The sequence below is a fragment of the Alligator mississippiensis genome, chromosome 3 (assembly GCF_030867095.1).
Source record: "Alligator mississippiensis isolate rAllMis1 chromosome 3, rAllMis1, whole genome shotgun sequence".
Classification (NCBI taxonomy): Eukaryota; Metazoa; Chordata; order Crocodylia; family Alligatoridae; genus Alligator; species Alligator mississippiensis.
In genome coordinates, this window is record NC_081826.1 from 159,280,544 (window position 1) to 159,384,592 (window position 104,049).

Sequence of the window (104,049 nt, forward strand, 5' to 3'; positions counted from 1 at the left end):
TGCCAAGAAGTACTGAAGTGTGTTATTTGTGGGGACAAGGGACATTTACAATGACAATGCTCCTGGTCCTTCTCAAATAAAGCTAGATCTACAGAGGAGTAGCAGAGACAGGGAGGGAGAGGGGGAAGAAGAAGGTGTTGAGTAAAAATGCATGACTGTGGAGGAGACAACACAAGAAGGAAGAGATGGGGAGGAAGAGGGAAATTTTAGTAGTTAAAATGGCACAGCTGGCAGCAGAGGAGGCAAAAGAAGGAAAGATGAGAGGAGCAGGTGACTTTGAGGCAGAAGAAATTGAAGGAAAAGAGGAGAGACTAATACAGGAAGAAGGAGTGATAATGAGGCAAGAGAAAGAGAGCCACATTGGGAAAAGAAATAAATCACATGCTATGAAGCTAAGAAAGATGAAGGCAGACAGGGAGGTGGGTTGATGGAAAGCTCATCAGAGCTAATTTGGTTTGAGACTAATGGAGAGGGGAAGGGTGGGGCAGAGGGGAAAGGGGAACCTTTCTTGAATGCCAAAGCAATAAAACAACTGGCAAAGACTATGGGGATAAAGATGCGGGGAGGATTAGAGCTGACTTCATCAAGTAGCAGCATAGAAGACTCGTAAAGTAGTAGAGATGTGAAATATAAAGGGACAAGCATGACTTTGTGTATTGCATCTATTAATGTCAGAAGTGTGTTACCGAGGAAAAGGTAGGATATGATTATGCCAATATTGAGTGGGGTTAAAGCAGATATATGTTTACAGAAGTGTGGAATCCCACGGAAGATGAATTACAATAGGTTTTGTAAAGAAATGGGGATGGGGACCATAGTGGTGTGATTCGGGTTGGATGTAAGCAAAGAGGCTGGAGTCACAATTTTGCTCAAGAGGATGGAAGGGGAAGTGCAGCAAATGCAAGTGATTGTAGAAGGGAGGCTGCAATGGATGCTGGTGGAGTTTGAAAAGAATGTGTTAGACATTTTTAATATATATGTACTGGCTAAATGAGAAGGAAGGACCACCCTGTTTAAGAAGTTAAAGATATAAATAGGCAGAGGTAGGTAGCAAATTCTGGTAGGAGGGTTTCAATTGCATTATTGAGGAGGGGGATAGGAGAGAGGAGGGATAGTTAGATAGTTCATCAAAAGTACTGATTAATAGAATAAAAGAAGGAGATTTTAAAGGATATATGGGCCAGTGAGGTACGAGGATGGAACCAAGTGGAAGACAGGTGTTAAGGGTTGATATTGTGTTAACATCAAATGGGCTAGGGATTGGAAAGAAAGGTATCTTAGAGATGGCCTTCAGCAATCATTGGATGCAGAACAGAAGTAAATTTAGATAAAAGCAAAGGTAGGGGGAAAGGGATGTGGAAGTTAAACATTCAATTATTACAAGATAAGAAGATCTGTCAAGAATATGTGGAATTGTATAAAGGATGGAGGACTCTGAAGAGATGCTACAAAAACATCCAGGAGTGGTGGACTGTGCTCAAGAGAATTTTTCAGAAATATTGGTTGAAGAGAAGCAAAGAATAGGGTGTAAGAGCTAGAAGAAATGCAGGCAAGGAAGCAGCAATTATTAAAGGAGGCGGTAAGAAGAGTATGAGAGAGAAGAACTAGAAAACATAAAGCGATGAGCTGAAGAATGGTTCAAAAGGAAAATAGATGAGAAAATCTTTTTGACTGGAGCATGGGTGGGGAAGGGGGAAGGATGGTGTGAGTATTTTTTTAGTGAAATTGATGAAAAGAATGAAGGAACTGAAAGTAGTGAGAACTGAAGAAGGAATCCAAATATAAGGGAGCTTAAGGGTGTTGGATGCAGTGCCACAGTTTTATAAAGAGCTCTACAAAAGAAGAGGAGTGAATGAAAGAAAAATGGAAGTGTTCCTTGAGGGGATAAAGGAAAGAACAGAGGATGGAAAGAAAAAAAAAATTGGTGAAGTTAAGCATGAGAGGCAAAAAAGTGCTTAAAAGTTTAGAAGAGAGGGAAGGTGCTGGGAAGAGAGAGATTTCCAGTAGAATTCTATGAAAAATTTTGGCAATCTCTGAGGGTAGATATAATAGAGACAAGAGGGAAATAATGGAGGGTGGGAAGATAGGGGAGGTTTTTGCAGCTGGTGTGGTACTTTTGATATTCAAGAAGGGAAAGGAAGATGTGTTAGGCAACTGGAGGCCAATAGCCCTTTTAAACATAGGCTAAAATTGATGGTAAAAGTATTGGCCAAAAGAATGTGTGGCTGTTTAGTAGATGTGTGCTGTTCTTGAGGAGGATATTCCAGACCCTATGGTTAATGAGAGATGTCATAGTGGATGTGCAAGCGAGGAAAATAAATACGGTAATAATGAATCTAGACCTGGAAAAAGTTTATGATACGATTGAACATGATTTTATGTTTGAAGTAATGTGAAGATGAGGTTTACAGTGAAGATGATCAGGTAGGTCAAAGTGCTATATAGTAAAGCAGGAAGTCATAGATTTCATAGACATTAGGGCTAGAAGGGACCTCAGAAGATCATTGAGTCCAGCCCCCTGCCCCAGGGGCAGGAAGTCAGCTGAGGTCACAGGATCCCAGCAAGATAAACATCCAATTTTCTCTTGCAGGCATTCAGAGTAGGTGCTTGAACCACCTCCGATGGCAGGCTATTCCAGACCTTGAGGGCTCGGACAGTAAAGAAATTCTTCCTTATGTCCAGCCTGAAATGGTCTTGCAGGAGTTTATAACTGTTCAACTTTGTCATCCCTTGCGGGGCTCTGGTGAACAATTGTTCCCCCAGATCCTGGTGAATACCCCAAACTTATAGGTGACCATCAGATCGCCCCTGAGCCTGTGCTTTTCCAGGCTGAAGAGCCCCATGGCTTTCAGCCTCTCATCATAAAGTCTGTTTTCCTGACTCTGGTCATGAGCATGGCTCTTCTCTGGATTCTCTCAAGCTTCTCCACATCCTTTTTGAATTGTGGAGCCCAAAATGGATGCAGTACTCCAGCTGCGGCCTCACCAAGGCCGTGTATAATGGGAGAATGACGTCCTGGGATTTGCTTGAGAAGCATCTATGGATGCAAGCCAGTGTTTTGCTCACTTTACTAGCCGCAGCATCACATTGAAGGCTCATGTTCACCTTGTGGTCAATCATGACCCCCAAGTCCCTTTCATCCATAGTGCTAGCCAGCGTAGCACTGCTGAGCTTATAAGGATGCTGCAGGTTTTTCCTCCCAAGGTGGAGAACCTTGCATTTTTCAATGTTAAATACCATCAGGTTCTCATTTGCCCATTTCCTGAACCTGTCAAAGTCAGCCTGGATCACCCTCCTGTCCTCAGGTGTGGATGCTTTACCCCAAAGCCAGCGGATCATGGTGGACCCGAGGCCACAGTTGGCCAGTTTTGCCAGGAGGTGATCATGGGATACCAGATTGAAGGCTTTTTTGAAATCAAGATATACAACATCAATCTCCTCTCCCTTGTCCAGGCAATAGGTCACCTAGTCATAAAGGAAATGAGATTGGTCAAGCAAGACCTACCCGCAACAAACCCGTGCTGGCTATCCCTCAGGATGTTGCCATCGGTCAGTCTATTGAGAATGGCCTCTTTGATGATTCTTTCTAAGACCTTCCCCAGGATAGAGGTCAGACTAATGGGCCTGTAGTTTGCCGGATCCACTTTCCTCCCTTTCTTGAAGACAGGCACCACATTGGCCTTCTTCTAATCTTTGGGCACTTCACCAGAACACCAGGAGTTCTCGAAGATCCGTGCCAGAGGCTGAGCTATGATGCTAGCCAGCTCCTTGAGTACTCTGGGGTGTAGACCACCAGGGCCGGCTGACTTGAAGGTGTCCAGCCTCTCAACTTGTTCCTCCACAAGGTCAGCATTGATGGAGGGCAAGGAATCTCCGTAATGGGCAGGGGCGTCCCGTGGGATTGATGAAAGACTGACACAAAGTACCCATTTAGTAGGTTGACTTTTTCCTGAGTATCGGTTGTCAGTTGTCCCTTCTGGTTTAGCAGGGGTCCAATGTTTGCCCTTGCTTTTCCTCCGGCTCCCCACATATCTAAAAAAGGACTTTTTATTATCCTTGATACTTGTAGCTAGTTGGAGCTCAGTCACAGCCTTGGTTTTCCTTGTTGAGTATTGGTAAATGGTTACCTGAGCAAAGAATTTCCCATTCAACCAGGAGTGAAACAGTAATGCCCACCATCCCCCTATCTTTTTGTGTGCACAGTGGAGCCATTGGCTCAGAGAATTCATGATGATAAGCTAATAAGTGGTGTGAAGATACCAGGAGGAGGAGAAATTAAATGTACATTATATATGGATGATGTGAACATAGTAGCTCAGGACAGTGTATCAATAGAGAGGGTATGGGAGCATACTGGGCACGTCTACATAAGACGCTACAGCACAGTAGCAATGAGCTATTGTGCCATAGTTTGTTCCTATGGCACTGTAGCATGATGGTTATGAACCATGATGGCGACACTACTGTGTAGTAGTAACAAGGTACTGCACAGTAGTATCTAAAAATAACTGTACGGTAATGGGACTGTACAGTAACAACTGTGCAGTCAGCCACTTGTGTAGATGTTGCCACTGAGGACTATGAAGATGTGTCAGGGGCGAAATTAAATAAGATGAAAAGCACATTGGTAGGTGTGGGGAACTGGAAGAATTTACAGAAGTTCAGGCTCTGGGTGGTAGAGGAGGTAATCAAGATCTTGGGAATCCTAATGGACACAAAAGGGAAAGAAAAAAATGTGTGGGAGAAGTTGGAGATAAGAGTGAAGTAAATGGGATCGTGGAGTGGTAGAATTATATCCTTCAAGGGTAAAGTGGCTGCAGTGAAAACAGTACTCTTGCTGATCTTCTTTTACACAGGAGTGGTGTATCCACCATCATGGCAAAAGATAAGAAGAGGCAGATATGTGTTTTTGGTGGGAAAATAAAAGAGAAAGAATAGCCAGAATGGAGCTATACAAAGACAGGGAATTAGGAGGCTCGGGAATCCCAAATTTGGAAAGTTTGTGTATGCCTACTTTTATCAGTATGTTCTGTAAAAAAGCAACAGAGGGGTGGGGAAGACTGCATATTTTGTCATTACCTGGCAGGAAGAACATTAAGAAGATGGGGCATGTATGGTGGAGATTGGAAAAAGCTGTGGCAGCCACCAGCCCACTATACAAAGATGGAAAGTGTTTTAAGGGGAAAAAAACTTGAGGAAGTATGCTTAGAGCGCTTAAAAGACGTAAGAAGGTGATTAATATGATAAGCAAGATAAGATAACAATAGTTGGGGATCTGACAGAAAGACAGATGGCAAATGTGTGGAATGAAGTGACAGATAATAGGAATAATATTCCATATCCTCATCCATACAATATCCGTATGTTTGCCTTTTAATCTATTAGGAGCATTCAGCATAAATGGGGTTTTGTAAGATCAGTGGCATGCCTGAGAGATGGATGTGGGGCTGAAGAATCTGCATTGCATGTATTTTGGGACTGCCCTTTTGTACAAGGGGATGGGAGGAGGTGTTACCAAATTTGCCCATTACTTTGGGGTGTGCTCATTTATTAGGGATAGTTTCTAGGGTCTTGGTGATTCTGTCAATGTGCTGCTTGTGTTACTATACAGAGCTGTATTTCTCCCTTCTGCAAGCCCTCACCCCCAGTGGAGCTATCTTGCAGGACTCAATCTCAATGGGACTGGGTTCCTCCAGTCACCAAATCAGTCATACACACAAACACACACAAATTAACGTGACACGCCTGACCTGGCCGGGCTGATCAGCATGGACAGGCTGACACCCTCATATGCCAATAATCAGTTCATAAGAGCAACAATAAAATACAGTCAGACACAAGCACACAGGTAAACAGAATCCCTCTGAATCCAGCTGGGTGTCCAGCTGACACCCTCATGGGCCAGCATTCAGTTCATAAGGGCACGTCTGAGTCAAACTGGGTCAATCAGCCTGTACAAGCTGATCCCCTTATGTGTTTCAAACTCAGCACGTCCCAAACTTTGGCCTCTTGATGAGCAGACCCCACAATAATTTGGGCTTCACAGGGATCTTTAGCTTAGGTAAAAGAAGCGTTGCTGCAGAGCACAGGAGGAAAAAGAAGCAGAGAAGGAAAAATGTACCCAATTACTACCAGTTTGACTATAAAAGTTATTTATTGCTAAGCATATGAAATATATAATAGTACTAATAGTAATAGACATACAAAAGAAAAACAAACACAAACAATGGCAATACTACCCTGGTTTCACTAAGTATTTGGGGAAACTTAGCTCAAGTTTAACTGATACAGTTCAGGTTCAGAAGTTTATGCCTAGAGAGAAGAGAGAGAGAGTGAGCGCTGGGATCTCACCTAGTCCAAGGTACTCAGGCTGCAAAGCTGACAGGCACAGTCTGTAGCACAATCCTTGAAGAGAGAGACGATCTGCTCTTCCAGCGTCCCAAGAACGACAGGGGATGGTGTCAGCACAGGAGTTTTCTTCTTTCCTTTTCTCCTTCTTTCCTCCTGCTTCTTCTTTTTGCAGCACACACACTTACAGATTTTTATACCCTCAGTTCAGCTGCTTCGAAGCACCCTCAGTAGTGTAAATCATTGTCTTTTCTATTGACAAGGGGTTATCTGGTTTGGACCATCTCAGGAAACTGATTGATAATTAGGAAACACTTAAGATTAGGGAGTAACCCAAATACTTGGGAGCCAGCTTGAAATTCCTATGGATGGCAGGATATACTGATGGGATATCTCATGGTTTCTTCAGGAAAATAGATAGCTGCAGCATAAGGATTTTGGATTTTTACTTGTTGTGCACAAGCCTCAGCTTAGCATGACTTTTCCAGATTTTACTATAGTCTTTTAACAGACTTAAAGCAATTATTGGGGTGCTCATAACCTTTTGTGGAGAGGACTCCCACCAGTCGTCTCAGGAAAGATATGACAACACCTGGGATTAGGGCTCCAGCAGGCTGGATGCTGTGATGAACCCTTAACCATTGTTCAAATGTTGCCCATACCCCCTCTGACTCGGTCTCTTGCCTCAGTATTCCCTAACCCGGCAACTCAGTTTTAGTCAATCAAGTTTAAATAGGCCTCCCATAGTGGGACCAGGGAATGTACAGCCCGAGATGCCTATTAAACTTAGAGCTGTGTGTGTGTGTGTCTGGGGGGGAAAAGTCCTTAGTAAATCCAGATTAGAACTGGCCTGATAAATGCTGAGCTGGGTGTGTGTGAACATGGGTTGATTAACATTGGAAGCACAGATTCCCCATCATGCAGTGCTCCCCTGCTTCTCTGGTCCCAGAATTCACTGCAGTCTCTGCTTCAGGCTTTCTGTTTTCCATCTCTCATGTAAATGAATGGTCATCTGGTTCCATCTCGGATGTAAATGAGACCTAGGGCAGTTGTTCACTCTTGTCACCCTTATCTGGAGAGTTTTAGGTGTGTCTCTCACTGCATCTTAATCAGTTTTGTTTAGGTAGAGGAGGGGGGGGGGTGAGTCCTTTGTGAGTCAGACTGACTGCATCCTGTGCCAGGGTTGCCCAAGAACACAGAGCTGAGACGTATCAGAGGTGCATTCATTTTTGGGGGCAATTGATATGAACTGTGACTTAAGCCATATAGCACCATTTCATATACTAATGCCCAAAGGACTGGAGACACAGAGGACACTGACAAATGTGCAGCTCCCTGCTGTAACTCATGGCACTTCACATAAAATGCCATAAGTTACAGCAACCCACCCTAAACCAAAAGATATTCACTGTTGGCTCAGGGGGGTGGGGGGTCAAGCTCCACTTTAAAGCTGATCCAGGAGGAGCTGCATGTGTAAAGCCTCTCTCCCTAGCTCTGCCCCCCCTCACAGCTGTGATGCTCTTTGCATGATGGGAGGGGATGGAGCTCCAGGATGGGGTTTGCCCCTCCAATCCCCCTCCCCTCCCCCAGTACAGACTGGGCAAACCCCAGGCCAGAGCTCCATCCCATTCCTTCTCCCCTTCCCATCATGTAGACAGCACTGAAGGTGGGGCTGCGCTGCATCAGCCCAGCCCCAATCAGACAGAAATTAATAAAGGTGTACTCTGCTTTGGAGCACCTTCATCTAAACTAATTTGTTAATTTGTTACACGATCGGGCACTTTTAAAGCATTCTGCAGCCATGCCTTTCTGTCAGTATGTGGCTGTACAGCACTTTCAAGTGGCCGATCATGTGACAAATGTGACTTATGTCAGCACCCAGAGACTGAGAACCATACTACATTGTGCAACAGTAGTGATATGGAAGGTGAGAAGGCAAGGGACTGGCTTTCACCAAAAGAGTGGAGTTGGCAGTATATGAAGTTAAATACTATGTGGATCGTGGACAACATGGAGAAGGAGATAGCAGAGAAGAGATGGAGGAAAGAAGAATGGTGGTGTTTCTTCCAAAAAGACAAAGGGACGGAGTTAGGAAGGAGTTAAGCAGTGTTTCTTTTTGGGTTAGGGAGTATCAGAAGAGGTTAGCATGATAAGGGTGAAAACGGGTGTAATAAGAACAAGGTATTGTTGTAGGTGGAGGTTGTCGAGTTTTGTTTTAATGTAATTTTAGTTGTTTTGTAAAATAAGAAAAAAGGTGCTTATCAGTTTGTTTACCCAATATGGGCCACGTGTTTTATAGTCATGCTCAGTGTTGGCTGCATTTAATCGACTTCATATTTGGTTTCCATTACTGAACACATGCTGCTTTTGGCAGAAGTTTAATGGTAGACAGTATATTTAATGAGGTTTCCTTGTGTGTGACTGTAAGATGAGGAGTTGTTTTTTTTTCCCCCATGCTGACTGGGGGGAAAACCCTTGTCTTGTATTTGAGTAAATGCAGTATTTTCAATCCTTTAACAAATAGTTTGAGCTGGCTTTGCACTGCAAGTCTTATTTCTCTATACAAAATGCCCACTAATATATCTCACAATCTTTAATAAATGTATTTGCATAAACAATTCTAAGGTAAGGAACTGCTATTATCTTTATTTTACAGATGAGAGAAACAAAGTAAGTGGTTCAAGTCATGCAGAAAGCCATTGGCTCAACAGGGACGTTTAGGAGCTTGGGCCTCCCAAATTTCAGCATGGCCTCCTTCGTCTTAGTAGGTCACAAAGATCCACTTCTAGTGGGTGAAGCTGACAATGCTGTCAAGTCAAAACAGAATGCCCAGAGAGGAACGAACAATTAGATTTCCCTAATAAGCATGTTCTGCACCCCAATCATGCTTGTGTGATGCAGAATTACCCTACCAGTCACCAAATGGTGCACCATATCTCACATGTGTCAGGACCAGAGTCTAGTCTACTACAAAAAATGAGGCTGTGAAGGGACTAGATTATTGACTTTGGGTAACAAATGAAGGATAGAAAAATGGGCAGTGCACAATAGGATGCAGTACAACAAGGACAAGTGCAGAGTGCTGTATCTAGGGTGCAAAAATATCCAGCACACCTACTGGCTGGGAAGTAACCCCCTCAGCAGCACAGAAGCAGAAAAGGATTTCAGAGTCATAGTGGACTCCAAGATGAACATGAGTTATCAGTGTGACGAAACCATCAGCAAAGCTAACTGCACTTTATCATGCATCAGCAGGTGCATGACTAATACAGCCAAGAAGGTGATACTTCCCCTGTATGCAGCATTGGTCAGACCTCAGTTGGAGTACTGCGTCCAGTTTTGGGTGCCATACTTCAAGAAGGATGTTGATAGACTTGAGAGGGTCCAGAGGAGGGCTACTTGTATGGTTAGGCAAATTCACCTTGTCACCTACAAATTCATTAGCGGGGTGCAGCAAGGGATCGGAGATGCTCTGTTCACCAGGGCACCTCTTGGGGTAACAAAAAACAATGGTCATAAACTGACAGACAGCAGATTTAGGCTAGATATCAGGAAAAACTTCTTCATGGTAAGGGTGGCCAAAATCTGGAATTGGCTTTCAAGGGAGGTGATGCTCTCCCCTACCTTGGGGGTCTTTAAGAGAAGGCTGGATAGGCATCTGGCTGGGGTCATCTGACCCCAGCACTTTTTCCTGCCAGGCAGGGAGACCAGACTCGATGATCTATTGAGGTCCCTTCCGACCCTAGCCTCTATGAATCTGATTGCTTGGTTCAGTTGATGGTGGCATTATCCAGGTACATAAGGAGCTGGAGGGGAAAATGAGGTTGTGAAATCATATTAGTCGATTTTTCTCTCTGTGATAAAAACTAAATTAAAAATACATGTTAAATGGTTCAATTAATTAGAATGTAATGGTGTATTTTGTTCCCATGCTCTAATTTGTGCTAAGTTGAAAGTAGTTGCTTTCTTCCACCCTCCGCCTCCTTATAAATAAATCATATGCTTTCTGGATAAACTCATCCAATTATATCTTAATTGTTTCTAGGAGGGAACTCCACTACTGTACTAATTGTCATACATGCATTCATTCACACAAGACCAGATTCCCATTGGTGATATTTTAATTATTACTACAGTGCAAACGTTGCATTCAATTGCTTATTAACTCTACAGGCTGTTGCAACCTTTTATCAGCTAATAGATGTCAAAAGGGGTATTTTCTAGTAGGATTAGGATGATCTCTTTACTTATCCCTTTTATGAGTACTTCTGTGGAGCCTAGATGAAAACTAGAGGCCTCAGTTTTCATCTGAGCATGGCTGTGGATTGGACACTGGGCATACAGTAAGACATAGCTTCTGCCACAAATTTTTATATTTATATAGCCAAGGTAGATAGAGGGCAGTGGAAAAGGAAGGATTGTTACCCCCAGTCCACATGGGAGAAGCTGAAGCACAGGAGGCCAGAGACCCCTAGAGATTCAGAGAGCAACTTGTGGGATTTATATTTGGGCCTAAACAGGCTGGGCATGTAATGCTCATTGACTTTCAGTGTGATGTGTACTTTTAAATCACTTAGACACTTTGGAAAATCCTACTCTTTGTACTAGATTACATACTAATAAAATGGATAGTGTAATATCTGGGAGGAGTTTAGGACTGCATACAACCAGGTACTGTGTGCTAAGGTCTACAGTGCCTTGTCTACACTAGAGATACAGAATGTCAGAGTCATGTTACTGAACAATTTTTCGGTTTGCTGGCCAAAATGAAAAGCTGAGGAGGGAAAAAAATCAGTTAGGTTCCAAGCAAAATGAAAAGGTTACATTTTTTCCAACAAAACAAAAATGTCAAAGGATTTCATTTTTGGTTGCATAAAACATTGTGTTTAACCTGGAACAAAACATTTGGTATCTGTTTGAGGCTTACCTTTCTTTTTTAAAATTTACATTTAAGTCGTTTTGGTAACTAAAAGTCATTTGAAAAGGAAAAAAATATCTCTTTTAGACCAGTATATTTGCTCAGCTGTAGCTAGAATCTGTTGCATTCAACAATTTTAGTTGTCAAAGGCAAATAGAAGCATGTGGTCATTACTTTATTCTACTTTAGACCAACTTCACCTGCACTATGAAGGCAGCAGTATTGCAAGCATCCTCAGCAAGTTTTTTTCCCCCAACCATTCTGCAAAACACTCCTCTCTAGGAGTGACAGACAGTATTACTACCTGTGTCTCCAGCCCCATTCACTCTTTGGTTCCTCTGGTGAGACTGGTGCCAACAATAGTGATGACTATGGCCCTGTGTTATCTAATGGCACACCAGGGACATCTCAAAATGTGCATGGTTTTTGTGCTGAAACCTTTTTCTAACCAACCAGAGACAGGCCTCTCACTATGTAACTCTACTGCCGTCAGCTGCAGCATTCCTGATTTACACCAATGTAAATGTAATCAGAATTAGGTTTTCTAATATTATACTCTAATGGTATATTTTATAGGCATTCTGCTTCTGGAAAAAGTGTGTAGACAGGTGTAAGAAAGTACTTGTCCTCATGCCCATTAAACTAGGCTGACACTTTGCTGAAATATTTAGTAGGAATAGGCAGGATGGGCTTCTGAGTAAAACCTCATCCTGGATACCAGCTCCCTGTTCTGACTTCTTCTGTGCCTCTGTGCAAGACAATATCTCTCAGCTTAAATTCTGCTTCTGTAAAACACTCATCTGTCTGTTTAGACCATAAGCTCTTGCAGGCAAGGACTGTGTTTCACTGTGGGTTTCTGTACAGTGCCTAGCACAATGGGGTCCTGTTCGTAGTTGGAGCAGCTTACCTACTGATTAATCAATGACGGACGATGCAGTTAGAAATAAAGACACACAACAATTTTCACACTGTAGCAGTTCTGTGGCAAGCACGGCCATGCATGTAATATGGCTCCCTTGAGGCCAAAGAGTGAACTTTATCTTGAGTTAAGCTTGAATATTCCATTATTTCCCTTTCAGTACTCCGTTCGCAGATAATCAAACATATGAGAGGGAAGGGAGACAAAGCATTGCTTCAAGATCACAGATTTTGAACCTGATGCAAAAGTTGGCGAGAAATGACAAGGAATAAGAAACCAGACTCAAAAAGATTTGGACCAGACAAGTATGAGGCCTCCACAAAGGTATGGCTCTCAGTGCAGATATAAAACAGAAACAGGGGAGAAGAGACTTGCCCTAAAGGGAACTGTCAGCTAGGATACTGATTTGGAAGATACTGTGGGAAAAGGATTTAAAATCTCCTTAGTCCAGTGGGTCAATGAGATAATATGGGCCTGATCTCCTGAACTGAAACCTCCTCACTGAAGACAGGAGGGGGCAGGGGCTGGCTAAGCCTCCCTTAATTCTCATGCTGCAGTTGATCCAGCCCTGGCATACATTAAAGCAGCAGGGATGATATGGATTATGCCAGCTGACTGTGGTCCGTCAGGGACTGCATGCTAACTGAAAATGGCCAACGGGCAAATACACTCCTTGCCACCACTGACACAGTCCCTCTCTCCCCTGTCATACACAATTTGCTGAAGCAGGGGGTGTAGTAGTTGGCACATAAGCCAGTTCTGCAGCTGCTGAGAACTCATCACCCCTCAAGGGGAACACTAAGATAGCAGCTACAGCCAGATTCACCTGCTTTGTGCTGTTTGTGAGCAGGGACAAGGGGCCAGAATGAAGTGGAGGGGGCTTAGGGAAGGGGAATGGTGGTGAGGGTGGAGAAAGATTCAAGTCAGCCCTGTGGCAATGAAAGATTGTGATTGTATATAGTGTTTCAACTGACCTATAGTATACAGTACCGGTAAGCACCGGAAAGATACTGCCTGGAAGAGGATGCAGGACAGAATAGCAACTCCCTTAGATAGTATGAGGGAAGTGTAAGGTTCAAGGCTAAGGTGAACCCAACTGGATTCTTTCTTGTAAAAAAAAAAAAGGGTGAGGGATCTCTAGCTATTCCTAGTCCCAAAGATAACCCTGACAGTCTAAACTGAGACTGTGCTCTCTGATCCTCTGTGCCTGCAGCCAGATGGATTGAAATAATAGCACCCAGAGAGCTGGAGACTTTCCCTATTTCAGCACTGACTCTTGTGCCAAGAAGATCCAGTTAATGCACTTTATGCAGGGTGGACAGATGTACCAGAGCCATAGTTCTATGCATTTGAAAGGAAGATGCATAGGAATAAGCCTGCAGCTCAGAATATTCAAGCAGCTAACTATCCTACTGAGTCTCTTTTGAGTGACTGTCAAGCTTGCTGCTGTCCTTTTGAAAATTAGGGCAAAGGTGGTATTTATCCTGCAGGCTGCTAAAAACTGCTCAGCTTCTGCAGAGCTGGGTGTTACCTAGGAAGGATTGGCCAGTGACTGGAACATAAGACCTTAGTCACCTTAGCTCAATTTCCTGTTCTGCCATGGGCTTCCTATGTGACCCCAGGACAAGTCCTACTGAGTCCTTCTGTACCTCCGTTTCCCATCTGAAATAAAGGGAATCATAGTACTCCTCCATCTCTCCGGGCTTTTGAAAGGATAAATACAAGGAAGACTGTGAGGAGCTTTGGTTCTTAGCCAAGTAAGTATCATAGAAAGATATAATTTGCAGGTTTTCTTTAGGATTTGATCCAGTAGCAGAAAAGAGCATAAAACAATCCATTTTGTAAGCTAATAAAGACTTGTGTGGGTCAGCTTCTTATTTAAAATTAGGCCTCTGTTGCCACTTAGAGTGCGGTTGTAGCTGTGATGGTCCAGGAATTATGCAAAAGGCTAGGATTTTGGGGGGTGATATCTTTTATTGGACCGACTATATAGTTGCTTTTGAATGCAAAGCTTTCTTCAATGCTTTGCATTCAAAAGCTTGTCTAATTTTATACCAACTATACAGTTTGTCCAATAAAAGATATCACCCCTCAAAGTCCTTGCTTCTGTAGCCTGTACTGTAGATTAAAGAAGAATCGGGGCCTATGCGTTAGAATGGTATTTGATGTTTAAATATCAACAGAACCAATCAAAAAGGGAAAGAAACCCTTCACATTTCTGGGGAAACTCAAAGGAAATGGGTACTAACCCTGATCATAACCATATAGGAGAAGTCAATAAGAAGTTTCAGGGGGAGTTTGAGTGACCTAGATTTCTTTTTGGATATGGGTGAGAAGGGAGGTTTGTGGGGTAAGGTGAAGCAAGAAACATCAGGCTGAAAAGTGTAAACATGTTAGGGTGGATGGCCTTTTTCTGTTTCTATGGATGGAGAAATCAAGCATATCAATACAAAGGTCAAAACCAGAGATAAAAACCTTGACATTCAAAGGTTTTGTAACAAAATAGGCAATGGACAGGCTCTAGAAACCCAGCGCAATGCACCCTGCTGGGGATTGATCACCCGCCTGTAGTGTGAGCTTTCAAGAACCTCTGTGAGATTTCCCCAAACAGTCTGAGTTTGCTGACATATCCCTAGGGCTTGTTTCTTATTTATTTTACAGCCTCTTTATACTGCCCTGGCAGTGTAGCATGAGCCTGGAAGACAGCATCAGGTAATGTTCACCCCACAGGTGTTGCAAAATGAAAATGGGATCAGACTAGAGGCCTCTTACAATAATCAGCCCTTTAGTGAGATTAGTCATGGGAATCACTGCTCAGGAGGGTGAATAAGTCTGACCATACATCAGCTTCTAGCTCAGTGTTTCCCAAAGTTTTGATACCTGGGGCAAACTATTTTTCAGGATTAAAACTGGCGGCACACTTCACTCATACCCCAAATGGTGTATGTGTGTATGTATACACACACACACACACTTTTTCAAAACATAACATTTCATTCCCCAGCCAAAGGAAACCATACCAGTGCTGAGATATACTGTTAAAAAATAACTCCATAACTGTTCTGAATTTTGCAGCACCCTAGGTGAAAATCGCAGATCTAAATTCAGAAAAGATATGGAGAGGGTCTTGACATTAAAATGTTGAGCTCCACTGATCTAGCTGTTGCCACTTATGGGTGACAAGGACAGGACCACCCCCTGCTGTGCCTTTCTCTTTGCACTGTCTTCCCTCTCCTGACCCCTGGTCTCTAACTCAGGTCAAGGGCAGTCCCTGCTGCTGAGGTTACTCCTGCAGGGTCTCACAGGCTGGCAACCACCCCCATAGTCCCTTCTGCATGGGAGGAGTGGAGAGGATGAGCCAGGTGGCAAAGCAGGGCTCCATCTGTGTGTCTTCCCACCCCACTGCTGGGACCAAGGGGTCGGGGGGGAAGGGGCCAGCAGAGGGTTTGCTTGTGGGGTAGGGGAAGGCAGCAGCAGTCCTCAGATGAACACTTACTGGCATCACTGAAGTAGCTGGGGCAGGCATAGGGAATCACTGTTCAGTCAGCCGATGGGAAGCATATGCTTTATATTAGCAATAATTAGGCTGGCACAATAGACACCTTATTCGGTATACATGTCTCTTTTCCTGAGGCTGTTCCTCTCTCCCTCTCAGCTGCTGTCTTCCATCCTCTCCCTGCACTTGTTTTTCATTCTGCCTCCTCTCCCTAATGCACATTTTCCCCCACACCGGATTCCTTTCCGCTGCTTCCTTCTATGTTTTTTCCATAGTCTCCAAAATAGCACCTCATTCAACGGTGGCTGTTAAGCTCAAGTCTAATTGGCATAAGCACCACTTTCAAAAGTGACTTATGTACATGGAGACCTAAGTCTCACTGAAAAAATCAATGCAATTTAAGAATCTAAGGGTATGAACAGACATCTCATTTGACCTGGACCAATACAGGAGTGACAACAGTCATTTACACATGTTGCCCTTCCATTCTGCACTGATACTTCTCTGCCGGAGCAGTGGTCACTGGGTTCAATAAACACAGGCATATGTGAATGAGAAGAACAACAAACTTTATTTGTGGAGCTATAGGCAACCTCTCTGCAGATCTTTTGTCTGGCTCTCACTAAAGAACTAGCAGCTCTCTTGCTGAGGAACTATCTCACAAATCCTGACTCCCTCAGGCTTTTTAGGGAGTATCTCTAAATTATAAGTTCTATCATTGCAGCCAGTAGATAGCCAGTGAGAGCACACACCCTGACTGGCTTGTCCCTGGAATGAACTGGAGGAATCATACAGGTGTATAGCAGAATGCCCCAAGAAAATGTCAGTACATTTTACCTGGCATATTTCAGAGGGACTTGGAGTAGGACAGTGGATGTGTATGTCTTTATGAAAAAAATCTTTCTTCTGGGACAAATGTGAAGCCTAAATCATTTTTGAAACAGGGATTTAAGCACCTAGGCCACACTGGGCTGAGACGAGACCCTCAGCTTTGTCATGTATTCTGGTCCCTGAGCTGGCAGTGTGTGTCTGGGGGAATGATGCAGCAGAGCTGGTTGGAAATGAAAATTTCTCTTGCCTCTTGACTCTTTTGCTGTCTCCAGCTTTCTGATGTGAGAAAAGGTCACATTCTTCCAGCTTTGAAGAAGCATGGTGAATCCTCTTGTCAGACACCTACATAATACCTTGCAAGTCCACTAGGGCCCAGAGAGTGAAGAAAACCTGCAGGTGAGGTCTCAGGTATGTGGGGTGACACAGAAATGATCTTCCAAGGCACTGTGAATACTTTTTTATATGTTAAAGGTAAGAGTGCTGTGAAGTTCAACTTCAGCAACAGAAACAATTTCAAACCCAGTCATACAGAAATTCAGTGTCAGAAGACACAAGTAGATTACAGACAGCTTTTCCTCTATGTTTGAATATGCCACTAGCACTATTTTTAATTCTAGCATAGACAGCAAGGCTTAACATGGACAACTAATACAGGTAAGAGATTATATCTCTGACATCCTTTATGAATGGAAGAGCTAGTATGTGATGATCTAGTTTTTCTGTTTCCTGTCATCACTTTTTAAAGCTACCTCCAGCATTTTTCCTAACCATGTAAGTTATTTATAAATGATGGGATATTTCTATTATTGCCACTAGAGGTCTGTTCACTACTACAAATATGAGCCACATAAGGCATGCTTTCTCTGTTTCTTGCACTCTCTCTCTCTCTCTCTCTCTCTCTCCCTCTAGTTAAGTAGTAGTTGCTGCTATTCAACATCTGTGTTACAGTAATACCCCCAAACTCCAGGATCAGGGCCACCTGTATGTCAGTAGACAGTAATGTTCAGAGCGTGCCAAGGTGATCCTTTTGCTTTTGAGGGCATGTATAATTTAGCTTTACTAATACAACTAGCTGTATTAATGCTAACATCATCATTTTGTTTTAGGAATGGTCAATTGCTTTTCCTTGGGCAAGTAGTAGCTATTTGCTGAATCAAAACCTATAGTGGCTCTGGACTAGGTCTTTGCCATGCTAGATTTGTGAATACAATATGTGCATTTAGTAGCAAAGACAATTTTTTTCTGTTCTTATTAAGAGCTGCCTTTGGTGGACATGCTCAGTCACCATGGACATTGGTGGTATTGGCATGATCTCAACCAAGGGCAGAATCTGACCTTTGGTTTCACATTCTCAACACTTTCTTTTATTTTAAGGCCAATGCCAGAGTCTGTGCAAATGCTACATTTGCCTAGTTTTCTTTCCTCCTTAGCTATATTCTCAGGTTATTATGTCCCATGGTTTCTATTAGGTTGATCTGGTATTTTTCCCACTGTTGGTGTTAAACTCATGCTGGTTTTCTCTTTAATTATCTAAAACATGCCTCTGCTTAGCTTCAGTGAGGAGGAACAATACTGTTTCATAAAGGTGGGATTTGCAAAAGCACTCAGCATTGGCTTAATTCTGCTCCCATTATAAGCCATAATAAAATCCCCACTGACTTCAGTATAAGCAAATGTAGGTCAACACTGATGCTATTTGCAAATCCTGTCCTCCTTCCTTCAGGTTTTCTTTTCATTAGATCACCATTACATGGTGCTTGAGCTGTCATTCCACTACCCAAAAGTAAGTATCAAAGCTGCTCTTTGTCTGCTTTTCTCATTTACTGTGTGACCCCATAGCTGTAGTTAATTTAGGATAAGAAAACACCCTCACCTCAGGATGGGGCTCAGTGGCAGAGCTGTCTTCTGGAGTTTCTTCCCTCTTGTTCCTTTGGGGAAAGGGTAAGAGGATGGAGAGAAGCAGGGTTTGCTGACTGCAGAACAAGGGTATGTCAATACTGTAGTAGCAGAAAGCTATAAGACTAATCCCTACCCACCTGCTCCCAGTCCTAAAAATGGGGTCGTGAGGACACCTTGAAGGGTGCCCCTGGCACTGCATTCAAGAATTGGGTTTCTCATGAGCTCAACTGTGGCAGCTTGGGGTGGATCAACTATGCAACATTGCTATCAAAATAAAACCTATGGCACACTGGGATATACTAACAGGAGTCCAGAGGGACTCTTCTTAGTATATCCCAGTGTGCTATAGGGTTTTTGTTCCTAGTGTGTCATTCAAGGGTCCAGAGAAGGACTGCAAGTATGATTAAGGGCCTGGAGTACAAACCTTATGAGGAAAGACTAAAGGATCTGGGACTCTTCAGTCTGGAGAGGAGAAGACTGGGGAGAGGACATGGACTTGGTGGCCATCTGTAAGTATGTAAGGGGTGAATATCAGGAACTGGGAGAAAAACTGTTCACTAGAGTGCCCTAGGGGAGGACAAAGAGCAGTGGCTGCAAACTGTTAGAGGATGGTTTTGGGTTGGACGTAAGGAACAACTTTACGTTAAGGGTGACCAGAATCTGGAATAGACTTTCAAAGGAGGTGGTGCAGTCTCCAACCTTGGAAGTCTTCAAGAGGAGACTGGATATACACCTTGCTGGGATCATTTGATCTCAGCAGTATTCCTGCCCAGAGCAGTGGGGTTGGACTCGATGATCTTTTGAGGTCCCTTCCAGCCCTTGATTTCTATGATTCTATAAGTTTAATTGCTTATTGTGGAAAGTTGTTTTTCCATTCTGGTCAGTGTGGATGAGGCCTTCTGCAGTTTTGGGTCCAGTTTTGGGTACCATACTTCAACAGCAATGTGGAGGAAATAGAAAGAGTCTAGAGGGGAGAGTAGCATAAATGATTAGAGGTCTAGAAGTAAAGTCTGAAAGAACTGTGATTATCTACTCTAGAGAAAAGAAGACTGAGGAGGCATTTGATAGTAGTCTTTAGATATTTTGAAGAATGTTTTAATCCATCTTTCTCTGTTCATTGGGGATAGGATAAGAAATAATGGGCTTAAATTGCAGAAAGGTGAGTTAGGTTAGATGATAATTAGCATGCTCCTGCAGCCTGTGCATCTTATGTATCAGTGTCCCTGAGCTTCAAAATGGTGTTGGGGCACTTTAATTAAAGCTCGTTTGATGCTGATACTTGAGACGCTGTGGGCACTTTAATTGGAGTGGTTCTCAGAGCTGTTCTACTTAAAGTGCTCCCCCCTCCCAGCACGTGTAAAAACACCCTATAAGACTAGTTATATCGTGGAACAGATTATATAAAAAGGTTGTGGAATCTCCAGCACTGGAAATACTTAAGTGTAGGTTAGACAAACATCTATTTCAGATGGTTTAGATAGGGATGATCAGAGCTGGCTTCAGGGGTAGGTGATGTGGGCAACCATCCAGGGCACCATGGTCAGGGGGCACCACATGCACACACACGTGAGCAGCCTATGCTTACAACAGCACTTTCCCCTGCTCTGCCTTGCTCTGGTCAATTGCTGCCCCAGGCAGGAGGAGCGGTGCCCAGCCCAGCCCGCTCCTGCTTCCGGTTGCTGTTCAGGTGGAGCTGGGCTGGACAGTGCAGGTGGTAGAAGTGGTGCCTACTCCCTGCTTGACTGCTTGCCACTCCTGCCTACCTGCCTCTACTTGCAGGAGCGCCGCTGACTTGGGGATGGGGATTCAGAGGGGGGCACCAGAGGGAGGGTGCCGGGGGGTGCAGTGCCAAAATACAAATTCACTCAGAGCACCATTTTCCCTAAGGCTGGCTCTGGGGATGTTCCTGCCTTGTGCAGGGTGTTGGAAATAGATGGACCACTTGAGGTCTATTCCAGCTCTGCATTTTAATAATTCTATATCCTTTCCCATATTAATTGTTTCCAGGTGATATGCCAGTCACATCAAAATAGCTGCAAAGACTCAGCAGCAACCTAACACTTGTAATCTTCTGGGTGCTTTGCAAATGTACAGTGTTGACATCTTAGGGGGTCATGAGATTTTTAGTCTTTGTCTTGAAAACTTGCAATTGCATGAGGCTCTCAGTTTACACTTGAAAAATCTTGTGACATTTTAAGCGGATCTCTTAGTTTTTGAGAGTCTTGACTTTTGAGCACTTAGGACAATGACACTGAATTCACTAGCTCCTGTGTGTAATATATGTGGCATGTTACATTCCAGATCTGGAAAAGATGCTTCTGGGGACTCAAGAGTAGCCTAGCAGCCTCATCATTTTTCTTACACTCCCTGTCCTGTTGTTCTCACTCTCTCTTTTTTATTGTGGGTTGAAAAACCTTGGAAAAATCTGCTTGGCACGTGAGTTCACTTTTATAAAAGCAGCTTGCAAGTGTATGCCTGGAGGCGAATTAACCCTTTGAGGACTGTGGTGATACGTATATAAACTCCCATATTCATCTCCTAAACATTCACTTGGATGGCAGTCTGGAAAATGTCAGTTTGAAAGGATTCACTTGAGATCTATGGGGAACTTTAAAAACAAAATCACAGGCTCCCTTTCTCCCTTGTAATATCATCATGAATAGTGATAAAGCAAGGCAGGAGGACAACAGCTGTGCATTCTGATCACCTGTGCTGAAAAAATTATGGGATCTGAAATGGAAGAATTTGATCAACCTGCACAAAGAAGTCCCATTTGTCACAAACGTACACTGCAGCGCCTGCATTCAGAGTGTCACTTCTTCCCCTGTGCAGCTTCATTGGCACCAAAATGCTGGGAGCAGTTGGAACATTTCTGGCAATTTGTCAGCCCCAAGGTATGAACTGAGGCTGAATGGGCGAACAGCAGCGGCTTTAGAGCTGAAAGGAGTGTGCTCACCCAAGTCTGAATCTTTTATTTAGCAGCCTTCTGTAGTTCTATGGAGCAGCCTGTATTCTGTGGCCCTATCTCTAGTGTAGCTACATGAGAATTTGGTCCATTTTTTTGTTTTAAAAAGTTTGATGCATTTTTTATCTTCTTTCACTGTACTTGGAAAATAGACCAAGCTCCTGCCCTTAATGCTCTTGTGCCTGCCAAGTTACTCTCATTTATTGAAAGGATGCTTCAAAATATCTTGGTTTAGATCCCTCATCTTCACTGGAGCTAGGCTGAATAGTGATCTAGCCCCTTCTTTCTCAGTAAATAGAGAAGTGATAGGCCTTTTTGATAGAAGCCCCTGACTCTTCACTTAATTGTAGAACAGGATTAGAGCAGAACTTTTGCTGAGATTCTGGGATGTTTATGTGACCTGCTGGTTAATATAGATTGTCTATGTCTCTATTTGTGTCTGAGGCACAGTGGTTGTGATTCTTCCACTGCCCCTAGCTACAGAGTCTGGTCCTTTTGCTTTTATAGATACTCAAGCATTAAACTCTGGAAATCCCTAGTTCTGTGATGGCAGAAGCCACACAGTTTGGACTTTTGCCTGAAAGAATCAGGACCCAAAGTATTACCATATCACCAAAGAAGCTGTCTGGCAGTTTATATCTCACTTAAAAGATGGGCCCTGCTACCTCTTAGGAAGTATTTACCCCTGCTAAAGGCAGTGAGCTTCTGTGCTGCTGCCTTCCCTTGACAGTCCACCAGGGCAGAGCAGGTTTAATTTGTGGGGGGCTTGTCATAACATCTGCAGCCTGCTGCAGGTCTCTTCACTGGCTGGTTCTGAGCCCCCCTCCACCCTGCCACTCTTTGCACCACTGTAGGACCTTGTGGGTAGGTCTGCTGTGCTCAGAATCCCTGCCTTTCTACCTAGACCTGAGCTAGCCTCCTGAGTGGCTTATACCTTAATAGACATCCTAAAGTAATATGTAATTCAGTACCCTGGGTGAAACAACTAGTGCACAAGGCTAGATTCTGTACCAATATAAAGTGGCATAGCCCTACTGAAGTCTGTTGTAATCTGTGGTTGTATAAATGATGATCCATTCATTGTGAATAGAGCAAATCCAAAACCCAAATGTGATGGTCACATAGTGGTTGACCAAGTGGCTCACAGCAGAAGTGAGTCATGGGAACATATCTACATCAGGATCTGGGGGAATGCCTGTTCACTAAACTGTCCCAAGGAATGACAAGGTCAAGCAGTTACAAACTCATGGAAGCCTGTTTTTGGCTGAACATAAGGAAAAACTTTTTTACTGTCTGAGCCCCCAAGGCCTGGAATAGACTGCCTCCAGAGGTGGTGCAAGCACCTACTCTGGACTTTTTAAAGAAACATTTGGACGCCTATCTTGCTGGGATCCTTTGACTCTAGATGACTTCCTGCCCCTGGGGCAGGGGCCTGGACTCGATGATCTTCCAAGGTCCCATTTCAGCCTTAATGTCTATGAAATCATCAGCAAGACATATCTCGGGAACCAGCAGCGGGAAGGAGAGGAGCCAGGCACACGTGTGTCCCGCACGCACATGTGCCCCCTTAACCAACTGACTGACCGGGGGCGGTGGCGGCAGCAGCAGCAGCGGAGGAATCGGCAGCGGGGGCAGCAACAGCTGATCCCCCGAAGGTAAGTGGGGCGGAGGGACCTGGCGCAGCTGAGCCGGATCCGGAGGGGAAGCCCCCCGGGTCCCATATAGTTGAGCCGGTAGGGAGCCGCGCTCCTGAGCCGCGCAGCGCGAACAGAGCGCGCAAACAGGCGCGCTCTGTAAGAGCGCACTGGTGTTTGCGCAGGCGTTCGCGCCGGCGGGCGGGCCGGGAGGGCCGGGAGTGAGACTCCTGTAGGGGTAGGAAGTAGACACCGCACAGGTCTACAAACAGCAGCTCAGAATGGTGTCTACGAGGAGTGCTGCTAGGGCCTCTGCCCAGGGGGACAAGGCTAACTGGGGCTGGTCTGAGGCCTCCACCCAGACCGAGCCCATGGGGGAGCTGATGTCCCCCTACCTCCTGGTCTGTGGGGGATCCCCAGCAGGGCCAGGGGGGGCCAGAGATTGGGGGCCCCCACATCTGTCCGGCAGGTGCCCATCTTAGGGCTCTGGAGGCGCAGGTGAGGGAGCTCCGGGAGGAGGTTAGCAGGCTGAGGGGGATCAGGGAGGCGGAGGATGAAATTGACAGATATTTCCTTTCCCTGCAGGACCAGGCACCGAAGGAAGAAACAGCCCGGGGAATGCCCCCCGCAGCAGAGTGGCAGACGGTCACAGCCAGGACCAGAGCAGCTTGCAGAGAATCGGCACCAGCTTCTCCAGTTCGACTGGAGAACAAGTACGAGGCCCTGGCGATCCTGCAGGAGATGGAAGGGGAGGAGGAAACCCTTGGGCAGGAAGAAACACCACATCCTTCACACTCCAAACAGATCAAGAGATCCAAGAGGACGCAGAGGAGGAGGCGACGAGTGCTCGTCCTAGGCGACTCCATCCTGAGAGGTATGGAAGGGCCCATCTGTCGCCAGGACCCCTCAGCACAAGAGGTATGCTGCCTCTCTGGAGCAAAGATTCGGGATGGGATGGAGGTAATCCAGGCCAGGATCAAGTCCACCGATTACTACCCCATGGTCCTAGTCCATGTGGGTACTAATGATGCGGCCAGGAGAACCCCCGATCACCTGATGGCGGACTACAGTGCTCTGGGCGGCGTGCTGAGGGAGTTCGGTGCACAGGTGGTTTTCTCTTCCATCCTACCAGTGACCGGACGCGGAAGACGACAGGAGAACTGTATCCGAGAGACCAACTGGCGACTTCGGCAGTGGTGTCTCGAGGCAGGCTTCGGCTTCCTGGACAATGACCCGCACATCACGACGAGGGACATGCTCATCTGGGATGGGCTTCACCTGTCCCCCAAAGGTAAGCGTGTGTTTTCTTCTAGGTTGGCGGATCTCCTCTGGCGGGCTTTAAACTAGGTTCGCCAGGGGGAGGGGAAGATGAGGGCGGGGGAAGCTGTGGACCACCAAACGATGTGGCACCCACAAGGACAGCCCAGCCTGAAGAAAGAGAGCATTGGGAACCTGAAAGCCATGGGGAGGCCAGCACTACAGAACAGGTAAGAAACAAGAAGGTAAGAAACAATGGGCCCCATGGGACTCGGAGCGGGGGGGCAGCAAAGGCGCCAGTCGCAGGGCTCAAGTGCCTATATACTAATGCTAGAAGCATGGGGAACAAGCAGGATGAACTAGCGCTCCTGCTTGCACTAAACACCTATGACTTAGTGGGGCTAACGGAAACCTGGTGGGATTCATCCCATGACTGGGCGGTACATATTGAGGGCTATAGATTGTACAGAAAGGACAGGGTGGGGAAGAAAGGGAGAGGGGTTGCGCTCTATGTCAGTGAGCAATATACGTCAACCCTCATCAAGACGGAATCCGAGGTTGAGGAAGTAGAAGGATTGTGGGTTAGGCTACATGGGGGGCAAGGAGAAAGGGATTTGGTGGTAGGGGTCTGCTACAGACCCCCACATCAAGGGGAAGAAAGAGATTCGGGGCTCCTGAGGCAACTCTCGGAGACCATAAAAGCTAAAGAGGCGGTAGTCATGGGGGACCTAAACTACCCGGACATCTGCTGGGAGTCACAGACAGCAAAGTCCCATCGCTCACGCAGGTTTCTAACCTGTGTACACGACCTCCACCTGACACAGGAGGTACATGGTCCCACTAGGGGGAATGCCATACTGGATCTGGTATTGGCAACGGGAGATGACATGGTAGCGGACCTCCAGATCGGTAGCCATCTGGGGGACAGTGATCACCTAATAATAGAATACACCATAAGACGTTGAGTGGGTAAGGTAACTAGTAGGGTGAAAGTGCTAGACTTTAGGAAAGCTGCTTTCAATGAACTCAGGCGATTAGTCAAGGATGCACTGCAGAGTAGGAGATTTGAAGAGATGGGAGCCCAAGAAGGGTGGCTGTGCCTTAAGGAAATGATCCTTCAGGCACAATGCAAGACGATCCCCGAGCGAGGCAAAAGAGGGAAAGGGGCCAGGAGTCTTCCCTGGCTGACCAGAGAAATCCAGAGCAGCCTAAGGGACAAAAGGGGAGCACATAAAAAGTGGAAACAGGGAGAGATCACCAAAGATGAATATACCTCTGTTTGTGCTTGTAGGGAGGCAGTTAGACGGGCCAAAGCTACCATGGAGCTGAGGATGGCAACCCAAGTAAAAGACAACAAGAAATTGTTTTTTAGATATATTGGGAGTAAAAGGAAGGCCCAGGGAGGAATAGGACCCCTGCTAAATGGGCAGAAACAATTGGTGACAGACAGGGGGGACAAGGCTGAACTCCTCAACGAGTTCTTTGCCTCAGTGTTCCTAAGTGAAGAGCACGACAAGTCTCTCACTGGGGTTGTAGAGAGGCAGCAGAAAGGCGCCAGACTTCCATGCATAGACCCTGAGATGGTGCAGAGTCACTTGGAAGAACTGGATGCCTTTAAGTCGGCAGGCCTGGATGAGCTCCATCCGAGGGTGCTGAAGGCACTGGCCGACATCATTGCAGAGCCACTGGCAGGAATATTTGAAAGCTTGTGGCGCACGGGCCAAGTCCCGGAGGACTGGAAAAGGGCCAACGTGGTCCCCATTTTCAAAAAGGGGAGGAAGGAGGACCCGGGCAACTATAGACCTGTCAGTCTCACCTCCATCCTTGGCAAAGTCTGAAAAAATTATCAAGGCTCACATTTGTGAGAGCCCGGCAGGGCAAATTATGCTGAGGGGAAATCAGCACGGGTTCGTGGCAGGCAGATCGTGCCGGACCAATCTAGTCTCTTTTTATGACCAGGTTACGAAACGCCTGGACACAGGAGGAGGGGTGGATGTCGTATACTTAGACTTCAGGAAGGCCTTCGATATGGTATCCCACCCCATACTGGTGAACAAGTTAAGAGGCTGTGACTTGGATGACTACACAGTCCGGTGGGTGGTGAATTGGCTGGAGGGTTGCACCCAGAGAGTCGTGGTGGATGGGTCGGTTTCGACCTGGAAGGGTGTGGGCAGTGGGGTCCCGCAGGGCTCGGTCCTTGGACCGATACTCTTTAATGTCTTCACCAGTGACTTGGACGAGGGAGTGAAATGTACTCTGTCCAAGTTTGCAGATGACACAAAGCTATGGGGAGAAGTGGACACGCCGGAGGGCAGGGAACAGCTGCAGGCAGACCTGGATAGGCTGGACAAGTGGGCAGAAAACAACAGGATGCAGTTCAACAAGGAGAAATGCAAAGTGCTGCACCTAGGGAGGAAGAATGTCCAGCACACCTACAGCCTAGGGAATGACCTGCTGGGTAGCACGGAAGTGGAAAGGGATCTTGGAGTCCTAGTGGACTCCAAGATGAACATGAGTCGGAAGTGTGACGAAGCCATCAAAAAAGCCAATGGCACTTTATCGTGCATCAGCAGATGCATGACGAATAGATCCAAGGTGATACTTCCCCTCTATCGGGCGCTGGTCAGACCGCAGTTGGAGTACTGCGTGCAATTCTGGGTGCCGCACTTCAAGAAGGATGCGGATAACCTGGAGAGGGTCCAGAGAAGGGCCACTAGTATGGTTAAGGGCCTGCAGACCAAGCCCTACGAGGAGAGACTAGAGAAACTGGATCTTTTCAGCCTCCGCAAGAGAAGGTTGAGAGGCAACCTTGTGGCTGCCTATAAGTTCATCACGGGGGCACAGAAGGGAATTGGTGAGTATTTATTCACCAAGGCGCCCCCAGGGGTTACAAGAAATAATGGCCACAAGCTAGCAGAGAGCAGATTTAGATTGGACATTAGGAAGAACTTCTTCACAGTTCGAGTGGCCAGGGTCTGGAACGGGCTCCCAAGGGAGGTGGTGCTCTCCCCTACCCTGGGGGTCTTCAAGAGGAGGTTGGATGAGCATCTAGCTGGGGTCATCTAGACCCAGCACTCTTTCCTGCTTATGCAGGGGGTTGGACTTGATGATCTATTGAGGTCCCTTCCGATCCTAACATCTATGAATCTATGAATTACCAGGATTAGCCAGGCAGAGCTGGCCTTAGGGAAAATGGTGTCTTGGCGAACTTGTATTTTGGTGCTCCCCACTCCCACGTCAGTGGCGCTGCTGCAGGCAGAGGCAGATGCAAGTGGGCAGGGATGTGGGATGCAGTCCAGCAGGGAGGCAGAGTGGCATGGTGCACAGGCTAGTAGATAGGAAAGCACTGCTGCTGCTGTGCAGGAGCAAGGTGCGTGGCCTGGAGCAGGTGCCCCACTGCCTGCATGTGCCTGGCTCCTCCTGAGCAGCAGCTGGAGGCAGGGGTAGACTGCACAGGGGCTCCTCTTGCTTGGGGCAGGGATCAGAAAGGGCAGGGGGAGAGTGCTGCTGTGAGCACAAACTGCTCAGATGCGTATGCATGTGTGGTGCCCCCCACTGACCACTGTGCCCTCGGTGGTCGCCCATGTTGCCTACCTGCAAAGCTGGCCCTATAGCCAGGCACACTTAAGTGTACGGGCTCTTATTTGTGTTGATGGCATATACAAACACTGTGTAGGTACTGGTCTCAGCTAGCATACAAGTATCACACTCTAGTGTCTATAGAGGGGGCCACTGCATGGGATGGATTTGGATGTAATAGTTGGTGAAGTCAGTACAGACACCCAGTAAGAGATGTTTATCAGTGTTTAGGATCTTAATCTAACTTTTGCATCAGTTCATATCTCAGTTATCTGGGGAACTCCTGGACTGAGTTGGTGCATGTGGTGTTCGGGTCTCACATTACACACATAGTACATGGGGGAAGTGTGATTTATTACAACTCAACATTTTAAGGTCACTCCTGTTCCTGGGATCTGCTCATTTTCCTTCTTCAAGCTAGAAATGCTTATTTTATGTTGTGCTGTAGGACACCACTTCGCTTAGCAATTGCTCAAATACAAAAAAGCTCAATCTGGGCCCTGAAAAGTTTAGAAATGGCTGTTTTTCTAACAAATTTGGTCCGCTTCTCTTCTTGCTTCCTTTCAATTTATGCCAGCATAAGTCTGCTGATGGCAAAACTGGTCTGAGTGAGAGGAGAGCCAGTTCCTCTGTGCGTGGCAGAAGTTAGTCGTTTTGTGGCATTTGCCTGGGATCTTTTGAGTTACACCAACCTTGAGAGACATACCAGCTCTTATATGCTGGTCCACTGACTTGCATCCTTACACAGTTACTGTAGCTCTATATAGCTCTTATTTTTCATATTAGGCTGCGCCCTTTTACCCTAGCCATTATACCAAACTCTCCACATAAGCCAGCTCTGACTTGAAGGTTGATGCTATGACATTAAAATATATTATTTGTCTTAAAGTAATGGCCAGAGCTCCCTAGTCAGGACTCTGGTGTTGTAGGAGCGGTCCATGTACGGGACAACACCATTCCTGAATTTGCTACTAACTTTTTTTGAAGTCTGTCTACCACTGAGATATGCATAGTTCATTTCTTCTTTTGCTGAATGCTAATGACAACGTGCAGTGATTAGTTATGTTTTTAAACCACTGACATTTCTACCCTGAAAAATCAGGAAAGGTTAACTCTGCAGCAGCAATTATCCCCCAAGTATGCCAAAAAAATAAAATGTGATTACGCCATTTGTGAAAATGCAAAAATGAGAGATGCTCAAGGCTGCTCTGATTATGGCTGATATTATTTTGCTAATAGGCTACTGCATTAATCAGGACTGTTGCCATGACTAGAATGATAGTAAAATAACAGAGAAGGAAAACCTTATATACAAAGCGCTTAGAAGGGGATCAGGTAGGTTTTGTCACTAGAGTAGTAGAAAAGGTTGAATCCTTCCTCCTCTGAAGTACTTTCTATTTTAATCTCCATCAAACCAACTGTAGACCCTGCCCTCTGGCCCCATTTTTCAAATATCCTGTTCTGTTTGCATTTTAAAAATATTTTGCCCATTTTATTGCATTTTCTGGATTCTCATTTTTTTAAAACATGGATGGAAAAGTAATTAGTCATACAGTACTTGAAAGAGGGGAAAAGCGACAGTGGCCACATCTACACAAGAAACTGACTGTGCAGTAGCCCAAAATTACTGCACAGTAGCATCATGTGGCAGAAACCGCGATGCGATGCTACTGCGCAGTAGTCTTGGGCTACTGCGCAGTTGGCATCCCAAAAAGCCATTTGTCGGCACTACTGCATACTAACACAGGTTACTGCAGTCATTTAGTACTTGTTTATACAACTACTAAATGACTGCACAGTAACGACTGTGCAGTCAGTGCCTCGTGTAGACACAGCCAATATTACGTTGCACTGAGCTTTACTGTATACATAAAGTAGTCTCTATACTGAAGTCCATCGTTCTTATTCAGGCAAATAGTTCACAAAGTCCAATGGAAGGTATCCCTGAGCAAGGACTTCAAGACCACATTTGCCACTAAGTATTGAGAATAGTGGAGCACCATGTTTTCTCCTCTCACGAGGTGTCCATATTGGTTCATCTTACTTCAGATACATCTGTGGCTGTCCTTCAGGTACCAATTCATAGAGGATATACTGGAGAGTAGGTGTCTACTTCCAGACAGGACAGGGGCCTAAATTTGCTGTATTTTTTCCATTCCCCTAAAGCTTTTTTGCTATATTTTTTTGAACTTTTGAATTGTGCTCCTATGACTGAACAGGACCTGGGCAGCAAGGAAAAGCTAGAGGTAAACTTATTATTTAATGTCATCTTTATTATAATTGCCCATTGGGACACCAGACAGAAACAGGTTTCCATTGTGCTAAATCAGTGGTTCTCAACCAAAGTGCCACAAGATCCCTTTAAGGGTGCCACAGGCTGCTATGCTTTAGCACTGTTAGGTGTGCAAACACCTACACATGATTCACAAAATAAACCAGAGATTTCAAATAGGAATCCAGCGTGTTAAAAACATTGTGACTTGTTGTGGTTTCTCTCAGTTCTTTGCAAAAAAGAATTGCTCTGTTATATTTTCACAGTCAAAAATAGTGAAAATTAAGCTGGCATTTTCTGGGGAGTGTACTGAGTCTAACAAGGTTGAGAATCACTGTGCTAGATGATGTTCACACACAGCTAGATGCTGTCCCTGCATTTAAAGTAATTGGAAAAGATGGAGCAAGGCAAAGGGACCTGACTGAAGTCATGTAAAGCCTGTGGCAGGGACAAGAAAAAAAATCTCAGGAGGCAGATCCTTAGCTGGTGTACAGTGTCACCTCACCAGGGAGATGGGCACTGTGTGTGTGTGTGTGTGTGTGTGTGAGTACTTAGAGTGAAAACCTGACCCTAGAGAAGTCAGTGGGAGTTTTGCCATTGACTTCAGTGGGGCTAAGATTCCAGCTTGGATCTGATTCCTATTTATGATGGGGTGTTTCTGTATTACTAGAGAGGTATATAGGTTGTTTTGTGTACATGAGAGGTAGACCCATTTTACATGGGCCAATATGGCTAGGGACAGACAGTACACACAAACCAGCTTAAACCTGTAAAAGAACAGACATTCAGCGCACATAAACCAGTCTCAAAATGGCCGAAACCAGTTTGAGATAAACTTAGTTGAATGTACTATCAAACTTAATTGATTTGGCTCAAACCAGTTTATGCAATGTCTGTCCCAGACCTCTTCCTGGTTTAACTTAAACCAGACTTCCCCAGCATCCCAGCACGCTCTCTGGACTGGGCTCTCTGCTCCAGCGCAGGGCTGGTCTCGCCCCACTGCTCCCCAGCGGGAGCAGGGACAGGCATGGTCGGGGGTCTAGCCAGAGAGGGGTTTAATTCCTGCCTTCCAGTGGCTGGGTGGGGCCAGATACCACTGGCAGGACCCCTGCGGGGGGGGGGGGGGGCGGGCAGGGAGAGGGGTTATTTCCTCTCTGCCCCAGGGCACCACAGTTGGGTCGGCCTGGCCTGACTGCAGCTGCAGCTGGGTCTGTGCTTGGGGCAGCACCTGGTGGAGTAAGCCCCCTCCTGCTGGGAGAAGGCTGGCCCTGAGTGCAGACGGAGTCTGCCCACCACTTGGTCTGCAGCTGTCACTTGGTCTGCACTTGGGCCCAGCCCCCTCCTGGCAGAAGGAGGCTTATTTTGCGGGATGCTGCCCAGAGTGCAGACTGAGTGGCGGCTGGGCTGGGTAGACCCGGCTGCAGTGCCCAGGGGCCAGAGCGGAGAATAACCCTATTCCCTGGATCTCCCAAAGGCCCTGCCAGTGGTGCCTGACTCTGCCTCCACCTGGGCGCTGGATTGGCAAGGCAGGAGTGACTGCCCCTGACATGGTTTCCCCAAGTGTGAGCCTCCTCCCAGCGGGGAGCTGCAGTGTGGGGCTGGCAGAGCTGCTGCAGAGTATAGCGGTGCTGTGGGGGGCTTGGAGGGCTCTGGCCCTCTCTGGACCCCCGTGCTGCTGTGCACAGCCCACAGCAGCGCTGCCCACCCCACAGTGCAGCGCCTGCTGGGACGGGGCTCACACTCCCTGACATTATGACAGTGGCTGCTCCCCGCAACAAAGGCTCTGCCCTCCCACTAGTGTCGGGGCGGAGGCACAGCCAGACACTGGCCAGCAGGGCCCCTCTGCGGGGAGGGAGGGAAGGACAGTGATGGGGGTTATTCCCCTCCTTCTGGCATTTGGCGGAGGGGACAGTAGGTGGCTTATTCCACCACAAGGGGCGAGTGCAGTGACTACAGGAGGCAGATCCACTGCCAGTGGGGGTAGAGAGGAGACTAACCCTCCTCCCTGCCCGCCTCTGCCCCAGGGGCTATTGTGCCTGGGGGCTGCAGCAGGAGGGGGAGCACCCAACAGACTGGGCTTGGGTCCCTGCCAGTGGCACAGGGAGGAAGGAATTGAACCCCTCTCTGGCCAGTTCAGCCTGGACTGGCCATGCCCCCACCCAGCACGCTTCCCTGCAGCCAAGGGCACACTCTAGCACCCCCCAGCTCCTGGCTTGAGCAACTGCAGATATGTGCTCGCAGATCCTCAGTCCAGAGAGAATGTTTGCCCTGTTACAAACCAGTTCAACCTAGGCAGATTAGATTAACCTGCAAAGGTTGAATCAATTCAGGATCTGGCTTTTTGAATGTCTGTCCCTAGCCTATAAGTACATCAGTTTATACTCAATGAGTATCTAGCTCCTGATAATATGCATATGTGTACTACTCAGAAAATTACCAGTTCTTACATTGTTAAAGCTTGCCTGGTAGCAATGATGTCTTTCTTAGAGCACCCGCTTCTGGAATCATATGATTACCTGAAAAAACTGAGGAATAAACAAGAATATAAATGTTAGTATTTAATTTTGTTATTTTCAAACAAATCTTGTGATTTATCAAGGGCTTGGATTGGGTTCCATTAACAGCTGGGGGTGGCAATGCAGCACTATACATGTCAAAATTTAGAAGAATTAATTCTGTTTTCTGCTTTCAGTGGGAGTGAGAACCCAGAACAATACTATTCTTTAACCTGTAGGGCTTCTTCAAAGCTTGTCTGCTCCTCCTCACCCAATCAGAGATATACTCTTGCATTAAAATGCAGATCTCATATTGTCCATGATAAGCAATTAGAAACAAAAAATCTGCATTTTAATACAGACCACTTGGCTATTAAGGGCATTACCCTGATCCACTAAGGGGAAAGAGAAGTTTCTTCTCATTCATATTTCAGTAAGGCTCACTAGGATGAAGTATTAAAAGGTCCAGATCAGTTATTCTAAACCAGAGTGCAGCAGCACTGTTTTTACACCAAAATTCAACAGTAACTTATTTAGACCTGATCCTGGAGATGTTTATTATTTGCAGGACTGGGTGCCATTATCAACTGCATGTGAGCACCCTGTGAATTGTTCTGAGACATTATGTCAATCTCTAACTTGGAGGCTTTCTTATTTCTTGAGGAAAAGCTATCATCTTCCTGAGATTGTGAAAGAGCTTGAGTGACTATATCCAAAGAAGAAACTTAAACTCTCAGTCTTTTTTCTTTTTTATGGTCTCTCTCTATCAATATTCTGTTCACATTTTCTTCTGACAGTTTACTGCCTTTTTGTAATTGGTTTTGGATAACACATGAAATAAGGGAAAAAAGAGACAGTGGGAGTATGAGCAGTATAATAGAGTGGGACTAGGGATATCTTGGAGGCAGATCTTCAGTGAGTAGAAAGTGTTATAGTGCAACACTAAATTTTGGGTTCTTTTGTCATCTGAGTTCAAATTTTCAACAAGGAGAGCTAAAGCTTACATTTTTTAAAAAGAAAGCTGAGAATCTCACATAATCTCATGACTCTATGAGCTGAGGCTTTAAGAAGAACAAACCTTGAGAGTCCCACCCTCACAATCCCTGGTTTAGGAGCTCAGTGACTGGAGAAAGCATGCATACATATTTTTTTTAAAAAAGAAGATCATCAGCCAGCATGAAATAGCATAGCTCTGCTACTATAAATTAAAATGGGCCTAGCTCTCATTTTCATAAAGCTCTCCTTCCTACCATGCTGGCAATGGGAAGGAGCCGTGATGTAAATACATTTGGCGCCAAGCTGAAATTTCAGCTGCTCTGAAGTCAATGACAAGATTCTCCTTGACTTCACAAATATTAGGATTTCCCCCTCATTGTGCATCCACATGCATGCATGCTATCTACAGGACTTGCACGCACAATGAAACAAAGGGCAACGTTGCTTGGAAATCAGCTATCGCCTTGTGAGCTTCCCAAATACAAGGGCTCATATCTGAGAACGTTCTTTGGAAAAGAATGGAACAATTGCCAGGCCTGTGGGCTCCATACCCACCTCTCTCTTATAAAATCAGACCAAAGAAGCAAAACGTTGATTCCCCTTCCCTCCCCCAGTGCGGCTATTGTGATGGATTACTCTCTTGGCCTCTCTGTTACAGGTTTGGGTTTTTTAATCTCTGCTTAGACAGCTTCCTTTGTTCTGATATTAAGGATGGAATGTGTCAGCTCTTTGCCTCAAAAGTAGAAGAGGGTTTTAACTCTGATCCTGCCGGCTCCTGCAAAACCACCCTTTGAATTGTTTGGGCCTCACTCAAAGGCTCTCTCAGGAGGTGGTTGCTGCCACCTACAGATCAGACTGGGAATCCACCGGTTCTTTTCTTTTCAGCAAAACCACTGGATAACTTCTGTTCTAACTGATATTGGGCAGTGTAGACACAGAAATGTTCTGAGCTGCACAGTACTTACACTGACAGTCCTCTCTGTTTTCCAGCACACAAAGTTGCACTGCATGCCTGATTCCAGTTATAACAGCAGAAGAGTTCACAAGGCGGGGGGGGGGATGGTTTACCAAAGTGCTCCTCTCCTGTCTTCTGAGCACTGGTTTAATCCTACATTCAGTTCTCTCCAACCTTCTGCTTTGTAAATGATCATTAGCTTGAAACGTGTTAAGGCTCCTCATGGCAATCACACATAGTAGTGTGTATTCTATGCCATATATGATGCATACTGTCCTTAACATGCATCCAATTTAGAAGGACTATTAATTCTTTCTGTTGCAATTCTTACAATTCCTGACCAGAGATCACTTAACTGAATATTTTACACTAGGTGCTATCAACATGTGGGGAAAAAAAAAAGGCAACCATCCCTTTAATTATAGAACTGTTGCATAAACCTGGCTGGGAAATTATTTTTCCTATGAAGAATGTTGACTGCAATGAAAAATATTTAGATTTGCAATAAGAATTTCTCCCCCCACCATGCAACATTAAAAAATGTCAGGGCTTTCTTAGTTTAAAAAAAAAAAAAATGAAACAGAGCAAAGGAAGCCCCCAGATATCCCATTTTTTTAGGAACTGCAAGCAGAATAATGTTGTTTTTTTTAACTTTTAGCCATTTAACATGTTTTTAGTTTAAAAATTGAAGTTGTAGATTGTCAAAATGCAATTTAAATGAGTTCTTCAACAAAACCATGTTACTTCAAAACTATTTTTTTCATTAAAAAGTAATTTTCAATGAAGTCCAATTAATTTTTTTAACAAAAAAACAAAAACAAAAACTCATCACAAAAATGCTGACTCCCTCCAGTGCTGCTGTGGAGTGAAGACTCCTTTAGTACTGGACCTGGCTTTGGGAGACCGTGGCCTGAGTCTGTGCTCCATCTGTGTTTCCTGCATGACACTGGGTATTTATCCCATCAGCACCTCAGTTTCCTGCAAAAAAAAAAAAAGGCAAATAGGACTAATGAGTAGGGACCTACCTAAATTGCAGTGAAACAAAGGGTTTTTCGTGGCCTGCTTGTTGCATGCAGAGTTGATGTTGTGAGCATTTCACGGCAGCCCGGCTCTTCAGCACTAATTGGCAGAGAGGCCTAGGGTGGAGGAGGGATGAAGGGGTGGCTACCATCTTGATTACTGGCTACCCTTCATGCCATCGTGCCCCTCAGTGCTGATTGGCAGAGAGGACCCAATGGGGGGAGGAGGGATGAGGGGGCATCCTCCACCTTGTCTGCTACCCTCTGTGTCATCCCACCAGCCGGCACCTTTTTCTCCTGGCAGTGAGGACTGTTGGCTTCCACTGGGCAGCCAGCTTTTTATTTTTATTAAGTTTTCTTTTTTTATTAATTTTTGTGAATTTCGCAGACAATCCTGAATTTCGTGGTTTCTGTGAAATCTGCAAAACAGCAAATTAAGTAGATCCTTACTAATGAATTTAGAGCCATGGCAAGGGCCCAGCCAGCGCTAATCGAGCAATCTGGCCAATGAATCCCTTGAGGCTATAGAAAACAGGCCCCACCCATCTTTAAAAGCAGGCTGTCTGGCCAAAGTCACTGGTGCTGGCTCCTGACCCCTCCACAGGTCTTTGATTTCTTGCTTACCTAAAACTCTGCTTTGACTCCTGGCTCTTGACTTTTGGCCTGGCTTGAACCTGTGTTGTAGCCTCCTGACTTACCCTGATCTCTGGTCTTGACTCCTGGCTCCATGATTCCTGGAGTACAATGATTTTAGGCTTCAGCTCCTGGCTCACCATAAACCCATTTACTGGATGTTGCCCTGTTAATTAGATAACCTTCACCCATGCCCTGGTCCCTCACAATAGGTATAATAATACACTGCAGAGCTGTTGTGTGGAAAAAAATGACATAAAGACTATGAGGGCCTGGTACCATTGTAATATAAGACATACAAGTACCATTTATTTTAGGTACCTAGGCTAAGTATAGACAGGTAAAAAGCCCAAGACTAAATTGCTTCAATTTTCACAGGTTAGTCTAAATTATGTAGATTGAACCTATAAGCAAGTGAACAGACATTCACATTTGATTCTGGAAATACAGCCACATGCCTGTAGTGGCCCAGGCCAAAAGCCAGGGGAGCGCTAGGGTATGTCTCCCTGGTTGGTTGGAACAGATGCCTTAGGCCAAAGATAGCACATCCACCATGGAGAGGGGGGAGAGGTTGCAAGGGAGGTTCAAAGCATCCTGGGATTCTGGGGGATTGTGAGTTAACTTGAATCTGGAGGAGATCTGGGACAAAAGTTCAATAAATTGATTTAACCTAAATCAGTTAAGTTTGATACAACATCCATCCAGGTTTATCTTAAACCAGTTTTGGTAATTTTGAAAGTGGTTTATGTGCACTGAACTTCTGTTGTGTTACAGATTTGAACCAGTTTCCAATAACTTATACTGGTTTATGTGTAACTTCTGTCCCTAGCCTTAAACACACCCCACCCATTCATTCCTGCTTCACATGTACCAAACACTGATGTAGCTGCTGTAGGCTGAAAGCCCAGTACTTCACTCAGACTCCAAGTATTGGATGTGTTTATTGGTCCGCATCCATCCCTGCTCTAACAGAAGCTATATTACATTTTTTCAGCTTTTGGCATGTGCAGAGTGGGACCTACTGATTGGGTGTATTTTCATGGTGGTGCTCCCTAGATAAAGTACTTCCTCAGTGTGGGCATGGGCATATTTTGCTGGTGCAAGTTAGTTTACTTTTTAAAGTGTGTTGCTGTGGCAATCTATTACTTCTTTCTTTTTTCTTGCAGAAGTGTGCCTGAAGCAAGATGTTGCATTTCTTAGCAAGTTAATTGGAAGGTAAGTCAGTATATTCATTCTTGCAAACTGGAGATAATATGTCAGGAAAATTAGCACCCATTTTATGTTGGATGGATGTTGTAGAAAATCGTTGGCAGTCTCTTTGTCTACGTTGTATAATGTTTGGGAAGATGTCTTGATTCTTCTCTTAAGTTGTTGTAGCATGTGATGTCCTTGAGTTGATCTCTTTTGGAGTAGATTAGGTGAAGAAAATGATTTCTAAGTTTCTCTGAAGTTCTCCTGCATAGCTGTGCAGCATATTTGGAGTTGTGCATAGTAGTCAGAGGATTGTAGATATTTAGTCCTCTGGGAATGATGTTGTGTTTCTTGCATAGGCTTAGAAAATATATGTCACTCTTGAGTTTGGTTTCTTTCTTTTTTGTGTTGTGTTATTTCCATTTCAAATGGCAATATTCAATATCTTTCGTGTTTCAGGGGTATAGGTTGTAGCCATGTTGGTCCAAGGATATAGGCAGACAAGTTTCTTTGGGTATACCTTTTATTAAACCAGTTTAAATAGTTGGAAAAATTCTTTTTTGCAAGCTTCTGGGTACAAGTACTCTTCGTCTGGCTGAGGAAGCATCAGCAGTTGATCTGTGCTCTTCCTGGATGGAATAATAAAGAAGCCAGAGGCTGTCCAGAAAAATTCCTGTCCAGAAAAATATCCTAATAAAATACTTGAATGTGGAGAACTAGAAGAATTCTTCTGACGCCTCCACCTTGAGGAATATTTCCACAATCAAAATGAATCCAGTTCCAACAACACATCATCCTGTGACAACATTGAGGAAAAGATCAACTCCCCAAAAAACATCAGATTGGGCACCTAGCAGTGGATGAAATTCAACCTTGCCTGCTTTTGGGAAAGAATGAACAGTGAAAAAATCAACAACATACACTACCATAACAACCTGTCCCTCTCAGAAAGAAGGGCCACAGAAGCTCTAAGATCCAACCACCAAATAGTAATAAAACCAGCAGATAAAGGAGGAGCTATAGTTATCCTTAACCAAGAAGACTACATAAAAGAAGCCAACAGACAACTCTCTGACACCACATACTACAAAAAACTAGAGAAAGATCGTGCTCCCCTTTTCACCTTGAAACTCAAAACTACCATCAAATCATTTCCATTAGAACTACAAGAAAAACTACAGACCTTAATCCCCTTACTACCTAACCCAGGGACTTTTTACATGCCCCCTAAAATCCACAGACAAGGTAACACTGGCAGACCTATCATATCCAACCACAGAAATGTAACTGAGGAAATATTGGGTTTCATTGAATCAATCCTAAAACCTCTTGTCACCCAATGAGACAGTTTTGTCCAAGACTCAACAGACTTTCTATGAAAACCTAAGCATATAACACCTTTCCAGCAACACCCTTCTCGCCACCATGGATGTTACCAGCTTATATACCAACATCCCACACCAGGATGGCATCAAAGCCTGTCTTACATATCTACAAGAGCAAGATTACAACTCAGAGTACAAACCCAAAGATATTACTGAACTTATACACTTCATCCTCACATACAACTTCACCTTCAATAACCAACACTTTCTCCAGACCATGGGCACAGCTATGGCCACTAAAATGGCCTCACAGTATGTCAACCTTTTTATGAGCCACCTGGAACAAGAATTCCTCAAAGACTGCACCATCAAACCCTTGCTATACTTAAGATATATCAATGACATCTTCATCATTTGGACTGAAAACATTCAATCTCTATTGATTTCAATCAGAAATTCAACAATCAGACATAAAATACCCCTCCATCAGAATACTCTAATATTTCCATTTTAGACACAAGGATCACTATCCAGAATGGTAAAATATAGACCACCATATACAAGAAATCCATGGACCAATATATATATCTTCACAGAATCACCCTAAACACACCAAGAAAGCTGCAATATATAGCCAAGCCCTCTGATATTAGCAAATTCAATCACCTGTGATCGCCACCTCAAGAGTGTCAAAAAGGCTTTTACTCAACAAAGACACTCCTCCGGGGAGAGAGCACTTTTGAAAGAGCCACCCAGATACCACTTGAAGAACTACTGCAATACAGAAGGAAACCCCCCCTCCCTGCCCCCCCAAACCTGTGACCCATTAACTACCTTGATTTACATTTTTACTGACTGGCTTTCTCACATGCAGACCAGCCTCTGGCTTCTTTGTTATTCCATCCAGGAAAAGTACAGATCATCTGCAGATGCTTCCTCAGCATGATGAAGGGAACTTGTACCCGAACATGAGTCAGCAGTGTATGAACATGAGTCGGCAGTGTGACGAAGCCATCAGAAGCCAATGGCACTTTATCGTGCATCAGCAGATGCATGACGAATAGGTCCAAGGAGGTGATACTTCCCCTCTATCGGGCACTGGTCAGACCGCAGTTGGAGTACTGCATGCAATTCTGGGCGCTGCACTTCAAGAGGGATGCGGATAATCTGGAGAGGGTCCAGAGAAGGGCCACTCATATGGTTAAGGGCCTGCAGACCAAGCCCTACGAGGAGAGACTAGAGAATCTGGACCTTTTCAGCCTCTGCAAGAGAAGGTTGAGAGGCAACCTTGTGGCTGCCTATAAGTTCATCACGGGGGCACAGAAGGGAATTGGTGAGTATTTATTCACCAAGGCGCCCCGGGGGTTACAAGAAATAATGACCACAAGCTAGCAGAGAGCAGATTTAGACTGGACATTAGGAAGAACTTCTTCACAGTTCGAGTGGCCAAGGTCTGGAACGGGCTCCCAAGGGAGGTGGTGCTCTCCCCTACCCTGGGGGTCTTCAAGAGGAGGTTAGATAAGCATCTAGCTGGGGTCATCTAGACCCAGCACTCTTTCCTGCCTATGCAGGGGGTCGGACTCGATGATCTATTGAGGTCCCTTCCGACCCTAACATCTATGAATCTATGAAAGCTTGCAAAGAAGAATGTCCAACTATTTGAGTCAGTCTAATAAAAGATATCAGATTTACCCAAAGAACCTTCTTTGCCTGTGTCCTTAGACCAACAAGCCTACAACCTGTACCCCTGAAAGTTGGGTATGGAACTACTTCACCTGGCATGGCTGATGTGATGCTAATGAAGTACCATTATGTACCAATGAAATACCATGGAAACAGCCTAGCTCATCTTGAATCTAGCTGCTCTTTTTACTGCTTTTTGACCCACTTCCCTTGCACAGAAGCAAATCAGGTATGAATGTAAATTCACATGGCACATTGCAAATGTGCTTTGGCATCTGCAGAAACCACACTGAGCCTGGATCTTTAAACAGAAACACACATCTGCTCCTCTGTGTAATGTGTATGTTCTAAAGGTGCAGCTACCTGTTTGTGCACCTGAATATTTGAGTCAAGGCATACAGGAGCAGCTCATACTTGGAATTGGCTCCATCTGGCCTTTGGGGGATCACAGTGACACTAAACCGTATTTTTTCCATTGCAAGCAGAGCTGCATATGGAAACCGCATGTGGTCTCATCCTTTGCCCTGGTGCAATGGCACAAAGCAACTCTAGAGCAATTGTTCCTTCCCTAGCTCCCTCCCCCCTCCCCTTTCCAGCAAATGCTTTGGTGCGGACAAGTTGTCAGGAAAGGTCTTATACCATGGCCTCCTGTCTTCTGTAAAGCTAGGGAAAGAACATACAGCCCAGATATCCCTATACTTTTGTGCTGATCGCTGGCTGACAAAACAGCCTGTTGGAGCCATGTACAGCCAGTGTAAGTTAAAGCAGCCCTTAGGCTGCTTTAACTTCCAGCAGACATAAGGGCCAATGTAGACTGGACCCCGAATCCTGGGAACACAGCCAGGTCCAGACTTCACACTTTTACTGGTATGAGTGATCAGAAACTAGTCTATACCTGTAACAGAACAGAAGTTCAGCACACACAGACCAGTTTAAAAATGGCAGAATCCCATCTAAGATTTGCTCCCTACCCTACACCAAAGGGCAAATGTGTATTCTGTTTACTACCAATCTAACTATGCTGCATACAGAGAACTGCCTAACTTAGATCGATTCTGTCTCGGGCTTTTTGAAAGTCTGTACCTTGCCAAAGGCATTTTCAGGCACCCTCTGGTTCTGCCTTCCTTGGTCTACCTGAGCACAGCAGAGATGAACCCAGAAAACCTGGTCCCTGCTGTTTCCCGCTTTATTATTATCTGCAAAGTAGGAAACAAGACAGAGCTTTGCATTATTTACCATGATATCCGATCAAAATTAAATGTAAATACCACCGGTACAGCCTGGCTGGAAGCCAGAAGCTGATGTGTGCACTGTTGCCCACATTAGCACAAGCAGCCCCTCTGCTGAGTAAGTGTCTTGATCCTTAGCTTTCCATCCATTTAAAAGCACACAGAGGAGAGCCTGGCTGCTCTGTTCTGATCACCATTCAGGGCTCTGCAGTGCTCTTACCTGATGAACCCTTCAACTGCAGCCCTCATCCTCACTTAATGACAACTGCTCCCCAGGGGAAGTGCTCAGTAGGTTCTGTCAAGACGAAAATGCACAGGTGAGGTTTTAGAATAGTAGTGCTCTAACATTTGGCCCTATGGACCGGATGGGTGGTATGGGGCTGGTCTGTAGGCCAGATCAGGCCCCAGGCTCCACAACTGGGCCTCAAACCACAACTACCTAGCCCCATGCTGCCTCCCCCATCCCTGCATGCTGGGACTGAGTCTTGCTCTATCTCTGTTCACCTCAGCATGCTTGATAGCACCCTGGGCTACATTATTTGTCCTGTGGAACTTTCCATGGGTCTGGAAATTTTGGTAGTAATGGAGCGGCAGTTCCTGCCACTGTTCCTGTCACCAATTTTTTGGACCTGCAGGGGGCTTTGAAGGACAAATGTCATAGCTCTGAGGGCTAGATCTGGCCTAGGGGCTAAAGGTTGAACACCCCTATTTTAGAGCATGGGTTGATAACTCTAGTGTAGACAGAGCAGTGTAGCAATGTTGCAAACCACAAGCCTTCAAAAATCATGAGGGTTTTGTCAAACATAAAACACTTGGGGGTCATTTTAAATTTGCCATCTGATTTTGAATCTTCAGAGTTCGTGCGCAAATCTTCATGCTATCACATGACTCTGGGACCTGGGGCTTTAGACTGAACACCAAATAAGAGGTTCATAATAACAACTGAAAGTTTGGTTTAGACTTTAATTTGCACTGGTCTGGTTGAATTAAAGTCTAAGCTTTCTTCTAGTCTTAGTATGTGTAAAGGGCAGCTTTTTTGAACATTAACTACAATGTGTTTTTATCTTAGCCTCCACGAGGCTTTCTTTAGAAAACCTTTGGAAACCCTGCATCAGAATCTTAGTGAGAGCAAATTTAGAAAGCCACTCTCCCTGGCATTCAATACAAACTGTAAAGCACACTCAGAATAAGTACATTTCATATGATTTTTTTCCAATTATATTGGATGCCCAGTATGATTCAGAGCAATTCCCCTTCTTTTCTCATAGCAAAACATTGATAAGTGGAGTACAAAGTAATACTATAAAAACATTTAGAAATCAGAGTTCAAGGTGTCTGTCTAGTTAGTGACTTTTAAAAAAAACAAACCCCAAAACTAAAATAAATGCAGACACAAGAGTGTGTACCACAAAGAAAGGGGGATAGAAGAGAAGAAAAAGCTCCTGCATTCAGTCTGCAAAGAACAAAAAGGGCTGTACTGGTGCTGTGGTTTGCTGCAGTGGTGTGCCAAATTCATCTAAGAGGTATTGTTCCTGTATTTTTCTGTATATCCATTATTCACTAACCTACTTTGTTTAATTGAAGGGAAGGGCTGATTCTTGTTATATATATATATATATATATATATATATATATATATATATATATATATATATATGTATGCGGGGTGTGTGTGTGTGTGTGTGTGTGTGCGTGTACACATACAAGAACACACACAGACAGAGTGGAAAATGTGATTGCAAATAGAATAGACCTCTCATATTAGGGGAAAATGACGATCTAAAAACAGCATATTTGATTCTCTCTTTGATGAACTTGCTCTTTCTTTAAGCTCTTGCTACCTACTTTGATGCTGCGTTGAGGATCTTTATTTAGACTAACTTCAAAGTTCCAGTTTTGACAGCATGTAATACATGGCACATCTCCTGGCAGGGTTGATACAGCCTCCCAGGAATGGATGTGATGGTAAAGGAGGCTCTCCCACTCTGGTTAGGCCAGGGGATTTGGGTGACTAAAAAGAAATGGCAGAATCAGGGCAGGGTGGCACCTTATAGACTAACTCATTCATAGGCTACAGCCTACTTCAGCCTACCAGATGCTATGAATAGACTTGCAAAGAGCAGAGGTACTAAATGGAAGGGAATAAAGTTATTTAAACACAAAGCAGAGGGAAAGGGAGAGGAAAAGAGGGGAATTTGCTGAGAGAGAATATTTGTATTCCTTATTCCTTTCTATGTAGTACCTCTGTTCTCTGCAGGTCCATTAATAGGATCTGACCTACAAAAGCTCGTGCCTCTCTGAACGAGTTAGACAATAAGGTGTCACCCTCCCCTGCCTAACTTTAGACTAACGTGGATAACTACCTCTCTACAAAAAGAAATGTTGGTGTTTATATTACAGTAGCATCTGCTGCTTCACTGAGTCAGACCCACAGTGGACACATAGTAAAAAACAAGCCTCTTGTTCTAAGAAGCATAGAGTCCAGAGACAAAGGACAAAGGGTGGGAGAAGGAAGGTGCTCTTACTCCCCTTCACTCCAGGGCTTTATGGATATGTCTGTACTGTGGCAGCAGAGTTCAGTTCTGCAGCTGTGGCAGCACCTAGTTCATGCGCCTCAGCCATGGAAATGTGGTGAAGATGCCCTGGAGTCAGTCTTGGTACCACACTCAAGATCTGATTTTCTAGCATGCTCAGTTTTGGGGAACACCCAGGGCACCCTTACCTGCCTCATTTCTACACATTGAGGCAAGATGCACGCTGAGCAGCAGTTGGGGGAAGGAGGGTGCAACCTGTTCATAGTGTAGATACATGCCCTGTGCCTTGGCCAAGGTTACACTGGAGGAGTCTGTAGAGAGCTAGACACTGAACCCTATCTTAAAGAAAAAAAAAAAAAAAAGACTGTGCTTTAACCGTGAGACCATCCTTCCAATAATGCTTCTCTTGTCATCAGACTTGACCCAAATGACCTTTTAGTGGAGTGTACATTAAAATCATTTGCTTCCTGCTAGTGCTTTTCCCAACACTGGTCTTTTTTCAGCCTGAAGCGGAAGAATTTGATCTTGTTACTCTTCCTACCTTCTGGGTTGAATAAGTGTGAAGATTTACTTAGTTCTATAACAGATGCCAGTTCATGGAAATTCACTTCAAAGATGCCACTAACATAGCTGTGTGTAAATAGACAGACCTTCATTTGCTTCCTATCATGATATGAGGTAATTTTCTCAATATATGCACTTTTCCAAGCTGCAATTCCTCTTGGCTCTTTTTTACTCTTATTACACAGGACAACAAGTTAAATATATAAAGGAGTTGGACTGTCACCAAATTCAAATCCTCTATGCACGTTCTTATCTCCTTCCCCTCCCACCCCCCAGTTACTACATTCATTTGTGTCCTAGGTTGGTATAAAGCAGTGTAGCTCCTTATCCACTCCATCAAGAACCGCATTAGAATTTAGCCTCAGCACAGCATTTGCCTGTTCTAGGACCTTTTCTGTTGTGAGAGGGGGGAGCGTTGATAGAGCATGTGTGAATTCTAGCAGTGCAATACTTCCATGTTCTTTGGAGTCCTTCAAACTTCAGAACACCCCTTCTTTGGAGACCAGAATTTTGCCAAACCTATGCCGTGCATGATTTGGGATTAGATTGCACTAATACACAGACCTTTTGTACTGTTGGAAATGTGATTAATGATGCATTTCCACCCTGACTGGGCTCCCACTGGAAAGCACAGTACTACAAGAGGAGGGCCCCTTACAAGTGCTGCTGTGCCCATTGCTGCTTTTTAATGCTTATGACCCCCTATTCAGACCTCCTTGTAAAAGTATCTCTTCTTTTCCAGGATGAGATCTGGTTTCTAGATATCCTGCATAGGAAAAAAAGGGGAACTGAGGAAAGTCTGAGAAGGATAGAGGCAGACAGACAGTGGAAGGGAGACGCAGGGAAAGAAATCCATCATCTGCAACATGGTTATCTTAGGGCAGGGGTATCAAACATATGGCCCACAGGCCAGATCCAGCCTATGGAGCTATATGATGTGGCCTGTGATTCACTGGACTGACCCCATGTGTAGGCCCCAGCCCCACATGCTATATGCAGAATATGGGCTGGTGATGTATACCCTGCACACAGCACAGGGGGTCAGACAGGGCATGCACTGCCCACAAGGCTGTGTCAGATTGGCTTTGTGTGCTAGTTGTGGGGCTGGTCCAGACTGGGCTGTGCTGGAACAAGCACAAAGAACCAGTCCAGTGGGGCACTGCATGCAGTGCACAACCCATGACACCTGCCTGTACTGTGTGCAACATGTGAAATTAGTCCAAACCCGCATGCTGTAGGCTACAGGTGCAGGCCCTAGGGCTTGCTATGCATGCAATAAGTGGGGCTGGCATGTGTCATGTGCTGCTGTAAGAGAGAGCCTGCAGTGCTCTGTTTCTTTAAAGGAAAAGTAGCTCAGCCAGGGAATACTGGAGGCCATGCAGGATGCTACAGGTTGCTGTAGCAACAGGATAATGAGGCTAATCAACAGGCACCTACAGGGACCCCAGGAAGTCTGCTGACCGGAAGGGGGCAGGGCCCTGGGATGATATAGGCCTGAGGCTCAGGTTAGCAGGCTGGTCTTACCCTGGCAGCATGGCTCTTGAAGAGATCGCGGTGTTGTATATGGATCCCTGGTGCAACTCGGAGAGTTCACTGAGATACAGACCAGTGTTGGGAGTCTATCCTAGCTGAGAGGTGAGGGAAAGATTTCCCCCTCAAAGGTGCAGAGGGCTGCTTCCCTTTTTGGTATTTATGTTACAGCCCATGGGTTTTTGTTGAAGTTATACCAGTGGTTTGGGTTGGGACTGTAGGGGTGGCATATGGAGGTCCCATTAGTGCCCAAGGGGCAGGCCAAGGCTTAAGCACCTGTTGAGCCCAGAGAGGAGCAGAGTATGAGGACACAGAGCCAGACAGGGGCCCAGCACCTGAGAGGGGCACGACCAGACAGGGGCCAGGGACCTGGCACCCAAGAGGAGTGCAGCCAGACAGGGGCCAGGGGCCTGTCAGACATGGGCTAGTGCCCCAGTGCCCAAAATAGCCAAACCAGAGCTGGTGCCTCAAAGCCAGATCCAATACAGTGACCTGTGCTAGAAGGCCTAGCTAGAGTAAAGGGGCAGAAGCCAAGGAGGCTGAAGACCTGCCAGGAGAACGACAGTACAGTAACACCCACAAGGCTTGGGGTGTGGTGTAGGGGAGGAATGGAACTATGTAATTAGCCCTTAAGGCTATAGGTGCCCCATAGTGGCATGGTCCAGAGTGGACCAGCAAGGGGCCTGGGAGCAGTGCCGTGGAGGCCAGTAGGGTGCTGTGGAATCCCACTGAGGCATTCATTTAGACTGGGGCCCACACAAAGGCCCGTGGGCAGCCTTCCTCTTAATACTACTATTATTCTATCAAGGCATGGCAGACGAGAAGGGAAGGCACCCTAGGGGTAGAGCAGAGCATGGCTGTGGAGCCACCAGTGGGTGTCACAGACACCCCTGGGACCTCGATGTGCTACAGCTGCCCATGGCATATGGGCTGGGCCCGGCACTGAACAGGGGGTTTGGGGCACAGGCTGAATGTGGTGCCACACACCAACCTCTTGTGGTATCTGCAGTGCTGAGTCCAGCCTGCATGCTGTAGGCAGCGCACACCCTGTGCTGGCCCCATGTGCCACATGCACAGCAAGCCCTGGGGCCAGCATATATTGCATGAGGTACAGGGGCTAGACCCAGGCTCTGCAGGTGCTACATAGGGCATTAGGCCTAGTCGGGCCTGCAAACTGGCCCAGAGACCCTGCGCTCCTGCCCCTGTCTTATCTCATCTGCCCCTGTCTTAGAGCTCTGAGCAAGACATGGCCTTAGTGAGCAAGGCTGTGCATCCACAGGGGGGAGTAAGAGTTCCTGGGCACTCAGGAGAAAGATGCTACTGATGGAGGGAGAGGCAATTAGGGGGCCTGAGGGCTTGGTAGGGCTTCTACTTGCTAGTCAGCCCTGGGGGTTACATCCTAGCAGGCCCTGGAAGGAAGGAAGGAATTGTAACTTCGAGGCCAACTCTTGATGTGGTGCAATTTATATACTACCCCTTGCTCAGGGTAGTAAAGTCAAGTCAGGTAGATTGCCTGTATGCAAATCATTTGTTAGGCAACTGTATTGTTCTTACAATCTTGCTTTTATTTTTAATGTAAGCTATAATGCAGGAATGGAATAAAAATAAATGAGGAAGCATCTAAATAGAGCTGGAGAATGTAATTATGGGAACTCTCTCAAACCAAGAGGGAAGCATTTATCAAGTTTCCCACAGAGAGGATTGTATAAGTGTTGCACTGTTCTCTTATCTTAGTAAGCGACTGGAGCAATCAAGTGGAAGGGTAAATTAGAGTTTCTGTCAGTACAGCTGTGGCTTGCTGCTGTAGCTGGTTGCAGTGGCACAAAAATTTAAATTTAATTTACAAAATGGAAAGCACTCTAGGCCCAAGCAGAGTAGAACTAGGAAGGACCGAAACCTGTAGCTTTTCTGATAGTCCAGTGTAAGAAGTAGCAGGCAGAACTGCTGCCACAGGAACCAGCCTCAAAGAAGGATGAGGGCCATGACATGCAGCATATTTTACCAGTATAATCAGCCTTCAAACCAATGTAAAGAAGGAGCAGACATGCAATGTACAGCCCTACAGCAGTGAAATGTATCCTAATCCAATGTAGAATTACCTCAGGAGAAATCAGGGTAAAATCCCACAAATGTAAATTGCATTGGTGTAGGTGTCTTCTGTCAGCAGTTTCTCCCAGGGTAACTGCGTGCTTGAGGTAAATTGGCTATTGCTTGCTTCCTTGCCACCCAGAGATGAATTACTGAAATAGCTATCTAGTCTACTTCACGTAACTGAATAGCTGTGGGTCTCTCCCCTCCAAATCCAAGTGTGACTTACATCAGTGTAAAAAACGCTAAGTTATACTGGTATAAACATGTCATCTGTCCACACCCTGTTAATTAAGCAGAACTTTAGCCTGTTTCCTGACCTTTGCTCCACCGAATAAAAACCAGCATTTGCCCTGTATCTGTCTACTGTAACTTATTTCTTCCTCCAGGCTGACTCAGTAGAGCCACCCAAGCATGAGGAAGAGTGGAGTTGTACCTCTACCCACTTGCAACCCTTTGCACAAAGTAGGGATTCAGTGGCTCTGAAGACAGATTGTTCTCCCCCCCGACACCAATACCCAGGATAGCCTCTCTCAGGTAGCCCTTGTGGAAACATATAGCATGGTCACCATTGGGTTCTGAATCAAGATACTTTTTTTTTAAAGCATATTATGAAATGTGAGTATTAGCTGAAGTCAATTTTTTTTCAAATTTTAAATTTTACTGAAAAATTTCTTCAGAAGTCTCAATGTGGTGAATATTTTTATCTACCTCCTCAAGTGAATGTAATGTGTAGACATGAGCAGAGAAGGGGATGTTCAGATCTCTGAGCCCAGGTCTGGATTAGGTATAGGCAAAGTTGCTGTCAGGGAATGGAGGTTCAGTTGGGGTGAGTTTCAGGTGCAAAATTTGCAGTAAAATTTGAAAGCTGTTTTCAGAAGACATCCACATCCCTTAACAGAAAGGTTGTGAAATAAGCTGTGCTCATGAGATTGCCAGCATTTAAAATAGTGTAAGTCTCACAAGAGTTCCACTACCATCAAGAAATTCACTCTCAAGATTTCGATAGCTGCCATACTTGAAGCCAAGTCCTGTCTTGTTTGGGATCTGAAGTTAAACAAAGAAAATTATGGGGGCCAGTTGTGGTCTGAGGATGTGTGTGTGAACTCCACAGGGATCTACAAGAGGTCTGATGTGGATAGAATCATCCAAGAGAGAGGGGATCTGGGTTACATGGCCTCACTTTACCACTCCCCTGCTGTGTAACTTAGGGCAAATCACTTCACCTCTCTATACACCCCTCACTTGTGATCTGTTTAGATTGTAAACTCTTTGTGGCAGGGACTCCCCCTCATTATAGGTTTGCAGTGGCACAATGAGATCATGACTTGATGTGGGGTTTGTGGGTGCTAATTTAATACATCCAGTAATGAAGCTGCAGTTTTGACCTGGTCTCCTTTCTTAGGTTGCAGTTTGAATTTAACTGTAGTTATAAATTAGAGTACTTGAACTTTCAACTAATTCATCTGAACTCATGGTCAGTAGGGGTATGCAAATGAGCCATATTCGATTTGGATTCAGATTTGGCCTGAATCGGGCACAGTGATTCAATTTGTTGATTTGGATTACTGTCCCCGATTCAATTCGGCCGAATCCAAAGATTTGATGCTGATTCGGAGAATCAGCGATTCAGCCATAGACACAGTTTTAAATGTTTTTTCCACATACCTTGAGGTATTAGGCGCAGCTCATGAACGCTGTGATGGTAGGGTGGATGGAGTGTCCCACAGGAGCGTGGAAGGCCCTGCTATGTGCTCGGTGGTGAACCCAGAAGTGGACCAGAAGTATTTCTGGTTTACTTCTGGGTCCTCCAGGGAGCACAGAGGGGAGCCCCCCCGTGGTCCCCTTGGCTCAGTGATTGACCATGGGGGGACCCCGGGTGCTCCCCCAGACCCAGAAGGCACCAGTCACTGAGCCAGGGAGGGAAGGGGCCCCTCCATGTGCTCTCCTGTGGACCTGGAAGTGGATCAGAAGTGCTTCTGGTCCACTTCTGGGTCTGCTGCTGAGCATGCTGGGGAGCCCCCCCCCGTGCTCCTGTGGGATGCTCCATCTGCCCCGCATCTCAGCATTCATGAGCCACCTGGTACCTTGAGGTATGTAGAAAAAACATTTAAAGCTGTGTCTATGTCCAAATCATCTCATCTCTCCGAATCAGTTCAGAGGGTTCTGACTCAATTCAGAGAGATTAAAAGGTCTCCTGATTATATTCGGATTCAGAGATTCAGCCACCGAAACAGGCTGAATCTCTGCTGAATAGAATTGGGGACTGAAGCTTTGCACAACCCTAATGGTCAGGTATTTAGAGTGAGATGGTGGGAGGAGGAGGTTTAGACAGGAATGATCCTGCCTTGAGCAGGGTGTTGGACTAAATGACTTCCTGAGGTCTCTTCCAGCCTTATTTTTCTATGAGTCTAAGTGTACATGCTCAGATTTGCACCCTCATTTCAATTCCAGGTGCATTTTGCACTCAGAAATCTGTGCCAGCCATAGTGGGCTCTTCATTAAGAGCAAGAAAAGAGAATGTGAAGCAGGCAGTTGCAGTAGTGAATGAAGTGCTAGAACTCCCATAACTCAACACATTGTCCTCCCTGGACCTTTCCCTTATTTTCAGCCACTAGAATGTGGACAAAAGGTAAAAATAGATTTGCTAAAGACTATTTGAAAGGTAGAAGCTATGCTGAAATACAGAAGGATTTTCCTCCATGCTGGAAAATGATGCTGTTCAAAAGCAGTCTCTTGGAGCACTCAGTCAGAGTGAGCCTATCTGTAAAAAAAATGGTATATCCAATACAAGAGACCACCTAGCTCTAAAAGGGCACTGGATGTGGGACACGTGTAGATGCTAGCGCACCTGTTATGGCCATTAAGCCCTTTAATACTGAGAGCAGGTTGCTGTAGCATAACTCGGGGTGAGCAGGATGGCACCCCAGGTGCCAAATTAGGAGGGGCACTAGAATCACCTCCACCCCTGCTGAGTCCATGCCCCGGAAGCATTCCCATGCCAGGAACTTTAAAACAGTCCCATGCTGATGCTGCCCCTGCTGCTTTAAGAGCAAGAGCTGGGGCGGGCAGAGTGGTCGCAGCAGCAACAGTAGCTCAGCCAAGGACTGTTTAGGAGTTCCTGGCACAGTTAAGACTGCTGCCTCCTCCCCCCGCCCCCTCAGCTCTTGAAACCAGTGCTCCCTGCTGCTCAGAACCCATGCCCCTTAACTCCCCTACTGTCCTGCAGGGTTTGCCCTGGGTGCCAATTCTGCTTGTTATGCCTCTGGCAGCTCACTTATACCAGCTGGTGGCCAGCTGCTTCAATTGACAGAAGTGGAAATTCAAGCTGAAATATAAGCATGTAGAGTGACTTTTATAGGAGGTCAGACAGTCACGCTGGCTTTATAATCTTTGACCTGGAGTAGAATCATACCTTTAGGCAAGATCTGCTTCCTATTCACGGTAGCTCTCTGAAGAACAGGGACATAACTCTGGCTGTAAGTTGTGAGTTGAAGTGGATGATGTCCGAGGGGAGCAGAGGGGAGAGAGAGCAGATATAAAAAAAAAGTATACTAAAATAGTCATGTGATGCCATGCTGATGGGGCATGTCCACTCCACTGGGAGACATGACTGAGTGTTCAGCATTCCAGAACAGCTTTGATGACAGGTTCTTGGCATGGTGGCCCCCAGTATGACTTCTTTGGGCTGCAGCAAGAGCACAGCATGGGAATCTCTCTATGTGCAACTCCAATCTGGCCAAAAACTAGTTGCAAATGGTATGGTGTTGCAACCTCTTGGAGCAGTGCTGTATATATTCTTCTCCCTGTCTGCCAAGAGAAAGCATGCAGGAGGCAGGCACTATGAAGAATTAGCGAGACACAGTGAAAAGGTTTGCTGATGGGAAGGGCATTTTTACATGGGGCTTTCAGTGATGGATGTGGAGAAAGCAGAGGAAGACTTTTCTGCTCCATCCATAAAGAAAGCAGCACCGCAAACTGAGCTGTGCCCAGCTGAGAAGCTAAAGCCTGACAGGTTTTTTTAATGTTTTTTTTTATTTATTTATGTATTTTTTGCATGAGAAGGTTAACAACAGCGACATTTAAACTATCATCATTGGGCTCCTGAATTCATATATAGCATTGAGAAGAATGGGGTCAATCTCACTTCTCTCCACACAACTTGGTCAGGTTCCATGCTAACCTCCTTGCATCAGTTAATGCATCTGTGGTGGCACAGTAGGGGTAGTAGGGGTGCTACTACACAGAGCCACCCACCTCACTGTACCAGGCCCAAAATGATGCTTCGGGAGTCTCCCTTGGGAAGCCTACAGCCAGCTGTCCCACTTCCTGGAGAACACCTGTAAACCTGGGGTAACACTGCCACCGTGCGGGCACTGGTCTTTGGTAGGGTTCCGTGCAGCCTGGGGCATACAGACCCTGTGAACCTTGGGGGTGCTTTGCCCACAGTAATATTTCTGGGTGCTTCTTTCAGCCTGAATCATCCAAAGATAGTATCAGGTAACTGAGGGAAAACAATGAGACAAACTTTGCTGGCCAAGATGGGAATGAAAGGCTTCCTCTCTCTCTTCCCAGTAGCTCAACAAGGCACGCTATAACCCGATATCTTTATTGATAAGAGAGCGGGGGTTAGAACCAGGAAGTTTGAATGCACTTTGAGCAAACATAAGCATACGAGTCTTATACAGTCTTGGACTCAGTGATCCTTTTTAGACGCATCTGGCCTATACATAATTCCTAACTCCTGGCTAGCATCAAGGTTTTTTACTTACAGTAAATCTCCAGGCAGGAGCCTTGGGTATTTGCTTGCTGTGTTCAAAATGCCTGCCAGAGGAAGAGAGTGCTCCCCCCTTCCCCTTAGAATTTATCTGGCCAGGTCACCTGATTGACCAGCCTGTACCAAGAAGAAAACCAGGAGATAAAGGGGTCACCTGGTTTGGCCCAAGTGAGGGGCAGAGAGAAGGGGGTTTCTTCACAGTGTCCTTCCTACTTTTTTGCAACTCAATGGTTTTTTAAAAATGAGAGCATGGATGGTAGAGCACAGGGTTGGAAGCATACAGAAAAAAGGCACTAGTGTGCCAAGGCAGAGTGATATGCCCCAGTTCAGTTTGTGGCATCACTTAAGTCTAAATCTGCTAACATAAATGTTTATAGTTACTTTTAAAAGAAGGATATGCATGTCCAGTATAATTTAGAGCAGATACTGCCTCACTGCATGTTCTCCACAAAAGAAGGAGGACAATCTAAGTAGTTAGGATGCTTGAGAGACCCAGATTCCCTGCTTCAATGGGGACTTCTTGTGTGAGACCAGGCAAGTCACTCTGAGGCACTGAATGCCTTGGTATCCCACCTGTAAAGTAGCCCTTCTCTACCTCACAAAGGTATTGTGGTGATACATGAGGAATTGTGAGCTTCCCAGATCAATGCTTGTAGTGATTAAGGAAGATAAATTATTTTATTAGGCATCCTCCATTGGTAATCAATTTATATTGTTAAATTGGTATTCTTTATTAAGAAAGTTGGTCATCAAATTTGTTGCATTTCTTATGAATGCAGTAGTACAGTGCACCCACCTGGCTTTGAACGCCCGCTTGCGTGCCACCTTGACCCGTACTGTAGAGGGTGCACGCTCTCTGGCTTCATGGATACCCCAAGGTGGGCTTTGGTTGTCCCTCTGGCCTCCCCCAAACTCACCTGCCACGTCTTTGAATGTTACTTCAGTGTGGTGGGGTAGCCTTGAAGGTCCCCTCAGGGATGACCACTCCACTCACAGGATATTCGTGGGGCTTCACCTCCCCTACACCCCAACCTTATGCCAACCTCTGGTGTGGCACCAGGTCTTAACACGGCCGCCTCTCCTCAGTGGATGTTCCTTGTGCCTTATTGTGTGCCTCTTTCCTCCTTGGGGCAGGATCGTTAGTTGTTTCAGGCCCTATGCCTGAGGCCCCTTTGAGCCTGTCTGCTCTATCCCTGGGGTTGGCATGGGTTCCCCTGTCAAGCAGGGGTAAAGAAAACAAAATGAAGAAAAGAAGAAAAAAAAAAAAAGAGAACCCCAAAAGGGCCTTCCTGTTCAGTGTCCTACCAGTTGGTTCTTCCCGCACTCCTGCCTGTGCTTGGCAGTACTCCCCCGACGCTGGTCCTGTGGGGTCTCTCTTCCCTTTTCACTCCCAGACCAGCTCCCTGGCCCAATACTTGGAAGTGGCTGGGTGGAAAAACTTCTTCCCCGGGGTTGGTCTCAGCCTGTTCCTCCGGGCCACCATCCTGATTGCTCTGTTGTTTGGAACCTCCGCCACCGAACTTCCTCAGAGGTACAAGGGGGAAATCATCCCCGGTGCTCCTCCCCTCCTGGACTCCGCCTCAGTACCCTCAGTGCAAGGGAACCCTGCTGCTTTAGCTGCTGCCTGTCATCCGGGCATTCCCTGTTCGTGCCAGCTCTGTCCGTTGCCGGCATGGAGAGCCTCTGCCTCCTCACTTGCTCTTCTCGCCTCACTGCCGGTGGCTGCTTTTATCCTTGCTGGCCGGTGCATCCCCATGATGTCACCCGCTGGGTTTAATTGCATAAAGGTGTGGCTTGTGAACCACGTGGGCCCTTCTCTTTGTCCCTCCAGCCTCACTCCTCCTACAGGTAAGTAGTTTTTTGTGCTTCCCGCTTTATTTCGATGTTTTTTTCCGCACTGTGCCCTGTGGGCGGGGCTTCCCAATCCCTCTTCTTGGTCTCCCCAGGACATACAGTATCTTAGGTAGAGTTTTAAAATAAGAATCCTGTTTCCAACAAACAGAGTTCTTTGTGTTAGAAAACACTGCACCCTCAGCAGGGCCACCTAGTATCTGAGTGGCACCAGCTGCAAGGGTTAAGCTCATTGCCTGCAGGTTAGGCTGGGTTTAGCATATAAGGCCAGGCCCTTTCTTTGGGTTCTGGCTGCTCAGTCCTTCACCCTCATTGTTTGTTCTTGCTTTGTGAGTACCTTGCTCCTCCTTACCCTATCATGTGTTCTGGACTCCCTGGCTTCTGACCTGGCCTATGCTATGGATATGGATATCATTACAAACTAGGAAGGTGACCAGCTTCCTGTTCTGACCCCTTTGTGCATCCTTCATCTTTGATCTGGATTCCCTTCAGATTCACGTACTGTTTTAACTCCATGTGTCTCAAGATTGCTTATGCCCCAATTCTTATATCATGAAAGAAACAGTAGCCCTTCAAATATTTCTCTAAAAGCAAAGACAATTCACATTAGCCTAGACACCCAGACTTCCATCACTGAAGACTTGTACTTTTGAGTGTTTAATAAAATTGCTGAACCCTTATCATCAGCTGCTATTCAAAATATATTCTGCTCACAGTGTAATTCTATTTGCTACTGTTACTGAAATTTCTGTTGTGAACAAAGCCTAAACTCGGGACTGTTTTACATATTCAGTTTGACTATACTCAACTTTAAATATTAAACACTACTTAATAAAGTCTGAGGCCTCTTCCAGTGCTAATCATAATAATAGGAACACTTTCATTTTTGTTATTAATAGCCTGTCTGATAGGCACGATAGATTGCACCTTTTAGTACTATTAGATATATCATAATTTTTTCTAAGCACTTTGTACTTTTTGTACTTCTAGGAGTTAATATCTGGCTGCTGCTTCTACTGTTTAGGCACTACTGGAATGGACAGGAGATTTCCATTTTTGGAAAATGTGACTTCTCTTTAGCATCCAAACTCAAAGTTAGCATCTGGTGATATTTAAGGCATCATATTTGGTATATAAGAAATATTTTTAAGTGGATTTATAATATCCCTGGTAATATAATATCAGGTGGTGGTAAACAACTAACATGAACTGCATTCCCCTATTCTTCCTACTGTATAAAGGTCCATCTCAAAGTGTCACAGTGACTATGAAAATCTCTGAAGTTTCCATCCAACAAAAACAGTAGCAGTAGCCATTATTCTATACATGTAAAAGCCTTTGTCTGTCTGTCTGTCTGTCTGTCACACTTTATTCGCACTCCGATTGGTTGTCTTGGCAGCTCCAAAGTGCTCCAAGAGTTTTCCGGACAAGAGGCAGTGGCAGTGCGGTAGAGTGCCGCCATGGCGGCAGGGACAGAGGGGACAGAACAATGACCTTGCCCCGCCCCCCCCAGCCCTGCTCCCTGGAGGCGGCAGTGGCATGGGGTGCTGGCCATGGGGGATGGAGGGGATGGCAGGGTAAGCTTCCCCCCCGCCCCCCTGCTCCTTGGAGGTGGTGGTGGTGTGAGGGGGATAGGTAATGGGGTTGGACCCACCATGGTGGGGAGGGGGTGTGGGGGGGAACAGGGTTGGGCCCACTGTGCTGGGGGAGGGGAAAACAGGGTCAGGCTGCCTTGGCGGAGAGGGAAACAGGGTCGGGTGGGGGGGAATGGGGTCAGGCCCACTACGGTGGTGGGGGGGAACGAGGTCAGGCCACTGAGCCGGTGGGGGGGAATGGGATTGGGCCTGCCATGGCAGAGTGGGGAATGGGGTCAGGTCCTCTGCAGTGGGGGGTGGGGGGAGACGGGAGTGGGCCCAGACCCGAGCCACTGTGGGGGAATGGGGCCAGGCCCAAAGTGATGGGGCAGAGGGAACAGCTGGCGGGGGAGGCAGGGCTGGATGAGGATGGAAGGGAGCCAGGGGCACAGGGCCAGAGGCTGGGCTCTCTCTCTGACAGGCCCCTGCCCCTGGCATTCTTGACAGGCAATTTGCTACTTTGTAATAGAACAACAGTTTGAAGCAACATGCACCTTCAAGCTTGGTAGGACAGGAATGAAAATCCAGGGCCAGATCTTCCAGTATGTCAAGTTCTACTCTGCTTGCTTTTGGAGGAAGAGATGGCATAAACCCCCTTACTCTAAGGTTAATTTGGCGGCCAGAGTTACTCTGGCCCACTTAGAGCAGCCTCAAGACTGCTGAAACCTGTGCCTGCTGCAATAGCCTACTAAGAATAGTACAATGGCTCAGAAATACCAAAGCACAGGCATGCTTTTCCCAGCATGGGGATACAATAGGGTAAGCAGAGGCAAGGAGGGCTGAACCAAATGGGGCAGCTGACAACCGACACCCAAGAAAAAGCTAATCTCCTCAATGATTACTTTGCGTCGGTTTTCCACCAGCCTAAAGAGATCACCCTGCCTGACAGGACATAGGATTACCAGGGTAAGGCCGACCATATGCCTACAATTGGTGAAGACCTTGTGAGGGAACACCTTTAGAGGCTGGACATCCACAAGTCAGCGGGCCCGATCAAAATGCACCCAAGAGTGCTAAGAGAGTTGCCTGATATCATAGCACAGCCAATGGCGAGTATATTTGAGAACTCATGGTGCTCAGGAGAGGTTTCTGAAGATTGGAAGAGGGCCAATGTGGTGCCTATCTTCAAGAAGGAAAGGAAGGAAGACCCAGGGAGCTGCAGTCCAATCAGTTTGACCTCAATCCCTAGAAAGAACCTGGAAAAAATTATTAAAGAATCCATCAACAACAGGCTAATGGAGGGCATCATTCTGAGAGAGAGCCAGCACAGTTTCAGAGGGAGCAAAAACAAGGCGCAGGGTAACATAGGACCCCTACAGGACAGGCTGAATTCTTCAGTTAGTTTTTTGCCTCTGTATTTCTGAACATGGATCAAGACATATCTCCCAATTGCATTATAAATAGGCACAGAAGGAACACCAGCCCACCAACAGTCAGCACCGAGCTAGTAAAGGGACACTTATTGGGGCTGGATGTGTTTAAGTTGGCAGGCCTGGATGATCTTCATCCAAGGGTGCTGAAGGAATTGGCCAGTGTCATAGCAGAGCCACTGGCATAGCTGTTTTAGCACTTGTGGTGCTCAGGTCAGGTCCCAGAGGACTGGAAAAGGGCCAGTGTGGTCCCTATTTTCAAGAAGGGGAGGAAGGAGGATCCAGGTAATTATAGACTGGTTAGTCTCACCTCTATCTTTGGGAAAACATTTGAAAAAATTATCAAGGATCACATTTGTGGGAGCCCAGCAGGAAAAATAATACTGAAGGGCAAGCAGCACAGGTTCATAGCAGGTAGATCCTGCCTGACTAACCTTGTTTCTTTTTATGACCGGGTCACAAAATACTTAGATGCAGGAGTCAAGGTAGATGTCATCTACTTGGATTTTAAGAAGGCCTTCAATACGGTATCTCATCCTAGTCTCGTAAACAAACTGAGCAGCTGTGATATAGATGATTACATGGTCAGGTGGGTGACAAAATGGGTTAAGGGTCACACCCAGAAAGTGGTGGTGGACAGGTCAGTATTGACCTGGAAAGATGTGGGCAGTGGGGTCCCCCAGGGCTCGGTCCTTGGACCTGTAATATTCAGTGTCTTCATCAGCAAGTTGGATGAGGGCATGGCGAACACTCTGTCCAAATTCATGGATGACATGAAATTATGGGGTAAAGTAAACATACTAGTGGGAAGAGATCGAATTCAGGCAGACCGGGACATGTTGGAAAAGTGGGCAGAAAAGAATAGGATGCAGTTCAACAAAGACAAGTGCAAAGTGCTGCATCTAGTGGGAAGGAATCACCAACACACCTATGGGCTAGGGGATGACCATCTCAGCAGCACAGCAGCAGAAAGGGATCTCAGAGTCATAGTTGACTTCAAGATGAGTATGAGCTGTTAATGTGATGAAGTAATCAGTAAAGCTAACCACACTCTATCATGCATTAGCAGGTGCATCATGGACAGGTCCAGGGAGGTGATACTTCCCTTCTATGCAGCACTGGTCAGGCCACAGTTAGAGTACTGCATCCAGTTCTGGGCACCGCACTTCAAGAGGGATGTGGATAACCTCAAGAGGGTTCAGAGGTGGGCCAATCATATGGTTAGGGGCCTGCAGGTAAGGCCCTACGAGGAGAGACTGAGGGACCTGGATCTCTTCAGCCTCCGCATAAGAAGTCTGAGAGAGGATCTTGTGGCCATTTACAAATTCATCGTGGTGGGGAGGGAAGGGGAGGCAGAAAGAAATAGGAGATGCTCTGTTTACCAGGGTATCCTTTGGAATAACCAGGAACAATGACTACAAACTGACAGAGAGCAGATTTAGGTTGGATAGCAGGAAGAACTTTACGGTAAGGGTTGCCAAAATCTAGAATGGGCTTCCAAGGGAGGTGGTGCTGTCCCTTACCTTGGGGCTCTTTAAGAAGAAACTGGACAGGCACCGGGCTGGGGTCATATGACCCTAGCACTCTTTCCTACCCAGGGCAGGGGGTAGGACTTGATGATCTATTGAGATCCCTTCTGACCCTAATAGCTATGAAACTATGAAACATAGAGAAATGCAAGGTGCTTCACCTCAGGAGAAAGAACCCATATCATACTTATAGGTTCAGCAGTGCTACGCTCACTAGCACCATGACCGAAAGAGACTTGGGAATCATGATGACCACAAAATGAAAATGAGTCACCAATGTGATGCCACAGCCAGCGAGGCAAATAAAATCCTGTCTTGCATCTACCGATGCATCTCAAGGAAGGCCCAAGATGTCATCCTCCTGCTTTACTTGATCTTGGTGAGGCCACAGCTGGAGTACTGCATCCAATTCTGGGCTCCACACTTTAGAAAGGATGTGGAGAAGCTTGAGAGAGTCCAGAGGAGAGCCATACGCATGATCAGAGGTCAGAAGAGCAGGTCTTATGAGAAGAGGCTGAGAGGCCTGGGACTTCTCAGCTTGGAGAAGCCTAGGCTCAGGGGGAACCTGGTGGCAGCCTATAAGTACATAAGGGGTGTGCATCAGGATCTGGGAGAATGTCTGTTCAGGGCACCCCAAGGGAAGAGGAGGTTAAATGGTCACAAACTGCTGGAAGACCGTTTTAGACTTGACATAGGAAAACATTTCTTTACTGTCCGACTCTCCAGAGTCTGGAATAGACCTACTTTGGACACGTTCAAGAATTTGGATGATTATCTTGCTGGGGTCATCTGACCTCAGCTGACTTTCCTGCCTTTTGGGCAGGGGGCTGGACCCAATTATCTCACAAGGCTCCTTCAAGCCCTAATGTCTATGAAATCTATGAAGGAGGCCAAGAAATAGGTGGCATCAAACTAGCTTGATGCCATCTGAGAGTTCCTGTGAAAGAGGAATCACAGAATTGCTCTTTCATCCAGCTGTCTACTACTTTTGGGCTGCCAGGATGGCAGACCAGAATGGTGAAAGGACTGATATTTGGACCCTGATTTAGCAGATCACTTAAACACACACTTAACTTTAACTACATACATAGTCTCTTAACTTGGGTTAAGAGACTTGGGGGTCATCATTGACCACACGATGGACATGAACCTACAATTGGTTGCTTTACTAGCCGCAGCATCACAAACGCTGGCTTGCATCCACAGATGCTTCTCAAGCAAATCCCGGGACATCATTCTCCCTTAGTACTCGGCCTCGGTGAGGCTGCAGCTGGAGTACTGCGTCCAGTTTTAGGCCCCACAATTCAAAAAGGATGTGGAGAAGCTTGAGAGAGTCCAGAGAAGAGCCATGAGCATGTTCAGAGGTCAGGAAAACAGACCTTATGATGACAGGCTGAGAGCCACGGGGCTCTTTAGCCTGGAAAAGCGCAGGCTCAGGGGTGATCTGATGGCCACCTACAAGTTTATCAGGGGTGACCACCAGTATCTGGGGGAACGTTTGTTCACCACAGCGCCCCAAGGGATACTCTGGTGAACAGTTATAAATGAGTTATATAACGAGTTCGAACAGTTATAAACTACTGCAAGACTGTTTCAGGCTGGACATAAGGAAGAATTTCTTTACTGTACGAGCCCGCGAGGTCTGGAACAGCCTGCCATTAGAGGTGGTTCAAGCACCTACATTGAACACCTTCAAGAGTAAATTGGATGCTTATCTTGTTGGGATCCTATGACCCCATGACCCCAGCTGACTTCCTGCCCTTCAGGTGGTGGGCTGGACTTGATGATCTTCCGAGGTGCCTTCCAGCCCGAATGTCTATGAAATCTATGAAACTTCAGTGGGAGTCAATATACAATATTTGCTGAATTGTGCTTGGGCCAGTAAAATAGTATTATACAAATTTTATACAACAGATATGGGTCCAAATTGGATCAGACAAGTTCTCTGGTGACAGTCAAATTATCCACAACTTACCAAATTTTTAATTTCACCACAGCTCAAATGGAAGTAGACTCTTTAAGAGTGATTTTATAATTTCAACCAATAAACTTCCATTTGTTATTAATTTACAAATTTGTCATAGGGATCTGGCATTAGAATGTGAATCCCCTGAGTAACTTTTTTAAAGCACCAAACATAGATGCTGGGAGTGGGAGAGAGGGGGCGCTAAGATGATAGACATGTGGAAAGTTGTACACATTTCAGGTGATAACACTCTTCCTGAGGTGGGCCAGGGCCCTTGGGCCCCCATGTACTAGGCACCCATGCACCAAAGTGATTTAGGATGTTCAGCTGAGGCATACTAAGAACTGAAATTAAGATTGCCTTGGAAAAAATGTTTATAGACTTAATTGGCTTCTTTAACACCAAGAGAAAACAATTACTGTTTTGTGAATAAACTTTTGTGAAAAAGCCTCTTTGGGCCTGATCAGACCTTACCCTGTAAGCCAAACAAATGTTAATCAGCTTAGTGCTGTTCAGCTTAGTGAAACAGTCACACGGTAAGGCAAAAAACCTGCTCTGACTGCCTCTCACCTGCACAACTGTGACTTGTCATTAGAGGCTTGGTGAGCAGGGGCAGGACTAAGAGGAGCTTGCTAGGGCATAATTGTGTCCTAGCAAAAAATCTTTTATTTGGATTTAGAACAAAAAAAATAACACTTCCAAAAAGTTCTTCATAATCAGGAAATGCCACAGATTTTAGATAATATCAAAACATTTGGGATAGACTTTTCCAAAATAGAGAAGCTTGTTCTTCTGACATCTGGCGACTCCCTGGACCACACCCAATAGCAACAAGTCTCAAAGCCCTGGAGTGGTTTCGGGTAATCTGCGTGGTAGAGCTGTCCCCAAGCTGGAAACCAGAGATCCTGAGCAGTCCAGTAGGCAAGCTGGGAGAAAACCCATCAGAAGCCTTGCTCCATTTAAACAAAGTTCATCATAATCAATATAGTCCAGCAAGATGGGCCTCTTTTAACATATAGGTTTTTGGCAGAAGAGTCCTGATCATTTAAATTCCTAAGAATAGATACTCTTCTGGAAATATTATACATTAATTCTACTTATTGTAAACATATTAATTAAGGTATTGAATGTCTTCACCAAACCAAAGTATTTTTTGTGGCAGTCAAAAAGGCATTTCCCAGAAAAAGAAAAATATTGATCAAAACAAATGGCAGTAGTTTTAGCGAAATCATAATTGCGCAGATTTTCCTCATGAATGGGCAGATTAAAGAGGGTAAAAAACCCCCAACCACCTTATAAGTAAGCACAACTATGCCTGCTTCACTCTGCTGCTGGGTCTGTGAAACGAAAGTGGATGCTTCAAAAATCCAGTGTAAGCTTTGACACCTTTCACCTGCCCCACAGCCCTTTAGTATTAAGCAGAGCTGCAAAATCCTAGAAAAATTATCCCTAAGAGGATTCAGTGCTTTGGTTTGATGTTATCAATCACCATTACCCTGACCTAGTTTGGAAGTCAACCTTCCAAAAAGCTTGGGTTGTACAGGTCTCTGGAGCTGTGGTTCTGACTCATCTCTGCTAGCAGCAGCATTAGTTTTTTTGAGAGTTACTTCATATAAAAGTAAAGCCCTTAAAAAAACTAACTAAACAAACGTGAACTCTTTGGTACTGAATTACCTATGAAAGTGAGTGATTACTGAATTGGAGTGGGGAGGGGGAAGAGGGTGCATGGGGGAAAAGCACAATACTTGCAAGGCAAGGTATTATTTTATAATGGCCCACTGCCATCCTTGATGATTAGTTAATTTCCCCCAATTACTTGTCCTCACAAGATTTTCTGTATCATTATTAGGAAGAGCTCAAATTGATACTGATGTAGAACTTGATTTTGCAAAATGCATCCACCTTGTAGCCATAAAACAACCAGAATCATTGGAAGATGATGTAAGTGGTACGGAAAATATTAAAACTATAGGAGAGCTAATATTACTCTACAACTCTGCAAAACTTTATACATGTGAATTTTCAGGCATGGGAGTAGTTTGGGGACTATAGTGGAGGCCTAGTGGATGTGTCTACATGAGATGATTTACTGTGCAGTAGGCTAATATACTGCACAGTAAACCATCACCCTGTAACTGTATGCATAAACTAAATACAGGTACTAAACTAACTGCACAGTAGGGCTCATGTAGATGCTGATTAGGACCAAATTTGCTCCCAGTCAACCACGCCAGCAGAAAGCCTGGTCTTGGCACTGCTCAGCTCTTCGCTCACCCAGGAGCTGGTAATTGATCGGTGTGGGGACCAGGTCCCTCTCTGCCCTCCTCTTCCATCCTGGTGCTGCAGGGCTCCTGGATCACCACAGGAGTGGGGAGCTGAGTAGCACCGGGACTGGGGAGCTGTTCCCTCCCTGCTCATCTAAGAGACTCTCCGCTCAGCCAGGGGCAGCTGGGAGCTGCCCCGCTAGTGTGGCAGCCAGCTGCGAGCCCCTGGCTCTGCAGGAATTTGGACAGTCAGGGCAGAGGGCCGGGAAAGAGTTGAAGGGGGGGGACTCTTTCCCAGACTCCCTGTCCGGGTTGTCTAATAGGGGCAGAAGGCTGGGAAAGAGCTGTGCGGGAGGGTACCATATGCTTAGAGCTCCCCCTGGCTACCATATGGCAGGAGAGGAGGGTAGGTGTTCATTCCCCTGCCCTGAACTGCTCCTGTGGGTAGATGTGCTGTCACAGAAAGCTAACTGCACAGTATTTTACTGTGCAGTAAGCTTTTTGTGCATTAATTGCACATGTAGATGCACCCAGTGAGTACTGAAATTAAGATTGCCTTGGTAAATTGTATATAATATCAGCTGACTTCCTCCAAGTGTCACAGAAACTAATTAATAGTTATAGAATCTGTCTCACACCTTCCCAAGTGCTTAAAGTAAAACCTACAGCTTTGCAGAACTAATGCCTTAGAGTCTGAATTTGGGGCAGGTACCACATATTCTTGTGTATTCATATGGTATCCAGGTTGTAGCTGCATTGGTCTAGAGGAAAAAGCAATCAGGGCTCATAGTAGAGGTGATATCTTGAGCAATTGAACTGAGCCAGAAATGTTTAATTCAGTTGTTTAAAGGCCTCACCTCATCCTGCCCAAACCCAACCCAATATATTATTATTGTTATAGTTGTGCTTACAGGCCCCTATTTGTCTGGGATCCCCATTGTGCTAGGTGCTGTACAAATATACAAATACACAATCGGGGCTCATAGTAGAGGTGATGTCTTTTATTAGACCAACAAGATTTTTGCAAAAAAAATTATTTAATTTTAAGCTTTAGGACACAAACACCCTTTTTTCAGGCATTGGAGAAAAGATTGTAAAAGTCCTCCTGGGTAGAAATTTTAGCCAATTTTTTAAAATGAAATTTTCATAATTTCCCAAACAGGAAGCAATTTTTTTACTGCCTTTAACCTGAGATACTGCTCCTGCCTTTGCTCAAGGTAATTTGCATATCACAAAGCCTCTCAAGAGAGCTGAGAGACACCTATCAGCTAAGAACTGTGCACCCAGAGGAGTGAGCTTTCCATCTTTTGACTCCTCTGTGAAACCCTATGAAATATGAGCTTTCATTTCTACCCAGGAGGACTTTTACAATCTTTTCTCCGATGCCTGAGGAAGGGTATTTGTGTCCGAAAGGTTGCAATTAAAGAATTTTTTTTGCAAAAATCTTGTTGGTCTAATAAAAGATATCACCTCTACTATGAGCCCCGGTTGTGTATTTGTATATTTGTACAGCACCTAGTACAAGGGGGATCTCAAACTAATTAGGGCCTGTAAGCACAGCTATAACAATAATAATATATTGGGTTGGGGTTGGGGAGGATGAAGTGGAGATACCTTTAAACAACTGGATTAAAAATTTCTGGCTCAGTTAAATTGCTCAAGAGATGTAAAAAATGAGAAATTAAAGGAGTTATTTCTAAGACAAAAATAAGATGCTCTCTGTTCCAAAATTAGACAGCTTTTCTTAATCCAAGTAAAAAAGTTCATATCTGGAAACCCTCCATGATGGGGAAATAAGTGACCATGGTGATAGTGCTACTTTTAAAATCTATTTTTCCCATATCAATGCTCCTAGCAGTTGCAAAGAGGTACTAACAGATTGAAAGAGAAATGGAAACAGTGGAGTGGGCATGCGTGTTATCAAGTATAACAGCAGGTGAATGTGTCTAATGAAGAGATTTCCATTATCTTAAACCATATTTCCCCCTATGATCCTATCTGCAAGTCTCATTTTGGAACATGCTAAAATATAGCACATACAGCATTGAAAGTTTGTATGTGTGTTTGCATCTAGGTGTACAGAATCAAAGAAAATAGGGCTGGAAGGGACCCCAGGCTGGTATCTAGTCCAATCATCTGCTCAAGGCAGGATCATCCTTGTTTAAACCTTGTATAGTCAAAGCCCCAAACTTTGCTAATATTAAAATAACCATTTTGTTAAAAAACAAAAAGTATAAAGGACACAAACATGGGAAGAAAATGTAGAAGCAGGAAATATGTAGGACCGGATTCTACTCCCATTTGATTTCAGTCTTCACTGAAATCAACGGAGTTCCTCTGGCATAGAACTGACAATAGTAGAACCCAAGCCAAGGGCTATAAAAAGTCCTTGTTGGTTTATGATAACTTATCCAGAATAACTAACCAGTAAAATCTGAGCACTAAAACATCTCAGAGTTGCATTTAAGTGCTCTTTTTTATTTTATGATTGTAAAAAGGAGAAAATAAAGTACCTTTTCCTATATGATCAAAGACCCAGTGCAAAAAAAGTTACGGGGATTTAAAAAATAAAAAATAAAACCAACATTCTTGTCTTAGCAACTGGTCTCTTTCCAAAATAGGAACAAGATGAATTTTTATTTGTATTTCCTTTTTAAATAAAAGGAAGCTGCCAAAATATGTAAGCAGGAGGATTAGGACCAGTGATTTTTCTCTTGTTTTTGCAGCAAAAATGTTGCCAGGCAAAGCTTCATGCTAAAGTCCCCTCAGAATTTCACTTTCAGTCCCAGCTTTTGGATTTCCCCTCCCTTGGGAAACTCTCATTGAAAGAGATATTCATATCTAGGAATCAGCTCAATGCACAATTGTTGAACAGGAAAATTGGCTGTTGGCTTTTGAAATGCTGTTCTGCATACTAGGCTCTGCTGACTTTATCTGGGTTAAGATGACTTGTCAGTGGTGCATATTTCAACAGCAAAATTGCAAAGTACCATGGGTAATGCAAAGTGAATTCTCACAAAAGCAGTAAAAGAGACTTACCCTACGTATCAATAGCTGCCGGCACAGTATCTCCACAGTTGCTTGCCAAAGCTGAACAATGACCACAGACACACATTTCTGTCCTTTTGGAGCCCATGATGATATTGCAGCTGTTGTTCTAGTAGGAAACAGAGAGCTATCTCTTTTTATTAATCTATCTTGTACCAGTCGTTCTGCTTGTCTTGTAGCTCTGCTTTTATCTATCAAGACAAGAGAAATGAATATTCTAAAAAGAAACTGCGCTGTCTCAAAGTCTCCTTATTGCCTACACAGATGAAACCAAAGCAGTCAGAAAAAATAAAAAAACCAATAAACCAAATTAAACAACAGCAACAACAACAAATACTGCAATTAGCTGGAAGGAGCCATTCTTTTGGCAACTCACACAAAAATCAGTTTATACAGTAATCCCACTACAGTAATCAGGCTATACAGTAACCACACTACTCAGAATTTCCAGATTCAGATGAACAGCTGGGGCCATGTCTAGATAGTAAACTTGCCAATACCTGACAATGGTTCATTCTAGGACACCCTGCTGCTCTGTGTAGGCTATGCCCTGAATCAGAAGCAATGTAGCTGTATCCACGCATTGCTTCAAGTGGGCTAATGAGCACTGCTGAGTGAAAGGTCTGATTAGCTTCCCCTTTCTCTTCACCCTCCTCTCCCCTTAAGTAGCTGATTTGTAATGTAGTGTTTAGAAGGCAGGTTTCACAGACCACCTCAATAGGCTTGAGGTCACCACAGCTGAAGATGTTAAGTTTATATTAAGTATACTAAGTTGTCTAGATGTCTCATGAGACTTCTTGCAGTTCTGTAACCAAACCATATAAAGTATGGAGGCTGTTTCTGCGGGTATGGTATTAGATTGAGTCTCCTGAGTTCAAGTCCTAGCTCTGCAGTGTACTCTCTGCATGATTTGAGACATGTCACTAACTCAGTGTCAGTTTCCCAATGATAGCAGTAAGGTTCTTTCTCTACCTCGGGCTGCTGTGGTAAGGGTAAATTCATTAATGGTTGTAAGATGCTGTTGTGATAAAAGCCAGGAAAAGCCCATAAAGAAAACTAATAGTCCACCATGTGGATACTGGGAAGTTAATTTATGCGCTTTGGCAAGATTTTTCAGCTTGGTTCATTACACTGGATAAAAGAAAGGAAAACAGAAGCAAACCGGCATCATAAATCAGATTTATGAGCCATCAAGATTATCTCTGACCCATGCACTACTGTAATCATGGGATATAAAACATTTTCTCTAATTATTACAGTAACATGTTGTTTAAGTTTATTATAAATGCACAGAGATTTGCATTTTTATTAATGTTCAGTACTGATGTCAAAACTAAAACTATACTCGAGTCTCCTGTAGTATGGTGCCATATGGAAACCTCAGATGAGATCAAAGCCATCTTGTGCAATGCATTCTCTATACATACAGTAAGAAGCAGTCAATGCCCTGAAGGGCTTATATACTAAATAGATAGACAAAGTCTTGGAGGGATAACTGAGGGATAGCAAAGTGTAGTCATTTTCTCAAGGTCAGTGCTGGGCTAGTAGCAGACTAGAGATTGTAATTCAGGTCTTCTGGTTTGCAGATCCAATGCCCTGCTTAATAAACAGCACTGCCTCCCAGTTGACGTTTGATGAGAATCAGGACTGATGAATAGGTCCACTGCTAATGAGCATTATTCTATGTAGCTACAGACTTAAACCGTTTCTAAATGCAGGTGGAAGAAGCACATTCACAAAGAACAGTGCATACCTCTTAAAAACCACAAAGCAGCATTTTTACAGGCATATCTGGTCATTATGCCTACCTGTTTTGAGCAAAACATTCATTTGCACATGGAAAAAGATGAACATATTGATATAATGGAAATGAATGAATTTTTATAAATGCAGCCATTGCACTATGCAACTATTGGTTTCGTATTTGTATCTCTTTAACTGTAAACAGCAGTGCATATTTGGACTGTATGTTTTATCCTTGTCCCTCACCCTACCTAACCTGTCTGGCCATTTTGACCAGTCCCAAACTATACAAGAAGACCCAGCATGCTCAGTGAAGTAAAGGTTGTGAAATAATGGTTACAGCCAGAAAATGAACTGCATGGCCTCTACAATCTATCCAGCCCCATGAACTTTGCAGGAGAAAGGCTGGTAGAATCCCTTTCTGAAACTAATAGTTCTCAACCCTTCTTTTAGACTCAAAGCATGCCTCAGAAAATCATAGAATGATAGAAAATTAGGTTTGGAAGGGACCTCAGGAGGTCATCTAGTCCAACCCCCTCCTCAAAACAGGACCATCCCCAACTACATCATCCCAGTGAAGGTTTTGTCTACCCCAGGTCTTAAAAACCTCCAAGGATAGATATTCCACATTCTCTCTGGGTAACCTGTTCAAGTGTTTTACTACCCACCTAGTGAGAGAGTTTTTTCCTAATATCTAACCTAAACTTCTCTTGCTGCAACTTGAGACCATTGCCCCTTGTTCTGTCATCTGTCACCACTGAGAACAGTCTAGCTCCATCCACTTTGGAACCACCCTTCAGGTAGTTGAAGGCTGCTATTAAATCCCCTATCAGTCTTCTCTTTTCTAGACTAAATAAGACCAGTTCCCTCAGCCTCTCTTCAGAAGTCATGTGCCTCAGCCACTTAAGCTTTTTTGTTGCCCTCCACTGGACTCTCTCCAATTTGTACACATCCTTTCTGTAGTGGGGGGCCCAAAACTAGACTCAGAACTCCAGATGTGGTTTCAACAGTAATGAATAGAGGGGAATAATAACTTCCCTTGATCTGCTGACAACACTCCTGCCAATGCAGCCTAGTATGCCATTAGCCTTCTTGGAAACTAGGGCGCACTCTTGACTCATAATCAACTGATTGTCCACTGTAATCCCCAGGTCCTTTTCTGCAGAGCTGCTGCCCAGCCAGTCAGTCCCCAGCCTTTACTGGTGCATCGACTGTTCTGTCCTAAGTGCAGGACTTTGCACTTTTCCTTATAGAACATCATGAGATTTCTTTTGGTCCAATCCTCCAATTTGTTGAGGTCTCTTTGGATCCTAACCCTACTCTCCAGCATATCTACTACTGCTCCCAGCTTGGTATCATCTACAGACTTGCATTATTTTGAACACTGTGGTCTTTAATGATTTAGTCTTCTTATAAAAGTGGATTTCCATCTGATAAACCTTAGCTCTGCTCACCTGATAAATCTTAGCTCTGCTGTTTACAGTATTCAGGAGTGCTAGAGAGACTATTTAACATGCATATTATTGACCTGATAGATCATACCAATGCTTCTGAAGCTGTAACAGTCCATCGTATTAATGCTGGTGCTATACAAGCACAATGACTCAGTATATTCAACATTCAGATGAAACTTTGGTTGACAAAAATCCACTATGGGACACAGTGGCTGCTTTTCTAAACAAAGTAGCCAGGCTGTTGTTAATGTCTTTTTCTGATGTATTCAAGTGTATCGGTTCATACTGTAGGCTAATCGCCTGCAAAATCTCAGTTCAAGAGACAAAACCTCTGTTGAATTTTAATAGCTCCAAAGTGTCAATTTACATTTTTCCCCATTGTTAACACATCAGTTGAAACCAAGCTAGGCTGGGTTTTTAGTGCTTTTTCTTTTTTTGCCATTTACAAACACATACATTAACAAATGTCTTCAGTTTTTTCAGAGCTGATCTTAACACACACAATTTATTAATTGTATTACTTGTAAGGCCTAATAACTCTAGTTTTGGATAAGGACACTATTGTACTATGCACATTAATAGAGTATGTGATTAAGTCCTATTGGAAATTTTCCTAAATTAGGATGTCTTCCTGACTAGGAGATGAGAAACTGGTTCTACGGCCTTGGTCCAGATCATACCTTTCTTTATAAATGGTGTGGGTGTGTGCATGCATACTAATTTGGGCATTGTGTCCGTATACAGCTTATGAATTCTGCTTAATATTGGAAACTATATTGTACTTGTGTTGGACTTGAGTTCCGTTTTGTGTGTGGAGGTTGTTTGCTGCCTCTGCTGTCATTTGCCTCCATATTGAACTAATGCCACATGAGGTGACAGGAGAAAATCTTGCACTTGACAAAGGACTAATGATGGGGTGTCATTAAATGTTGCTGATTGTCCAGTTCATTGAAGAAACTACTTGGATAAGAAATGGTACTGCTCAGAGCAAACCAGTGTTCAAGACTGAAGCCCCAGAGAGCAGTCATTAGGCAATGGGTCAGCTGGTAGGGGAATCGATATCCTCAGAAGGCTGGCCAAACTATCCCCTGATAAAGGGGACTGGAATTATCTGAGGAAGAACTTCTCATTATCCATTTTGGAGAGCACAAAGAGACCCAAAGTGGAAAGTTGGCTGTAGGAGTAAGAAAAGACTGAGTTCTAGAGAAGAAGCCACATGAATTCTGACCTAAGACCAAAAAATACTTGAGATCAGTGAGAAAACTAAGGCAGGGAAATGTGTGTAGTTGTTTTTTTTTTTATATCATTGTCACTTTTTCTAGATCTGTATATTACTTCTGCTAGCAAAAGTAAGGTATATTTGATTTTGGTGACTATTACAACATCTGTACACGTTTGTTTCATATATTACATGTCCCAGAAAATCTCGCTTGTAGACACAAATGTTGGGATTCTGGAAAAGCATGAGATTTGGCTACTGGAGGTCATCACTGGTCCTGGGGGTCTGTGACAGCTGGTCCTGGATGTCCTACTTCCATAAAGGAGCTGTGGACAATGTCTGTACCAAAGAAGCATGCCAGAGGGTAAAACCAGAGATGGTGCTGGAGCCAAATGAGACCCACAGAAGCTAAAATACATAGGTTCAGTATGCTACCCCCCAACACAAAGCAGCCTGGGGAAGGTCCATAAATTGAAAAGCTGAGAAGGTATCCTTTGTATACCAAGTAGATGAGCAAATTGGGGTGTGATTGGATCACCTCCTAACTGCCTCCAACAGGCTGATTTAATTTGAAACAACACTTACTGTCCACCAGTCTTGGTGGATCCTTTTTGTTCTGCCAGTCCAACTATTCATAGTGTAACAGGGAGCTATTAAATCCCTGTTTCTTGAATAGACAAGGAATGAGACCCAAGCTGAGAGACAGCATAGTGCCCGCGAGATGGAGTAATCAGGTAGTAGCCTGCTTCATGGGTCAGCCCACCTGGAAAGTGTTAGGGATCTGACTCACAACAGGTGAGGCAAGGTGACGATAAAAACAGAAGTCAACATGGTAACAACCACCGGAAAGGGAGCAGCAAGAGAAGTTGAGAGAGACTTGCAGAGGAGTGAGAGTTCCCCTGTGTGGAGGTGCAGGGTAGGAACAAATTTCATCAGAGCAGGTAGACAACCTGCCATAGAGGAGGACCTGTTTATATACTTACCCGACTGGTCAGCTGAGATGGCACTTGATCAGCAGGTGAGACTCAGTAACATTGTAAAAAGAGAGAGAGAAGGCACAATAAGTTACGGGTGAGTCCAGCCAGTAACCGGTCACCAGAGTTAAAGACTGATATGAACTGAGTAACATTCATAGAGTCCTGTGCCTACCTTGGGGTGGCGGGAGACTATTAGGACTGGTAACAGGGTGACATCCTACTGAGCTGAGGCACTATAAAAGTAGCTGTTAATTCCATTCGTGCTAAATTTGTAAGTTTATATCTCCCATCAAAGGTGTGGCAGGAAAGATCCCAAAAGGGATGGGAGTGTATCACTGGCTCCTATGCATGAAATCTCATGCCTCTGAATCAGGTAAGTCTCTAAAGTGTCACCCAGCCCTATGTTGTACATGACTTCAGACTAACATGTTTAACCACCTCTGTACTGATATAATCAGTGATTATACCAGTGTAAAAAAGGAACAAACCCATGAAATCCAAGCCTGTACTGACATAGCTTGAATCTTGTGTGAATCTGAGAAAAATAAGAGGTAAAATGACACCAGTGTAAGTTATATTGGTATAGGTGTTGTCTGTCCATAGCTCATCCCATGGCAGCCATTTGCTCAAGACAGGCTATTCACTGCTTCCCTAGCATCTAGTGATGAGGTGCAGTGACAGCAATTGATCATGTGCAGCTAATCCAGAATAGCTGCTTGTCTGTCTGCTCCAGATCTCAGTGGAAATTTATATCAGAGTAGGAAAACAATGTAAATTAAACCATTGTAAATGTTTTGTGTCCTGGCCCTGTTACTTTTAGGGTGCATCTATGCAGCAGCATTAGTAGCTTACCCTGCCCATGCAACTCGCTCCTGCTCACATGTTCCAGACCTGGAAATCCACCAGGGAGACTCCTCCAAGGTCATCCCCAGTCAGGGCTGGTCCAACTATTAGGCGAACTAGGTGGTTGCCTAGGGTGCCAAAATTATATGCAGAACAAAATAATAGGAACATTATTCTAAATAACAGCCCTGGCTGGCTATGGCTCCACTTTGGTCTAAGACCTTTTGTTCAGTAGGAGGAGAAAGACCTCTAAAAAGATCTCAGAGGAAAGATCAGTAGAATCACAACTCCTAACTTTTCAACTCTCAAGTGGATTTATGACAAGAGCCATACCACTGGCAACGTCATCCTAAAAAACGAACCCCTACTCCTATATCATCTTACAGCTCGTGACATTGATTTCTTACATCTTCCTTCTCCCTTCCAACCACCATTTTTAAAATCTAAAGCACCCTAGAGTTCATCAATTGCATTTAAGATTTCATCAAGGGTAAGATGACCAAAATACGCCAACTCCAGGTACAGATATGTATTGTGCCCATAATTCAGGAAACAGGCTTCAACTTAGGAATTTCTTGGTTTGATTTTGTAGATCTCATTAAATTTATATGATGTAGAACTGATGTACAAATGTAGTTATTATTGTAGGTACACCTGAGTGGCCATGTTTAATATTCTCAATTTTATAATGTCTAGAAATGGTTGGAGTAGAATTGCTGAATCATTACATTTAATTTTTGTAAGAAAGATTGTGATTTTTTTTTTAAAGTAAGTTGAGCTAGAGGTAAGCCTTTATGTACATATTATGGTTGGATACTCATGTGAGAGATACATAGGCATTTAGAATATGTGTGTTAATGCAGAATCAATTGCTAGCAAGCTCAAAAGATCTTCTTTAATTAGCTCATTATATAATGCCTGTATCATTGTTGTATAAGGAAAGAGTTGTATGACTTTGTGTACAGAACATGTAAGGTTGGTTGACCCAGAAATCTGACGGGATGTGTGAGATAAGTAAACATAACTACTCAATGGACAATGACAATTTACTTTACAGAGGACCATGCTAAGGAAGTATTCATTTGCTGGGAGAACCTGGCTACCTACTAGATAACAGATGTCAATTAGTAGAGTACCATACACAGGAAATAATACTTAGTTTACAAAGCTCCTTGATAAACATGAAAACATCTGCTTGACCACACAGTCTTGACCAACGTTAGATAACCAGTTACCATGTTTACACCCTTAGTTGTACATATTAACAAATACGTTCCTGATTGCAGGGGTGGTTCACCCATTAGATCACTTTACGCAGTGCCTAGCCATATTTCTTTTGAGATAATTTAATCAATTGTCCACATTATTAATGTAATCACAGTCAGAATTTTCTTTGAAATTGTACTTAGATTAATTGTTCTCTATATTGATAATTTATTTGAAACAGTTTAAAGCTGTTTCAGGGGAATGGTACCATGGCAGATAGAAAAAAAAAAAAGTCTGGAGCTCAGTATCATAAATGAAAAGCTGAACAGGCAAAAGAACAAGCAAAGCAAGAGGGTTCCTTCCTGAAATATCTTTGATTTCACCCACATCAAGATGGAAGCAGTTCACAACATCAAGATGAAGGCAGCTTACTTCAAGATAAAGGCAGCTCACAGCATCAAACTGACATTGAAACTGAGAAAATGTACTTACTTACAGACATATGTGCTGAACTTGAGATAGATAAAGATAATAAGGGAGCAGAAGGTACATATGTGAAAGATGAGTGCACCCGTCTGGCCTCGTTGAGGCGATCTCTTGCTGCTTTGAAGCATACAGGCCACAGGGTGTGTTCCGGTGGCGTTGGCATTAGGTCATGTTCACCCCGAAGGAGGCCCCAATACTTGCCTACAATGACCTGGTCTTTTCCTTCAGTGTTGGGGCTCCCTCTTGTCACTCCTTGCGGACTGGGCACTGCCTTTAGCGAGCATTCTTGGGGTTCCACCTCCCCTACACCCCAGCCATGCGCCAACCCTCAGATTAGCCAGCTGTTGGACCACCGGCTTGCCCTTCTGATGTCTTTGCCTGCCTCCTCTTCTCCTCACTCGTCACCCAGCTTCTTTCAGTGTGAGCTGCCCATGGGATGTCGGACTGTCCTGGTCAAAATGCCGGGTCTTCCCTCACTATGCTGCCATCTGCCATGCCATCCTGGCTCCTCCTGGCCCATGGAGGCTGCCCTTGGCCCCTTCTCCCTGCTTCAGGGCCCTGTGAAACTCAGAACCATTTAAGAAGAAAGACAAGGAACAGTTGGGGTACAGGGCTCCAAGGTCCCTTGACACTGTCCTCTTTAGCCTGGTCACCCTACCAGGCTGGCGTAGTGCCTTGTTCAATAAATCCTGGACCCCTCCATCAGGTCCCTGCCAGTATACTTTTCAGGTTGCCAACGCTGCCCAGGTGCAGCCTGGGGAGCAGCCTCCCCTTCTGTCCCCAGTGGTGATGCTGCCTTCCTCTCCATTTCTCTACTGCTAGCTTCTAAATCAGCCAGGTGGCAATTCTTAATGATGTCATCAGCTGGCACTGTTCCCAGCTGGCAATAAAAGCAGCTCATGAACTGCACCGGCGGTTCGTCTCAGCGTGGTTCATCTGGCTCTGTTTTTCCTACAAAAGGTAAGTGTGCCCTGCCTTCAGGGATTCTCTCTTTCTTCTCTAGGTGGGTCAGCCCTGCCTTGGGTCCTGCCATGGGAGGGTGTTCTGAGGCCTCCATCTGTCTCTCCCTGGGACAATGAGGAAGGTGCAGACAAGTTACAGTATGGTGACCCTGCTACATGGCCTAGATATGATGACCATGTGTGACTAATTCTGGTGGAATATGGACCCAAACAAGTTCAGGAATTTCCCGTCCCTAAAGATGGAAATAAAAGAAAATTCTCTGCATGTCATTACAAGAAGAAACTCACCAATGGGGAAGAAATGCATTGACAGTGGCTACAATATTCAGTGTCAAAAGACGCAGTGTTTTGCTTCTGCTGCAAGCTGTTTAGCAGTAAAGCAATTGGTGCATCATCACTTAATGAAAACAGTTCAAAGGACTGGAGAAACATATCTGTAATTCTCTCTTCTCATGAAAAAAGTAGTGAACATTTGGGAAATTTCCAAAACTGGAAAGAACTTGAACTGCGATTGAAAAAACAGAAAACCTTTGATGAAGAAAATTTATGTGGGATCAAGCAACAAGAAGAATACTGGCAGCAAATATTGCAGCGACTGATTGCTTTAGTGAGAGTTCTCAGTGGGCAAAACTTGGCATTCTGTGAGGCAAATGAAAAATTATACAGTGCTGGTAATAGAAACTTCTTAAAATGTATTGAATACCTGGCTTTGTTTGATCCAGTCATGAAGGAGCATCTACGTAAAATAAGTGACCATGAAACACATGTTCATTACCCTGGGAAAAGGCTGCAGAATGAACTGATTCAAATCCTAGCAAATGCTGTTAAAGAGAATATCTTAGAAGCTGCCCATTCTGCAAAATACTTTTCAATAATTCTGGATTTCACACAAGATGCAAGTCATGTTGAGCAGATGACAATGATCATTCTCTTTGTAGATGTGGCAAAATCTGCAAATGTGGATAATGATGAAGTGCTCATAAACAAAAATTGGGGGGGCGTTGTACCATTGAAGGAGAAGACTGGTGCTTTTATGATGGAAAGCATACTCCAAGAGCTTGAAGGAACATCATTTTCTGAGAACTTACGTGGCCAAGACTATGACAATGGGAGTAATATGAAGGATAAGACAATGGTGTACAAAGGAGAGTAATGTAAATTAATCCTCAGGACTTTTTTGTTCCTTGCTGTACACATACTCTGAATTTGGTTGTCAATGATGCTGCCAAATGTTGTTTGGAGTCAAATAGTTTCTTTGACCTAGTGCAACGCATTTATGTGTTTTTCTCAGGTTCAACACACTGTTGGGATGTTATCCGCCATGTGCCTTCTCCAACTGTGAAACAATTGAGTGGAACAAGATGGGAGAGCTCTGAAGCCTCTTCACTATGAGCATGGCAGTATCTATGATGCAATAATTGAAATTTCTGATGATCAGAGATCTGGGTTTTCTGTTTTCCATGGAAAAACCGAGAAAACCACGGATTTCCTCTTTTTATCAGAGAAAACATGGATTTCTCCTTTTAGCAGAGAAACCCATGGATTCCCTGCTTTTTCAAAGAGCTCTGCAGGCTGGTTGAGCTCCAGCCTGCAAGAGCTGTTTGCAAACAAGGCGGGAAACCCCTGGCCCTGCCTGGAGGGGGAGGGGAAAGGGCAGAGCCTGAGACTCTCAGTCATAGATTCATAGATGTTAGGGTCGGAAGGGACCTCAATAGATCATCGAGTCCAACCCCCTGCATAGGCAGGAAAGAGTGCTGGGTCTAGATGACCCCAGCTAGATGCCTATCTAACCTCCTCTTGAAAACCCCCAGGGTAGGGGAGAGCACCACCTCCCTTGGGAGCCCATTCCAGACCTTGGCCACTCTAACTGTGAAGAAGTTCTTCCTAATGTCCAATCTAAATCTGCTCTCTGCTAGCTTGTGGCCATTATTTCTTGTAACCCCCGGGGGTGCCTTGGTGAATAAATCCTCACCAATTCCCTTCTGTGCCCCCGTGATGAACTTATAGGCAGCCACAAGGTCACCTCTCAACCTTCTCTTGCGCAGGCTGAAAAGGTCCAGGTGCTCTAGTCTCTCCTCGTAGGGCTTGGTCTGCAAGCCTTTAACCATACGAGTGGCCCTTCTCTGGACCCTCTCCAGGTTATTTGCATCCCTCTTGAAGTGCGGCGCCCAGAATTGCACTCAGTACTCCAACTGCGGTCTGACCAGCGCCCGATAGAGGGGAAGTATCACCTCCTTGGATCTATTCGTCATGCATCTGCTGATGCGTGATAAAGTGCCATTGGCTTTTCTGATGGCTTCGTCACACTGCCGACTCATGTTCATCTTGGAGTCCACTAGGACTCCAAGGTCCCTTTCCACTTCTGTGCCACCCAGCAGGTCATTCCCTAGGCTGTAGAAGTGCCGGATATTTTTCCTCCCTAGGTGCAGCACTTTGCATTTCTCCTTGTTGAACTGCATCCTGTTGTTTTCTGCCCACTTGTCCAACCTGTCCAGGTCTGCTTGCAGCTGTTCCCTGCCCTCTGGTGTGTCCACTTCTCCCCATAGCTTTGTGTCATCTGCAAACTTCGACAGAGTACATTTCACTCCCTCGTCCAAGTCACTGATGAAGACATTAAAGAGTATTGGTCCAAGGACCGAGCCCTGCGGGACCCCACTGCCCACACCCTTCCAGGTCGAAACTGACCCATCCACCACGACTCTCTGGGTGCGACCCTCCAGCCAATTTGCCACCCACCGGACTGTGTAGTCATCCAAGTCACAGCCTCTTAACTTGTTCACCAGTATGGGGTGGGATACCGTATCGAAGGCCTTCCTGAAGTCTAAGTACACGACATCCACCCCTCCTCCTGTATCCAGGTGTTTCGTAACCTGGTCATAAAAAGAGACCAGATTAGTCAGGCACGATCTGCCTGCTACGAACCCGTGCTGGTTTCCCCTCAGCATAATTTGTCCTGCCGGGCTCTCACAAATGTGAGCCTTGATAATTTTTTCAAAGATTTTGCTGAGGATGGAGGTGAGACTGACAGGTCTATAGTTTCCCGGGTCCTCCTTCCTCCCCTTCTTGAAAATGGGGACCACATTGGCCCTTTTCCAGTCCTCTGGGACTTTGCCTGTGTGCCACGAGCATTGAAATATTCCCACCAGTGGCTCTGCTATGATGTCGGCGAGTGCCTTCAGCACCCTCGGATGGAGCTCATCCGGGCCTGCCGACTTAAAGGCATCCAGTTCTTCCAAGTGACTCTTCACCATCTCAGGGTCTACACATGGAAGTCTGGCGCCTTGCTGCTGCCTCTCTACAACCCCAGTGTGAGATTTGTCGTGCCCCTCACTTAGGAACACTGAGGCAAAGAACTCGTTGAGGAGTTCAGCCTTGTCCCCCCGTCCGTCACCAATTGTTTCTGCCCATTTAGCAGGGGTCCTATTCCTCCCTGGGCCTTCCTTTTACTCCCTATATATCTAAAAAACAATTTCTTGTTGTCCTTTACTTGGAATGCCATCCTCAGCTCCATGGTAGCTTTGGCCTGTCTAACTGCCTCCCTACAAGCGCGAGCAGAGGAGGTATATTTGTCTTTGGTGATTTCTCCCTGTTTCCACTTTTTATGTGCTCCCCTTTTGGCCCTTAGGCTGCCCTGGATTTCTCTGGTCAGCCAAGGATGCCTCCTGGCCCCTTTCCCTCTTTTCCCTCGCATCAGGATCATCTTGCTTTGTGCCCGAAGGATCATTTCCTTAAGGCACAGCCACCCTTCTTGGGCTCCCATCACTTCAGAACTCCTACTCTGCAGTGCGTCTTTGACTAATCGTCTGAGTTCATTGAAATCAGCTTTCCTAAAGTCTAGCACTTTCACCCTACTAGTTACCTTACTCACTCGATGTTTTATAAAGAATTCTATTATCAGGTGATCACTATCCCCCAGATGGCTACCGATCTGGAGGTCCCCTACCATGTCATCCCCCGTTGCCAATACCAGATCCAGTATGGCATTCCCCCTAGTGGGACCATGTACCTCCTGTGTAAGGTGGAGGTCCTGTACACAGGTTAGAAACCTGCGTGAATGGTGGGACTTTGCCATCTGCGTCTCCCAGCAGATGTCTGGGTAGTTTAGGTCCCCCATGACTACTGCCTCTTTAGCTTTTATGGTCTCTGAGAGCTGCCTCAGGAGCCCCGAATCTATTTCTTCCCCTTGGTGTGGGAAGGCCACAGTCAGCCACAGTTTCAGGCTCAGCTCAGCTTCATTCTTTGCTTCTGGAGCCTGTGTGGCAAGTAGGGCTTGCAGGGGACTGGGGGCCCCTCTGACAGGGCTGGGGGGTTGCGGGTCATGGCTGGGGCACCGTCAGGGCTGGGGGGAGCCAGGTGCTGGCCCCTCCCCCACCAGAGCAGTCGGCAGTAGTGGTGGAGCTGGCTCCATGCTGCTTCTTCTACAGCTGCCTGCTATTGGGGGCAGAGAGCTCCCTGGGGACTTGGCTCCCTGGCCCCATAGCTTTGGCAGCTGGGGCCCTCTTTGGCAGGGCTGGGGGGGGCAAGGGCTGTGGGTGGGGGGCAAGAGGAATGAGTAGGGTGGGTAGGCTATTGTCAGGGTAGGGAGGGGCACCAGCAGGGCTGGGGGAGGCAGTGGGGGTGAGTGAGGGGCACCAGCAGGGCTGGGAGGTGTTTGGAGGGTGAGTGAGGGGCACCAGTAGAGCTGGGGGGGCATTGTGAGGGGCACCAGCAGGGCAGGAGGAGGCTTTGGGGGTGAGTGAGGGGGCACCAGCAGGGCCTGGGGAAGGCAGTGGGGGGCAATTGAGGGGCACCAGCAGGGGTGGGGAGGGCTTTGGGGGTGAGTGAGGAGCACCAGCAGGGGTGGGGGGGCTGCAGGGGGCTTTTAGTTTTAATAATGGATTTGGGGGGTATTATCAGAGAATTTGTGATTTTTTTTTTGTCAAAGAAAACCAGGATCCCTGCTGATGATGCTATCCTTACTGGATCATTTGGCAATATGACATGTGCTGATGCAGAAGCTCTTGCAAATGGCCTTTCCATGTTCAAATTTGTGGTTTCAATCATTTTGTGATATAACATTCTTCTTTAGATCAACCTTACTAGTAAGCAACTTTAGGCAAAGGACTTTGACATACATTCTGCTATCCAATAGGGCTGTGCGAAGCTTCGGGTGGTGATTTGATTTGGAGGAGATTTGGCCCGATTCGGTGGCTGAATCTCCTAATCTGAATCAAATCGGGGGACCAATTTAAAGGTCGGAATCGATTCAAAGCTCTCTGAATTTTCGGCAAAGATTTGGAGAGCTTTGATGATTCAGACAGTCCCTGGTGGTTGCAGCAGGGAGCTGCAGCCACTCCGAGCTGGTAAGTACTAGGGATGGGGAAGGGGTGGGGGGGCTAGAGGAGGGGGGAGAGGACCATGAGGGGACCCCTGCCAGCCCTCCCGACCCCCCTGCTCCCCCCCACCCCATGGCTGCCCCTGCCCGCCCCAGGTCCCGGTACTTTAGAGAAAAGCCCCAGTGCTCACTAGGTGCTGCCAGGAAGGGGGAGCAATCCCCACTTCCCCCCACTACCCCACACTGTATGGGGGGCTCTGCACAAGCCCCCTCAACCCCTCCCTGCTCCCCTGGCCTCCCCACGGCTGCCCCACCTGCTGGGGCTCTGGCCCTTTAAGAAAAGGAAAAGCCGAGAAAAGCCTTGGGACTCACCACTCCTAGTGCAGCCTTGGGGCTTTGGGGGCCCATGCAGAGCCCCCAGCGTGGCACAGGGCAGCAGAGGGCAGCCGGGATCACCCCCCACCAGCAGGAGCAGCAAGTTCCAGGGTTTCTTCAGGTTTTTTTTTTTCTTAAAGGGCTGGAGCTGGCCCAGGAGGGGCACCTGTGGTGGGGCTGGGGGAGTGGTGGTGGTGGTGGGGGATTAGGGGCTCATGCAGAGCCCCCCATGCAGCATGGGGCAGTGGGGGGTTGCTCCCCACCCAGCAGCACCTGCTGAGCCAGGGCTTTTTTTCCCCAGGAGTTGGGAGCTGCGGCCAGTGGGCAGGGGATTGGCCTGGCCTGGCTGATTTGGAGATTCAGCTGCATTGAATCAGGACAGTGATTTGAATCACCAAATCGAATCACTGTCCCCTGAATCGGCCTAATCCAAATCTGAAGCGAATACTAGCCGCTTCGCACAGGCCTACTAGCCAACAGCTGAAACAAACCAAAAAGGTTCTGGAGGAATACAGTGATAAAGGGTTTGAAAAGACACTGGTAGACGCTCGTGAGCTTGCTGAAGAGTTAAAGCTACCAACAAACTTTGAACCAGAACCGGTATGCATTCAGAGAAAGAAGCAGCAGTTCACATATGAAGCAAAAGACAAGTCAGTGCATGACCCAAAACAAAAATTCAGAATAAACTTCTATTTTGTAGTCCTTGATACTGCAATACAGTTACTTAAAGAGCGACTTGAACAGATACAGCAGCTTGATTCAGTCTTTGGTTTCTTCTACGATGTCCACAGTTTGCAAAATAAGACATCAAAACAGATAATGGAACATTGCTTGAAGCTAGAGTTGGCATTACAGCAGGGAAATTCTAAAGATATTGATGCGGCAGATTGTGCAGTGAATTGCAGGCTATTTCATGATGACTTTCAAAACATCTTACACCTCAAGATGTACTGAAGTTTATTTCTGAGCATAAATTGACAGACAGTTTTCCCAAGATCTTCATTGCTCTCTGCATTCTCTCAACTCTCCCAGTTTCTGTTGCTAGTGGGGAGCCTAGCTTCTCAAAGCTAAAATTGATAAAGACATACCTTCATTCTTTTATGCTGCAACCGAGACTTGTTGGACTAGCCACCCTGTTGATAGAACAAAAAATAGCTGGAAAACTTTGTTTTAAAGAACTTGTTTCTGAATTTGTGAAACTGATGCACGAAAAGCAAAGTTCTAATTTTTTATACAAATGTTGATGAGGATTTTCTTTTAATTGTACATGAATTATAATAAATTCTATTAGAGTTTTTGCAGTATAATTGTTTTAGGGTTAATGAAAAATGTGAAACAATCAATAATAAAATTGTTTGTATTGTTTTACTGTTCATTTTGAATATCAAATAAGTGTATGTAAAAGTTCATCCTAGATTTCTTATTTTCCTCTGTATTGGAAGTGGTGGGGGCGCCGAGGTACAGATTTTGTCTAGGGCATCAATTGCCCTTGGACCAGCCCTGTCCCCAGTGGCCACTCCTAGACACACTGGAGACAAAGGTACAGAGAAAGGTCACAGAAGGACATCCTTGAGCGCCTGCAGCAGTGCACTCCTATATTTGGAGTATGTGTGCAGGAGCTGATAGATGGGGTGTGTCTGGGATTTCCTGGCCAGGTTATACTGAGGCCATGGTGTGGATATACTCTTAATTTCTATGTAGCATTTCTATATTAAATCCTATGTACATTTAACACCAATAAGCACTTACACTAGTGGCTTAATTATATCAATCTGTAAGGTTTGTGACAAGATCAGCTACATGTGCATATTGTTAATTCAAAGTTCCCTGCCCTGTTACAAGAAAGAAATTTGTAGTTGTCACTTTGATTCTTAACAGAACTACTATATGATCCATGACTGATCTATTAATTCTTTAGTTTCCAGGGTGGCAAAAGTTGCTTGATTATCTACATGGGTATATATCTAAACCTAAAATCTAGGAAGCTTCACAGAAAAATTCTTATGTTAATTTATTTCCTAGAAACATTTGCTAAGAGATGTCTGAATGTCAGGGATCGTATCAAATCAAACCACTCCTCAGACATATTTAAGTAGCTTGATTTAATTACAGGAATATTAAAATACCATATTCAGGGGTCCAAAATGAACTTTAGGTTCCACATGCCCCCCAAACCTTTCTGATAAGAGAGGATCTATCTATATATAACTTATTTATTCAATATTCCCATCAATAATTTAGATTAATGCATATTTCTCCATTTAACATCTAATCATTCTGGCATTTTACCCATAACCTGAAAGTTATCTTAGTAGCTTCACCTGAGCAAATCTTATTTGTTTGAATATTCTGTTTTATCTTGCTTATAGTAACAGAATGGGAAATAAAAGATGAAGTAGAAAATAAAACAGGAAACCCTACCATCACAATAAGTAAGCTAGTAAAAAATCTTTTCTGGTAATAAGGACTTACTTATTGCCCTTGATAATGCAGAATAGTCTGCAGCTGGGCCCAGATACAGGGTAATGTAACTTTAATATATTGCATATAAGTTTATTGTGCTTTTGATTGATGTGTTAGATCAAGAGAAAGAATGCTTCTTTGACTGCTAATTCTGCAGACAGTGAAAAGAATTTTCTAAATTTTTTAGGGGCCCCGCGGGCCGCATAAAATGACTTGGTGGGCCGCATCCGGCCCCCAGGCGCATTTTGCCCACCCCTGTCCTAGCATCATACCTGCAGAAGAACCTGGAACATCAGTCTTCTGCAATTATTTCAAATGTGCCTGTTTGGTAAGGATGGGAATTAAATTCAAGCACAGCTGAAAACAGCCTTTCTTAGAGCCATGTGGACTAGCAGCTTCACAGGTTTGGAAGAGGGATTGTCCAATAAAAATGAAGCTGTTTAACCTAAAAGTTCAAGAACATGTTTGCTGCTTGGGCAGGGAGATTTTGAACTGGATTCAAGGAATAATCTTGTGGCATGGAAAAGGGCTCCTTTTCTTCCCATAAAATGTTCTTCCTTAAAACCTCTTAAAGAGAGGGCTGACTCATGTTAGAAATAACTGTTTCTCACTGATTACTTGGTAAGCCAATGGAATAGTTTGCTCAGCTCTTGTCTGTACTTTAGTATTCCTTGGAGAGAGTGCTTATTCTTCCAGATGGGTCCAACAATCTCCCAGTTTAGTGTATGTGGAAGCAGTCAGTTTACTTGTGATGTTTGCATCATGGTCTAAGTGTTCTCTAAAGTGTGAAAAACTTCCTAAACATAACACCATATTTGCTTGCATTCTGTAGTAAAATCTAAGAGAACAACATACTTGACCCTAAAGGAGCCTTTCGGGATAAAAACAACAAAGACAAAGGGAGCAGCTCCCTCTTTCTCATCAAAGTTCAGGATGCCGCCGTTTTAGGTTTCCACAGTCTAACTCCTAATCAGTGTTTTCTCATATGCAATTCTTAGGTTGGCCGTTGGGCAGTCATGACTTTGTACCTTGACAAGAACCTACCATTTTCCTCTGTCACCATTTGTTATCTTAGCAGCAATTCTTACAGTTGCCCCCAATTAGAAGATCTGGCATATAACTCATTCAGTGAAAAAGCCTTCTGTGAAGAGGAAAAAGTTAGGAGTTATCAGGGTGGCTCAGGGTGATGAACCATTTGTATTGCTTTTTTCAGATATTCTTGTAGTAATACTGAGATTTTGAATCTGTTCTCACTGAAGCAGCTAGTAGAGTTTGGGCTTTTCTAGACTGCTTTATAGCATGTGCGTTATCCTTTAAGATACTGCAAATTTTTCCAGAATTACTTATAACACCTTGAGACAACAAGGTCTTTATTCTGCCACCATACTAGTCACAGTTCCACTCAAGCACTGGTGCTTCCTAGGCATGAAATCCCTTGATGCATATAGGACTTAGCGGGCACATCTACATGGGCTATTACTGGTCATGAATCAAATCCGGAGCTTATTGCTTCAGAGTTTATTGCCACCAGGTGTGCTGTTTGAACATTTGAACAGAAGCAATTAACTCTGGAGCAATAAGCTGTGGAGTTTATTCATGTGCAGCACATGGAGCCGGGTCGGAGCAGCCCTGGCTGGCAGGGGGCCTGGAGGGTCAGCCTGCCAGCCTGGGGCTGCTCTCCCTGGCTCAATGTAATGCAGAGGTTTTGGCTGGGGCATGAGGGAACTTCAGTGTGGGGCTAGCTGGTAGGCAGCCCCCCACTGAAGCAACCAATGCCCCCAGCCAGCCCCTCCAGCAACTACACATGCACTGCTGCAGAATTATTTACAAGTACTATCCTGCTACAGAGTAAATGAATTTACTCCAGCTTAATAGGGGTGCACGCGTAGATACTGAGACATTCACTGCACAGCTAATTAGTCAACTGTGCAGTAAACAGCTCATGTAGACATGCGCAGTGTCAGGGCCTTTGTGAGCTGGAGCAGAGACTGAATGGCTGTACCCATCTTCCAAAATCACAATTTCTGCAGTGTTTGGGGGAAAATAGATTAAATCCATTAGTATTCCTTCCTGAATGTCCTTTTGGAAAGGTAGCTAAGGGAGTATTAGAAGAGGATATGTAAGAACCATGTTGTTCAACTTTTTTGTTCAGCAGGCTGGATGGGCAATGCCCTATCCCTTCATGGTCTGGATCCAGCCCATGAACCAAATCCAGTGCCTGAAGCAGGTGTAGTGGTGATGCAGCATTGACCTGTGAAGGAAGGGGGATGCTTTGGGTAAATATGTCACAGCCCCAACCCGTGAAGGGTGTGGACGCTACAGTTTTTCCTTCCCCAAGGAAATGCTGCTTCCTGCCTAATTTCTTGCCTGCCACAACTTTGATGTACAAAAATAGGAGAATTGGTTCTGTCAGGAGGCAATACTTTGCTTGGGGAAAAATGTTTGTCCTGCCAGCTTCTACTAGCCACCAAAAGAAATGCCCATTGGCTTGACCCTTAGGGGTACATATTTGGAACTCCTCCACCCCTACACTCCTTCCTCGGGCTTCTGTAAGTCTATCCGTATCAAATGCTGGCTGTGGCTGTGGCATCAGCTAGGCACTGGATTACTAAATTTTGCCTGTGCACACTCCCTAGCCGAGGACCCCTGTTTCATGCCAGGATTCCCTGGCAGCCCATTTTTTATGAAAATCAAAAAGTAGGGGCAGGCTTGGCTGCCTCTCACTCATTTCTAGTTTGAGTACTGGCATTTGTCATCTGACAGCCCCACTCTTCAGTTTTGGTGTCTTCTAGTATCTTCCTGCTGGGGCTTCCAGCCTATCAGGGACAGCATCCTGTGTCCAGCTGGTGCTTGGCATCCCTGCTGATGAACCCACATGTTGCCTATTTGTGCAGTAGGGATTCCAGCTACCCAGGGCTGGGAATTCCTCCAGGCCTGGTTTCCAGAAGGAAGAACTTCCCTCTCCTACCAGGGCTTCTCCTGCTGTGTGCCATGCCCATTTGGTCTGGCAGATCCCATGTAGACTAGGGACAGACATTCAAAAAGCTGGAGCCTGAATTGATTCAACCTCTGTGGGTTAGTCTAATCTGCCTAGCCAGTTTGGGAAAGGACAAGCATTCTCTCTGGACTGAGGAACTGAGAGCACATTCCTGCAGTTGCTCAGGCCAGGTGCTGGGGGGCGCTAGACCATGCCCCATTTCAAAATCTGGTTGCTTTTATTAATTTTGTTTGGTATCCTTTTATGCATGGGAAAAGAGCCCTGGGTGATATGATGTGAGACCGTAGCTCTGGAATAGGCTTCCACATACTTACAATTTTTTGTTTTTCCTTGACTACTGGTATTTAGTTAATTATTCCATCTAATGGATTGCTTTTTCCTACAGTTTTACATATTGATCATTTGGCTTGTTGCCCACCTTGGTCATGTTAAATTAAAATAACTTTCCATTCAACACCATGAAGAAGGGAGGTAAAGGGACCTACCTAAGGTCACAAGGCCTGCTACTGACTGAACTGGATTGGAGCTCAGATCTGCTGCTCTCAGTCTGGTCTGTCATACCCTGAAGCATACTTCATTTCAGACTGAAGGCTGTCAGCATGAGGGCACAGAAAAAAGGAGAATAATGTGTAGCCTGTGGACATAGTCATGGGCAGATCTGGAATTTTGAAAAAGGGGGTGCAGATGATGTAGTGCATCATCACATATAAAAACAACACACATTTTTACCTAGTTAAAAATAAACAATGAAGTTATATTTGTTTTTGCTTCAATCTGCAGGGCTGTGAAATAGGAGTTTCATTACCAGGAGTAGCTAATAGACATCAGAATTGCAGAACAAAGGATAGCTTGATTGGTGGAATATCAAGGCCATTAAAAAGGAGAGGGTTATTCACACCTATGGAATGAAGAGTTTAGAAGGGATCAGATAGATTATAAAGAGCCATGAAGTCAATTCAGAGCCCAAAGTTTAAAAAAAAAAAATTTCACCTGAGTAGAAATGCTGCTGCCACTGCCAGGCAGTTGGTTTTAAACTTTGGGTGGACCAGGAATCAAAGTGGGGTGCAAGTGTAACAGTGTTCTCCACCTCTTCCCCACCCTGGACCTGTCCCTGGACGTAGTGGTCAACTTCTGCCTCTTTTAGGTGCCTGCACTCATCAGATCTCAGCACGAGTGAGTCACGCAAATTAAGCACTCGAGTCTTGGGTGGAATTATATAGCTCAGGCTAAAGCCCAGATCCCACAAGTTTACATAGTGATGGCAGGAATGTACCTGAGCATGTCTCACCTTCCCCTTTGTGTTCACACACACTGAACTCAGAAACAGGACAAGTGAAGACAGTCTAGGATATTTCTCTGTGGCCACTCTTAAATGCTTCGTCTCCAACATAACATGTTGATTTTAATTTCAAACAGCTACCAAGAGTCAAATGATTAACATATATATGATAATATATAATGTGATTATATATTATCCTATATAATTTCAAAAGTGCCAATATAGATAAGAACATGACGGCTAACTAACAATATCTCCTAATGTAACATTCATAATCGTGGGGTTAGACACACAACACTTACACTAATGTTATCAGGCAGAAGGTAAGGCAGGATGGCACCTTCAGTCTAACTAGTTCAGAGAGGCATGAGCTTTCATATGCAATGATCTATATCATCAGGTGCTAGGAATGGACTGGTAGAAAGAAAAACTTTTATGTAGGAGGGGAAGGGAAGGAGAGGAGGATACACCTTTTTGTTCTGCCAGGCCAGTCATTTGTAGTATCCAATGAAGTGGGTTGTTGCCTATGGAAGCTCATGCTGCTGAATCAGTTAGTCTCAAAGGTACCACCTGCCCTACCTTGTCCCTGAGTGGGTCAGTTTCATTGGCTATGCTTTGCCGAGATCATTTGGTTGTGATGCATAATATATAAGGCTTTGCAGTTACTGTTTTCCAGCATTAGCTGCATAATGGATAGGAAATATTGATGACATTTTTGTTATAATTAAGCTTTAATGATCACCATGACCTATGAGTGTGGATTGTTTTACATAAAGCTACTGAGTAAGTGAAGTAGCTATGCATAAGTGATTCCCTGACCAATCCAGAGGAACTACACTCTCCAGCTGTCAGATTACCCATATGCTAACAGAGGAATGTATTGTAGTAGTTATGTTACTCCACAACAGATGGCCTGTACAAGCTATTTGTAGTGCGACAAAAGCCCTAGGGCATACCATATTGTTCTCTTTTATTCTGCAGCGTCATTAAAAGCAAAATGTTGAAAAGAAGGTACGTAAAGCTAAATACCAAAATCCATATTTAGATTCCTATAAATGGATACCAGAGCCTAATGTTAAACATCTACATTTGGGAAAGATTGGTCAAGACATGGAATGGTATGATTGGGCCTAAATTTGTTTAAATTACTTTTAACTGTGTTTTGATTAAATTAAAATCCTTTCAGATATCCACAATGACAGCTGTAATATGAGTGATTAGTCTTATATCAAAATTAACTGTTCTAATATATTCATAATGTGACAAGTTAGTCCTGTAGCATTTGGCTTATAATTTTAAGATAAACATTACCTTTGGTTTTACTATTCAGAATTAGTCACAGCCAGTGTTTCATGTCATTTCCCTTGCAGAATTCCTTATAGTATAGTCAGCAGTCCATTGCACAGCTGCTCAGTCTAGACCTGAATTTAAGAAGATCTTTTATGGTGACACTGTCAAATAACAGTGTGGCCCCATGCTCTCTCCAGGTCTAAAGCATCCATCCTAGGGAAAATCCTAGAAAAGTTCATCAAAAGGAGTCTATTTGCAATAAGCTTGCAGAAGGTAAGATTCTGAATGGCTTCATCGCAGGCAGGTCTTGCCTTACCAACCTCATCTCCTTCTATGACCAGGTAACTTGCTACCTTGACATGAGAGAGCAGGCTGACTTTGTATACCTAGACTTCCAAAAGGCCTTTGATTTAGTATCACACAATGTCCTTGTGAGAAAATTGGAGGATTGTGGGCTTAACTCCGAGACAGGTGGGTGAGAAAAGTGGCTGCAGGATAGGACCCAGAGAGTTGTAGTGCATGGATCTGTGTCATCCTGGTGAGAAGTGGGCAGCGGTGTCCCACAGGGCTCGGTGCTTGGTCCACTACTTTTCAACATCTTTATTAACTATTTGGATGTGGGGGTGAAGAGCTCACTGGTCAAGTTCACGGACAACACCAAGTTATGGGGAAGTGTAGTCATGCTTGAAGATAGGCTACAGATACAAGTGGACCCAGACAGGCTAGCAAGTTGGGCGGATCAGAAACTGATGAAGTTCAATGTCGAGAAATGTAAAGTACTCCATCTCGGGATGAGCAACCCCCAACACACCTACAGGCTTGGTGGCACCAAACTGACTAACACCACGAGTGAAAGGGACCAAGGAAGTGATTCTTCTGCTCTACTCAGCACTGGTGTGACTGCAGCTGGAGTACTGCATCCAGTTCTGGTTGCCACACTTTAATAAGGATGTGGACAAGCTTGAGAGAGTCCAAAGAAGAGCCACCCATATGATCAGAGTCTTACACGACAAGCCATACAAGGAAAGGCTGAGAGATCTGGGACTCTTCAGCCTGAAGAAAAGAAGGCTGAGAGGGGACCTGGTAGAAGCTTACTGCTACACTAGGGGAGTACATCAAGGGCTTGGTGAACAACTGTTCACCAGGGCACCCAAGGGGAAAACTAGGAGTAATGGCCACAAAACTCCTGGAAGACCAATTCAGGCTCAACATTAGGAAAAACTTCTTCACAGTCAGGGTGTCCAGACTGTGGAATAAGCTCCCTCCAGAGGTGGTGTAATCACCTACCCTGGAAATCTTCAAGAGGAGAGTAGACAGTCACCTTGCTGGGGTCACCTGACCCCCAGTTATCTTTCCTGTTCCAGTGCGTGTAACCCGATGATCTTCCAAGGTCCCTTCCGGCCTTACAATCTATGAATCTATATGGTAACTGGCATTGCTGGGGAGTTGCACTTGTGTGGCCCTCTATATAGCAGCTTTGTTAAAGTTCAGCAAAAGTCCAGTGCAACTTTGTTAAAGTCCAGTGCAAAATTTCCTACTTCCAGTTGCTCCTGATATTAGGACACAGGGGCATAGGCAGGGCAGAAAGCCCAGACAAAACATAAATATTACAGTATTTGAGCAAACAGTGTCAGCATCCTGAAATGCTGAAAAAGAGGACCCTCCCTGTAGCAAAACCCCCAGGTTTTTTTTGTTTTTGATTTTTTTTTAATTGCATTCCCTCCCCTTCCCCAACCATTTCTGACTTTTTCTTTTCCTCTCTATCCCCTATAGATAAGTATAAGTGAGCTCAGACTTAGGATAAGCTTTAAACATTTTTATTTTGGTAGCAAGTTTTTGGTTTTGGATATCCACCATTTAATATTGCATTATTATTAGGTTTGTATTGATTCCTACTGTTGTATATTGTATTATTATCATTTTCGTATTGATTTTTATTGTTTCATATGGATATTGTATAGTTTAGGCCTGTGTTTGTAAGTGAACCAAAGTCATGTCAAGTTTCCATTTTTTTATGTCAAGCCTCCATCTTCTGTCCTCTGCCTGAGCATCCCATGTTGCAACTGTATGAATCACGTACCCCTCCCATGTAAATTGGTTCCCTGATGAATGAGTGTGATTGGGAATGATTGAAATACAATGGTAGCAGGCCTCTACTGAATGGCCTGTAATGACTGGACCATCACCTTGTATTGATTCACCCAGGAACCACATACCTCACCCAGGAACAGAGACAAGACCTACATTTGAAAGACAAAAGACCCGACAAAACCAGCAACTCTCACCATTACAGACACCAGAAACTGCACATCCCTGCATGGAGCACGCATGCTCAGTACGCCAGTGGCTGACCCTTGCCTGGGCATGCCTCCTGTCACTAGGGTCACACAAGGTCTGCCCCTATAAAAAGGGGCAATGAAGACAGACCCAGTGGGAACGTCATTTCCATCTGGACCAGCACCATACCACACCACCTATCCACCCAGAGGCCCTGCCAGCGACCCCACTCTGGACAACACCTACTGGACAAGGACCCCTTCCAGCCTGCATAGGTAGATATTACCTGCACACCTCCTCCTACAATTTGAACTCTCTGTCTGTCTGTCTGTCTGTCTCTCCTTCTGGACTTCAGTGGACTTCAGCCCCTGCATCAAGCCTCTTTAACCCCTGCTGCCATTGTGTGTGTGTGGGTGCAAGGGAACCAATTTGGCATTGTGTCACCATCTCCCCTGTTCAATAAAACCACTGTCATTTGCAACCCCGAGTTGGGTCATGTTTTACTGAATCCCAGTCCCTTCCCTATCTTAAATTCTAGCCTCATTCTCTCTCTCTCTCTCTCAGCTCCAGTTCCCACCCTCTCTGCTAGTTTCCCCGATCTCCTCCCAATTCCATCTTCCCTTTTCTGCCACCTCTCAGCCTCTCCTTGCTTTTCTGCTGTCCCTGCTGCCTGCTGCTTTTCTGCTGTCCGTCTCTCTGTTTTCAGGCTTCCTCTGCACCTTCTGTAATCTCCACCCCCCGCTGCAGCTTCCCAGCTCCTATTAGCTGTCTCCAGCTTCCAGCACCTACTGCTGCTCCCTGCAACTTCTCTAGCTGCCCGGGAGACATCCTCTGGCTCCCCACACCCAGAGCCCCTCTTTAACACCCACACTTTTCCTTAGTCCCATTTTCCCTGTCCCCATCTACCTTTTCAGCTCTTCGGCTCCAGTCCCAGACTCTGTGCTGGCATGCTTCCCTGTTCTGCAGGCTTTGGGCATTGTCTTTTAATCAATTAAGCTCAATTAACCTAAAGTTACCCCCGAGCCTCAGTTCTTCAGGCCAGGCCCCTGTAGTCTACCAGTTCTAATCCCGGTCCCGGTGACTTTCATTTCCAGTAACTTTAACTCCTTAGACTTCTACTTTCTTACCTTAACCTTTCCCCAGGTATCCCAAGTACACCAAGCATATACATACATACACATCACAACACCCAACTTAGGAACTCACCTGTGTGTATGTGTAGGTGGGTGGTATATGTGTGAATTAGTGAATACACATATATATACATATATAGATATCATTGTGTGTGTGTGTGTGTGTGTGTGTATGGTATATGAATTAGTAATCCATGTATGTGTATTGGATGTGGAGGTGTTGGTAACTGGTAACTGAGTCTGTCTAAATGTGGTGTGTGTAGCGTGTATGGGCTTAAACTGGTGATAGGTGTGCATGAACCTAGACTGGTTATTTTGAATGTGTGTGTATCCGAGTTGCTAGTGTGAGTGTGTGTGTGTGTATGTATGTATGTATATATATATATGTATGTGTGCATGTGATATATATGGCATTGTGTGCATGATATATGAATTAGTGATCTGTGTCTAACTTTTGGGGTGTATAGTTTATGTGCTTGAATTGGTAATTGTCTTGGGCGGCTGGAGCCGACCAGAGGATCACTAATTTATTTGGACGTCAGGCGGGCCGGCGATGGAGAGGCAAGACAGCTTATTGGTTTTAAAAGATTGCTTTTACTTACGCCGCGTGGAATGGCAGCGCAGGCCTCGAGGTAGCTTGCTTGTGTTGTCACTGATAGCAAAACGAGTTACGAGTTAACGAATTTATGAACGAAAAGGAACCTGCAGGATAACGGGGGTATGTCAGGAAGACCCGGTGACGGGGAGATATTGGTGGGTGATCAGTCTGCCAAATTTCCTCGATCGCGCTACAGAGTTCTCCGTAGTTACTCTGCCGCGTGCTCAGAGGCCTCCAACTTGGGCGGAAGCTGCATGAACTTTTATATGTCCGGAGTGGCCAATAACGGACTGCTAGGTAGGAATAACTAATGAAGTGGAACGTGACCAAATTTGAAAGTAACTGCGGTTATTCAGGGCAGTTCTATTGTGACAGGGGCACTCAACTTATTTGGTTATGACAGTAATAAGTATGCATGTGCCTAGGCTGGTTTGGATGTGTATGTGCCTGAGCTGGTAGTGTGTGTGCATTTGTGTATGCACCTAATTGATTTTTGTGTGTTTTGTATATGTGTGTGTGCATTTATGTATGCACCTAATTGATTTGTGTGTATTTTGTATATGTGCAATTGTGTCACATCGTCCTGTCTAACAGCGCAATATTGAGATCCTGAGAGTTGGCCTGATCCCCCAGGCCAACATCCCCCCCCACCACACATACACACAAAACAACTACATTTGGGGCATTTTGTTGACAATTACCTAACCCAAATCCCAACACACATTTTGCATCTTTCCTTTACAATAATTTCTGTAGAAACCCTATGATTACAGAATTGGATTTTCTTCTGTAGTTATACCTATGTAATACAGAAATCAGTATTTTCTGGATTGTTTATTTCACTATAAATAGACTCCTCCCCTAACACTGTATAATGCTCCTTTTAATGATAACTAATTTTTATGATCACAGAGAGTTGCAGAGATTAATTCCAATCTCCAATCAGTAGTTTCTACTAGGCAGTCATAATGATGGGCTCAGCTTCTAGAATTGCCAGTCATGGTTGTTACAGGCTGGGAAAGTGATCTTTGCCTTAAAATGCTTTGGGAATGATGCAGCATGGCATTCAGTTACAAACTCTCAGATGTCCTTTCTTGGCGAGTCTCATCTCCAGAAGTAGCAATAACACTGATATGACTGGAAGGGAGACTGTACACAAACTATACAAACAAACAAGGGCTAGATTCCAACTGCAGACATAGCATTGATGCAAAGGAAGATGTGTAGGTTGCAAGCTCCCTAGCAGCCTGCTTCAAAGACATGCCCTCTGCTACACAGGAAGGAAGAACTGGAAGCGGTCTTTTAGACCATCTGTTGGAGCTCTCTGCATTTGCAGGCAACTGTTAACTTGAGGAATTCCCCAACCTGCCACCTCAATCCCTCATACACAACAAAACACCTGTGGGTGAACTATAACATGCTGAAGACATTCCTCCCCAGGCTACTCCATGAAGAAATTGGGCTTCAATTCAGAAAGCACTTAAACGTGTTATTTGAAAGTTTCAGTGTTTGCTTAAGACCAGATGAAGTCATGGGGGAATACTGCGACTTAAGCATGTGCTTAAATGCTTGCTAGATGGCAGCATGAGGTGACCATAGTATTAAAGGGTTTCACTGCCTTTTATGGCCACAATTCTGCTATCTTTATTCAGGCAGAACTCCCCTTGTATGAACACTGCAGGCTTCTAGGCCTCTCCATACTGCAGTGCACAGCAAAGCTGAAATGTTTACAATAAGCTTGAAGTAGCCAAGGATAATGATTTGGTCATATGATGCTGTCTAAAAAATGGATAACCATGATGAGCTAACATGCTTTGGAACTTGATGGACCTTGTGTACACTAGGGGCTATTTTATGCATCCTCCCTCTGCTGGACACATACCAGGTACCTGTAATTGAACCCACTGGTGTAAGTATGTTTCTGAGCTCTGCTGCATCTGCACAGGTAATGTCTCCAGCCCTTCAGCTCAGTCCAAAGGCAGGTGTGGGAGAGTATGGAAAGTTGGATAATGTCTGTTTATGGAGCCAAGAATCAGGATCTCACCATGCAAACTAAAAGCAAACTTTGCCCTTTTATACTGTCCAAATCCCTCTCATCAGGTGACCTCCCTGGTTATCCTCACACTCTCATCCAATGATCAAACTCTCGCATTTTATGATCTGTTGTTTGATAAGGAGAACAGGTTTCCCAGGTGAGTACCCGGTTCTTTAAGGATGCTTTGCCTGCAGTGGGGAATTATTCCAGGCTGAACCACAGTCCAGTGTTACACCTCCACTTGGTGCTCCTGAAGCCTTGTGTATTTCAGCTCAATATGGAGTCTACAGGGCCAAGATAAGGGCACAGAACAGTTCTACACTCAAAATGGCCTTCACACAACTAAAATGACTTCGCTGATTAGAACAGATATATAGACTTTTGCTAATGTCACAGTGGTACTTAAAAACATGCTAATGAAAATGTGTTAATATCTTTTAAAACTTCATTCATTTGCCTGGTGTAGATACATGTGCTGCCTACTTTACTTTTCCTATCTTTTCCCCTTTCCACCTGACCAGCCAACTCTTCAAGGACTACCAGGAGCCCCTGATCCACTGCTTGGGAGCTTTGCCAACAGAAGCTGGTGTTCCATTGACTTCAGGAGAGGTATTTCTGAGCTGAATCACTCCCACAGTCAGTAATTTTATGCCACCAGAGGAGAGTTGAGTGGGAATTTCCTTGTTTTTGAATGCAATGTCAATAAAGTTTAATGCAAATAACACAGGTGTTTTCATTGGGTCTTCTCAATGTGAATAAAGAGTCATGAACCAGTGGCCCACCAGTTTTAACCAATCACCCTTATCTAGACTTCCTTTCACTTCTCTTCTCAAGCACATCAGGACAAAGGCAGCTTGTCTTCACTGTCAAAGCTGTTGACACACCATCCCCACCATAGAGATTATCTTTCATTTAGTTTTGAAAGGTTGAGTCTGGCTCCAATCATCTCATGATACCAGCTTCCATTGTGAGACCTGAAAGATCCCTTTCTTTTTTCCTTTATGCTACTCTTCCCACTTGGGAGGAGCTCTCCATTAGGATCAGCAAAACTACTTCATTATCTTCCTTCAGTTCCCTTATGAGAACTCTTCTTTGTCGTGGGATCTAATCCGCGCCCTTCCCCACCCCACCCCACCCCCAAAAAAACCCCAAAACAAAAGAAAACCCCAAATCCAACAGGCTGGAATTAACAATTTCATTGTGTAATGTTACAGAAATGAAAATATATACCTCTGTTTGTCTGAGATGATTTTGAGCTAAGGAAGGTCAGCTTACTTACTGGAGAATCCTGGATAATAGCAAAAAATGTGTGGGACAGTGTGATGGTGACATTAAATTGGATTAATTGTATTGCTGTTATCAAATTATCTTGGAAAAAAAAGATCAGTTTATATGAAAAAGTTGCCATGTTCATATAGTTGGCCATTCAGACCTCTTTTTAACTTGAAAAATTCAAACTCATAGTTTAGTTTAGTGCTACATAAATCAATGGAGGGTTTACCATTAATTTTGAAAGGAAGTGGGGGTTTTGCTTTTGCAGAAACAGCACAAAATGTTTGCTTTCAAAGCTTACAGTTGAGAGTCTTGTGTTGCCTCCAAACTAATAACTGCTTAATAATTGTAGACTTAAAGGAAACAAATACCAAATTCTGTTAGCTGTAGGGACTAGGTTGAACCAGGACCAAGATGATGCAGGAGGTATTACATCTCCAGAAGCCAAACCTGTAGGGACCTGCTTTATACAAGCAATGAGGTTGTAAGCCAGGAGTGTGGCACAGGCATGTCCACTGGGTTTATGTTCCATACTGGTCAGTAGGTCCCAAACCCTGCATTGGAGGGAACAGATGGTGGAGTTGCCTGGATCTTAGTCCTAGAGGAAAAGAATGCCTTGTCCATGTAAACAGGCTTTGAGAATGTCATTCTAAGTAATTAAAAGTCTTTGGTATTGATTCTCATTTTACACTGAAGCCAATTTTAAGGCACCTATATGCTTTCAGAGTGAAGCAAATCAGCCTTGGTGTCAACTTGCGAGGAGTGGTTTGCAATGTATAAATAGTAACCATCCACAAATTATCAAATAGAACCAAAAATATAAACTGTCTGACCTCATTGGCAAAAGGGAGTGAAACTGATGCAAACTAAACTATTCACTACAGCCCATCTATATTTACACATGAAAATGAGTATTTAGGAAATTTTGATCATTTTTAACTTGAATCCATCTGAATGAAATGATAAATCTAATGACAGGCTTTATCTGAAAAGCATAAAATTAGACATTGTACCAGATAGCAGGAAAAGAGGGTACATAATATGCTTTAATTTGTAAACACCGATGCAAAAATAGCAAGTGATATGATATCTGCTTGGCTATCAGTCTCTTTTTGAATGGTGCATAATGCAACACAACCAAATTATTCTCTGCTGCCAAGAATGCTGGATTCCTATTGGTAAGAGTCAGCAGTTTTTTATTGGTTATGAAAGCTGTCTGAGGCTTTGGCTGTCTGACATGGTCGTGTTCCAGAGCCTCAGGTGCAGTGGATGATGATGACAGCATCTTATTCTCTCTCTCTCTCTCTCTCTCTCTCTCATGCACACGCTCTTTTTCTCACTGAGGGGTGCTTTCTAACTCTTCTCTGGACTACAAAGAAATTCACTGATTTCTGATCCTCTGTTCTGCAATAGTAAGTTGCAAGAGTAACTTGAGGTCCCTTCCAGCCCTAATGTCTATGAAATCTATGAATATTTACCAGCCTGAGCATAAAGTCAACTCAGCCAAACTTTCCATGATAGTGAGGATGAACCTGATCAAAATATTTTACCTGTCCATTCCAAAAAAATATGCTCATGCAGTCAGTAAAGAGAATTTTTTCAGGTATCCCAGGGGAAAAAGTATGCGGGAGGGATATTCTTTATATCACAGGAACAACCATGATACCAACTAAGACTAGGATCCCATTGTGCCAGAGAGAGAGAGAGAGAATCCTTGCAACAAAGAATATACAATGTAAACAGATGTGGGGCGGGGGGTGGGGGGGTGGGGGTGGGGAGGCAGAGGAGAAGACATTGTAGAGTTTAAGTAAAGTCACACAGACGGTGTTACCAGATTTGCCCATCACTTTGGGGTGTGCTCATTTATTAGGGATATATTTCTAGGGTCTTGGTAATTCTGTCAATGTGCTGCTTGTGTTACTATACAGAGCTGTATCTCTCCCTTCTGCAAGCCCTCACCTCCCAATGGAGCTATCTTGCAGGACTCAATCTCAATGGGGCTGGGTTCCTCCAGTCACCAAATCAGTCATACACACAAACACACACAAATTAACATGACACGCCTGACCCGGCCGGGTTGATCAGCATGGACAGGCTGACACCCTCATATGCCAAGAATCAGTTCATCAGAGCAACAATAACCTGCAGTCAGACACAAGCACACAAGTGAACAGAATCCCTCTGAATCCAGCTGGGTGTCCAGCTGACACCCTCATGGGCCAGCATTCAGTTCATAAGGGCACGTCTGAGTCAAACTGGGTCAATCAGCCTGTACAAGCTGATCCCCTTATATGTTTCAACTCAGCACGTCCCAATCTTTGGCTTCTTGATGAGCAGACCCCATAGTATTTTTGGGCTTCACAGGGATCTTTAGCTTAGGTAAAAGAAGCGTTGCTGCAGAGCACGGGAGGAAAGAGAAGCAGAGAAGGAAAAATGTACCCAGTTACTACCAGTTTGACTAAAAGTTATGTATTGCTAAGCATATGAAATATATAATGGTACTAACAGTAATAGACATGCAAAGGAAAAACACAAGCAATTACAATATTACCCTGGTTTCACTAAGTATTTGGGGAAACTTAGCTCAAGCTTAACTAATACAGTTCAGGTTCAGAAATGTATGCCTAGAGTGAAAAGAGAGAGTGCTAGGATCTCACCAGTCCAAGGTACTCGGGCTGCAAAGCTGACAGGCACAGTCCTTGAAGGGAGATGATCTGTTCTTCCAGCATCCCAAGAACAACAGGGGATGGTGTCAGTACAGGAGTTTTTCTTCTTTCTTCCTTTCTTCCTTTCCCTCTGAAGCACCCACACTTTTACAGATGTTTATACCCTCAGTTCAGCTGCTTCGAAGCATCCTCAATTGTGTAAATCATTGTCTTTTCTATTGACAAGGGGTTATCTGGTTTGGACCATCTCAAGAAACTGATTGATAATCAGGAAACACATAACGTTAGGGAGTTACCAGATACTTGGGAGCCAGCTTGAAATTCCTATGGATAGCAGATATACTGATGGGATATCTCATGGTTTCTTCAGAAACAATAGATAGCTGCAGCATCAGGATTTTGGATTTTTACTTGTTGTGCACAAGCCTCAGCTTAGCATGACTTTTTCAGATCTTACTATAGTCTTTTAACAGACTTAAGATAATTATTGGGGTGCTCATAACCTTTTGTGGAGAGGACTCCCACCAGTCGTCTCGGGAAAAGTATGGCAACACCTGTGATTAGGGCTCCAACGGGTTGGACGCTGTGATGAACCTTTTACCATTGTTCAAATGCTGCCCATACCCCCTCTGACTCGGTCTCTTGCCTCAGCATTCCCTAACCCGGCAACCGAGTTTTAGTCTATCAAGTTTAAATAGGCCTCCCATAGTGGGACCGGGGAATGTATGGCCCGAGATGCCTATTAAACTTAGAGGTGTGTATGTGTCGGGGGGGGGGGGGGGAGTCCTTAGTAAATCCAGATTAGAACTGGTCTGATAAATGCTGAGCTGGGTGTGTGTGAACATGGGTTGATTAACATTTGAAGCACAGATTCCCCATCATGCAGTGCTCCCCTGCTTCTCTGGTCCCAGAATTCACTGCAGTCTCTGCTTCAGGCTTTCTGTTCTCCATCTCTCATGTAAATGAATGGTCATGTGGTTCCATCTCAGATGCAAATGAGACCTAGGGCAGTTGTTTCACTCTTGTCACCGTTATCTGGAGGGTCTTAGGTGTGTCTCTCACTGCATCTTAATCAGTTTCATTTATGTAGAGGAGCAGAGGGAGGAGGGGGTGAGTCAGACAGACTGCATCCTGTGCCAGGGTTCCCAAGAACACACAGCTGAGATGGAACAACGGCCAGTGGCAGAGATGGGTCTGCCTTCTTCCGAGTCACACTACAGTAATGCAACATCCATCAGGCCATAGACTTTCCTTTTTGAGTCAAGAATGTGCCTGGATTCTTTTTTCTAAGTACTGGTCAAATGAAAATGTTGAAAGGGGTTGCAACTTCAAAAAGGTATTAAAAACCATATCAAATGTGTTTATATATATACATATATATATACAAATGTGTATAATTAATACATTCATCAATTATAAAGCCAGAAGGGGTCACAATGATTTATCTCATCAGACCTCCAGCATAACAGACTTTCCAAATTAATCCTTGTTTGAACTATGGCACAAATTTTAGAAAGACTCTTGCTTTTAAAAATATGTCATGTGGGTAAAAATGTAGCTGTATTGTTACCAAAAACAAAGTACCATTCGGTCTCCAGAGAGACAAGACTACAGCCTAAGATGAGAATTCTTTTGCAAGTTTAGACACAAGTTAAGGGTCAGTTACACGTTCCTTAATGATTACTTTTTTTGAACATCAAATAAGATACAATCACATTTCCCAATGATCCTCCATTCCCTCTTAGCAGATAAGATATTACTACCACCCAAGTCAGATAAAAAGGCAAGAGACAGGTCTAGAGCCCAACACCAAAGCACAATAATAAGCATTTGTCTCTAGCTAGGGCTGGGTATTCAGAATTGCCAACTCTCATGATTTTTGGCATTGTTTTTAAAGTCTCTGCTTCAGGAATGTGAAAACCTTAGTTCTTTCTTTTATCTATATTTAGATTACATCTATATTTATATATAGATTATATACATATATATAATCTATATTTATATATAGAAATAAAAGAAAGAGCTAAGTTTTTCACATTCCTGAAGTGTAGATTTTAAGAACAATGCCAAAAATCATGAGAGTTGGCAACACAGGGTATTTGACCAGGCAAATAAAGTTCAGTCAGTTGACGGGTCAAATGTCAGTCAAAAACTGTAAAAATTTGCCAATAGGTCTAATAATATACAGAAAAAGCACAACATTTTCCATTAAGGAATGTGTCAAAAAGCAATAAAAAATCATATGTCTGTCAAAAAAACTACAATAAATGTAGCTTAAAAAAATATAAAATTGCTATAATTTTTGACCAGTCAAAAAATATGCAGTTAATGGACCAGTCAGTTGATAATACTGGACTGGTCAATTGACTGGCTTGCCAACCCTATCTCAAGTTACCTGCAAGAGCACAACACAGTTTCTCAGCTATACCAACTGGGGGGGAGAGGGGGAGATGCAGAAGGCAGGAGGAAGGTAGCATGCAGGCTAGCATCAGGCATCTTGAATTTGTTGAGGCCTTTCCCAAATACCCAATATTTATATGTGGCTTATTTTAATATTCTGATTGGTGTTATTCAAATTTCTTTGTTTCACTGAGATTTTAGGAACTGGACTATCCCAGCTTTTCTGTGGAAGCCAGTTAGCTGAGGTCTATGTTCTTGTGAAAAATACAACTCTGGGAGAGCGAGAGGACCTCTTATCTCTCTCTCTCCCTCACCCTCTGGGAATGCAATTTGCCATGTTCTGTTTCTTTAACTTTGCTGACTAAGCCAGTTGTAATACATTTACAAAAGTTCATTCTGAAACAGGCTTTGTGGCCTGCTTTAACCACCCTGCTGCTACTTAGCATAAGTCCCTTGAAAGGGGCCAAGGCTGACAACAAGTTAAACAAGACCCATTATTCCTCCAATAAAATTCTAGATGACTACATACAACTTAATTCTTAAAACATCAGTCGTTACCTTTTAGCTTCTATAAAACACTGTCCACAAAGCAGTTATTCATTCTTGGCCTAATCTAATACTAGTGGCCTTGATAAACAGATTCTTATTCTGTTTACCCAGGCTATTGCTTATGACTTAAATGCAAGCTTGTTGATTATTGGTTGTATATCATTTTAAGCACATCATATTCATAACTCAGGCTTCTGCTAGGTCTGTAGTCGGCACTGGTCAGCGTGGTCCATCAGTAATTGACTGTGTCTACAGTTTACAGTATGTATTTCTTGTAGAAATATAGCAATGCCAATGGGATTTTCTGTAAGTAACATTAAGACCTCCTTCTTGTTGTGTCCACTACCATCCAACTTAATTCAGTAATTGGGCACCAATGTTTAAACTAAAAATAAGATGGGACAGTAGGACATGAATGTTCTCTCCCAGGTGCCCACACATTTCAAAAGGGTAGTTTGTATCCAGTACTATTATGGGAAAAGGAGATCACTCACTGAGATGTCTGAATGCTACTGTCTTCTTTCAGCAAAGTATGTGTTTTACTGAGACTTTCAGTAACTGGAGTCCTCAACCGTTGCAAACCTTCTGGCTTGAAAGACTCTCTCTCCTCATCACTTACTGCAGTGGCCAGCAAAAGCGCTTGAGGAGAAACCTTTTATATAAAAAAGATGGTGCTGCTCACAGGATGTTCTTTATGAGGGCTTTTCCCCATGATCTAAATACTCTGAACGCAATGACTTGGGGACAGTGCAAAAGCCATTTATTTTATAAGGTCTAATGAGAAATGCATGACCTTGAGGAGGGTTGTAAGGGGTTGTTTCCTCTGCACTGGTATATTTTCTGGTGGAGTTATTTCATTATTTGCACACAATACACTATTGGAAAATTACCATTTAGGACTCAAACCCTACAGGATTGTTAGCAGTTCCTGGACATGTTGGTATAGGCGGGTTTTTTAAAAAAATTATTTAAATCTGCATGAATAATTCTTAAATTTTACTCATCCTTTGAAACATCACATGTTTGAGCTCTGCCAGTGGCCTGGAGTATTAGGACGAGTCATTTATGAACAGAACACACATTTGCCCCCGGGGGGGGGGGGGAAATCCTAGACTGGGTTCCACCATTTTTAAACCAGTCTGTGCTGAAATTCTGCTCTGTTACGAGTATAGACCAGTTTTGTGTGCTGAATGTCTGTTTTATTACAGGTATAGACTGGTTTCCAATCACTTATACCAGTACAAGTGTAATGTCTGACCCTGGCCTTAAAGACTGGCTTCCTCTTCTCCCAGGGGAACGAGGTGCCACTTTCAGTTAAAAAAAGACCTACCCTCTCTCCCTACTCCTGCTACCCAAGGCATAGGGGGTGCTCAGCTAGGGTGCTGTGACATCCCTTTGAAGAGCGCTATACAATATTAGTGTGGCGAGGCGTGCAAACCCTTGCGCATGATTTCAGATAGGAATTCACACTGTCAAAACCCCATTGCTGCCCTCTGGCTGCCTTCCTGAGTTCTTCTGGGACGAGACTTGCTCTCATCTTGTTGGTCTAGTAGCCTCCGCTCCTCCAAAATATCCCACCCAGGCATAGGCAGCTAAGGTCTGGGTGGCCCTCATGCATACACTGTGCTCCAGGAGGGTCGCCGGTTGCTGCATGGTGGTCTAATAAAAGATATCGTCTCTACTGCAAGTCCTGACTGCCTTGTCCTCTAGA

General features: G+C 44.7%; 1 protein-coding gene across 1 annotated transcript; it reads left to right on the forward strand.

The window, feature by feature from the left end:
- Window positions 1–218: 218 nt before the first annotated feature.
- Window positions 219–76,887, forward strand: LOC109283921 (uncharacterized). The gene is made up of 2 exons (XM_019490654.2): window positions 219–419; window positions 76,054–76,887. Exons 1-2 carry the CDS (start codon window positions 219–221, stop codon window positions 76,840–76,842), a joined length of 990 nt encoding a protein of 329 aa, XP_019346199.1. The 3' UTR covers window positions 76,843–76,887.
- Window positions 76,888–104,049: the final 27,162 nt, after the last annotated feature.

Excerpts from the sequence above, each read along its gene's own strand:
- LOC109283921 (XM_019490654.2), top strand. The coding sequence starts at position 219 with ATGGCACAGCTGGCAGCAGAGGAGGCAAAAGAAGGAAAGATGAGAGGA. Across the intron at positions 420-76,053 it reads AGATGAAGGCAGACAGGGAG|CTGTTTAGCAGTAAAGCAAT; the intron begins GTGGGTTGATGG and ends TTCTGCTGCAAG.